The 144,179-nt window shown below is 41.8% G+C and overlaps 2 protein-coding genes across 2 annotated transcripts; one reads left to right on the forward strand and one right to left on the reverse strand.

The window, feature by feature from the left end:
* The first annotated feature begins 2,174 nt into the window (after positions 1-2,174).
* Positions 2,175-33,038, forward strand: fam98b (family with sequence similarity 98 member B). Its single transcript, XM_052145719.1, has 8 exons — positions 2,175-2,311; positions 2,803-2,951; positions 11,667-11,795; positions 13,495-13,673; positions 13,862-13,942; positions 14,163-14,279; positions 31,962-32,129; positions 32,236-33,038. The coding sequence occupies exons 1-8, from the start codon at positions 2,274-2,276 to the stop codon at positions 32,497-32,499; spliced, it is 1,125 nt and encodes a 374-aa protein (XP_052001679.1). The 5' UTR covers positions 2,175-2,273; the 3' UTR covers positions 32,500-33,038.
* A 5,201-nt stretch (positions 33,039-38,239) lies between these two features.
* On the reverse strand, positions 38,240-104,986 carry LOC127657067 (gamma-aminobutyric acid receptor subunit rho-1-like). The gene is made up of 10 exons (XM_052145710.1): positions 104,824-104,986; positions 60,626-60,676; positions 59,331-59,437; positions 51,895-51,962; positions 51,510-51,733; positions 51,303-51,385; positions 47,319-47,459; positions 45,212-45,364; positions 40,694-40,890; positions 38,240-40,583 (listed from the first exon to the last, which is right to left on the reverse strand). Exons 1-10 carry the CDS (start codon positions 104,937-104,939, stop codon positions 40,287-40,289), a joined length of 1,437 nt encoding a protein of 478 aa, XP_052001670.1. The 5' UTR covers positions 104,940-104,986; the 3' UTR covers positions 38,240-40,286.
* Between the last annotated feature and the right edge of the window lie 39,193 nt (positions 104,987-144,179).

The raw sequence follows: 144,179 nt of genomic DNA on the forward strand, positions 1-144,179 counted from the left end.
TCCTGTACAACTGCTTGAAGAACTTTCCAGAAACTGGCAGTAAGTTGAGTTTCAGTCCATCTTCAACTCGAAAAGGTCCAACTACCTCATCCTTAATGATAGCAGCCCATACCAGTACCCCTCCGCCACCTTGCTGGCACCTGACCTGAAGCGGTGCCCTGTGCCCATTAGTGATCCAGCCACCGGCTCATCCATCTGGTCCATCAAGGGTCACTCTCATTTCATCTGTCCATAAAACCTTGTATTTCTTTGCCCAATCTTGACGCATCATCTTGTGAATATATTCAGTGGTGGTCGTGTTTCAGGCTTCTTGACCTTCGCCATGTCTCTGAGCACTTGGCACCTTGTACTTCTGGACACTCCAGGTAGGATGCAGTTCTGGAATATGGTGGCATTGGAGGATAATGGATTCACGATAGCTTCACGTTTAATTCTTCTCGAGTCTTCTCCTTTTTTTTTTTTTTGCGCCCCAGTTGACTATTCGCAACAAAAATTTTGATTGTCTGGTGGTCACGCCTCAATAGTTAGCTATTTCAAGAGTGTTGCATCCATCTGAAAGGTATTTTTACAATATTTGACTTTTCAGTGTCAGTTTAATCTCATTTTTGGCCCATTTTACCTGCCTAATAATTATGCACACCTTGATCTATTCATTTTGCCACACCCTCCCTCATTACACAAATATATATAACCTCAAAATGATTGAATCCAATAAGCATTCAAGTTTATATGGTTTGGAGTTGGAAAATGTGCATGGAAATAATGATAAGATCAGAATACTCATTTGCCTATAATTGTGCACGCGGTGTACAGCAGTGATGTGTGTCCAAAGACGAGATCCACACAATCCATTTGTCATTGAATAATATCTCTTTTAATACCCAAAAAACAAGAATAGAAACGCTTTATTCTAATCACACATAGTGCAGATACGCTAAAGAAACCGTGCATGTTGTCTCTGGCTGATCTGACACTATTCTTAAAGAAACATTAGCGTTTTAGCTCCTGTTCTGCATATCAATTTAATATATGCAATTTTAAGATATCATATTTATTGACGGAATACATGGAATTGGTACATAATACAAAAAAAAGCTGTAATGTGACCAAAATGATGAAAAACTTATGACAATAATAAATGTACACCAGCACTATAGAGAGTAACCTGACTGGCTGCATCACCTCCTGGTACATTATCAGCACAGTCTCATCACTGTCATGACTATGATGCTCAAAATTGCACCCAAGACTTTCACCCACTGTTGCACTCCTGTATATGGTTGAGTGACAATAATGGGAGTTGATTTGATTTTTGAAATGTGTCAAATGAATATATTCACAATGTACCAAGTTAAAATGTCCTCTGAAAAAATAACATCATTAGCTGAGAGAGAATTTCTTCATATGTGCAAAAAGGGCTTTAGAACTGAATCTTTATCAATACCTAGGCTAGCACTAATGGAGATTGGTAAAGGTATGTCAATAGATCGAAGCAATACTCTTTGATCGATAATGATCAATATTTATGACCATGTTAAATTATATGTAGCGAACACATCTTTGGTTTTGTGTCAGTGAAGGAGCTCTTCAGCCTTACTGATGATGCTGTGGAGGAACTTACAATAGAAACACTGAGAAACACACTGACCTTTACCACCATAGACACAGAGAGGGACATGTATTCAGAATATTGCTCAATCAATAATACCTTTTTCAATGAAACGTTCTTCAAATGTTTCAGTATAGTATATTCAGAATGTTTACAATTTTACATTCATATACACAAGCTTACATTCTGACTCTTTTATGAGGGTTTTGTAAATACACCAAACTTATTTATTTTCTAGTGGAGATACATAGTGAAACGAACATTGTACCCAAATAAAATCAAAAAGCGTCAAATATCCATTGCTCATTAGAGCAACAACTCTATGCAAATTGCAAATCTTGAGGTTAAACATCGATATTATTTGTATAACTAAATAATGAAAATGATCATGAGAATTATGAAACAGCTTCCGGGCTCATTTTGTAGGGATCTCCGTCGAGAGAAAGAATAACCCGATGACTGATGCTGATAGTTTTATTTAAATTAAAGTACATTTGAAAGACAATGTGCTTACTGCGGAACTCTTGTTTGGTTGTGGTTTCTTTATGGTCTCATTTCACTGACGCACACCACTGTAGACTCGCGTTCACACATTCAAACGACGCGCGTGTGCTCATGTATGTCATGAATGCACTTCATTTAATCATATATTCATTAATTTAAGATGGAAAGTGATACGTTCGATATTCTGGATCAGGTTGGGTAAGTGTAAGAAATTACGTTTTAATGAGGTTTCACTGTTTAAACCTGAAGTGTGTCATTTGTTTTGGATTTTTAAATACTGTCTCGTATCTCAGTTTAATGTTTAACTATCAGTAACCCATTTGTAATTTGACTTATTAAAGAGTGTAAACAACACTGACTCTGAGCTTTCAAAACATTCATCTGTTTTTCTGAGCTTCTGACTCAACCAATAGTGTGAGTTGAGGGCGGGACTATCTGTTCATGCGACCAATGGAGGACAGCGTGTGTGTTCAGGAAATCTGTAAGACGCTGTTTATTTTTGCTTGGTTACACTAGTGGTGAAGAACTTACACACTTCAGCTTTAAAACTTTTGAATTTGAATTTATTATCTGAAACATATAAAAAATGATCATGCGTAATTGTCAGATATGATATTTAATAGTCATATACAATGTGTATTTACTGTGTTATTGTCAGGTATGATGTTTAATAACTGCTTTATTGTCAGGTATGATGGGCCACTGACAGATGAGCAGTCTTTGTTGGTGGTGTGTGGACGGGGCTTCAGCTCATCTGAATATGTTGATCTGATGAAGTGGATCTCATCCAGACTTGCACACATCACTGGTACACACACAGAAGTACCCCTCATCACAGGTGTGACACGCACGCACTCGCATACACATACACACACACAGACACACACACTCACATACACACACAGAGCATGTGAAAATGTATTGTCAAATAAATGCCACAGTTTGTCAGACATCTGCCAGCGTCTTGATAAGAACAAAGGTGTTTGTGTAGTTGTGATGTCCATGTTCAGCTTTATTGTCACTCAACCATATGCAGAGACGACACAGACTACAGTGCATAAACATAAAGACTAAAGGCTGAAACATACTTCTAGAACACAGATACGAGTGCTTCTTAACGTACGGTCCGGTTGAACATGCTTAACTTGTGTTCTTGCGTTAGAGAGTTGGGAACAAACCTCAGTACTCAAGGGGGCGATAGAGTTACTTCCATTCTTCTGTTCCATTAAACTGGATAAGTTATTATTCTGGCAAGTTGCTATAAATATATTGACATTAAGGCTGAAGTATGTTATTTCTGTGACACTAGTGCCTGAAAAAGGAATTGCAAAAATAAACAATGTTTTCAAAACGGCTCTCTGAATACACCCCTCATCTGCTGTTGTTCAAATTAACCATAACCCACCCACAAATCACGCCACTGGTTGAGTAATGTTGTTGGGGTGGGTCGCTCAAAACAAACAGGAGTTTTCATAGTGCAACTGAGACAGCGATTGTCGTTTTTGAGAAAATTAACCTGTGAATGGTTTACTTATGTTTGTCTCTGCATATTAAACTGGGAAAGAAGAAAGTACTCTCTTCGAACTGTTGCTCCGCCATGATAGTAGTTGACTTGAAAGTGAAAACTACAGTGGCCATGAGGTACAAAACAACAAATCATGAAACGCAATGGCAAGTCAGTCCAAACTTATTGTACCTACCCTTTCTGTTTTTACCTGATTGGCCTTGTGGATAATATCTAACCTTTTCTTTGTGATTGGTTCCCTGATTATTTCAAAATCCATGCCAAAAGCTTGACTGAAAAACTGAATGATTTGCAGTGGTTTCTCTCTTAGTAAAACAGTAACGGGACACCATATAACTCAAAGCAAAAAGAAAGAGTGGGATAAAGTTAGTTTTAGGTACAATATCCTCCAACATTGAAGACAGGACTGTCTAAAAGTCCACAAATTATACTCTAAACTTTGGTGGCATCCAAGCGTTCTTTCAGTGTACTTGCATGTTCTCACCAAACAAACACTATTAAATAAAAATACCAAACTATAAAGGTACCGGTTGCTGCAAATGAATAGATTGACTTATATTAGGTGAGATACAGTATTTAATTATTTTAACATTCCAAAGGTTGTAGTAGGCTGCCAGTGGTGTAAAACTAACTTTATGAAATTTAGTGATTTATTAAAAAATAATTGAATTCTGTGTTTGTTTAATTGCACATACTGTGAAAATCACATGAAGTCAGTCAATCTATCCATCAGTGATTTTTCATAAATAATTGAACATTGTGTATGTACATAGAATTGGACATGCTGGCAAATCTTCATAAGTAGTAAGCCAGTCATCAGAGTTTATGTTAGAATGTCAAGTCAGTTGAATGGATGCTTGGTCAGCACTTTCGGTCAGACACCCTAACCATGTGTAGTTAGAAGTGTCTGTGTTCACTTACTTCAATCACACCGCAAATACACAAAAAACATGTGACTCAAGATGGTGCAGGTTATGGCTGCTGCGCTGCAAGCTCCGACCCAGTATTGCAGTTTTTTGTTTGTTTTGTCTACAATTCTTTTTATTTTGTCTTGGGTGTCGTTTGCCTTATTGTCCACAATAAACTCCCGCTTTTGGACACTGGTTCTTCAATAGCACACCAAAAAAACTGACTTTAAATACTTCAGTGCCGATCCACTTATTTTGCGACAGCGGAGCCCTTTCTCTGGGCAGCCCGGCCATGGAAACGCAGCCGGAAAAGGGGAAGGAGAGCCGGTGTTCTCATCAGACTAAGACTTCATGCAAATCGACTCCCGCTACCCAGTATACTACTGGCAAAGTTTCAGTCTCTGGACAACAAGCTCTGGGAGTGTGGATCTCTTTCCAACAAGAAACGAGGGACTGCTGCATTATCTACTTTACAAAAACTTGGATGTCTCTGGATGTTTCAGACCGGGGTCTTTAACAAAGCCAGTTTCAAGTCAGTAGCAACTAAATACTTCCAACACATTAGTTTCAACACACGAGGGGACTGGGTTTTGGACCATTGCTACTCTCCCTTCCGGAATGGCTAAAAATCCCTCCTTCACCCACCATTTGGTAAATCAGACCACTCTTCCATTCTGCTTCTGCCCGCTTGCAGGCAGAAACTGAAACAGGAAGCACCCACTCACAACGATCCAGTGCTGGTCGGACCAATCAGATTCTACGCTACAGGACTGTTTTGATCACACGGACTGGGAGATGTTCCGGTCCGCCTCTGATGACGACATCGAGGTCTACGCTGATAGTGTAATGTGTTTCATCAGAAAGTGCATAGATGATGTAGTGCCGACCAAAACAATACGGATCTACCCTAACCAGAAACCATGGATTAATAGCGATGTTCATGCGGTACTTAATGTGCGGACCTCCGCTTTTAATTCCGGGAATGCGGAGGAACAACAACAAGCCAGTTATGCCCTCCGCAAAACTATCAGAGCAGCCAAGAGAGCTCTCGTGGCCGAAGCTACAGAGGTTATTTCACTCTCCGTCTCTGTAGTGGATGTAACCTGATCCTTCCAATGGGTGAATATCCGTAAAGCTGCGTGTCCAGATGGCATTCCAGGTTGCGTCATTGTGCAAGAACCAACTGGCTGGTGTTTTTACAAACATTTTCAACCTTTCTCCTTGTATGTGGCCCCACATGTTTCAAGACGTCCACGATTGTGCCTGTACAAAAGCAATCCAAAATCACTTGTTTAAATGACTGGCGTCCTGTTGCTCTGATCCCCATCATCAGCAAATGCTTTGAGAGGTTAATCAGAGATCACATCTGCTCTGTGCTGCCCCCCTCTTTGGACCCATTGCAGTTTGCCTACCGCAACAACCGCTCCACTGATGATGCCATTGCATCTACACTACACACTGCTCTCTCTCACCTGGAAAATATGTGAGAGTGCTGTTTGTAGACTACAGCTCCACATTCAACACCATAGTGCCCTCCAAGCTTGATGAGAGGCTCTGGGCTCAAACAGCTCGCTGTGCAGCTGGATCCTGGACTTCCTGTCAGGCAGACATCAGGTGGTTGGAATGGGCAGCAACATCTCCTCATCACTGACCCTCAACACTGGAGCCCCGCAGGGCTGTGTTCTCAGCCCACTCCTGTATTCCCTGTACACACATGACTGTGTGGCAACACATAGCTCCAATACCAACATTAAGTTTGCTGGCGATACGACAGTGGTAGGTCTGATCACTGACAATGATGAAATGGCCTACAGAGAGGAGGTGCACACTCTGACACGCTGGTGTCAGGAGCACAACTTCTCCCTCAATGTCAGTAAGACAAAGGAGCTTGTTGTGGACTTCAGGAAGAAAGACAGAGAACACAGCCCCATCACCATTAATGGAGCACCGGTGGAGAGAGTCAGCAGTTTCAAGTTCCTCGGTGTCCACATCACTGAGGAACTCACATGGTCCGTCCACACTGAGGCCTTTGTGAAGAAGGCTCACCAGCGCCTCTTCTTCCTGAGATGGCTGAGGAAGTTTGGAATGAACCACCACATCCTCACACGGTTCTACACTAGTACTGTAGAGTACAGAGTATTTTTATTGTATACAGTCTTCTTATTTTGTGTACATTGTATATTGTATATTATTAGGCATATATTGTGTTGTGTAACAGATGTGTAAACTGTGTTATGTGTAAATCAGTTGTTTATTTTAATGATCATACTGCTATGTTGCTCAGAACTGCACCCAAGACTTTCACCCACTGTTGCACTCGTGTATATAGTTGAGTGACAATAAATTGATTTGATTCGAAATACACTTAAAACCCTTAGATACACACTATACATAATATAAACAATTAAAAGCATTTGCTGGGTTTCTATCCAAATAATGTTATGTATATCTAACATTTGCGCTTAAGAAAACCTGAATGGAAATGCACAAACTCTCAAAATTCTCTTCAAAGTCTATGCACTTGGTAGAGGTGGATTTTCTAGAGTTTCGCACAAGTCAAAATGCACATTAAGAAGATGAAAAGAGTTCATTTACATGATAATTATGATTTTTAACAGTTTGTGCATATGCTTCTACTCCTCACAATAAAGCAATTCTTTGACCTTTACATTGGGAAGTTTTTAACCCACAGCTGGTTGTTAAAATGGGTCCTTACAATCCGCCAGAACAGTTTTGAGTGCTGGCACTACCAGGTGTACAGAGACTGGGAATAGCAGCTATTTCAGCTCTCATAATATGAGATATTACACTCATTCTGTGCCATCTCCTGTCAGGATTGAATAAAACCTTGTATATCTGATCCAATAGTGCCTGAAGTTATGAGTGTTATTCAGCTGCTCCATCATGACAAAGCGGGTTTCCTCCACATAACCCACATGCCATAGTGTATGAAATGTGCAATGATTCCCATTTTCTTTAGTTGAATTTTGAGAAATGCATTTGTAAACACAGCTATTGGTTGTATTAAGCATATATATGGGTCAATGACAAATAAGATTTTCAAGATGAGAATTTTTTTTTTTAAGCAAAACCGTTTTAAAATGCATTTTTATGTCCAAAAAATGTATGGTGTTGATTCATATTGGTTTTAAAGCATTTTAGGCAGCATTAATTCATTATTAAACAAGATTTCTGATTTTACTACCCAGAAAATGTCAGGTGGTGCGACCATATATTAATTTAAAATAATATACATTTAATGTACTTAGCACTACTGAGACTTGTATATATGAATCAATGTAGTGTCTAAAATGAATATCACATGGTAAATTCACTTTCTATTACTTTATTTATTGCCCTTTTATTCCAAATCATATAAACGGCTGCTTTTCTGTGTGTTAAAAAAAAGGACTTTTTATGTTTTGTTTTTAACTGTAAAAATGATTTGTATACGTTATATAAAGGTTTACAGTTATATTTCTTACTTCATTTTGCAATTGCAGTGGGAATTGATACATTTAAATGTAAATTTGCTGGTTGCTCCACCTGACCATGACCGGTCGCACCACCTGACATTGTGATCAATAATGATTGATATTCACAAAATAAAAAGAAAGATATGTCAATGAATTTTATTCAGTTTCAATTGGCTTTTTTATTTTAATCCTCTGACCAATTTATACTGTATCTCAATCATATAATTAAATTTCATTAAAAAGAAAGTGCAAAACAATACTGCATGTTATGATAACATTCGATCATCGCTTCTATAAATCTAGAAATTTAAAACATCTACAGGAACACATTTAAAAAACGAGAACATCTATTATAAAATGTCAATACAAAAAACGAAACTTGGTAATACATATACACGAAAAAATGTTGGGTTGAAAATAACCTAATTTGGGTTGTTTTGCAACCCCTGGCTGGGTCAAATATGGACAAACCCAACCGTGGGTTGTTTTAACCTAACATGTTGGGTTGTACAACCAACCCAACTTTATGGGTTGATTGTCTAACACATCTTATGGGTAGTGATAATTTTTTGCTGGGTTACAACAACCCAGTTGTAGGTAATGTCTCCCAATCCAGCTTGAAGCACTGCGCTGATCAGCTGTCTCCAGTGTTCACAGACATTTTCAACACCTCATTGGAGACATGTCATGTGCCAGCCTGCTTCAAGTCTTCAACTATCATCCCTGTTCCCAAGAAGTCAAGGACCACAGGACATAACGACTTCAGACCCGTCGCCCTGACCTCTGTGGTGATGAAGTCCTTTGAGCGCCTTATGCTTTCTCACCTCAAAGTCATCACCGACCCCCTCCTGGACCCCCTGCAGTTTGCATACAGAGACAACAGGTCTGTAGACGATGCAATCAACTTGGCCCTCCACTACATCCTCCAGCACCTGGACTACGCAGGAACCTACGCCAGGATTCTGTTTGTTGATTTCAGCTCTGCCTTTAACACCATCATCCCGGCTCTGCTCCAGGAGAAGCTCTCCCAGCTAAGTGTGCCTGACTCCACCTGCAAGTGGATCACTGACTTCCTGTCTGACAAGAAGCAGCATGTGAGGCTGGGGAAACACGTCTCCGACTCACAGTCCATTAGCACTGGATCCCCTCAGGGCTGCGTTCTTTCTCCTCTGCTCTTCTCCCTGTACACTAACAGTTGCACCTCCAGTCACCAGTCCGTCAAGCTTCTGAAGTTTGCGGACGACACCTCCCTCATCGGACTCATCTCTGATGGTGACGAGTCCGCCTACAGGTGGGAGGTCGACCACCTGGTGACCTGGTGCAACCAAAACAACCTAGAGCTCAATGCTCTAAAGACAGTGGAGATGGTTGTGGACTTCAGGAAGAACTCAGCCTCACCTGCACCTGCCCCCATCACCCTCTGCGACTCCACAATTGACACTGTGGAGTCTTTCCGCTTCCTGGGAACTATCATCTCCCAGGACCTCAAGTGGGAGCTGAACATCAGCGCCATCATCTAGTCCAGGGGTGTCAAACTCAGTTCCTGGAGGGCCACAGCCCTGCAGAGTTTAGTTCCAGCCCTGCTCCAAAATGCCTTCTTGTAATCTTTAAGCACTCCTGAAGACCTTGATTAGCTGCTTCAGGTGTGTTTAATTAGGGTTGGAGCTAAACTCTTGTGGACTGTGGCCCTCCAGGAACCGAGTTTGACACCCCTGATCTAGTCCATCCTCACTTCCTCCATCATTATCTGGTACGCTGCTACTACTGCCAAGGACAAGGGCAGACTGCAGCGTGTCATCCGGTCTGCAGAGAAGGTGATTGACTGCAATCTGCCACCGCTCCAGGACCTGTACGACTCCAGGACCCTGAAGCGTGCTGGAAAGATTGTGGCTGATCTCTCCCACCCTGGCCACAATCTCTTTGAATCCCTCCCCTCTGGCAGAAGGCTGAGGTCCATCAGGACAAAAACCTCACGCCACAAGAACAGTTTCTTCCCATCCGCCACTTGCCTTATCAACAAGGCCCGGTACCCACCCTGACACTCTCCACACTCCACCTCTGGCTCTACATTTCACTGCACTACTCTGCTCTTTTTATTTTATACTTTTAATTGATACTGCGTGGACATATTTATATTTATATTTATATTGCTTATATTTTTATTCTTGTTCATATATTTAGAGACTGTGTGAACGCACCTACAACACCACAACAAATTCCTTGTATGCGTAAAAAACATACTTGACAATAAAGCTTATTCTGATTCTGATGTGTTTCAAGCTGTTTATAAAGTGTTTGAAAGGACCATATCAGTATTTTCTGCAGTTTTTGTGAATTTATAACTCAGGTGTACATTGCATTTCTGCAGAGAGTATGTCATAGTTTTATATTTCACTACCTTCACTTATTGTAACTATATACAGACAAAAATAGAAAGCGTTCTTCATAGAGAAAGCATAAGTATATTTTCATTCTCAATGTTTGCATCTACAAAAACAAATTAAAATAGATTAATTTAAAGATGCAATTGTTTTAATGTTGATTATACAGTCCTATATTCTTGAAGAATAGGACTCTAAGATGGACAATGTGCTCTTTAAATTGTCACACATACCATAATAAAAAATTAAAAAAAAATATATATATATACATATGTAGATTGCACCTTTAAACAACTTAAAAGCTTTATATATTTATTAAAATGTATTTAGTATATTCAAAAACATGAATTAATATGACTTTTTTTAGTTGGTTTAACTGTAACTCTGGTCGCGACACCTGACATATTGGTCGCACCACCTGACATTTCACCCTCAATTCGAATCTAACAGGCATTAACTTGGATGCCTATACAAATGTTTGACCATGTGCTCAAGGTTATACATAATTATTTTAAATCAAATACACATTTTTATAATAACAACACATTTTCAAAGTTTTCCAGGGGTCATACCACCTGACATGATAAGTTGAATCAACCTCATCATTACTCAAAAATGTCAAATTATCTAATATTTATGGGTGGGTGACTAATCTTGTTACTGCATCAAAGGGGTCCTCTGGAGTCTTCTGTGTGATGTCAAATGCCGTCACATGGTTTTCTTAAAGGAACGTTGCATAAAATTGCATTTTTATGTCGGTCGCCCTCCCTGACATTAGTAGAAGTCAATTTTTCGGACAAAAGTTTTTTAAGTAATAGAATAGTTTTGAAATAGGTCTGATACACTATTTCCCTCATTTATAAGGAATTTAACATAAAATCATGCCAAAATATTTGATTAAGAATTTTATTGAGAAAATGAACATTTATATCTCAGTTTTGTTCTCTGCTTGTACGCTCGGACGGTCGCACCACCTGACATTTTTGGTCTTTCAAACACCAAAACTCAAAAAATCTATTGAATTTCAATAAAATGAAAAGGGTTTCTTATAAAGGAGATATTGTAGATCCATTTGATATATGACAAGTATTTATTCAAATTCTTTTTAGGAAAATAATGAATTTGGACACAAAAAATACATGTCATGTCATTGACCCATATACACAGACTAAAGACCTATATGCAGATATATTGAACGCAGCATTTCAAGTGTTACAGGATATTTAATAGCATTAGCTGGTTTGTTTGTCTTGATGTTTTCAGATGATCCAGACAGGTGTGTTGTGGAGCTCAGCAGACTGCTTAAAGACTTCTGCTGTCCGTATCAAGGACTCGTTTCAGCATTAGTCAACGGAGAGGTGAAAGACACCAAGGACTTCCTGAAAATCATCTGTATGTCTGATACATGTTTATATACAGTATAATATATGTCGGTCATTGCTCATGAGTTTTCTTTCTATATTTTGTCCTCACTATAAAACAAATTAAAAGGTAAACTTGGCCTAGAAAACATTTTCCTGAAACAGACACAGCAGTATTAGTAATAATAATAATAATAATACATTTTATTTGGCCGACGCCTTTCTAAATACCCAAGGACATCTTACATGTCTCAGAGGACTTAAAAATACAAATACATTTAAATTCATATTATGCTAATACATGTTACAAATATGACAAATCAGCAAAATGCTAAGAACGCCCGAAGAAAGCACTATAAAGAGTGTCAGTAGGGTAACTATGGCAATATAGAAAAAATGTTTTAAAGATTAAAAGCTTTAAAAGCTAAAAGATAGGTCTTTAACAATTTTTTTAAATGAATTGACTGTGTCTGCCTGTCGAATGTAAGAGGGAAGGGCATTCCAGAGTCTTGGAGCAGCGCAACTGAAGGCCCTGGCCCCCATTGTGGATAGACGGAATTTGGGGGTGACAAGTAGGCCAGTTGAGGAAGAGCGAAGGGAGCGTGTAGGAACATATCCTGATAGGAGGCCATAAATATAGCTGGGTGCAAGATTATGGAGTGCTTTGTAGGTGATGACGAGGATCTTAAAGTCAATACGGTAGTGCACAGGGAGCCAATGTAGAGTGATAAGGATAGGTGGGCAATGGGGCTGGTGCCCACCAGTAGATGGCACTGTGGTGCAAAACACATTGCATGAGCATTCATTCTTGAACTTGAATACAAGAATAATATAATGTTTCCACACACTAAATGTATTGTACATTCTAAATACTGTTTGTTGACTTTTAACAGCCATTTATTTAGTTTCCATGCACACCTGGATGAGTTTATTCTGAAATTGTTTACGACTAATGGAAGATTTCTGAACATGCTAATCAGTTATAGGCATCATTTACAGTGAGGACATAGCACTTTTATGTCTTAATGCAAAGAAAACCTCTTCAGTTCTTGATCAGAATTTTCCATTTCGTTCGATTGGTGATGGAATGTTTTATTTTCTATAGTATGATGCGTTATCATGCTGCATTTATTACAATGATCAAATCGGGATTTTCATTTGCATGTCCTTAACGATAACAGACAAGGTTGAAATGTTAAATATGAGTCCATTACACATCTGTATTTTGATTTCTTTTTTTTAATGTTTGTAAAAGATACCAATCTGTCTCGTGGCTCCGAAACTGTGTGCTTGACTAAATATGAGCAAATAAATTTTTCATATTGTAATATTGTGCAAGTAAACATGGTCAAAGTGCTTAATATAATATAATCTTTAAAAATAGTTTTAAAAGTTTAAAATTAAATATCATGGTCAAGAAACTTCAAGCGCTTCTCGTTTTCAACTAAAAATGAGCTCATTCATGGACTGTTGACAGAAACGGCACTGGCAAGTTCTCATTCATGACCGCTTGATTAGAAGATGTGTTTACAGTGCAGTCAGATGAGCCGTAGTAAAGATCACAAAATCATTATTTACAGAGTGAAAGACATGCATGTTGTTTTGAGAAGGTAGTTAAGTTGATCTGTGATATTGTTGTACTTTAATTCCAATTATTTTTATGAGTAGATGTTCATGTCATTGTGTTGAGTGTCGACTGGTGTTCAGTTTCATCCCGTTTCTTCATTCAGTGTTTTTGGCGTCAGAGCTTCAGGCTGCTCAGATCGTGTCCAGTAAAGCAGTGACGGATGAAGACGTTCAGGAGGAGGACACATCTCTTCAGGATCTCCGAGTGATTTGTGAAACTCTGAAACTTCCAGATCCAGACAAACATGAGACCAGAGGCACATTTACTGCCATAGAGAGTCAAGTACATCAGATGTTATTTAATGTGTTTAATATAATTATAGATTATAGCCATTGATTATAGTACTTTTCTCATGCATTCTTACTGTACAGATCTGCTGTTTACACTACAGCAGTTGTTGTAAATAAATGTTTAATGCCTTTTATGTTTTCATGAAACTCTATTTTCATGTGTTTCCATGAATATTTCAGCTGAGTATTTTAATAAAGCAGCTTCCAGAAACACACATTGGAAATCCAGCATTGAAAAGCTGTCTTGATGCTCATAAATGGGTGAGATTTGATTCTTTTCACAGGAGGCTTTCAGTCTGTTTACTTCATGTATTTTTTCTGGGGGAAAAAAGTTTGTTAACAAAGTAATCATAGGTTTATTATAAGCTCTAAATGTAAAATGCTTTTATATCTGACAATGTCCTAAAATATTTTTAAAATAATGTACGCAAAAGCTTCTGTCTTAGTCAAATGTCATATGGTTTGTTGTGTGTTTGTTCAGAGTCAGTTGGAGAAGATAAACAGTGTTTTATCTGCGGAATACGAGTGTCGACGACGGATGCTCATCAAACGTCTGGATGTGACCGTGCAGTCCTTCAGCTGGTCTGACAGAGCAAAGGCACGTAGAGTTCTGTTTCAACATCACATTCACTCTGTTCAGAATGTAGTAGTAATAGTTCACTACTTACAGAATACTGTGCACTTTACAAACTTAAAACAAAGTGAAACAGTCAGAGGTGATTCTAGGGCACCGGGAGCCCTAGCAAAAAAAATGGGCCCTATCATTTAAGAACAATCATTATTTTTTGCAACATATACAGTTGGAAGTCAGAAGTTTAAATACACTTAGATTAAAGTCATTGAAACTCATTTTTTAACCACTCCACAGATTTAATATTAGCAAACTATAGTTTTGGCAAGTCAATTAGGACATCTTCTTTGTGCATGACACAAGTAATTTTTCCAACAGTTGTTTACAGACAGATCGTTTCACTTTTAATTGACTATATCACAATTCCAGTGGGTCAGAACTTTACAAACACTGAGTTAACTGTGCCTTTAAGCAGCTTGGAAAATTCCAGAAAATGATGTCAAGCCTTTAGCCAATTATCTTCTGATAGGAGGTTTACTGAATTGGAGGTGTGCCTGTGGATGTATTTTAAGGCCTACCTGCAAACTCAGTGCCTCTTTGCTTCACATCATGGGAAAATCAAAAGAGATCAGCCAAGACCTCCGAAAAAACATTATGGACCTCCACAAGTCTGGTTCATCCTTGGGAGCAATTTCCAAATGCCTGAAGGTACCACGTTCATCTGTACAAAAAAATAGTATGCAAGTATAAACACCATGTGACCACACACCCATCATACCGCTCAGGAAGGAGACGCATTCTGTCTCCTAGAGATGAAATCAATCCCAGAACAACAGCAAAGAACGTTGTGAAGATGCTGGAGGAAATTGGTAGACAAGTATCTATATCCACAGCAAAACGAGTCCTATAACAACATAACCTGAAAGGACACTTTGGTTATACCCTACACTTTAAGTCAAGTCATTATTATTTGTATAGCGCATATTATTAAAAATGAATATTAATATAATAAAATAGATAATATTATTTCACAACACACATGGTTTCAAATCGGCATTACAGAAGATCAGGCATTAACAGAAGATAAAAATATAATGTCTGTAATGTCGATGAGTCATCATTGTGTAGTTTGATTAAATATGATTGTTTATCGTATTTAAAAATAAGTAATTAAATAATAATTGTATTAATAACCCCAGTGAGCAGCTGAAGGCGACTGTGGCAAGGAACACAAAACTCCATAAGATGTTGATTAATGGAGAAAAATAACCTTGGGAGAAACCAGACTTACTGTGGGGGCCAGTTCCCCTCTGACTAACATCATGAATATAATGTAAATATTACTCATGTATAGTTCAAGTCATGGTTTAAAATGATTAAACTACAGTGCATCCGGAAAGTTTTCATAGTGCTTCACTTTTTCCACATTTTGTTATGTTACAGCTTTATTCCAAAATTCATTAAATTCATTATTTTCCTCAAAATTCTACAAACAATACCCCATAATGACAACGTGAAAGAAGTTTGTTTGAAATCTTTGTAAATGTATTAAAAATAAAAACGAAAAAAAATCACATGTACATAAGTACTCACAGCCTTTGCCATGACACTCAAAATTGAGCTCAGGTGCATCCTGTTTCCACTGATCATCCTTGAGATGTTTCTACAACTTGACTGGAGTCCACCTGTGGTAAATACAGTTGATTGGAAAGGCACACACCTGTCTATATAAGGTCCCACAGTTAACAGTGCATGTCAGAACACAAGCCATGAAGTCCAAGGAATTGTCTGTAGACCTCAGAGACAGGATTGTATCGAGGCACAAATCTGGGGAAGGGTACAGAAAAATGTCTGCAGCATTGAAGGTCCCAATGAGCACAGTGGCCTCCATCGTCTGTAAATGGAAGAAGTTTGGAACCAACAGGACTCTTCCTAGAGCTGGCCGCCTGGCTAAACTGAGCGATTGGGGGAGAAGGGCCTTAGTCAGGGAGGTGACCAAGAACCCGATGGTCACTCTGACAGAGCTCCAACATTTCTCTGTGGAAAGAGGAGAACCTTCCAGAAGAACAAGGCCTGAATGGCAAGCGTCATGTCTGGAGGAAACCAGGCACTGCTCATCACCTGGCCAATACTATACTTAGAGTGAAGCATGGTGGTGGCAGCATCATGCTGTGGGGATGTTTTTCAGCGGCAGGAACTGGGAGACTAGTCAGGATTGAGGGAAAGATGAATGCAGCAATGTACAGAGACATCCTTGATGAAAACCTGCTCCAGAGTGCTCTGGACCCCAGACTGGGGCGAAGGTTCATCTTCCAACAGGACAATGACCCTAAGCACACAGCCAAGATAACAAAGGAGAGGCTATGGGACAACTCTGTGAATGTCCTTGAGTGGCCCATTCAGAGCCCAGACTTGAACCCGATTGAACATCTCTGGAGAGATCTGAAAATGGCTGTGCACCGACACTCCCCATCCAATCTGATGGAGTTTGAGAGGTCCTGCAAAGAAGAATGGGAGAAACTGCCCAAAAATAGGTGTGCCAAGCTTGTAGCATCATACACAAAAAGACTTGAGGCTGTAGTTGGTGCAAAGGTGCTTCTACAAAGTATTGAGCAAAGGCTGTGAGTACTTATGTACATGTGATTTATTTTTCTTTGTTTTTTTTTTTATAAATTTGCAAAGATTTCAAACAAACTTCTTTCACGTTGTCATTATGGGGTATTGTTTGTAGAATTTTTAGGAAAATAATGAATTTAATCAAAATGTGGAAAAAGTGAAGCGCTGTGAATACTTTATGGATGTGCTGTTAGTAAGTGTTAAGGGTCAGTGTTTAAACATAGATTTTGTATGAACAAATCTTCCTTCAAGATGTCCCCTGGGATTTTTAATGACCACAGAGTGTCAGAACCTCGGTTTAACGTCTCATCAAAAAGACGGTGATTTTACAGTATAGTGTCCCCGTCACTATAGAAGGGCATTAGCACCCACACAGACCAGAGGATGAGCACCCCCTGCTTGCCTCCCAAATACCACTTCCAGCAGCAACCTTAGTTTTTCCCAGGAGGACTCCCATCCTGGTACTGACCAGGTCTAACCCTTCTTCGCTTTAGTGGGCAGTCGGTCTTGAGCTACAGGGTGATCTGGCAGCTGGCATAAAAAAGCCGGACTACAGTTTGCAAGTGCAAAAGATCTTACTTTTTGGAGAAATGTCCTCATGACCAGATTAAATAAAAATGTTACTGTTTGTCCATAATGACATCATTATATTTGGAGGAAAAAGGGTGAGGCTTGCAAGACTAAGAACAGCATCCCAACCGTGAAGCATGGGGGTGCAGCATCATGTTGTGGGGGTGTTTGCTGCAGGAGGGACTGGAGCACTACACAAAATAGATGGCACCATGATGAAGGAAAATGATGTGGATATACTGAAGCAAAATCTCAAGACATCAGACAGGAAGTTAAAGCTCAGTCGCAAATGGGTCTTCCAAATGGACAATGACCCCAAGCATACCTCCAAATTTGTGGCAAAATGGTTTAAGGACAACAAAGTCAAGATATTGGAGTGGCCATCACAAAGTCCTGACCCCGATAGATCATTTGTGGGCAGAACTGAAAAAACATGTGTGACCAAGGAGGCCTACAAACCTGACTCAGTTACACCAGTTCTGTCTGGAGGAATGGGACACAATTCCAGCAACTTATTCTGAGAAGCTTGTGGAAGGATACCCAAAACATTTGATCCAAGTTAATCAATTTAAAGTCAATGCTACCAAATACTAACAAAGTGTGTGTCAACTTCTGACCCACTGGGAATGTGATGAAATAAATAAAAGCTGAAATAAATCATTCTCTCTACTATATTCTGACATTTCACATTCTTAAAATAAAGTAGTGATCCTAACTGACCTACGACAGGGAATGTTTTCTGCCATTAAATATAAGGAATTGTGAAAAACTGAGTTTAAATGTATTTGGCTAAAGTGTATGTAAACTTCAGACTTCAACTGTACCTGGAATTGCCAGCTTTTGAATCTACATCGCACAACAACTCCTGAAAAATAAATGAGCTTATCCAAATTAGAAGTTGCTTAGCTAAACTTGACAAATACAAATTAACCTATGAAGTGTCTTTCTCTCTTTCTGTATATATGTGACACCCCATATGAGAGTTTAATAGTACTCTTGATTCAGATCGGTTTGAGGAAAAGAAATGTGAAGTAAACATATGAGAATCCATAAAATTGTCTCTAATTGCACACATTTCTACTACAACTTCTAATGGAATTTTGTTAACTGAAGCCTCGAAATGACAAAAATACGAGAGCTTACCCGCTTTAGTGGACGTGAGTCTTTATTACGTTTATTTCTCAATCTCATTTAGATTTTGCTTGTCATAAATTTACGTTAAGGAATTATTCTCAATGTAGAATTTCTATCAAAAAAAGTGGTGAAATACAGTGAGGAAAATAAGTATTTGAACACCCTGCTATTTTGCATGTTCTCCCACTTAGAAATCATGGAGGGGTCTGAAATTGTCATCGTAGGTGCATGTGCACTGTGAGAGACATAATCTAAAAAAAAAAATCCAGAAATCACAATGTATGATTTTTTAACTATTTATTTGTATGATACAGCTGCAAATAAGTATTTGAACACCTGAGAAAATCAATGTTAATATTTGGTACAGTAGCCTTTGTTTGCAATTACAGAGGTCAAATGTTTCCTGTAGTTTTTCACCAGGTTTGCACACACTGCAGGAGGGATTTTGGCCCACTCCTCCACACAGATCTTCTCTAGATCAGTCAGGTTTCTGGGCTGTCGCTGAGAAACACGGAGTTTGAGCTCCCTCCAAAGATTCTCTATTGGGTTTAGGTCTGGAGACTGGCTAGGCCACGCCAGAACCTTGATATGCTTCTTACAGAGCCACTCCTCGGTTATCCTGGCTGTGTGCTTCGGTCATTGTCATGTTGGAAGACCCAGCCTCGACCCATCTTCAATGCTCTAACTGAGGGAAGGAGGTTGTTCCCCAAATTCTCGCAATACATGGCCCCGGTCATCCTCTCCTTAATACAGTGCAGTCAGCCCTGTCCCATGTGCAGAAAAACACCCCCAAAGCATGATGCTACCACCCCCATGCTTCACAGTAGGGATGGTGTTCTTGGGATGGTACTCATCATTCTTCTTCCTCCAAACACGGTTAGTGGAATTATGACCAAAAAGTTCTATTTTGGTCTCATCTGACCACATGACTTTCTCCCATGACTCCTCTGGATCATCCAAATGGTCATTGGCAAACTTAAGACGGGCCTTGACATGTGCTGGTTTAAGCAGGGGAACCTTCCGTGCCATGCATGATTTCAAACCATGACGTCTTAGTGTATTACCAACAGTAACCTTGGAAACGGTGGTCCCAGCTCTTTTCAGGTCATTGACCAGCTCCTCCCGTGTAGTTCTGGGCTGATTTCTCAACTTTCTTAGGATCATTGAGTCCCCACGAGGTGAGATCTTGCATGGAGCCCCAGTCCGAGGGAGATTGACAGTCATGTTTAGCTTCTTCCATTTTCTAATGATTGCTCCAACAGTGGACCTTTTTTCACCAAGCTGCTTGGCAATTTCCCGTAGCCCTTTCCAGCCTTGTGGAGGTGTACAATTTTGTCTCTAGTGTCTTTGGACAGCTCTTTGGTCTTGGCCATGTTAGTAGTTGGATTCTTACTGATTGTATGGGGTGGACAGGTGTCTTTATGCAGCTAACGACCTCAAACAGGTGCATCTAATTTAGGATAATAAATGGAGTGGAGGTGGACATTTTAAAGGCAGACTAACAGGTCTTTGAGGGTCAGAATTCTAGCTGATAGACAGGTGTTCAAATACTTATTTGCAGCTGTATCATACAAATAAATATTTAAAAAATCATACATTGTGATTTCTGGATTTTTGTTTTTAGATTATGTCTCTCACAGTGGACATGCACCTACGATGACAATTTCAGACCCCTCCATGATTTCCAAGTGGGAGAACTTGCAAAATAGCAGGGTGTTCAAATACTTATTTTCCTCACTGTATATAAACTGGAGATTACACCTTTCTAATGATGTATAGTTTCTCAAGATTAAGTATTGTATGGGGAATAAGTGCAAAGAATGTAAATAATAACAAACGTGGCTCGCACGGCCGTTGGAGATTTTGTTTTCGTGAGAAGGGATAATTCAGTAAACGTTACTGCCTGCTTTCCCCTCTTTCTTTTTCCTCTTCTGACTCACAGATTGGTAAATTGGACATCCTCTTTATGATGCCTGCATCCCGCTCTTACTTGAATTTGATCGTAACCCCCCTTGCTTTTTGTTTTTTGTTTTTTTTAAAAAGTGTACTAAGCATTGCCAATCATTGATTTCAAGTGTTGTTGCCATGAACCACAGTATTTGCCACCTGCGGGTGCCCTCCTGCCAGCTTGGGGCTCAAGGCAATTACCTGCCTTGGCTGACCCGTAGGTACAACTCTGGAAACGGTACATAAAAATGTAATGACTTGCTCCTTCTGAAACCACTTTCCTTTTCAGGACGTCACCAAGCTGTCTTATTTGATAACCACCCTTTTATTCTTCCTTCTTAACCATATCCAGAACCTCCCTTTCGCAGCTTCTTCTGCCATTTCCTTCAGACGCTTCTTCAATGCCAATTTGATCTGGACATACCAATGACTTTCAATAGATGCTGCATTAAAACTCCCACAAATCCATGACATCCTCCCTCAGTCCTCTATCCGCTTTCCCTGCACTCGTTGGCCAGGTCTTTCTCTCATAGCTTGCCTCCAATGCCTCTTCCATTGGGATGAAATGCTCAAGTTGATGTCAACCAGCACTTGATCAGAGCCTGTAACCACAAAGATCCTTCCACTAGAAGTTCGATTTTAATCGAATTAATTACATGGTGTCCCGATTAATACATCGCAATTAATCACATTTAATCGCATATACAAATATTTGCTGAGAAAGTCCCTCATATAACAATAATTCAATATATAATGATGAAATAATTATACATGGGTATCTTTTAAATATTTAACAATTTTATATACAGCGGGTGAAATAAGTATTGAACACATCAACATTTTTTTCAGTAAATATATTTCCAAAGGTGCTATTGACATGAAATTTTCACCAGATGTTGGTAACAATCCAAGTAATCCATACATGCAAAGAAACCAAATGAGCTCAGCAAATTAAGTTATGTGTAATGTGAAATGACACAGGGAAAAAGTATTGAACACATGAAGAAAGGGAGGTGCAAAAATGCATGGAAAGCCAAGACAGCAGCTGAAAACTTTCAGTAATTAAAAAGCAATCCAGCCCCTTGTCAGTGCAAATGAATATCAGCTGGTTCAGACCCAACTGATGGCCTACAAAAAGGTCTCATTGCCAAGGTGTCACACAAGACACATCTCATGATGGGTAAAAGCAAAGAGCTGTCTCAAGACCTTCGCAACCTAATTGTTGCAAAACACAACGATGGCATTGGTTATAGACGCATTTCTAAGCTTCTGAATGTTCCAATGAGCACTGTTGGGGCCATAATACGGAAGTGGAAAGACAATCATTTCACCATAAATTTGCCTCGACCAGGTGCTCTTCGCAAGATTTCTGACAGAGGAGTGAAAAGAATAATCAGAAGAGTTGTCCAAGTGCCAAGGACCACTTGTGGAGAGCTTCAAAAAGACCTGCAATTAGCAGGTACTGTTGTCTCAAAGAAAACAGTAAGTAATGCACTCTACCGCCATGTCCTGTATGCACACTCTCAACGCAAGACTCCATTGCTGAAAAAAAAAAGCATGTTGAAGCTCTTTTAAAGTTTGCTGCACAACATTTGGAAAAGCCAGCGAAATACTGGGAGAATATAGTGTGGTCAGATGAGAGCAAAATTGAACTGTTTGGATGCATAATACACACCATGTTTGGAGGAGAAATGGCACCGCACATCACCCTAAAAACACCATACCAACAGTGAAGTTTGGAGGTGGGAACATCATGGTGTGGGGCTGCTTTTCAGCAAATGGTACTGGCAAACTTCACATAATTGAAGGAAGGATGAATGGGCAAATTTACCGAGACATTCTTGACAAAAATCTGCTGCCATCTACCAGGATGATGAAGATGAAACGAGGGTGGACATTTCAGCAAGACAATGATCCCAAACACACAGCCAAGGAAACTCTCAATTGGTTTCAAAGAAAGAAATTAAAGCTGCTAGTATGGCTCAGCCAATCACCTGACTTAAATCCCATTGAAAATCTATGGAAAGAACTGAAGATCAAGATTCATAGAAGAGGCCCACGGAACCTTCAAGATTTGAAGGCTGTTTGTGTGGACGAATGGGCCAAAATCAAACCAAAGCATGCGACTAGTTTCTCTTGAAGCTGTCAATACCAACAAAGGCTTTTGTACAAAGTATTAAAAAAATATCAGTAAACGTGTTCAATACTTTTTCCCTATGTCATTTCACATTATTACACATAACTTAATTTGCTGAGCTCATTTGTTTTGGTTTCATTGTATGTATGGTGAAAGTTTCATGTCAATAGCACCTTTGGAAATATATTTACTGAAATAAATGTTGACGTGTTCAATACATATTTCACCTGCTGTATGTGTGTGTGTATATATATATATATATATATATATATATATATATATATATATATATATATATATATATATATATATACAGGTCCTTCTCAAAAAATTAGCATATTGTGATAAAGTTCATTATTTTCCATAATGTAATGATAAAAATTAAACTTTCATATATTTTAGATTCATTGCACACCAACTGAAATATTTCAGGTCTTTTATTGTTTTAATACTGATGATTTTGGCATACAGCTCATGAAAACCCCAAATTCCTATCTCAAAAAATTAGCATATTTCATAAAAGAAGTGTTTTTAATACAAAAAAAGTCAACCTTCAAATAATTATGTTCAGTTATGCACTCAATACTTGATCGGGAATCCTTTTGCAGAAATGACTGCTTCAATGCGGCGTGGCATGGAGGCAATCAGCCTGTGGCACTGCTGAGGTGTTATGGAGGCCCAGGATGCTTCGATAGCGGCCTTAAGCTCATCCAGAGTGTTGGGTCTTGCGTCTCTCAACTTTCTCTTCACAATATCCCACAGATTCTCTATGGGGTTCAGGTCAGGAGAGTTGGCAGGCCAATTGAGCACAGTAATACCATGGTCAGTAAACCATTTACCAGTGGTTTTGGCACTGTGAACAGGTGCCAGGTCGTGCTGAAAAATGAAATCTTCATCTCCATAAAGCTTTTCAGCAGATGGAAGCATGAAGTGCTCCAAAATCTCCTGATAGCTAGCTGCATTGACCCTGCCCTTGATAAAACACAGTGGACCAACACCAGCAGCTGACATGGCACCCCAGACCATCACTGACTGTGGGTACTTGACACTGGACTTCAGGCATTTTGGCATTTCCTTCTCCCCAGTCTTCCTCCAGACTCTGGCACCTTGATTTCGAATGACATGCAAAATTTGCTTTCATCCGAAAAAGTACTTTGGACCACTGAGCAACAGTCCAGTGCTGCTTCTCTGTAGCCCAGGTCAGGCGCTTCTGCCGCTGTTTCTGGTTCAAAAGTGGCTTGACCTGGGGAATGCGGCACCTGTAGCCCATTTCCTGCACACGCCTGTGCACAGTGGCTCTGGATGTTTGTACTCCAGACTCAGTCCACTGCTTCCGCGAGGTCCCCAAGGTCTGGAATCGGTCCTTCTCCACAATCTTCCTCAGGGTCCGGTCACCTCTTCTCGTTGTGCAGCGTTTTTGACACACTTTTTCCTTCCCACAGACTTCCCACTGAGGTGCCTTGATACAGCACTCTGGGAACAGCCTATTTGTTCAGAAATTTCTTTCTGTGTCTTACCCTCTTGCTTGAGGGTGTCAATGATGGCCTTCTGGACAGCAGTCAGGTCGGCAATCTTACCCATGATTGCGGTTTTGAGTAATGAAACAGGCTGGGAGTTTTTAAAAGCCTCAAGAATCTTTTGCAGGTGTTTAGAGTTAATTAGTTGATTCAGATGATTAGGTTAATAGCTCGTTTAGAGACCCTTTTCATGATATGCTAATTTTTTGAGATAGGAATTTTGGGTTTTCATGAGCTGTATGCCAAAATCATCAGTATTAAAACAATAAAAGACCTGAAATATTTCAGTTGGTGTGCAATGAATCTAAAATATATGAAAGTTAAATTTTTATCATTACATTATGGAAAATAATGAACTTTATCACAATATGCTAATTTTTTGAGAAGGACCTGTATATATATATATATATATATATATATATATATATGTATATGTACACTCACCTAAAGGATTATTAGGAACACCATACTAATACTGTGTTTGAACCCCTTTCGCCTTCAGAACTGCTTTAATTCTACGTGGCATTGATTCAACAAGGTGCTGAAAGCACTCTTTAGAAATGTTGGCCCATATTGATAGGATAGCATCTTGCAGTTGATGGAGATTTGTGGGATGCACATCCAGGGCACGAAGCTCCCGTTCCACCACATCCCAAAGATGCTCTATTGGGTTGAAATCTGGTGACTGTGGGGGCCATTTTAGTACAGTAAACTCATTCTCATGTTCAAGAAACCAATTTGAAATGATTCGAGCTTTGTGACATGGTGCATTATCCTGCTGGAAGTAGCCATCAGAGGATGGGTACATGGTGGCCATAAAGGGATGGACATGGTCAGAAACAATGCTCATGTAGGCCGTGGCATTTAAACGATGCCCAATTGGCACTAAGGGCCTAAAGTGTGCCAAGAAAACATCCCCCACACCATTACACCACCACCACCAGCCTGCACAGTGGTAACAAGGCATGATGGATCCATGTTCTCATTCTGTTTACGCCAAATTCTGACTCTACCATCTGAATGTCTCAACAGAAATCGAGACTCATCAGATCAGGCAACATTTTTCCAGTCTTCAACTGTCCAATTTTTGTGAGCTCTTGCAAATTGTAGCCTCTTTTTCCTATTTGTAGTGGAGATGAGTGGTACCCGGTGGGGTCTTCTGCTGTTGTAGCCCATCCGCCTAAAGGTTGTGCCTGTTGTGGCTTCACAAATGCTTTGCTGCATACCTCGGTTGTAACGAGTGGTTATTTCAGGCAAAGTTGCTCTTCTATCAGCTTGAATCAGTCGGCCCATTCTCCTCTGACCTCTAGCATCAACAAGGCATTTTCGCCCACAGGACTGCCGCATACTGGATGTTTTTCCCTTTTCACGCCATTCTTTGTAAACCCTAGAAATGGTTGTGCGTGAAAATCCCAGTAACTGAGCAGATTGTGAAATACTCAGACCGGCCCATCTAGCACCAACAACCATGCCACGCTCAAAATTGCTTAAATCACCTTTCTTTCCCATTCTGACATTCAGTTTGGAGTTCAGGAGATTGTCTTGACCAGGACCACACCCCTAAATGCATTGAAGCAACTGCCATGTGATTGGTTGATTAGATAATTGCATTAATGAGAAATTGAACAGGTGTTCCTAATAAACCTTTAGGTGAGTGTGTGTGTGTGTGTGTGTGTGTGTGTGTGTGTGTGTGTATGTATATATATATATATATATATATATATATCACACAGGTGAAACTCGAAAAATTAGAATATCGTGCAAAAGTTCATTAATTTCAGTAATTCAACTTAAACGGTGAAACTAATATATTATATAGACTCATTACAAGCAAAGTAAGATATTTCAAGCCTTTATTTGATATAATTTTGATGATTATGGCTTACAGCTTATGAAAACCCCAAATTCAGAATCTCAGAAAATTAGAATATTGTGAAAAGGTCAGTATTGTAGGCTCAAAGTGTCACACTCTAATCAGCTAAACACCTGCAAAGGGTTCCTGATCCTTTAAATGGTCTCTCAGTCTGGTTCAGTTGAATTCACAATCATGGGGAAGACTGCTGACCTGACAGTTGTGGAGAAAACCATCATTGACACCCTCCACAAGGAGGGAAAGCCTCAAAAGGTAATTTGAAATAGAATTTGGATGTTCTCAAAGTGCTGTATCAAAGCACATTAATAGAAAGTTAAGTGGAAGGGAAAAGTGTGGAAGAAAAAGGTGCACAAGCAGCAGGGATGACCGTAGCCTGGAGAGGATTGTCAGGAAAAGGCCATTCAAATGTGTGGGGGAGCTTCACAAGGAGTGGACTGAGGCTGGAGCTACTGCATCAAGAGCCACCACACACAGACGGGTCCTGGACATGGGCTTCAAATGTCAAACGTCTTACCTGGGCTAAAGAAAAAAAAGAACTGGTCTGTTGCTCAGTGGTCCAAAGTCCTCTTTTCTGATGAGAGCAAATTTTGCATCTCATTTGGAAACCAAGGTCCCAGTCTGGAGGAAGAATGGAGAGGCACACAATCCAAGATGCTTGAAGTCCAGTGTGAAGTTTCCACAGTCTGTGTTGGTTTGGGGAGCCATGTCATCGGCTGGTGTTGGTCCACTGTGCTTTATTAAGTCCAGAGTCAACGCAACCGTCTACCGGGACAATTTAGAGCACTTCATGCTTCCTTCAGCAGACAAGCTTTATGGAGATGCTGACTTCATTTTCCAGCATGACTTGGCACCTTCCCACACTGCCAAAAGTACCAAAACCTGGTTCATTGACCATGGTATTACTGTGCTTGATTGGCCAGCAAACTCGCCTGACCTGAACCCCATAGAGAATCTATGGGGCATTGCCAAGAGAAAGATGAGAGACATGAGACCAAACAATGCAGAAGAGCTGAAGGCCGCTATTGAAGCATCTTGGTCTTCCATAACACCTCAGCAGTGCCACAGGCTGATAGCATCCATGCCACGCCGCATTGAGGCAGTAATTAATGCAAAAGGGGCCCAAACCAAGTACTGAGTACATATGCATGATTATACTTTTCAGAGGGTCGACATTTCTGTATTTAAAATCCTTTTTTTATTGATTTCATGTAATATTCTAATTTTCTGAGATTCTGAATTTGGGGTTTTCATAAGCTGTAAGCCATAATCATAAAAATTATATCAAATAAAGGCTTGAAATATCTTACTTTGCTTGTAATGAGTCTATATAATATATTAGTTTCACCTTTTAAGTTGAATTACTGAAATTAATGAACTTTTGCACGATATTCTAATTTTTCGAGTTTCACCTGTGTGTATATATATATATATATATATATTATAAAAAATATTCCAATAATTAAAATGCATTACATTCTTGTAGCAGAACAGTTAATCATTGATAAAACAATAAAAAAGCAGCTTTAGAATACAATGTTTTATTTACTACCATATTTATTGATCATAAGTCAATCATTGACACACAGTTCACAGCAATCCATTACACAAGTGAATTTGTCAATAAGTTGAGATTTATTATGAGGGCTTGCTTAAGACATGCTTGTGTAGCGTCTAGGGTGCGTTGCGTCATAAACCTAAATTAAAAATTTTGTTAAATGTAGTTTAATACTTCGAACACATCTTGAGATCCCTTGAACCGGATTTGCACTCCAAGTGTTTTGAATGCAAGAACGTAATGCATGTTTGTGTTGTTGCTGTTGAAGGTTGTTTCAACCTGAATCACTGTATAAACTGCGCGTTGCTTATAAATCTGAAGTCTCAATTACTGCCCTCTGGAGTAAACGGGGTACTTCAAGCTTGCATTTCTCAGGAATAGTCCTTATTATGGTCCAGGGGCATTGCGTTTAATTGCATTGATTTTCTTAACACGTTAATTTTAATGCAATTAATCACACTGAATTAACGTGTTAAATCAACAGCCCTAATTATTAAATATATTTTTGAAACCGGCTTTCAAAAAGACTTCAAGCATAAAATATAGCTGCAAGCAGCGATGACGGGCCCAAGCACCATGGGTCCATTTCCACCCGGTGGCTTTCAGAAAACAATGTAAGGTGGACACATGCATTTGACATTATTCTAAACAATTTTGAAGCAATTTGGGTAAATATAAAAGGAACATTTTAAAGTCTGTTGTAATAAACACACTACCTGCTGCCAGGAGGTGGTGCGATGACCGTGACCCAAAATACTCACATACCATGTGATTAGCCCCCAAGACTAAATGTATACACTGGCATCCAAAAGTTTGGAATAATGTACAGATTTTGCTGTTTCAGAAGGAATTTTGTTCTTTAATTCACCAAAGTGGCATTCAACTGATCACAAAATATATTCAGGACATTACTGATGTAAAAAAAACTACATCACTATCTGAAAAAAGTCATTTTTGATCAAATCTAGACAGCAGCATCACTCCAACATTTTATCCTTGAGTAATCATGATAAATTGATAATTTGGTACTAGAAAATCACTTGCCATTATATCAAACACATCTGAAAGATATTTGGGTCATTAAATGAAGCTGAACAATGTCTTTGTGTTTGTGTTTGAGTTTCCACAGTTTGCAATAGACTGGCATGTCTTAAGGTCAATAATGGCAAAAAAGAAACCGCTTTCTCTAGAAACTCATCAGTCAATCATTGTTTTGAGGAATGAAGGATATACAATGCTTGAAATTGATTTCATCCAAAGGTGTAACTACAGTCATCAAAGACAAAGAACAACTGACTCTAACAAGGACAGAAAGAGATGTGGAAGATGTGCAACTAAACAAGAGGATAAGTACATCAGAGTCTCTAGTTTGAGAAATAGACACCTCACATGTCCTCAGCTGACAGCTTCATTGAATTCTACCCGCTCAACACCAGTTTCATGTACAACAGTAAAGAGAAGACTCAGGAGGCCTTATGGGAAGAATTGCAAAGAAAAAGACACTTTTGAAACAGAAACACAAAAAGAAAAGGTTCGAGTGGGCAAAGAAACACAGACATTGGACAACAGATAATTGGAAAAGAGTGTTATGGATCTTAACCCCATTGAGTTTTTGTGGGACCTGCTAGACTGTAAGGTGTGTGAGAAGTGCCCGACAGGACAGACACATCTATGGCAAGTGCTGCAGGAAGTGTGGGGTGAAAGGTCACCTGAGTATCTGGACAAACTGACCACTAGAATAACAAGGATCTGTAAAGCTGTCATTACTGCACATGGAGGATTTTTGGATGAGAACTCTTTGAAGCTCTGACATTTTCTTTTCAAATTGTAATGGTAATGTTTCACATTATTAATGTCCTGACTGTAGATTGTGATCAGTTGAATGCCACTTTGGTGAATAAAAGTACCAATTTCTTTCCATAAGAGCAAAATCTCTATATTATTCCAAACCTTTGTTCAGCAGTTTATATCAATTTTGATCTAAACACACATTGGACACAGAAGATATGATACACTTCCTGTTTCCCATTTTTTTTCCTCATTTAATTTGATGCAACACAATTCAGTATATCAAAAATCATCTACAGTGTCTTGGAATAATATTGTTTAAATGCGATGAATCTCTTGGGAGTATTTAAAAGTTCAGAGACTGCAATATTTCAAAATGGCTGACTTCCTGTTAAGCGGAGCTAATAACTATAATTATTAACATTTGTTCGTTTTGGTGACAAAAATATTTCTACCAAGTTTGATGACTAGGTGAAAGTGGGGGTACTACAGAGGCTGTCTTGCATGCCCATTTGAAAGGGGGTGCTACAAAGCCCCCCACATGCCCATGCATGAACTTTTGCCCAGCCCTAATGGCAGACAACTCTGATGTTATAATTAAATTAAGTATGCCAAGTGCCTCAAAACACCCAAATAAAGAAAGTTAATTTCTTTATTTAAGTATTAACAGTTATTACGTTGCCATGGCAACGGTATTTAAGAGATCGATTGTTCCTTTACAATTTTATATCCGCAGTGTCTTGACATTGTTCTAAAGAATTTTGAAGCAATTCATGTAAACACAAGAGGGCTATTTCAAAGTCTGCCAAATGCATAAATGTAAATGTAAATATTTCAGAGTCTGTTAAAAGTGTCATACTTCCTGCTGCCTATTGGTGGTGCTATGACAGTAAAACATAATAGCCGCATCAGTACGATTAGCCCCCATTACCAAACATACAGCTGAGTTTTCATCAAAAGCACACAGAACAGATGAGACATTTCCTGTTTTTCGCAATAAATGTATTGCTTTGCAATGGTGACACCTTTCAAAATATAAAAAATCTGTTTGCAAATTAGCATCTACAATGTCTTATAACGATGCTGCACAAATTTGGTGCCAGACACATGAATCCCTTATGAGGAGTATTTAAAAGTTCAGTTCCTGCAATTTTCAGATAATCCAAAGTGTCCGACTTCCTGTTGCGCAGAGCTAATGACTTTATGAAAAGTAAAAGTATGAAAGTTGTTCAGCTTGATGAGAACTATAAATGTACTAATTTTGGTGACTAGGTGAAAAAGGGGTGCTACAGAGTCCCGCCTTACCTGCTCGTTTTCAAGGGGGTACTACAAAGACCCTCCCAAAAGTAATGAAAATCTTGAAAATAATAATAATAATCCTTAGAAGAACAATAGGGCCCCTGCACTTTCAGTGCTTGGGCCCTAAATATATCTGTAAGCAGCGATTATGGGCCCAAGCACCATGGGGCCATTTCCTCCTGGTGGCTTTTGGAAAAGAATGCAAGGTGGTGGACACATGCATTTGACATTATTCTACAATGTCGATTTGAGACAATTTGAGCGCAATTTGAATAAATATATTTTAAAGTCTGTTCTAAGAGCCACTTCCTGTTTCCAGTTGGTGGTGCTATCCCGACCTTTATACCATCCCACAATATCCCTCCTCCTGCTCTTTAACTGTCTTCCATGACTTGTGAAGCTGCCTCCCATTTTTCACCTGCTGGAATATCTCCTCCTCTCCTCTACCTGTCTCCCTGGCACCACTCTTTTTTACTTCTACTTCACCAAATCTACATTCTCATTTTTCATAAACAATAACACCGAACATGTTTATTTTGTCTTTCATCCTTTCTGTAAGCACCTTCTCCATGGTGGTGAACAGGTGCTCATCTAATTGGCTTCCTGTATCTCTTGGCCATTTGATGTGCCTCTGTCTCCTCTTGATGGTCGTATCCTCCTGTCACTCACCTGAGGGTCTTTTCTCATCCTGCTAGGGCTATTGATTTTCTTGGTGCCCATCCACAATAGTGGATTAAGCAGTACTTTGGAACTCAACCAGGCTCTGTTTCTTCCTTATGTCCTTCTTGTCTTACCTGCTACTTTGGGCCCTTGGAAGTCATGATGCTCATCCACTATATTTCCAAATCTTTGCACATTAGCTATTGACCCTCCAGTCATACCCATAAAAGTCCATCTTAAATTCCACCTCTCAAACGGCCACTGGGCTGTTTTCCTTGAATCATACTTTTTTGGGGTAACCCAGTATGACGACCTGTGTGTAAAGTAACTAAAATTTGTTTTAATGTATTAAAGATCCCAATTCACCCATAAATACATCACATTAAGGAAGTTAAATGGGTTGTAAAGGTTTCATGTTGACTTTAAAACCATGCAAATATACAGTATTTTTTATTTTTCATGTTTTAATCTAAGTGATTTAGGACAGAACTGCCATATTTAAACTGCTCGCCTTCATGTTTCTGTTTAATGTCATTTTGCATGATCAGCTTATAGCAATGTTAAAATAAAAAAAGTTTTTGTAAATGTTGTGCTGTTTATTTTCATTTTTCAGGTGAAACTTGACAGAATGGCTGAGGCTTATCAGCCAAAGAGATACTCATTATCATTTAAGTCATCAATAAGTGTGTCTCACCTGCTCGCTGCACGAGAGGACATCTGCAACCTTGTGAAAACCAGCAGCGGCTCCTGCAGAGAGAAAACTAGCTGTGCCGTTAACAAGGTATGTGAGTTTAGTGTAAAAACGTTTACCTTTTGAACTGGATTCTGGCTGAAAAGTGATTGTCTGTTGTTCATTCTGACAATTTAGTGTGTTAACGTATAATTAGATTCTAATGGGAGTGGTGCCTGATCGTGGTGGCCGACCGTCTGAGATTGAAGCCCCACCCCCTGAGATGCCCCCCTGGCAGAAGAGAACTGATGGAGGAGGACGAGGTGGATATAGCAGAGGTGGAGGTTATGGAGGGAACTGGAGCACAGGCCGATCCAGAGGTGGTTGGAGCTCTGGGGGAGGGGGAGGAGGTCCAGGAGGAGGAGGGTGGAGATCAGGCAGATGGAGTAAAGGAGGCAGTGGAGGGCATTACTATCACTGACTGTGTTTGTGTGAGATGATAAAACAGTGTTATATTCTGATGTGTGAGTGAACATTTTTATTACTGCTAAAATGCATTGAGGTGCCTCATGTTTTGGGGAGATCAATGAAATAAATTTTAAGCAAGTCTGTAGTAGGGTTGCAACGGTATGAGATTTTCACGGTATGATATACGTCTCAGAAAATATCACAGTATACAGTATTACACAATTAGTATTATCAGTGAAAACAGAAGGGTTATTTTATTTATTTATTTTTGAGCAAACACTTTATTATAATTGAAACTTGAAACCATTTATTTTATTGAAGTATGTGTAAAGTCTCCCTTTTGAAAATAAAATAGAGTAAATAAGAAAACTAACAGAATTATAATAATAAACCGAATTATAAACATGATAAAAATAGCATGAAAATATAACATGTTAGTTTACATGTTAAATTAAGTACTAAATGAAAAATAACATCAGCTGTGTGAGCTTTTGAAGTAATGTCCTATGATTATTAACAGTTAACATATAATGTTCCTGTCTGTACCTTTAACTCAGCTTCTCAACTGGTTTTGCTTCAGAACAGATTTTACATTGGAAATCAAGTGTTGACCTGCCATAGATTAAACATAACCTGTATTTAATGTATCCTGGGTTGCATTTCCTTTTATGTTGCATAGTTTTGTTCATGGTTTTACAGTACAAGGACATGCATCAAGTGACATTATTTTTGTTGTTGATGTCAAAATCTACAGGAAGTTTCTCTCCCCCTTTAAAAATTGAAGAATATATTTACTTATATGAGCCCATTATTATCCCGTTTGTTACTTAATATTAAATATTTATACACATATTACACAGAAGGAAAGGCTCCTCATTATCATGGTTATGTCAGTGTGCTAGTCTTAAATAATAGTAATATAATAATAAATTACAATATTTATGAAAAATAAATATTAGCTGAAACACATCTTGAAACTTTAAAATTGTCACTGTTGATATACACTCACCTAAAGGATTATTAGGAACACCATACTAATACTGTGTTTGACCCCCTTTCGCCTTCAGAACTGCCTTAATTCTACGTGGCATTGATTCAGCAAGGTGCTGAAAGCATTCTTTAGAAATGTTGGCCCATATTGATAGGATAGCATCTTGCAGTTGATGGAGATTTGTGGGATGCACATCCAGGGCACGAAGCTCCTGCTCCACCACATCCCAAAGATGCTCTATTGGGTTGAGATCTGGTGACTGTGGGGGCCATTTTAGTACAGTGAACTCATTGTCATGTTCAAGAAACCAATTTGAAATGATTCGAGCTTTGTGACATGGTGCATTATCCTGCTGGAAGTAGCCATCAGAGGATGGGTACATGGTGGCCATAAAGGGATGGACATGGTCAGAAACAATGCTCATGTAGGCCGTGGCATTTAAACGATGCCCAATTGGCACTAAGGGCCTAAAGTGTGCCAAGAAAACATCCCCACACCATTACACCACCACCACCAGCCTGCACAGTGGTAACAAGGCATGATGGATCCATGTTCTCATTCTGTTTACGCCAAATTCTGACTCTACCATCTGAATGTCTCAACAGAAATCGAGACTCATCAGACCAGGCAACATTTTTCCAGTCTTCAACTGTCCAATTTTTGTGAGCTCTTGCAAATTGTAGCCTCTTTTTCCTATTTGTAGTGGAGATGAGTGGTACCCGGTGGGGTCTTCTGCTGTTGTAGCCCATCCGCCTCAAGGTTGTGCGTGTTGTGGCTTCACAAATGCTTTGCTACATACCTCGGTTGTAACGAGTGGTTATTTCAGGCAAAGTTGCTGTTCTATCAGCTTGAATCAGTCGGCCCATTCTCCTCTGACCTCTAGCATCAACAAGGCATTTTCGCCCACAGGACTGCCACATACTGGATGTTTTTCCCTTTTCACGCCATTCTTTGTAAACCCTAGAAATGGTTGTGCGTGAAAATCCCAGTAACTGAGCAGATTGTGAAATACTCAGACCGGCCCATCTAGCACCAACAACATGCCACGCTCAAAATGGCTTAAATCACCTTTCTTTCCCATTCTGACATTCAGTTTGGAGTTCAGGAGATTGTCTTGACCAGGACCACACCCCTAAATGCATTGAAGCAACTGCCATGTGATTGGTTGATTAGATAATTGAATTAATGAGAAATTGAACAGGTGTTCCTAATAATCCTTTAGGTGAGTGTAAAAGGAGGTCTAATAGATTATACCTTTAGATTATTTAATATGAAAATGAAACATTTTGTCAAAATATAACGGTTACTTTTACTCATGTAAAATCCTGAAACAAATTTGTAAAGGTGATGGTGTGTAATTTATTTATTTATTTTGGCGCAGAGCACAGTGTTGCTCTTTTCCTCAGTGCTGTTTGGCATGTCAGGGCTGCTACTGTTTGAGAGGTTCGAATTGACAATCTCCGTAACACTTTAAACTAGAAACGTCTCACTAGAATTTAAATTGGTCACAGTTTTGATGTCTGCACTCCGCAATATCAAGGGAAGCCCAACCGTTGAACGCACGCGTCAGTGAGAAGAGCAGATCATGATCGCGAGATCGTTACACTCGTGTGAAAGTGCCGATGAGAAGTCTTTAGCTGTTAGCGAGATTATCATTAAATCTGCCTCGGAAGTCCTAATAGTCGATTACTTGGGTGGCCGCCGAAATATCTTCAATGGGAGAACCATGGCATTGTTGTTTCCCTGCTGTCCGCGACCCAGTCCGAATAGACCAGTTGAGAAACACTGCTTTAACTCACACACTCATGTCAGACCCCCTCTCCTCGCTTCTCTCTGACATCTGCATGTGTGTGTCTCAAGTTGATGAGTTTGACAGAGTCGAGAAGGAAAGGAGATGCACATGTGAGATTCTCCGTACGGTTGCATTTTTTTCTCAATACCGTACATAAGCAAATGTACCTGGTATGATAAACCGTCAATTTTCAAACCGTGGTGTACCGTGAAACCGGTATACTGCTGCAACCCTAGTCTGTAGAGGTTGGTTAGTTGGTTTCAGTTGGTCCATTTTATTATTTTTTGAGGTTACCATGAGATGATGTATTACTTATAAAACATGATGAAAATTCATCACAAACCATGTTGGGTAACGCTACTTTTAAAAGTAACTCGTTAGAATATTGTGTTATTCCTTAACTTAATGAAAAAGGTTTTTTTTTTTTTTTTGAGAAATTAAAGCGTTACGTTTGCGTTCTGTTTTTCTCACATCCACTTTCTCTTCTGCTATGCATTCCATAGAAATAATCCATGCATTGCATACATGAGACATTACAGCTCATGCTAGCTACTGTCAAAACAACATAGTTAACAAACATATTTAAAAAGTAGCTCTTCATGTCATATTTATAATAAAGATCAAAAACATGAATGTGTGATTTTGTTTTTACATTATTCAGCCAGTATGAATAATGAAGGATAATCGCTGTCTTACCTGAAGCAGCAAAGTCCAACACTTGCACCTGCATCATATATGTCACCATATCTCAAACTAAAAACTCAACAAATACCTTTTTTATTGATTGCTATCATGATTCCAGCCTGGGTGACTCTTGTGGTCAGCATGCACGCATCTTTGTGATCTTTGGCAGAAGCTCTCCGTGACTGATCATTTTCAGTTGAGATGACCAATTTATATAATTTTGCAAAAATGCATCACCATTTGAAATCCCTGATGGAGGTGACATACTTGAGCTGCTGGATTCATTATTTTAAATAAATGCTGAATTTGTATTCACGTTAATTTCATTGCCTGAGTACACAGATTCAAAACATTGGATCAAACAAAGTATTCAAAGTTTGGAGACGGAGAACAAAAACACAAAAGCTAAACAAGACTGAACCCTCATTGAGCCTGTTTACATGCACACCAATACACTGATAATTACTAAAAATATGCTGTGTTTCTTAATACTATATATGTATTCAGATACGATGACTTGTGCCACTGAAGAACAGTGAACTCATTGTCATGTTCCATGTCTAGTTTGAAATGACTTTTGCTTTGTGACATGGTGCATTATCATGCTGGAAGTAGCCATTAGAAGATGGTAATCTGTGGCCATGAAGGGTTGCACATCGTCAGCAACAACACTTAAATAGACTGTGTCATTCAAGTGAAGATTGATTGGTATAAACGGGCCCAAAGTCTGCCAATACAACACTCCCCACACCATTACACCACTGCCACCTGTCTGGACTGTTGGCACAAGGCAGTTTGGGTTCATGGATTCATGCCGTTGGTTCCAAATTCTGACTCTACCATCTGTTTTCCTCAACAGAAATTGAGATTCATCAGACCAGGCTATGCTTTCCAGTCTTTAACTGTCCAGTTTTGGTGAGAAAGTGTCCACTGCAGCCTCAGCTTTCTGTTCTTGGCTAACAATAGTGGTACCTGACGCGGTCTTCTGCTGTTGTAGCCCATTCAGCTCAATGTACGACACGTTGTGCATTCAGAGATGATATTCTCCTCAGCACAATTGTACAGAGTGGTTATCTGAGTTTCTGTAGACTTGATCAGCTCAAACCAGTCTCTGTTCTCTGTTGATCTCGCTCATCAACAAGACATTTCCATCCACAGAACTGACCCTCACTGGATGTGTTTTGTTTTTGGCATCATTCAGAGTAAATTCTAGAAACTGTTGTGTGTGAAAATCCCAGAAATACTCAAACCAGCCTGTCTGACACCAACAATCATTCCACAGTCCAAATCACTGAGATCACATTTTCTCCTATTCTGATGTGAACATTAACTGGAGCTCCTGACCCGTATATGCATGATTTTATGCACTGCAACAGCTGTCACACGATTGGCTGAATAGATAAACACATGAATAAGTAGCTGCACAGGTGTTGCTAAATAAGTGCTCAGTGAGTGTACATCACACATTCAATATCGGAAAAAGAGAAATTAAATACACAGACTAATTAACAATCAAGGAGCAAGTGTGAATCAATCGAGGAAAAACAGGAAACTATCAGCAATGACACAAGATCATTTCAAAATAAAAGTGTTTTTGAACAAATCAACAAGACTGGTTAAATCAAAGATAATTGTAACCCTCAGAGTTCATCTGATTGTCTAGCTTGACATTATTTGTATATCAAGGATGTCATTTACAGTTTCAAACAAAAGTCTTCTTAGACAGTCAATGATGGAAAATGATTAAAAAAAGACGCTTTATCCTGGAAACACAAATAGTTGTGATTCTGTGCTGAGAGTTGTAAGAGATAATGTGAAAATGCTGTCAACAGCATTAACATTAATACATCTGAACACAAACACTGTCATAATTGTTGTAGGACATTTAAAGTGAAAATACACAGGAAAGGCTTAAAAGGGAACATCATGTTTCTGATTTCTGTTTTCACTGAAAAGTTTGCTACATTATATCAAATGTAATAGAACGTGTCTAATTTTTTGCTGGCAAATAGTTGGATTTTTAGATGGCGATAACCAGATAATGATGTTGACATTAATTACTGCAATATATTCACAAGCACATTCCAATATAGTCAAATATTATATGAACAATTTGGCTATATATTTAATATTTGACAACCCAATACCATTAAAATGTTCTTTTTATGTTGTAATTGAGACTCTAGAAAATGACTCTTCAAAAAAGCCTGAAACAAAGAAAAATGCTCTATGTCTAATGTGATGAAAAATTAATCTTGGACTAAAGTTTGATTTTAAATCATTTAGTTGTATACGTTTGAAGGTTTTTAGCAGTGCACTGAGGTGATGTGTTTTTTATGACTGTCATTACAATCCCAACATATCATGAGAAACAACTTTATGATTGTATGAGACATGTCACAACAAAACAATATGCACTTTTCATAATTCTCTCAAAGTACAGTGAGAATATTTCATGCATTGTCCAAAAAGGTCTTTGGTGCTCATGAAGATTACACTTTTAACAAATGTCATGATGCATTAACAGACACACAGTAGATTACTAGAGATTACTCGACTGTTGAGGGAACATACAAAGGTCATGTAGTGTATATTTCAGAAGGATTAAGAGGTTACATGCAGGGGCGAAAATTTCATCAAAATGTTGGGGGGACAATAAACATAACAATTCTCAAGAGCAATTTTTGAAGGGTTTTTTGTTGTTGCCCCGTTTGCATTTGTATTATTTTATTTCTTAAACAATTATATTATTTACAATACACATATTTTAATGATATTTTAGGGGGGTCCTAACCTATGGTTACATGTTCAGCCCATCCAAAATACAGCATGAAAAACAAACAAAAATGCTTTATAAGATACGTGTAAATAAAAAATATATAGTATACACCTGTTTCCCATTACACAGCAAAGTATTAAATATTACATTTACAAAAACATTGCAATACAAAACGCATTTATCAAGGAAGTTATTTTTGTACAACTAAATGTTCTATTATTATGTTACATATATATTTTATATTTCTGTTATTTTTTTAGGAAGAATATTATATTAAACTAAACTTGCAAGACTAGCAAATGCATTATATATACATACATAGAGGAAAAACATTTCAAATAACAGATGTTTCTCCATTCTTGGGAAAGTAGTACAGTGGTATATATTTTAGTATTTTCAAAAAGAAGTGTGACAATGAAATGTTTTTAAAAGGTGAGCTGTTTCTAGGTCAGTAATCTGACTTTAAGTGTTTTCTCTCTCTTATTTTAGAAGAATGGAAGAACAAATGAATCAGAATGAAATATTTAAACTACAAAATCATTCAAATCACTGAACATCCCTTGTATTTCATTTTAGCATTATCTTTGTTTTAATTAGTGTTTTTTATTTATTACTCTTTATTTTCAGGGTTACGGTTATCGGCATGTCACTGCAAAGTAAGACGTGCTCTTCTTCTTCCATAATGTCCTCTCACAGAATCAACATCTTGTTGTACATTTTCCTGTCAAACATACTCCTGAACGCTGTTAAAAATGCTCCACACACTTAAGCCAATTTTACCATCATTTATAGCATTTATTTTGGCCAACCCTTCCCTCAATATGAATGAATGGACTTTTGAAAGGTGAAGACTACTGTTGTTGAGTCCCCTGCCGATAACTATAAACATGAAAATGAAAAAGAGTTAAAGGAATATTCCGGTTCAATACAAGTGAAGATCAATCAGCAGCATTTGTGTCATAATGTTGATTAGCACAAAAATAATTTCATCTTGTCCTTTAAAAAGCACAAATGTGTGTTCCAGTGAGACACTTACAATGGAAGTCAATGGGAGCCATTTTTGGAGGTTTTAAAAGCAGAAATGTCAAGATTCCATTAATTTTTCTGTTAAATCTTGTGTATTATTTGAGCAATTATCATTTTTATTGACAGTTTAAGGTTTTAGGGTTTGATCACATCACCATAGTAAAAAAGTTGGAAAATTGTCAATACGTTTCCACAGCTGTGGTAAGTGATTTTATGACTACAATTTTAATAAAGAAAAGGAGGGTCAAAATTAAACATTTGTGGTAATCAATATAATGTCACAAATGCTGCTGATTGAGATGAACTGGTATTGAACCAGAAATATTTCATTTTACCCTCCATATAGGGAAGGGAAGACATATTTGTTACTATGGATTGCTTTAGATTTCTGTAAATGTCAGTGGTCATTAGTCATTAAATAACAATATTAACACATAAATACAAAGAGTTCAAGATCGTTGAATGTTCTTACAGTTCTCGAGTCCTGAGTCTGCTGGTTTAAAGCGGTTCTCCTCACTGGTCTAGAGGTTAGGAGTAGATGGACCAGTAGATGATGTTAAAGAGCGTGTACGCACCAGGAAAGATCGCTCGAGAGTATTTGTCTATAGCGTGAGTGTCTATCCAGATGTTGACATAACCACGTGATGTTTTCACTGGACTCGATCTCTGCGAATCGGCGAGTGTGAGCTGCGCCAACATCCTCTCCTGTCTCCCACCATTCTCAGGCATTCCATAATTCCCGTTTGTGTTTGGATCCACATCACTGTAGCAGGTCGTCATCATTATGTCCTCGTCAGGGTTTGCTATACCACACGTGCACGGCAACTGCAGCGTCAACACAGTAAACACATCTTACTGTACAAAGAAATTTCAATATCATATTTGTGCATGTGTGTTCTTTAACTGTGTACAATCATTCTTGAGAAGAATCGTACATGATTTCTGAGTTTCCTCTCTCGTCGCTCCTGTACGGTGGTCAGGTAATTCACTGCGGCGTACTCGATGACCGAGAGGAAGACGAAGACGAAGCTAACCCACAGGTAGATGTCCACAGCTTTGATGTAGGAGACTCTGGGCATGGACGCGTTCACTCCAGTGATGATGGTGGACATCGTCAGGACTGTTGTGATGCCTGTGGATGAGACAAATATTGCTGCAGAGGTCTCCAAAATCACATCAAATCAAAAAAAGTTCAAAGCACTGTTACAATTGCACACCACACTGACAAATCATGACGAATGAAATGTTTCATTGTGCTGTGAAAACATAATGTAACATTTAGAACTAGGTGATCAGACATAAGGACTCTGTAGGATAGAGGTGTAGGGGATGTATTGCTCCCGTCTACAAGAGCAAAGTCCTCTTTGGTGATGGCGCCCTATGTTCATAGTTAGCCTATGCCTAGAAACTTCAGCCCTGTGACCGAATCGTTGCATTGATTTACAAGCAGACCAGAATCAACTTGCAAGAATGTACACAAAATTTTATTTAACTTTAACCGGTATATGAAAACATAACTAATTTAAACAAAAACATACACATAAGAGTCACTTAACCGTTTTAGAGAACCATCCATTTCTTAATTTAAAAGCATCTTTTGTTACAAAAGTTCAGTTAGTTACTGGTACGATATTTGCAATTGCCTTGGCTGTTGAGAGAGCCCGTATGCAGTCGCAGGAGAACATCTTGATGGATCCTTGAGTCGATGGTGTTCAAGTTGCAATCAATTTCTTCTGCATTGAATGAAGAAACTGTGGTGTTCATTGACTCTATGGTCAAGGTGGTTACACATGGCTTGATGTGTTGAGGCCTGCCGGCCTGCGACCTCATGGTTGGATCGGGTGGTCCTGGTCCCACACGAACAGCAGAAGAGAGTCAGGGGAAAGAGAGTGAGTAAGAGGCAGGACGTATCTTTTAACTTCTGATGAAGGTCCCTCCTCTCGGGTCTGGCTTGAGAAACAATGAAAAAGGTGCAATTTCCAAGTGGGAAATGTTCCTTTGTTTGGAAGCCGACTCATTTGCATGATTGGGGTTAGTTTCAGCCCCTGTCAGAATTATATATATACCATTGTGCAGGATGTCACACAAGGATTAATTTGATGGGAAACATGGCAGAACTAATTGTACATTATCTGGTACTGCTGTCATAAATCATGTATAAAACAGTATACAATACATAAAGACACTTTACAATACAGAAATGATCATATACACAATGTCCTGGGGATATACATGTGAATTGTATGTGAAACAGTTTGTATATAATTTAATGAAGAAAAGTCTGTTGTTCTGGGCTTTGTGTCCATTTCATATGGGGGAAAGGAGTGTTTTAATCTTTCTTCAATCTTTGCTCTAGCATGCAGCTAACCTCCCCACACTTGGAATGTCACTGGGGTCTGTTATTTGCTGATAATGACCTGTGGGGGGACAGACATCTCGGTGGGGAGACAGACATCATGCTTGGTTAGACCTTTGCTTGTTATAGTCTTGAGACATCTGTTGGCTTATTCATTAAATGATGGAATAAAGGTGTGTCTGATTGGTCCAGATACTACATGGTGTTGCCACAGTTTGTAGAAACACTTTTAAATGCAGAATGCTGCCTATGGACATGTATTCCAGTTTCAAGGTCCAACTATTAAAGATTGACATCTTGGTTCCTGCTTTCTGTGCACTTCTGTACAGACCTCCCAAATTTCATAAGGACTTCATCCAACAACTTCCGGAGTTTCTCTGTCAAATGGTCTCATGGTGATAGACTCATGATTCTTGGGGATTTTAATATCCATGTATGCTATCCATCAAAAACTGTGATAAATGAATTTATCTCCGTCACTGAGTCTTTTAATTTTGTACGACATGTCACTGGTCCTACTCACAATATGGGTCATACATTAGATCGGGTGTTATCGTATGGCATTTCTGTGTCCAACTTAGAGGTCTTAGATATTGGCATTTCTGACCATAATTCAATAATGTTTGATTCTGTCTCTACATGTCCTCTGCCTACTTTTCCTCAGCCCTTATGCCACTCATGGACCATTCACTCGTCTACTGCCAAATTGTATCTAACTAATTTCACAGATGATGTCTTAGCTGGACTCGACACTGAATCATTAGTTGAAGCTTTTAATAAAGCTTGTATTTTACACTTGATAACGTCATGACGTCACCCACGCTCTCAGACAAGAGTTCAAAAAAGCTGAGCGCAAGTGGAAAAGAGACAAGCTTCAGGTCTCTTATGACATTTTAAAGGAGTGTTTAACAAACTTTCAGAGAGCTGTAAAGGAAAGCCAAGTTTTTCTCTACATTAATCTCTGATAAATCAAATCGACTAAAACTTTTGTTCAAAACAATTGATTCTGTTTTGTACCCAAATAAAAATGCTTCTCTGGACACCACCCAAGAGACCTGTGAAATATTTTTATACTTCTTTACTCACAAAATTGAGCAGATTAAAGGTGCGTTTGTACCTTCACAATTTGATCAGCCACTAATTCCTTCCCCATCCAGCTCCCTGACTCACTTTCAACCAGTTACATCAGCACAGTTAACAGATGTAGTCTCCAAGATGAAGTGTTCCAGTTTCAAGGATATTCTTTCTCCACGCCTTCTTAAAAATATTTTCATGACTATTATTCCAGTGTGACAGCTATAATTAACAGCTCATTAGCAAGTGGAGTTGTTCCAAGTAGTTTTAAACATGCAATTCCACATCCATTGTTAAATTTATTTTGGGATCTGGCTATACATATCAATTACAGACCAATCTCCAAACTGCCTTTTTATTTCCAAGATTTTGGAGAGAGTTGTTAATTCGCAGCTCTACTGCTATCTAAATACTTTTAACATTTTAGATACATTTCAGTCTGGTTTCAGACACTTGCATGGCACTGAATCTGCATTGTTGAAGGTCACTAATGATATTTGACTCTCCAAGGATTCAGGTTCATCTGTCGTCTTAGTTTTATTAGATCTCAGTGCCGTGTTCAACACAATCAACCATAATATTCTTCTCAATCATCTAGAGTGTATGGTTGGCATCCAGGGATTGACCTTCCAGTGGTTTTCTTCCTATCTAAAAGAAAGGATGTTCTCTGTAAATGTTGGTAACTTTTCTTCTACGTCAGCTCAATTACAGTGTGATGTCAAGGGTCGATTTTGGGATCCTTGTTATTTTCCCCATATATGCTTCCTCTGAGCTCTATTTTTAATAAGTACAGCATATTCTTTACATTTACATTTACATTTATGCATTTGGCAGACGCTTTTATCCAAAGCGACTTACAGAGCCCTTATTACAGGGACAATCCCCCTGGAGCAACCTGGAGTTAAGTGCCTTGCTCAAGGACACAATGGTAGTGGCTGTGGGGTTCGAACCAGTGTCTTCTGATTACCAGATTACCAGTTATGACCAGTCTTTCAGTGTTATGCTGATGATTCCCAATTTTATTTCCCAGTGAGTGTAGACAAGAAATGTTCATCTGAGAATGCCCTAAATTGTTTCAAAGATATTAAACATTGGCTGGCAAGCAATGTCTCACAATTAAATGAAAGCAAAACCAAAGTTCTGATTTTAGGTTCGTCCATGTCCTCTTTATCGAATGTACAAGATCATGTGAGGAGTCTTGGAGTGATTTTAGACTCATCATTACTTTTCAATAAGCAGATCAGTGCTATTGTCAAGGGTAGCTTTTTCCACCCAAGATCTATTGCTAAAATAAAACATTTTCTTTTCTATAAAGTCCTGGAAATTGTGATTCACTCACTAATTTCATCAAGGTTAGACTATTGCAACTCATTGTACATTGGTCTGCCCCAAACTTTATCCCGCCTACAGCCAGATCAAAACATGGCAGCTAGGCTTTTAAAGGGGGCAAGAAAGAGGGATCCCATTTCCCCGGTTTTAGCATGTCTACACTGGCTTCCAGTGAAATTCAGGGTAGATTTTAAAATTGTGGTTTTTGTCTACAAGGCACTATCTGGTCTTGCGCCCCAATATAGAGCACTCAGGTATTCTAGTGAGGATTCCTCGTTGCAGCTATAGATCTAAGGGTGACCGTGCCTTTTCAGTTATAGGCCTAATCTATGGAATAGTCTCCAAGGATTAGTCCATGTGAGGTCAGCTTCTTCACTAGCCATTTTTAAACTTCTTTAAAATCTTATTTGTATTCTGTAGCTTTTGAATAGATCTTTGAATAGTTTGAAATGGATAAATACATGATGTTGTATTATGTTTTATATTTAAATTTAAATCAATCTGTTTTATATATATTTTGTTTGATTGATCTGTTAAGCAATTTGAGTCAACTTCTGTTGTTCTGTACTCTATAAATAAAGGTTGACTTGACTTGGCTAATGAACTCATTGTTGAATATACGTCATAGAGAGATGGCACATTTATCAAAGAATATTTCAAGAAATAGAAACAGGCAATGTGTTTAATATCTCACCCAGTGGAACTCGAGCAGGAACGGCTCTGCGGTCAATCCAGAAGGACACCCAGGACAACATGACCATCAGTGTCGCAGGGAAATATGTCTGCAGCAGGAAGAAGAAGATGTGCCGACGCAGTGTGAAATGAATGTACAACCGATTATACCAGCCTGAAAAACAACAATAAAACATTTGAGTTCAAGTGCTGATGATGCTATTAGTTTGCTTTAATGTTATGATTTTATGCTGTGGTTTGACACAGGAGAAGTTCTCCACACACATCAACAGTTCACAAGACAGGAGATTTGATCTGTAGAAGAAGTTGATCTGTTTAATGACTGATGATGATAACTCTTGGGTGATACAAGAACCAAAATTTTGGGATATTGCACAAAAAATCTGAATGGAAACAATGCAAATAAAATCACCAAAATGTGCATTGAAAACGTTTATGCTCACTTGAGGTGAAGATATTTTTAATTAAATAATAAAACTACAATAGAAATACATTCACCGCATGAAATTCCAAGAGGCGCATCAAAAAGTCAAGTGATTGAATGATTCACTCATAACTGGACTAACCAGCGGAGTGATATCATCTCAAAACATTCTGAAAGCTGTGCCCTGTGTCTTAACCCATTTTTATGAGAGTGCTGATTCTAAGCGCAATTTCTGCGCCAGCGCAAGTGGGCATGTGTGAGTATATTTGCACTATCTGTGGGTGTATGTGCACAAACTTGGGGTGTATTGTATGTTGCATTGTATTGTAATTACATTGCACTTGACACAGCCCATTAGCACTTTGTGTGTGCAATTTTGTCAAACCCTCTTGCACCTAGAATTAGCGCATATGTGTACGAAAATACCAAAACTTCATGGCCATGCCAACTGACTTTGCACATATTATGTATCACATAGTATTCTTAAAATAGGGCCCATAACGTAAATAGAAGAAGATAAACACTTTTTTATTGACTTCCAGGGAAAATGGCAATCAAAACATCACGTTGTGCTTTTGGAAGCAACACGTTTTTTCGTCTGTGTTTGCGCAATGTTGACTTCTGTGAATGACAGGAAATATTTAGCCAATATGAATGTATCTCAATCTCTGTGTGTCCTAAGGAAGTTCTTGAACCAAAATTTAGAACAGAGCTAGTGTTAGTTGTACATTAAAGCTGTGTGTACATTTGTGAAATTATCCAGGCTTAATCAGATTTAATGTAAACACTGTCTGATAGTGATGCCTAGCCAGAAAAGAGCTTGCATTTAGTGACTGTGCGTGTGTATGTGTGTGTATGTGTGTGAGTGTTGTGTGTGTGTGAGTGTTGTGTGAGTATGTGTGTGTGTTGTATTTTTGAGTGTTGTGTGTGTGTGTGTGTGTGTGTGTGTGTGTGAGTGTGTTGTGTGTGTGAGTGTTGTGTGTGTGAGTGTCTGTGTTTGTGTGTGTGAGTGTTGTGTGTGTGAGAGTGTTGTGTGAGTATGTGTGTGTGTGACTGTGTTTGAGTGTTGTGTGTGTGTGTGTGTGTGAGTGTCTGTGTGTGTGAGTATGTGTGTGACTGTGTTGTGTGTGTGTGACTGTGTTTGAGTGTTGTGTGTGTGTGTGTGTGTGTGTGTGTGAGTGTGTTGTGTGTGTGAGTGTTGTGTGTGTGAGTGTCTGTGTTTGTGTGTGTGAGTGTTGTGTGTGTGAGAGTGTTGTGTGAGTATGTGTGTGTGTGACTGTGTTTGAGTGTTGTGTGTGTGTGTGTGTGAGTGTCTGTGTGTGTGAGTATGTGTGTGACTGTGTTGTGTGTTTGAGTGTTTTGTGTGTGTGAGAGTGTCTGTGTGTGTGAGTGTCTGTGTTTGTGTGAGTGTGTGTTGTGTTGTGCGTGTCTGTGTGTGTTTGTGTGAGTGTTGTGTGAGTATGTGTGTGTGAGTGTGTTGTGTGTTTGAGTGTTGTGTGTGTGTGTGTATGTGTGAGTGTTGTGTGTGTGAGTGTCTGTGTGTGTGAGTGTCTCTGTGAGTGTGTGTGTGTGTGTGTGTGTGTGTGTGAGTGTTGTGTGTGTGAGTGTCTGTGTGTGTGTGTGTGTGTGTGTGTGTGTGTGTGTGTGTGTGAGTGTTGTGTGAGTGAGTGCACATGTGTGATACCTGTACTGCTGTAGAAAGCGAGTTTAGTTGTTGTGTGGAACTTCTGAATGAGAAACTGAGACAGAGAAATCCTGTCGTCCGTGTTCAGAGACTCATTGCCTTTCTTCCAGTACAACATCAGATCATCATCAGTGTATGCATCTGTCAAAAAACACACATACACTGTACATAGAGTATGTTCAATTCAATAAAACAGGTTTTTCATCATGGTATAATTCTAATGAGGTGTAGCATTATCCACAAACAAAGCCATCAAATTAACACATCACATTCCACAGATCAGATAGATCCCCCACCAAGCCATTAGAGTGTCATAAAAACGAATCAATGACACCTTAAATTGAAGGAGACCATCCCTCCCATGCCTGCTTAATCTCAAATTAGGGTTTGTAATGACAGAGCTTACCAATAAAGAAGATCCTTCTTTGTTCCACAAACTTAAACCAAATGGCCAAGTAACACCGTGGGACCTGAAATGCATAAATCTACGGCCATATCAGGAAATGGAGACATGTGAAGACAGTCCCAAGTCCTGAAATCAACATGGACCTAAAACAGGGACATCTGCTTCTCCCCCTCTGCACATTCCAAGGACATTCTCTCTTCGCTCAGCAGAGACTGCATGGACCCACAGAATATACACCATATATAGCCTTGCTAGATAATTCAGAAAATTACTCTATGACCTGTGATCACTTGTTTAAATGACAAATTAATGATTATAGCCAATGTACCTTTTTAAAATATGTATAGTTATTTGTAATCACTTCTAACTAACAAATCGATGATTATAGTCTTTTATCTTGTATGGTAACTTCGAGGTTCAACTGGATATTATACCCCGACAATCAGGTTTCTCATAACGTTTAATGTATTATCCATGCTGTAAAACCAATTAATTAACCAGTTTGAATTGTAACCAGGGATTTTCACATTTTGTTACTTACACGTACAATATTCTTTAAAGAATGTCATATTTAGTATGTAAATGCTTGCTTGTTTAAGTAGAAAATGTTGATGAAAACGAATGTCATGTCTCTTGTCAAGACATAAAAGTTCATGATTAAACATGCACTATTTTTTGAGTGGGAGTTTGTAAGAATCCTCCACAAAGGATCATAAATCAACTTTTGAAAAGGATAGGTCAGTTGACCATGTGATTCTGGAAAGTCACTTCTGATTGTCTCAAGAAACTTTTGGGATGAGGCCAATTTCAGTTCATAACTGTCCTATCCAAGGAAGACTCTCTTCTCCTCCCTTCTCTTGATCTTCCTCTTCTGCTGAACTTCACTCTTGCAATGCTCTATTTGGAAGTGTCTCTTGCTTCTTTCAGATCCTCCATGCCATTAAGAGTCCAAGGAAAACTCAGGACACACAAAGTCCCGAGGAAGCCTCTCACTCTCTGCTCTATGGTTCACACACCCAACGAGAGTCGCGTTGTCCAAGACCTCGACGGAACAAACTTTTTCAAATGCCAAAGAACCAAGCAACACAAAGAATGCAATGCAAGAAAACGCAACGACACACAAGTACATCTCCAGACTTTTGCTCAAAATGCTGGTGTATTACTTAAATACTTTGCGTAGTCCGATTGCAAATCGAAGTAGACTCAAAGAAAAATAAATGGTTCTTAACCCTCTGGGGTTGGTGTGTTTTTTTTTCACATAGCAGCAACATAGACTTAAAATACTCCGTCATTTATGGTCATATAAATACAATCAATACATGATTATAAACTATAGAGGGTCTTCTTTTTTTGTGTACACTCATATTAACATCAAAACCTTGTGTTTTTTTTTAATAAATAAAATAAAAAGGGTAAGCTTTCAGCAGTCTCTGTGTTCACGATCATATTTCAGAAACACGTCACTAAAATTAACTTCAACTCCGCGAATTCTTCTCACACAAACATGAAACATATGTCTAAAGAAAGCTTAAAATTTCTACTTTTAAATAAAACAATTCAAATTTAAAACAAATATTCTCCTGCAATGTAATCTGTTTGAAACAAAGCGATGTACAGTTTTTACTGGTCTATCCAATTATCTGTAATGTGATCCCACCCACCAGCAGAGCGCGCCATTCATACGCTAATGTGCTGAGGCGATCAAGGGAAAAGTACACGCCCCCGACTGCGAGATTTGATGTAAACACAACACAACTCAACTTCTCTGCATGTTTGTAACGATACACAGGCGATCAAACTCTTGGCTATTAACCCTCTGGGGTCTGAGGGTGTTTTGGGCCCTGGAGAAGTTTTGACATGCCTTGACATTTGTGCTTTTTTCAGTTGCCTAAAAACATATTAATATCTAAAGTCTGATAACACTGTCTTCAGCACAAACTGGGCTAGAATAATATGTGAGCAACATGTATGTACAGGTTTGTATTTTTGAGAAAATAACGTTTATGCGTGGTTTTTGAAAAAACAAAAATGTTAAGTCACTGAAATAAGGCCATATAACACATACTAAACATTTCTCCACAAGACTTTTGAGAACTGGATCTTGTAGCCTAGAGTTTTTGCTACAAAATGATGTGAAAAATCATCCTGATCACTCATTCATACAAAACAATATAGTAAGACACTTTTAGTGTTAGAAAGATCATATGCGAGGAGGCGTGAACGATCATGAATATTGATGTGATTCACACCTGAGGACACAAAGACCACTCCTCTGGGCCTATCAATGAGGAATGTGACAGAGAGAGAATTAATGTGAGGAGACTTAATGATCAAAATCAAGTTTTAAGTTAAAATAAGTAATCTGACTAATATATTTTCTTTACATAAAGACTTTACTTAATTTTAGACCTACACTACCATTAAAAGAAGTCTCTTCTGCTCACCAAAACTGCATTTATTTGATCCAAAATACATATGATAATATGCTGATTTTCTATATTTAAAGTGCATTTTACTCATTTAACCTAAACACATATTTGCAAGCACAAGCTTTGTTGATGATAATGAGGCAGCATACACACATTAAAATATAATCTAACATTCATATTATTTTTATATCATATTACATATCATATTTATATCATACAGCATACAATGTAAATAACAACATTTACATGTAACTAAAACTTGCCTATTAGGACATGTCAATACTTTGAATGTCAAACTTTGAATCCTGTCTGGAAACAGTCCCACTAGTAAAATATGTACATGTTTATATAAAATAGCATGTCAGCTAATGAAAACTAAACGACTTACTCGTTTGAAATTGTATCCTCTGCTGGATCAAGTCACTCTTCAAAATACAAACGTTCATCGGAGTCCCGCTCTTCTTCTCAGAAAAATGTTAACTCTTCCTTAAGGCATTGCCAACAGACTCCATGAAGTTCATTTTCTCTGTATTGATCCTTTTCTTCACATTCTGTCACTACCCACCAAACTGTCTCTTGTATATATTTGTTAGATTAGTTTTATGCTTAGAATAGCAATAAAGTTTGTCTGTGTTCAAAGATAATTTGACTGTGGTATATTTTGAAAAATAATCTCATCCCTGTTTTTAAAATATTTCGATTCAAAGCTGTACCTAAATATGTGTAATATTATTTTCGATAAGCCATGAGAATAATATCAATCCAATAAGTGAATTAATCATAATTCCCATATTAAAGCGAATTCCTTACAATAGAAATTGTGAGCAGATACAATTACGACTTTAATGGTGGAGAATTTTATTCAGCAAATAATTTTGTTATTTGTAATTTATCTAATTTATAACGGTTGTCGAATGTGACTAATTCCATTATACATTTCCTTACATAATAATGTAGAATAGGGACAGTTTAATTTCATGGAGGTACGCGGGCACTTTAATGCATACCGTGAACATTTACATCAACCAAATTTTCTACAGAGGCACATGCAAAAGAACCTCATGCAGTTTATATGTTCTGTTCAGTATGATCATATGCTTACATCGGTGTAAGTGTGAGTGAAATGGGTAAATGTATGTGTATACATACAGCTCTCGATCTCTAATGAGCAGGTCTGTGTGTCCAGAGGAAATCGACTCAAGTCCATGTTACACATCGCTGTCACCGTCACTCTAAACACAAACACATCATTAGAAATCCATGTTTGAATTTACATTCTTGATTTTCACCATTGTTAACTTTACATCATGGATAATTTCATTTTTGTTGCTAGTATTATGTGAGAAAGCTATTCACCTGAGACTGTAGAGAACATTTCCATCAGGGTACACACGTAACATCACATTATCTGTTGTTGTGTCGTGAATGAAAGATCTTTTGGAATGAACGAAAAACATGTCAGGAACCCAGATCTTCTTTACAAGCCTGCTGTCAAATGTCATGCTCTGATTGTTGGTGCTCGGGAATGACAGACGCTCATCTTTCCAATAATGTCTCAAATACAGAGTCATGGTGAAATCCTGATGAGAAACATCTCATGGTAAACATACTGCAGGCAAAGGATTTAAAACATTTAAACCAATATAACCTTTGTCAAAACAATAAACTTCAAAAAATACTTCTATGTGGTAGTTTATAATTATAAGCTGGTTATTAAAGTGCTTGTTACTGGATCACTCACCATGTCAACCTCAGAGATGGTGTCTAGACTCTCGACCTGAACATCCACACCAACTGGTATAGGAGGTCCTGTTATTGAACAATCAAAGAGAACATCAAATCTACAGTTCTCATTTGTGTAAATGATATTAGATTTAGGTTAACATTCAAACATTTAAATAGTAAGCATTACATTATTAATTTGTGTTTAAAATATATTTATAATATGGTAAATGCTGAAAAAAATTTAAAGATCTTGTCATGAGCCTTGCGAGTGCTTTTTAAACCCTATTCAGACAGTAATTGTTTCTCAGGGAAACGTACGCATGGCTCCTCTGTGTTAAAACTCATCTGTTCAGATGACAAATAATTCACGGAGGAGGAGAGTTCTGTTATACTGCAAACTCGGAAATTTGCTTCTCACATGGTCAGTTGCATGTAATATTTGTAGGGCTTGCACCGTGTAGTCGACTAGGCGGTTATTCCTCTTTCTACTATTCATTCGAAATCTCACGCCTTAGGCGAGACCAATATCGGAAGCCAATAACACAATGTCTGTCAAAAGATTGACAGACCAATCGTGGCAGCGATTGGGGAGTCCTGCCTCCCCAATATAAACTGCAGCTACCTGCAACTGCCTCATTCTCACTCCCTTCCCCGTGGAATATTTTAGGAAATGGCTCTCAGCAGACACATTTGTTTGTGGATTACAGTTTAACAGTTCCCAGACAGAGTCGAAAGGCAATGACTGGACCCAGTATTTTTCTCTGTGTTTGTTGAGTGGCTTTCTTTTTCTGTCTGCGAGTGTAAACTAATGCATTAAGGTAAGTTTTCTCTCCTTCAATGGAAACTCTTAGCACTTCTCAGTGCTTTTTCCCTACTTTTGAGGTACTCCCCCTGCCTTGCAAAGGAAGGAGAAAGAGTTCACCCACTTTCTACACTGCTTCATACTACAAAGTTTCATATCATCCTCGCCTGTGTGCTTGTGGTGCATAGATTTCTGCAAATGATTTATCACATGTTAGAGTTTATGGAGAGTTCTCAAATCATCCGATATCCTTGAGGAGAACAAAGATGATGACTGAGATGCCATTCTTCCCCCGAATCAGTCCCAGCTCCGAGAGCAAAAGGGAATGTGCCCCGTCCCCGTTACAGGCAGACATGGAGCACATAGAATTCTGTTGCAGGGCGCAGCCAAACTATGGCTGTACTGGCATGCCCAGCTGGTAGGCCCATGTACGAGATCTATACAATGTGAAAAGACTCCCGTCAAGCCTCCTGCAGATGAGGCAGTTTTTTCCGGCTGTCCTGGACTGCATGGCTGAAATTAACAGATTCTGGGACAAGCATTTTTCTCACTGTGTGCCCGTTAAGGATTTTTCGAGACTGGACATCCTGGATATGGGGGAAATGTGAAAGTGGAGTGGTGTGAAAATAATAGAGGGGCGGCTCCCCTATTTGCCACTAGATGGCTCTGCCACACCATCAGTGAGCGATGAAGGCAGTGGCTCCATAACCACTCAGGCCGAAAGCTGGTGTGCATATGCAGTTCATCCCTGGGTTTTAGTCACAGTGGAAAAGGCTACAGACTGCAATTTGCTGTTAAACCATCTCTGTTCAATGAAATGGTCATATCAGTGGCTCAAGCAGAATCAACTCAGATATTGGAGGAAGAAATACCCTCTTTACTGAGCAAAGAAGTGATATGAAAGCAATCAGTAGAAGAAAGCCATCAGAGATTTTTTAAATCCTGGTACTAATTCTAATAAATTTACATACCACTGGTTTGCCCCAGAGAGTGATTGAGGCCAGCTTTGACACATTTGTTGTATGATCTCAAATGGGGAGTGTTTGAACGATGGTGTTTCGTACTTATGTTAGATGATGAACATACTGTGTTTTCTGCAGGACCTTATAGATAAGTACAGAGCCTTTTCTACGGTTAAAGTCTATTTTGCTGCTATATCGTCATGACATGTGGGCATTGACTCTGGTACTATATGGATCTCTCCATGGTCCTGAACTCAATTTCTCAGCCTCCTTTTGAAACATTTGAGAGTGTTGCGCTAAAGCTGCTCTCTTTAAAGAAATCTTTGTCTTTCCTCATGGTGGCGTAGTGACTCAATCCGGGTGGCGGAGGACGAATCTCAGTTGCCTCCACCTCTGAGACCTTCAATCCGCACATCTTATCACATGGCTTGTTGAACACATTACCGCGGAGACCTAGCGCGTGTGGAGGCTCCAGGTGTGGTAGTTAGCATCTTTTCTTGTGGAGTTACTCAGGCCCCGCTCAAAAACATTCTTGAATCATTCTTGGGGGAGCTACCAACTCTGTTGGTTGCGTCCATCAAGATGATGTGTCAGGACTAAAGCAATATAGAGTATACTCTGTGCCTATTGCCCCATTTTGTAGACTAGATACACATCAGCAGGACCCCAGTCTTGGTGGTTTGCTTATTTTACATGACAGTTTCAAATAGCCCAATTGTAGTTTTTAAATAGAGCAATTTGTGTTCACCTCAATTTATGTAATAAGGTGGTCAGTTTAGTTACAATAGCTAGCTGTCTAACTATATACAGTCAAAATTGTTCTATGTAATGTATAGTCATATGTACTGGTGTATGTGCTCCATCTGTCGAAACAAGTGTTCTCACCAATATGCTTGTTCGTTCTGCTTCGTGAAATTTTGAAGTGCTTTATATATGATTTATTTATTGGTTTTTAAGATGTGCTGAATATGTGGTGACCCCCACACCCCAAAATATCATCCAGCACCCCTGCACACATTTACATTTATGCATTTGGCAGATACTTTTATTTAAGCGACTTACAGTACACTTATTACAGGGACAATCCCCCTGGAGCAACCTGGAGTTAAGTCACTTGCTCAAGGACACAATGGTGGTGGCCGTGGGGCTCGAACTAGCGACCTTCTGATTAACAGATATGTGCTTTAGCCCACTACACCACCACCACCACTCCCACTCCAAGTGTGTAGGGAGCGAGAGAGGCTACACATACCATGTACAGTTATGAAAATGTGGAAATTATCAGGAAATGTATAGGTTAACACAACTTCTTTTCTCTTCTTCTTCTACTTAAGAGCCCCTTCTCGCTGTGGTGGAGTGGCGACACAACTTTAATGTGAACATGTCTACATTATCTATTATTAATGTGACAACATTTCTGTGATTCAGCCTCCATTGTATTAAATATACAGTATATATGCTCATTAACATCCATATTTTTCAATAGTAGCCATATGGCACTTGGCAGACATCAAAAAGGATTGCAAAATGACATTTGGATCGATTCCTGCTTTTAAACTCAAGAGATGTGGATTTGAAGGGCAATAATATTAGACTAGCCCCTGTAAATGCTAGAATTACCTCACGTCCCAATGTTATATAATTACTATCTGAATAGGGCTTAACACAATACATACAGAACAGAGCTGTGCTCAAACTTTGAACCAAGCAACAATCAAATCGTAGCCCTTTGCAGTTTAATAATCGCACAAATTCATATAGCCATTTATATTTTATTTCAATTAATTTATTTCACTTTCAATTGTGCAGCCCCAGTAGTGACTCCTTTTATCTTTCACCTCAGTTCCCATCAGAACCGGCTTGCTCAGGAGGGGTCACTTGTAAGACGAGAGTTGCTCTGCAACTTGCTTTATGACTGTTTTTGGAGCACAACCCATACAGTACAATGGAATCGAATTATAAAGTGTGTTTTATTCATTAGTTCACAGTGCCCAGTCTTTTGCATATAAGCACAATTTTCTTGGAGAGGTGCTGTAGATTCATGTAGAGTTTATCAAGAACTATAAAACCAACACTTTATCCCCCCTACTGCGCGATAGCTTAATATAGGCAACCTAACCCTTCCCCATTATGGTTGTTGGGCCTCATGTATTTGGGGCGGCTGTGGCTCAGTTGGTTGAGCGGGTTGACCACTAATCGCAGGGTTGGTGGTTTGAATCCTGGCCCACATGCCGATGTGTCCTTGGGCAAGACACTGAAACCCAAGTTGCTCCCAATGGCAGACTAGCACCTTACATGGCTGTGTGTGTGTGTGTGTGTGTGTGTGTGTGTGTGTGTGTGTGTGTGTGTGTGTGTGTGTGTGTGTGTGTGAATGTGTGTGTGTGAGTGTGTATGTGTGTGTTTGTGTGTGTGTGCGTGTTTTTGTGATTTACGAGGACAATTTTGTAAGTTACAAATTAGTAATTACAAGGGTATTATGCTATAAATGTGATTTATGAGGACATTTCTAGTGTCCCCATAATTCAAATCGCTTAAAAATCATACTAAACAATGTTTTATTGAAAATGTAAAAATGCAGAAGGTTTTCTGTGAGGGTTAGGTTTAGGGGTTGTGTTAGGTTTAGAGGATAGAATCTATAGTTTGTACAGTATAAAAGTCATTATGTCTATGGAAAGTCCTCATAATGATAGGTAGACCAACATGTGTGTGTGTGTGTGTGTGTGTGTGTGTGTGAGAGAGTGTGTGTGTGAGAGTGTGTGTGTGTGTGTGTGTGTGTGTGTGTGTGTGTGTGTGTGTGTGTGTGTGTGTGTGACTGTGTGTGTGTGTGAGAGAGAGACAGTGTAAAGCGCTTTGAATACTGCTAGGGCTTAAAAAGTTGCTATATAAGTGCAGACCATTGACCATTTATTCAGATACAAGACAAAGGCAGGCCTAACACAGTCGTAAAGCCTGACTGGGGGTTAGGGTGAGACAAATCTTACTTATAATAATCATGCCAAAATCAAAAAAATCTAATCACGGAAGTTTGTTGACTGCATTGTATTGATTATTAATTGATATTATATTTTCAATAAACTTCGTTATAATTAAAAGAGAAGTGTTTTGGTTTGTTTTGCATACACGTGTCAAAGGCTGGCAGGGGATGCCAGTGCTCAAATTCAACCCTTCGTTGTTCCCTTTTTAATCTTGATGATCTACGGACATCAATTTTCCTAAGAGAACAATCTAACATTGAGACTGTTATACGGTCTGGTTATTAGTCCCTGATTCCAGGATGGTGCCCCGTCTACATTAATCCTAATTAATATTCTATTGATTTTGATAATTGATAAGTATCTTTGATGATTGTTGAATTTTAAAGATCAATAAGCTAGAGTTAAGTCTAATCAATGTTTAATTAATTTTAATAATGAATTATTATCTTTGATAATAATTAATATTCTATTAAATTTGATGATTGTTGATTTAAAGGATTAAAAAAGCTAACATTGATTCTAATCAATGTTCTATTGATTTTAATAATGAATAATTATCTATGATAATTATTAATTATTGCTAATAAACAAACCTGCTCCTAAACTGTGAGCCCTACATGGTGTAGTTATATATTTATTTGTATTATTTATACATTTTGTTTATTTAATTTTTGTTTAGTTTTTTTTTAGCTACAATATAAAAAACACACACATAAAACAGGGTTTTAAACTGAATTCAGAGATGTCCCAAATTAATAAAAACGTGTTAATTCAGTGTGATTAATTGTATTAAAAATAACGTGTTAAAAAATGTACATAATTAAACGCAATGACGGTAATAAGGAAGATTCCTGAGAAATGCTTGTAGTACCACCTGTTTACTCCAGAGGGCAGTATTTGAGACTTCAGCTGTATGAGCAACGCACAGTTTATACAGTGAAGAAAACAACCATTCAGCAGCAACAACACAAACATGTTTTAAGTTCTTGCATTCAAAACACTTGGAGTGCAAATCCGGTTCAAGGGATCTCAAGATGTGTTCGAAGTATTAAACAATATTTAACAACATTTTTAATTTATGTTTATAACGCAACGCACCCGAGACGCTACACAAGCATGTCTTAAGCAAGCCCTCATAATAAATCTCCAACTGATTGACAAATTCACTTGTGTAATGGATTGCTGTGTATGCCAATGATTGACTTATGATCAGTAATATGGTAGTAAATAATACATTGTATTCTAAACCGCTTTTATATTGTTTTATCAATGATTAACTGTTCTGCTACAAGAATGTAATGCATTTTAATTATCGGAATATTTTTTATTATATATATATATATCATCTTTAAATATTTAAAGAGACTATGTATAATTATTTCATTATTATATATTGAGTTATTGTTATATGAGGGGCTTTCTCAGCAAATATTTGTATGTGCGATTAATAAATCGGGACACCATGTAATTCATTTGATAAAACTTTTTAATTGATTGACAGCCCTAGAAAAAATACAAAACATAATATTAAACATAACCTTAAACAGCTCATATAGTATTTAGCTTGACCTTTAACATTTTCTGAAGGTTAAGCACCTTCCTTGCTGAAAAAGAACAATAATTGGCTTATGACATTTTTTACAAGTTTCAAGCCCTCTTTTGACACAGTTAATGGAAAATGTCAGATACTAGTGTACAAATATGTATAACAGTAACATACACTTGCATTTCCAGGAAGGTGCCCCTTCTATCAGAGAAATTAAAGAAAGAACTCTCCTGTTGCCCGCAAATGGGACATGAAAAATACATTTTGTGTGAGTTTTGTCTGCCTCCATCAGTATTTGTGTTCTGTTAAAATATCTCCAGACTGAATGTTGTATTACGGGAATCTTTTAGAAGTTTTCATTGAACAGACAGATTTAATGGTCATCCATATTTCTGCCCTATTTTAGCTCAGACGCAAGTGGGTCACAACCATTTAAAGCGCTGCAGTCACATCTGGACACATCTGTTTACCTTTTCTGTTTCATATGCAACAACACACGACTCAAACAAGCCAAAGAGCTTATGAAATGACTGCTGATACCCACAGTTTGGGGTTAAACTTCAATGGTTTGATGCTCTCAGCACACAAACAAATTGTGGTCGACACACACTGTTTCTCCTCACTGCAAGTGAATCTTTATTTAATGTAGTCTGGGTGGTATATTCATTGACGTTGTGCAGTTTTGTTGGTAGTTTTTGAGGTTGAGTTCACAAAACCTGACCATGTTGACATCTGTCGATGTCAAGCTTCTTCCAAGTGACAGATTAATTTTTACTGAAATACTGTAGTTTTATTGGACACATGACCTATGACAACAACAGAAGATATAGGAAGGGGATCTTTCTCCTAAAAAGATGACATTATTTTCCTCTCCTAACTATGCTTGATTGCATTGTAATTGTTTTATTCCATGCTGTCTCTGACCCACAACAGACCTATTCAAACCCGCGACATATATTTAGGTCAGAACCTACCAGTTGAGAACACAAACCATTACAATTTAAAAAGCATTCATAAATACGAAAAACATATTGATGAGAAAACTATAATGTTATCTGTTACACCAAATCTCTCTATAACTGAATTGTGTGAAACATGCCACCATGAACACATTACACAAGTGTTTGTGAGATGTTTATGTGTAGATATTGCATACCATCTGCTTACCTCCAAATGCTGGTCTCATTGAGAAATCATGATCGTCTATCCTCAACAGCTGCTCTGATTTGGTCATAGGAGATTTAGTCATGTCTGGACTTCTTCTGAAGATCAGGCTAAAATGTAGATACAAACCAAACTAAACAATCAGAAAACACTGGCGCAGCTAAAAGCTTTGAGATTCCAGTTAACAAGGAAACGTCTCACTTGAACACAAAGTCGGCCTATCTGAATGAATACAGTTGTTTTATCTTCAGAAGAAATAAAAATGCATCTATAGCATCTACTGTACAACAAAAGCAAAACAAAACTCTTTCAAGTAATAATAAAAGATTGCAGTCTCATTTAATCAAGAACTATCCCTACATTTTTGCAAAATGATTTTTACATGGCTCGTTGGACGTATGGCGTCAGTTTCCTGGTGAAATGAACACTAGAGGCACTACAACAATGACTTTTATTTACTTTCCCACTGTCAAGATCCCCTGTTGTCTGCCCTGTGTTGTCACTTGTCATCCCGAACTACACTTCCCATAATCCCCTGCCCTCATCGCTGCCAGTGTCATTGTTCTCACCTGTATATAATTTAATCATCATCACCCTTCTGTATTTAAACCCTGTTTGTTTGTTCATTCATTGTCGGTCGTCAAATGTATGTTAAGGTTGTCCTTGTTTGTGATCCTGCTCGTGCCCTCCATTGATGTTTCTCATGTTTATACTTTATTTTCCCCTTGTGGATGTTTTGTTTGTTCCCTGTATTGTTTTGTTATTTTGTGTTATCCGGTTCACCTTTTTCATTAAAAAGCTGCATTTAGATCCTCACTCCTCGTCTGAATCATAACACCCACAATTTACATGTAAAATGGCAGATAATCAGTTCATAAACACTTACTTTCACCCTGTTCCTCACACAATGTTATCTTATGACATCTAAACACTTTTACTACTTGAGCCCAAAGTGTCAGAGAAGCACCACAAAATTACATGATTGTGTTTTTCATCTCACATTTGCTTTTTCTGACACGGTTAGGTTTAGGTTCAAGGTTTAGGGCAGGGAGGTCGGTTTTGTTGATTTAAAACTCGATAGATCATTAACCTTAAAAAGCTCATCTAGAACATTTAACTAGCAGTGGATATTTCACCTCGGAACTGCAGCAATACGTGTTATTAACCACACAATATCATTTTGCAAAACTGTCGCCACAATCACTTGATTTTCATGAGATCAGGCAGAAATTTTCACTAAAATCCAGTATTATATATTAACACTATAAACTAATATTACGTTAATTAAAACATTGTACCTGCCAGACTTGTGATTTGCTCCATCCACTTGTGTTGTTTCTCTGCGTAATCTGCACAACACAGAGAATTGAATTAAATTCTGTTGTTTCAGCAGATCTAGACTAGTCACATTTTCTGTGTTGATTTTAGGGGAAAGTCTTCAGAATTCCTCAGAATGGATGCATGAATGAGAGTGCTGCAGTCTTATTGCTGAAAGCATCATCAAATTAGCCAAAATATTTAATAATAAACATGAACATTACAAAAATAATTAATAATTTAATCTCAACATCCTTAAAACAAAAATGGCTTGAGAAGCAGAATGTTGTGAAATTGTAATTATTGTTTTCAGAGAAAACAAACAAAATTTGGTGTTGTTTATAAAAAAAATAATACAAAAAAACTATTTGCCAGTGAGGTTAGAAAAGTAAACTTGTTTTCCTTTTGAATCAAGATTATTTTCTTACCCCATTGGCAAATAGATTTTTCTTGTTATAAACATGTCACAAAATTTTGTCAGATGTCTCTGAAAACAAGACTAAATATAGCTGCAAGCAGTGATGACAGTCCAAGCACCATGGGCCAATTTCCACCCTGTGGCTGTTGGAAAAAAATGCAAGATGGACAATTGGCATTTGACATTATTTGAAACAATTTTGAAGCAATTTGTGTAAATATAAGGTCTGTTTTGATAGCCACACTTCCTGCTGCCAGGTGGTGACGCAAACCGTGACCCAAAATATTCAATGTGATTATCCCCCAAGACTAAACATAATTTTTTATTATTCTTTTCTTCCTATATTAGGGTGTTTTTGAAGCACTTGGCATGCTTAAAATGTACACCTCCAGTCACCAAAATCGATTTTGATTTAACACACAGAAGATATGAGACACTTCCTGTTTCCCATTTTTTGCAATTAATTTAATGCCTCGCCATGGAAATACTGTTAGATATATCTAAAATCTATTCACAATTTAGCATCTACAGTGTTTCGGAATAATGTTGTCTAAATGTGGCAACAGTCTCATGAATCTTCTAGGAGTATTTAAAAGTTCCGAAAAAATCAAAAATGGCCGGTTTCTTCTTGGGCGGACCAAATGACTATAATTATGAACGTTGTCTTCATGAGAACTATATTTGTACCACTTTGGTGACTGGAGGTGTACATTTTAAGCATGCCAAATGCTTCAAAAACACCCTAATATAGGAAGAAAAGAATAATTAAAAAATATAGCTGCAAGCAGCAATGCGGATTCCTCCTCAAAATGGCAAATCATTTCAAATTGATCAGTAGAGGGTTGGGGTTAAACCCTCTCAATGGATGAATCCAAAAAACACGTATTTCTGTCTGAATCCTAAACGAAAAATTTTCAGTGTACAGGAAAATCCATCATACCGGACCTTATGGATCCTTGAGGCTTTTTTGTTCCCAATGAGAAATGAGGCATGTACACCAATTTTCAGAAGAATTGGTTAAATGGCGTGGAAATGGTATCACTTTGAAAATATTTGTTTCGGGCGTGGCCTGTAGCGCCACCTGTGGGCGAATGTGGGCCATTCTTGGTTTGTGGGTTCTTGTTGGCCTGTAGAATCAATGTACAAAATTAGAAAATATTTGACCAGAAAATGGGAATTTCGGCATGGTCTGTAGCGCCCCCTAAGGGTGAATATTGGCCATTCTTGGTTTGTGGGTTCCTGTTGGCCTGTAGTGTCAATGTACCAAATTAGAAAATTTTGGACGAGAAAATGGGAATTTTGGCTTGTCCTGTAGTGCCCCCTAGTGGCGAATGTTGGTCATTCTTGGTTTGTGGGTTCCTGTTAGCCTGTAGTATCAATGAACCAAATTATAACTTTTTTGACCAGAAAATGGGAATTTCGGCTTGGCCTGTAGCGCCCCCTAGTGGCGAATGTCGGTCATTCTTGGTTTGTGGATTCCTGTTGGCCTGTACTATTAATGTACCAAATTAGAACATTTTTGACCAGAAAGTGGGAATTTTGGCGTGGCCTGTAGCGCCCCCTAGGGGCTAATGTTGGCCATTTTTTGCACAGTACTTCAGAGTGATGTCATCTTGAAGCATATTAGGTTTGAAAAACCATCAGTCAAAATTACATTTGAATTATTGACGCGTATATATTGTGAAAATTTGGACATTTACATAAACGCCTCTTTCAGCCATTTTGTATCGTATTCATTTTTCCTAAGTAACGTTTTCAAAGACTTCAATTCTACACATGTGTACCAAATGTCAAGACAATTGGAGCTATGGTTCAGGAGAAGAAGAGTTTTGTAGGTTTTCGCAAATTTTCAACATACGGGAAAATCCATCATGGCGGAAGTTATGGGTCCTTGAGGCTTTTTTGTTCCCCATGAGGAATGAGGCATGTACACCAAGTTTCAGAAGATTTGGACAAATGGCGTGGAAATGGTATCATTTTGAAAATATTATATTTTGGCGTGGCCTTTAGCGCCACCTGTGGGCGAATGTGGACCATTCTTGGTTTGGGGGTACCCGTTGGCATGGAGTATCAATGTGCCAATTTAGAAAATTTTTGCCCAGTGACTTTTTGAGCTATTGGGGCTCAAGGAGAAGAAGAAGAATAATAAATATAGCTGCAAGCAGCAATGCGGATTCTTCCTCAAAATGGCAAATCATTTCAAATTGATCAGTAGAGGGTTGGGAATAAACCCTCTCAATGGATGAATCCAAAAAACATGTATTTCTGTCTGAATCCTAAACTAAACATTTTCAGTGTACAGGAAAATCCATCATACCGGACCTTATGGATCCTTGAGGCTTTTTTGTTCCCAATGAGAAATGAGGCATGTACACCAAGTTTCAGAAGAATTGGTTAAATGGCGTGGAAATGGTATCTGAAATGAGGAATGTACATTAAGTTTCAGACAAATTTGACAAATTGGGTGAAAATGCCATCAGTTTGAAAATTGGACATTTGGGCGTGGTCTGTAGCGCCCCCTAAGGGTGAATGTGGGCCATTCTTGATTTGTGGGTTCCTGTTGGCCTGTAGTATCAAAGTAGCAATTTAGAACATTTTTGAACAGAAAATGAGACTTTTGGGCGTGGTCTGTAGCGCCCCCTAAAGGGCGAATGTGGGCTATTCTTGGTTTGTGGGTTCCTGTTGGCCTGTAATAATAATAATAATAATAATAATACATTTTATTTAAAGCGCCTTATCAGGACACCCAAGGACACTGTACAAAACAGATAAAAACCATTAAAACAGTAAACAATAAAATTGGCAAAACAACATTGAGGTGATATGGGTCAGGCGGAATATGATTGTCTAAACAAGTGAGTTTTGAGTTTGGATTTGAAAAGATTAAATGAGTTGATGGTACGAAGATCTGGAGGGAGGGAATTCCAAAGATGGGGAGCAGAGCGACTAAACGCCCTGTTCCCCATTGTGACAAGACGAGCAGGGGGAACAGAAAGATGGCAGGTGTGAGATGACCGGAGTGAACGAGTAGGGATGTTTAAATGGAGAAGATCTGAGATATATAGAGGAGCCATGTTATGAACTGCTTTGTAAGTAATGAGAAGTATTTTAAAGATGATCCTCTGTTTGACAGGAAGCCAGTGAAGTTGTTGCAAGACGGGAGTGATATGATGAAAAATAGTATCAATGTACCAAATTAGAAAATTTTTGACCGGAAAATGAGAATTTTTGCATTTCCTGTAGCGCCCCCTATTGGCGAATGTGGTCCATTCTTGGTTTGTGGGCTCCTGTTGGCCTGTACTATCAATGTACCAAATAAGAACATTTTTGACCAGAAAATGGGAATTTTGGCGTGGCCTGTAGCGCCCCCTAGGGGCGAATGTTGGCCATTCTTGGTTTGTGGGTTCCTGTTGGCCTGTAGTATCAATGTACCAAATTAGCATTCATTTTATGCATTGTAAAAATAAGTGAATGTTAAAGGGATATTTGATCATTTCCTCACCCTCATGCAGTCCCAGATGTGTATGACTTTCTTCTGCAGAAATTGAATGAAGATGTTTAGAAGAATATCTCAGCTCTGTTGGTCCTTTCAATGTAAGTAAATGAGAAGTGGTGAGAAACAGATCAATAATTAAGTCATTTTTTACTATAAATCTCTACTTTCACTTTCACAAGCGCTCTTCTCTCTTAAGAGTTCTTTTTCTGTTTTTTTTGTGATTTACATAAGCATAACACCCCTCCTGAGCAGGGTGGACAATTTATAGTAAAAATTAAAAATACTCTATATACTACATATATTGATCTTTTTCACACCCACACCTATAATATCCATTCTGAAAGTATGGATTAAACCACTGGAGTGTTATGGGTTACTTTTTATGTTACATTTATGCGATTTTTGTTGATGTGAGTTCTGATCACCATTCAAGTGCAGTGAAAGCCCCAACAGGGCTGAGAAAGAAAGAAATACACATCTGGGATAGAAAGAGGGTGAGTAAATGATGAGAGAAATATCTATTTGGGGTAAACTAATTTTATTTGAAAGACTATCTAGGCACATAATAACACTGCATAGCTGTGACTGTTTATAACTATTTCAAAATGTAAAAGCTCACACTTTAAATGGTCAGTGCTTTGATTTTTAAATCATTAAAATAGCAACAGATCCAGTGAAAAAAATGGAGATTGAGTGATTATTTTTACATTTTACATGCCATTCAAAAACGTGGCATTCTACCACGTAAGAGAGAAATAAAAAAAACTTAAAATAATACCATTTGTACTTTTCAATTACTTCGGATGTCAGTGCACTGGGCGAAGTCTAAATTGTTACTGTCTCTTTAAGAGGCTTTTATCGCATGATACGATATTCAAGGCACAGTTCAGTTTAATCTTTTGAGAACTGTGAAGTATCATTATTTTCGTTCTGTGCAATGCTTTTTGCATCTGTATTCATTTCAGAGATTATGGGTGTGAGGTGATAAAATACAGACTGCGTGAATGGTTGATGGTTCACTTGAATTTTGTGACGTGTTTCAGAAAAATTATCGCGAAGACAGACTGAGCACCCAGTTTATTTTCTTTATTTTACAAAAGCACAAGGTTTTGTTGTTATTGTAATTGTACACAAATAAAAGGACACATTTCATAGTTCGTAATGATGTCTCGCATGTTTCTGTATGGGCAAAAATGACGCAGTATTTTATTTAAGTTGTTTCCGCTGTTTCGAGAGAAACATCTAACAGGATGTCACCTGGAATAATGCCAGAATTCAATATAATTATACAAGATTTCTTTCTCAACTGTTTGTTCACTTGACATAACAGGCTCCTCAATATATCATGTATTTTTACACTTCGTTGTATGAAATTGTCCGTTCAGAGGCAAGCAGCAGCGAAAGCGAAGTCTCATCGGCGTGCGTGCGTTACGCGACGCGGCTCGCTGTGTCACACAAACAGCTCGCAAACATTTGAGTTGTTTTCACATTTGTTGAGTTGAATAGTGTAAAATCGCTTGAATGTTCAAACAGGCAAACATTGTATACAACAATGGAAGATCAAACCTTCGTGAAGACATATGTTTCATGTACGTTTCTGTTAGCGATTATTTTTCTGAAACACGTCATAAAAACTAAGACGGAGACGGCACACCCGGTTTATTTTCTTTATTTTACAAAAGCACAAGGTTTTGTTGTTATTGTAAGTGTATTGTAAAAGTACAACTTTCATAGTTTGTGACGATGTATTATTAAATGTATAGTATGGGCAAAACTAACGCAGTATTTTGTTAATAATGCAGTATTTTGTTTAAGCTGTTAACGCTTAATGTTTCGATAGAGAATAATCTAACAGGACACCACTAGCGGCATCAATGTTGATCACTGCATTAATTAATAATTAAATATATTGATACCCGATTTATTTATCAACTGTTTGTTCACTTGAGATTAAGCAGACACCCTAATATATTATGTATTTTGGTGTATGAAATTGTCCGTTCAAACGCAAGAAGGGAAAGCGAACTCTCATCGGCGTGCGAACGTTAGACGCGACGCGGCTCACTCGCTGTGTCACACAAACAGCTCGCAAACATTTATTTGAGTTGTTTTGCCTTTGTTGAGTTGAATAGTGTAAAATCGCTTGAATGTTCAAACTGGAAAGCATTAAAACGTATCGGTTACCTAACGTAACCTCGGTTCTCTCTAGATGAGGGAACGAGTATTGCGTAAGCTAGCTTACGCTACGGGAAAGATTAATCTTTTCTGAGATATTGAAGCCAAAAAATTATCCTTAATTTTTGTATCCATTGTCAACGCAGTGCGGCAGCTGCAGACCTTGAGCGGGCTAGCTAGCGAGCTCATAGGTTGCTCTGCGGCAACTGCTGCAGCCTATAGACGAGCTTGGGCTGAACTCGCGATCCAATGAGAGGCGTCCGCGCGCTCACTGCAACAAAGCCTGCCAAAATGGGCGTGACTAGAGTGCATATAAGCGTAGTTCGTAGGCTGGAACCCTGGTTTTCATTGGCTGAAGCGAAAAGTCGCCGTGGCGCGAAGCACGGCCGGCTACGCAATACTCGCTCCTCATCTAGAGAGAACCGAGGTTACGTTAGGTAACCGATACGTTCTCTTACGAGAGGTTCTCTCGATATGCGTAAGCTAGCTTACGCTACGGAACCCATTGTCAACACCGTGCACGCCAAGCATCCACTGTATGAGCCCCAGGGAATTAAGGGGGACCCGGGAGCCCTTATGAGTGGGGAAATAATATTTGGCCGGCAAGAATGTGGGTCATTGATTGTGTAATACATAAGCACATAGTGGGAAGGGAACGACAGAGCGGCGGTGCCGGTCTGTGTGGAATGTGTCCCATCAGTGCAGCTCACCAGGGGAGCTGTAGCGTATTAAACCGCTAGTAGTTTTGCCTGCAGAGCGGGCACTTCCATATTGTAAAATCTGACAAAGGTGGAGGGGAAGTCCATCCCGCTGGCACACATATGTCGTGAATGGAAATCCCGCTGGACCATGCCCACGAGGATGCCATGCCTCTAGTGGAGTGAGCCCTAATGCCCAACGGGCATGGCAGGTCTTTTGACGCATATGCAGCAGCAATAGCGTCCACTATCCATCTAGATAGTGTCTGTTTCGAGGCGGCGAGACCTTTGGTGCACCCTCCGAACGAAACGAAAAGCTGCTCAGAGCGCCTGAAAGCGGTGGAGCGCGCAGTATACAATCTCAGTGCTCTGACCGGGCAAAGGAGATTGGCGTTGCGTTCGCTATCGGATGCTGGCAGCGCCGATAGGGAAATGACCTGTGCTCTGAAAGGAGTACCGATCACCTTGGGAACATAGCCGTGTCTAGGCTTTAAAATGACCTTGGAGTCACTTGGTCCAAACTCAAGACACGCAGCGCTGACAGACAGCGCGTGAAGGTCTCCCACACGCTTGACTGATGACAGGGCAGTCAGAAAAACGGTTTTGAGTGAAAGGTATTTCAAATCCACGGATTGAAGTGGTTCGAAAGGGGGCTTTCATAGTTTCGAGAACTATAGAAAGATCCCAGATAGGAACCGATGGAGGGCGCGGGGTTCATCCTTCTAGCTCCCCTGAGGAAGCGGATGACCAGCTCGCTTTTACCCCATGACTGGCCGTGCAGGGGTTCAGCGAACGCCGCAACGGCCGCCACATACACTTTGAGCGTGGATGGGGATCTGCCCTTATCCAGCAGCTCTTGTAGAAATACGAGCAGCTGACTTACACCCCACATGTCCGCGGGTCCAGGTCTCGGTCGGTGCACCATTTTGAGAACACAGACCATTTTGACGCATAGAGTCTTCTCGTGGAAGGGGCTCTAGCGTGTATGATGGTGTTTATTACTCCTTCTGGCAGAGCGACGGGTAGTCGCTGATCACCCACGCATGCAGCTCCAGCTCTGGGTGGGGATGCCAGATTGTGCCGCGAGCTTGAGAGAGGAAATCTGCTCACTGGGATGGGCCACGGCGCTGTCAGTGACAGCTGCGTAAGCTCCGGAACCATGTCTGATTCTCCCAACGCGGGCTATGAGGAGCACCGAGTGACGCTGCTTCCTGATCCTCTGCATTACCTGTGGCAATAGCGAGACGGGAGGGAAGGCGTAAAGCGGGCATCTGGGCCAGTCCTGGGCCAGCTGTCCTCGCTGAGAAAAATATTGGGCAGTGAGAGTTCTCTTTGGACGCAAAGAGGTCTATCTCCGCTCTGCCGAATAGGTGCCATAACGCCTGGACTGTTTGAGCGTGCAGGACCATTCCCCTGGGGGAATATTGTCTCTGGACAGTCTGTCCGGGCCGCCGCTCAGGTGGCCTGGCACGCGCGCCGCCCTCAGCAAGCGCAGGTGGCACTGGGATCAACTCAGTATGCGTTTGGCCAGATGGAAGAGGTTCCTGGATCTGACACCGCCCTGACGGTTTAGGTAGGATACCACAGATCTGTTGTCCGAACGGACCAGGACGCGGTGACCCTGAATGACCGGGAGAAAGCGACGAGCGCGCACTTGACCGCTATCATTTCCAGACAATTTATGTGAAGGAGCTTTTCCTGAACTGACCATAGGCCGAAAACCGAGAGCTCTCGCGAGACCGCGCTCCAACCCGTGTTGGACGCTGCCTGTCGAGATGACTTTTCGGCGCAGATACAGCTCCCATTGTCACTCCCCGCTGATACCATTCGCCACTGTCCAGGGCTGCAGAGCTGAAATACAGGTCTGAGTCACCTTGATGAGCTGGCGGCCTGTGGCCCAAGCCCGGCGAGACGCTGCGGGTGTTTAGCCAATGCTGAAGCGGCGCATATGCAGTAAACCCAGCTGAAGTACTGCTGCGGCTGAGGCCATGTAGCCTAGCACTCTCTGAAATTTCTTCAGAGGTGTGAGGCTGTTCATCTGAAATGACGCTGCTAGTCGCTGCACACGGCACGCTGCTGTGTAGATAAGCGAGCCGCCATTGCCACTGAGTCTAGTTCTATTCCAAGGAAGGAAATTGCCTGACTGGGCTGTAGTGAGCTCTTGGTCCAATTGACTGCAAGGCCCAAACTGTTCAGATGACTGAGGAGAACTGTCCTGTGAGACAGAAGCTCCGTGATGTGATTGTGCCAAAATCAGCCAATCGTCCAAATAGTTCAGAATTCGCAAACCCTGACTTCGCGAGGGGTGCGAGCGCCAGGCCCATGCACTTCGTGAAAGTACGGGGTGCTATGGACAGGCCGAACGGAAGGACGGTGTATTGATAAACCTGGCCGTCGAGGCTAATCTCAAGAATGGCCTGTGACGGGATTTATCTGAATCTGAAAGTATGCATTTTTCAGATCGAGAGAAATAAACCAGTCCTCTGGCGCACATGTGCGAGGAGTTTGCTGGTTGTAAGCATTTTGAACGGTCTTTTGCAAGCGCTTTGTTCAAAACCCTGAGATCTAATATTGGTCTGAGGTCGCCGCCTTTCTTGGGAACAAGAAAATAACGGCTGTAAAACCCCGACTCGCTCAGGGAGGCGGCACTTCTCTATGGCCCTTTTGCACAGAAGGTTTGTTATTTCTGAACGAAGCATGCACGCTGCTTCCGTGTTCAAAGTAGTTTCGAGCCGCGCTCTGAAGCAAGGAGGACGGCGATCGAACTGTAGCAAATAGCCCTGTTTTATTGTGCTTAACACCCATTCGGATATCCCTGAATATCTTCCCACGCTTTGAAGCGTAATGTTAGAGGGTGAATGGCCAAATCGCTCTGATTGCCGCACACAGCCAGCTGAACAGAATGTGTGAGCGCGCTTACTGTGCTTATGCTGGACTGCTCGCAGACAGCATGGACAGGCTGTTCTGTGAGTGACTTCCGATTGAGGTGAATGGGGAAAGAGTCACGCCTGTTAAGTGATGCGCAAGCATAGCCACGGGCACGGGACTTACATACAGAGAAGTGTTTGCTGGCCGTGTGACAGAGCGGGCAGAGAATGGGCGCGCGACGTATTCGTGAGCGCATTTATTGACTCTAACACTCGAGTGGTTCGTGAACCGCTTTTGAGTGTGCTCTGATGGGGACACGGAACGTGTAATGCTTGTGTGTAGAGGTGAACACTAGATTGTGGGCACATTTTCTACACATAAGGCTGGTCGTGTGACAGAGCTGCCAGAGAATGGGCACGCGCGACGGATTCGTGGGTGCGTTTATTAACCCTAACACTCGAGCTGGTCGTAACCGCTTTATGTGAGTGTGTTCTGATAGGGACACGGACGTGTAATGCTTGTGTGTAGGGGTGAACACTGAATTGTGGGCACATTTTCTACACATAAGGCTTTATTTTGGGTCGCCGTGGAAACGCCGTTTGAGTGCAGGCAAGCGGGTAATATCACCGGCTTGTTGGCTGCTGAATCCACCACTGCAGTAGCCTGAGAGAAGGGGACTGACAGGGGGCGTATGGGACTTACATACAGCTGGCCGTGTGACAGAGCGGGCAGAGGAGGGGCGCGCGCACGGGCTCGTGGGCGCGTTTATTAACTCTAACACTCGAGCGGGACGTAACCGCTTATGTGAGTGTGCTCTGATAGGGACACGGGATGTGTAATGCTTGTGTGGAGGGGTGAGCACTGGATTGTGGGCACATTTTCTACACATAAGGCATGTTTACTCTTTACAAGATTACATATCAGGACATGGCCAGACAAGAGGCTTTGGTTGCTTTGTTTGTATGCAAATTCCTGCCGAGTTATTCAGATAAGAGACCCTTTTCACACTCCGGGTTTTGGAACACGGAAGTAAACGTTTTCAGGGTAAACTTCAACAGAAGTGAATGGGAGTGAATGGGAGATCACAGCAAATATTATTTTCACTTACCCATTTGCTCCAAGACTAATAGAAAAAATCCACTAATATGAAGATGCCAAATGTACTGTCACTCTCTCAGCAGCTGTAATAGAAACCCTCTTGCAGCTGTGGTCATTCTTTTTTAAAAACTAATTCCAGGGTATATATATAACAAAGCATAATGTTATGAATTTACACTCAATATTTAAAAAATTGTGAGATTTACACTGATATATAAGGCAGAAATGTGTCATCACAGTCAATGAAAAAGGTCTATTGTGTAGATGTGGTCGTTTTGGAATCATTCACCATTGGAGCTTGTCTGTCCTCCATTGAACATTTCTGGTACTGCATCTGAATAATAACTGCCACCAAAATTTCACTTTTTTATATATTGACCTATCATTTGGATCAGATCTGGGTTTGACATGTGGCTTTGATTTTCTTGTTTTTACAATTTAGTTGATATTATTTGTATATTTTATTTATGTACAAATCTAAGTTTGTGCAGTACATTTTTATTACAATAAATTTAAACTTCTATAAATTTTTTTGCACTTAACTTTCAGTTTGCACTTGCACAATAATCTGAGAAGCGTCTTCTTTAAAAGGAGACAAGGCTTAGGTCTGTACTCCCTTGAATTCAGAGTTACAACCATTTAAGTTTATTCCGAAATATAGGAACAAAGGAATAATAACAATTAATGTGTTGCCATGGCAACAATATTTAAGATATATAATATACCTTTACAAATTTACATCAGCAGTGTCTTGGCATTATTCTAAAGCAAGGGTCTTCAACAGGGGGTCGCTGCAAGGGATCTGTAAATTATTGTTTGATCCACCATTGACACGCACACGAGCGACAGCGAGAAAGAGAGAGGAGTATGAATTGGATGTTGGGTTTTCATGTTTTATGTGGACTCTCCATAGACATAATGTTTTTATACTGTACAAAATTTATATTCTATCCCTTAACCCTAACCCTACCCCTAAACCTAACCCTCACAAAAAACGTTCTGCATTTTTACATTTTCAAAAAACATAATGTAGTATGATTTATAAGCTGTTTTCCTCATGGGGACTGACTGATTGTCCCCACAACGTCAAAAAGTTAAGGTTTTACTATCTTGTGGGGACATTTGGTCTCCATAACATAGGGAAAACCTGGACACACACACACACACACACACACACACACAAACACACAAGACGGTGACTCAAATCAACATAATTAAATCTGTCATTGTTTTCCTCATTACAAATTTTTACTCAATGAAATCAACTGTAATTTTGAAATATATGTATAACATCGATCACTCACATGAAATGAAGATTCCATTTTAGCTACCTTATAAACGTTGTTTTATTTTGCATGGACATGGTCTGTCTGTTTTCTGACTGTCTATATATCTGTCTGTTTTTCTCTCCGTCTATCTTTATCTTTCTTTTTGGAGTAGGTTTGGCACAGTGATTAAAAAGGAAAATGTAGAGCAGGCCACGCCTCAATCAGCTACTTCCCTTCAATGCACTTATAGTGAACCAACCTCCTCAGCTCCGTTTGTCTCGACGGACTCACTTACCATATATCCCGAGCTTCAGATCAACCCTTCTGACTCAGACGATTAATTATTTCGAATAAATTCTCTTTCACCCAGCAAATCATCTCAACAGTCCTCACACAGTCGAATTCCACACCAGTTGCGTTCCACCATTCTTATTCCCCAACCCTGCAGGCATTCTCATCCAAGCTCACTGTCGGAGATTTCTCCAACCCCGTCTCGATAACAGGACTGCTCTTCTCTGCTCGTGAGAACTACCATCCGAGATCACCACAGGCACGGAAGCCGACGCAACAGCGTCTCGCTCATCCATCCACCCGCAGTCCTCCTCAGTGTGTTCGAGTTCACAGCACGTCTCCCAGACCAGAGACCAGCATATAGGAGTGGACCATGGCTAAAGGATAAAGGCATCCACTTCAGGCGCTCTGACAGCAGCATCCGCGCCACCTTGTGGAGTCCAAGTGCAAATTCCAGCATTATCTGCTCCTTCCACCTCAGATCTATCCTAGATCATTACATCCTTCTTTTCATCCCTATGCTCACAAACAGCTCCAAATCCTCATGCACTTACATCCTTTCATCCCACCACACAGTCCTCTACCCTTCCTTCAGCCTTTAATAGCAGCCCGGTTCCTCTCTATCAACCAACCCAAATCAAGTTCCCTTTGCAGTAAACCCAGGAATTCTACCTCTCAACGGATCTTTTCAACCTCATCCTATTTCTTCTTTCTTTCCAACTAATCTATCCCTTTTCCCCTCCGTCACCTATCCTAACTTCTCCCCTTCACATAACATCATAAAACCCTAACATCCTGCAAATAAACAGTAGCCCATATACCATGCTTCATCATTTCAAGGGCCCTCCCCCATTTCTTCATCCTTATGTCTGCAAATCCTATCAGGTAACTACACTGACCTAGCCCTAATACTTCAGCCATCCCTCTTAAATATCAGCCAGCCCAGAGAGCTGCAAACCAGCCAAGGCCTAATGCTGCTCAGCAACACAATAAATTCCCGCTCTAAAGACCTCACCCCTACCGAATTTGTTTTAGTCTTCTCTATTTACTGTGACGTAATTTGCTCTGTCTATCCAGATCGAAGGACTGAGCTAGACGATTACCTATCAATCATTCTAGACATGGCCGTACATTTAGGAGGGACAGGCTTCTACAACTACCACATTCTTTTCACCACTCAAGCAGCAGGTCAGTTTCAGCAGTTCACCTTACATTTTTTGTACCCCCCATAATCTCCAGTCTGCTCTCTCTGAACCAGACAACATTGACACACTAATAGCCTAAGAAGTCCACCAAGGTTTCATGATAGGCCCGTTCAAAGAGCCTCTGTTTTCTCCATTCCGTGTTAGCTCCATTGGCATCGCCACCAGGAAGTATTCCGGATAAAGATATTAATCATCGACCTCTCTTCCCCTCATGGCACTAACGTTCCTAGCATCAATAGCATCATTCCAGCCCCCGATTTCTCTATGCAATATGCAACCATAGACCGTGCCTTCATTCTCATTAGCAAGGCAGGCCACAGAGCATGGCTTTCCGAAGCAGAGATCACCAATGCTTTCAAAGGCATGCCCATTCACCCAGAATTCTAGAATTTCTTTGCAATATTCTAGAAAGGACCTTATAATTCCACAGTGCGCCTCGCCTTTGACTGTAGAAGCAGCCCCAAGATCTTTGACTCCCTCTCAGAGGCCTAGTGCTGGATTCTCATGAATAACTTCAAGTTTCCTACGTCCTCCACCTTCTCGACAACTTCCTCATCATCACACCTCCATCCACGCCTCCTCGCTCAGGCCTTTCCACCCTAGTCAAAGTATTTTCCGAACTAGGTGTTCCCTTTTCAAAAGAGAAAACCTTAGGGCTAAGCACTTCTATTGAGATTCTAGGTATCACCTTAGACTCCGTCTCCTTCCAAGCATCTCTGCCTCCCACAAAAATACATTGCATATCACTGCTCTTATCAAATTATCTTCTAACAGCCAGGTGCACAAAGCAACAACTGTTAGCCCTCCTCGGTAACCTTAACTACACCATCAGAATAATTCCCCAAGGAAAATCTTTCCTTTCCAACCTAGTAACAAAAGCAGCAACAATCCACACACTCCATGACAAAGTCACTCTGGACGAAGCTTGTAAAATGGAAATGCACCTCTGGCAACAATTCCTGTCTTCATGGAATTGTATATCCTTCTTTTATAATGACTACATCACACAACCCAAAGACATTCAGCTGTTCACAGATGCAGTGCCTTCCACCGGCTTTGGGGGATTCTACAACAGCTGTTGGTTCACTTCCGAATGGCCACCCAAGTTTAGCCGCTTCGTCCAACAATAAGATGTTCCCTCATCCGTACTCTACAAAATGTATCCCGTCATCATGGCAGCTATCTTTTGGAGGCACGAATGGTCCAGATACTCCATACTCATTCAATCAGATAACTCAGCAGTAGTTGAAATCATAAATAAAGGCTGATCTCGTTCCCCAGCCATCATGCCATTCGTTCACAGACTAACACTAATATCTGCCCAACACCAGTTTCTCATTCAAGCAGCTCACATTCCTGTTTACCACAATACCATAGCTGACTCTTTGTCTCGTTTTTCCTTCCAGAAGTTCAGAACCTTGGCTCCAAAATCAGACATCCTCCCCATGCCAGTTCCACCATTTTCAGCCTCCATCTTCAACTAAATCCATAGTTGGAAGATATTTCAAAGGCTTTACCAGAAACCATCCTTGATGGCCTCGCCTAGAGTACCCTCTCTGCTTACCTGAATGGTTGGAATTATTTCGAAGCATACCACTCCTTCTACCGACTCCCTTTTCCCTTAACAGATGTTTTGGTCCATTTACAACTGCATCACTCATGCCCATTCCATTAAAACATTCTATGCATCCTCCATTCAGACCTACCTATCCGGAATCAACTTTATCCACAAACTTGCTACCGGAAACCAATGCCACTCATTTCTCATTCTCACTTGTCAATGCTCATTAAAGGTCTACAGAAACACAAACTAGTCCCCATCACTAAATGTTTGCCATTAACTTCCGACCTTCTTAGCCAATGCATCCTCACGTTACGCTTGGGCTACTTGAGTCCTTCGGTCGACAAAACACTGGAGCCTATGTTCCTTCTCGCATTCTTTGGCTTCCTAAGATGCTCGGAATTCGCCCCATCTACTTCCGCCATTCATCCCAGGCTCTAAGAACTCAGAGCTCATACTTCAGATTCTCTCATATACACACTGAAGAAAAGTAAAACCAACCAACTTGAAGAGTCATATCCCATCTACATCAGTTCATACTAGCCACTTTCGGAATACATCCTTTCCAGATATGCCGACCATTCATCACCTCAAGAACCACTCTTTCTAAAAATGGCTTCAAGATTCTGGTTTAACAAACACTTTCAATATATTTTCAGCACCTCAGGCATATCTCCCGAACACTACTCCATCCATTCCTTCCAGATCGGAGCAGCCACCATGACCGCCAACACAAATATATCAGACGAAACAATCAGAGTCCGAGGTCACTGGTCATCCGAAGCATATCGTTTATGCATCTGAAATAATCTCAACAATCTCTGTCGAGCTCAAGACCATATCTGCTCATTCAAAACCTTGGGGGTCTTCAAGTCACCTGGTTTGCTACCTACTGAGACGAAGCCCCCATTCTGAGTTTCCCCGATCAAGATTCCCCAATCAGCCGGATCAAGGACCTTAACATCCTTTGCCATGTCTCAACCAGTCAGCTACTTACCATCAATGCACTTATACTGAACCAACCTCCTCAGCTCCGTTTGTCTCAGATTCTTGACACCACCCAACTCTCCCCTCCCAACTCATTCCTTCAACCCCTCCCTCCTATCTCATCCCTTCAAACCTCCCCACCCCACACTTTCCTCCAATCTCTAAACACCCCCCCCCTACTCCACAGTCTGCAACCAGGGGGTCTTCAAGTCACCTGACTTGCCACCAACCGAGATGTAGCCTCCCTGATCAGCCGGATTGAGGACCTCAACAACCTTTCCCTCCCTATTTCATCCAAACCCGACCATTTCAATAAAATCCTTTATCTTCATCATTGTGGCATGGTGTTTGCTAGTGAAATGTCAAAAATGTTGCAGTCCCCTGCTGTCCCTGCTGATAAGACCAGCTGGTTGGCTGGTTTTAGCTAGTCGCCGAGCCTATCCAGGCTGGTTTAATTTTTTTTAGCTGGTCAGGCTGGGATACCATCTAGCCTCCCAGGCTGGGAGACTAGCTAAGAGCAGCCTGACCAGCCTAGACCACCCTGATAATCTAAGACCACCATGAGCAGCTAAGACCAGCCTGACTAACTAAGACCACCCTAACCAGCTAAGATCAGCATGACCAGCCTGAACAGCTAAAAAAGTGTTCAAACTTCCTTTAAAACCAGCCTGACCAGCTATGACCAAGCTGGGCAACCAGCTAAAACCAGCCAACCAGCTTATGCTGGTTTTAACTAGTCTTTTCAGCAGGGCAGCATTTATTGATTATTTCAATGGCTTTGAAATGTAAGCACCATGAAGTATGTACATACAATAATATGGTAGCCTAGCATCCATGTTTTTATAGGCATAAATGCAACACTCCACACCAAGGGGCCATTGGCCTGAAAATGGTTGAAGAGCCCTGTTATAAAGAATTTTTAAGCATTTAATTTAAACACAAGAGGGCTATTTCAAAGTATGTTAAAATTGTCTTACTTCCTGCTGCCAGTTGGAGGTGCTATGACTGTGACCCATAATAGCTGCAAAAATGTGATCAGCCCCCATTACCAAACATAAAGCTGAATTTTCATTAAAACCATACAATGCACACAGAAGCTATAAGGAACTTCCTGTTTCACATTTTTACCCTTAATTTATTACCTTGCCATGGCAACACCATTTGATATATTAAAAATCTGTTCGAAATTTAGCATCTTCAATGTCTTGGCATAGGGTTGCTTAAATTTGGTGACAGTCACATGAATCCCCTAGGTGGAGTACTCAAAAGATCAGAGCCTGCAATTTAAAAAAAATCCCTATACTTTTATCAACTTGCTCAAAAATATAATTATAAATGTTAAATAGCACTGGACTGCAAACACTGCCCTGTGGGGATCCATTCTCTACTTGATATACTTTTGAGGATTCTGTACCTACCCTTTCCTCTATTGTCCTGCCGAATAGGAAGTCTTGCCCCCAGTTATATAACCTGCCGCCCACACCTAACTTACTTAAATTGATATGCAGTCCTTCCTTCCATAACAAACTGTATGCTTTTTCTAAAAAGACTGCTACCACTATTTCTTTATTTGTTTGGGCTTTCCATTCTCTCCATAGTTTTCTCTAATTGTGATGTACCGTAAGTGCTATTGGTCTATAGTTTGAGGGGTCTGATGGGTCTTTCCCAGATTACAAAATTGGCATTATGATTGACTGTTACCATACCACTGGAATTTTCCCTGTGTCCCAAACTGTTACGGCGCCCAGCTCTGCCAACTCCACGCACTCTCGCGCTCTCTCCCCTGAATACTAAGTGCTTCGTGCTTCAGCACAGTATTGATCATTAAGCTTTGATTGCTGCCCAGCTGTCCCGCATTAAACTCTCGCCCTGAGACTATATCTGCCTCGTTAACTCAGCATCCAGTGCGAAGTATTGTTTCACCCCATGTTGCATGTCTCAGCGTTTTCTGAGTGATTCTATTGTCCCGATCCCAGCCTGTTACTAACCTTTCTGCCTGTCTGCAGCCTGCCTAACGACCCGTGCCTGCTACTGGACTCTGACATCTCGCCGCCTGCCCCGAACCAAGCCTGTTTCACGCCTCTCTGTCGCATACGGCCAATCTCGGATCCAGCCGGACCCCTTCGCCTGAGTTTAACCCCTCCCCGGGCATCGGACTGGACCTTTCCCCTGTGTTTGCTCATTGATGAGAAGTTACGTTTCCTTGAAGTCTGCCCATTAAAACATTGTTGCAAATGGATCTGCCCGACATGTCTGATTCTTTACACAAACTTTATCAAACAACTTTAATAATGCACGTGAGAGATGTGTGGGCACGAGGCAATCGTATGGTGAAGAGAGTGGCTGTGACCGAAATCGTTCATGTATTATATGATATCGTATCATATATTTTCTATATAGTGAATGACAGAGAGTGCACTATATCTCAGCAGTGAGTGAATGAAATTAGTGATTCGGATGCTGATGTATACACCAATTGTCAGAGCTCTGAGGATTTTGCTGAAACAACGTTATATATGAACTTTTATAATACTTGGGCCTTACTTGTTATTCTTATTGAATAATATATTAATACCATAAATCTTCATTCTGTTTGTGATTTTGAATATATATATTAATATAAAGAGTAAGCACATTTTATCAAATAAAGAGTACAGTACAATTAAAAAATGCATCTGTATGTTCCCTTTACAAAAAGCTTCACTATGATGCTGCACTGCTAAGCGCTACAGGGAACAACCCTAGTTGTGACCAAGCTGAATAATGTGTGTAACACATCAATGAACATTGACCGGAATTTATAGCCTCGGCTGATGTAATCATTAGATGCACATGCGACCAGGCTATAAATGGATACGTCACCAGGTGTCGTAAGAAACTCTTTTTTTAGAGCGATTCTGTGTCTGTGTGTTTTACAAACCCTGTCAAAACTTTCTTTCCTCTGTTAGGAGTTAGAATCAGTTAGGCAGTGTGCAGTGAATGTTGTTCTCTTTTCTCTTCTGATTAGAAAATATTATATATATATATATTTCTAAAAAAAGAAAAGAAAAAAAATAGAGAATGACTGAATGCTGCAAACGGTGCATGTTCCCCTCTTCTCGCTCTATAGCTGATCAAACTTATCATCAGTTTTTGCTCTGTTTGTTTGGGGGTAAGAGCACGCTGCTCTCGCGTTGCAGCAGGGCGGGTGCGAGCACTGCAATTTGCTTTAACAGGCAGAGTGCTTCGTGCTCGCCTCGCTTGCTTCCGGGAGTCAGCACTCACGAAAAAAAAAAAAAGATTGTTCGTGGGGCTCTTGCATGTATTTGGCTGAGGAGCAAGAGACTGGTTGATCCCTTTCTCTCGCTCTCTCCCCAAACCCAGCTGGTCCTGCACATGATCTCGAAGCGCGTTCCGACGCTTCTTCGGATCATGAGGAGGATCACGATTCTCTTCCCGCCTCCGAGCTTTCCGTCCGCGATAAAAAAAATATATTTTCTTCCCGTGTTCACATACCCTCGACGTCATTATATTCGATTATCATGGGTGCTGAGGCACGGGGGTATTCAGTGATGCCACCGGTCGAAGAGATGCTTGCGGGCTATCTCTCGCCGGGCTCGGCATCGTCACTTAAGAAGCCCTCTCTCCCCTCAAAGCCTTGTAGGACAACCTCTACTTTAGTGGGAAGGGCTTATCAAGCAGCAGGTCAGGCTGGTGCTGCTCTGCACACTATGCTGTTTTACAGGCGTACCAGGCTGACCTCCTGGACAACCTGAGTGTGGGTTCTGCGCTTGACGAACAAGCCTCAGACCCGCCTCAGTCCTGTCTGAAGGGAGGCTCAAAAGCAAAGCGTGGCGAGTCGTGCCCCTCCTCCCAGGGATTGGGGACAGTCTCTCCTCCCTCGCCAGCCCCCGAAGCAAGACCTCAGGACTATAATTTCTAGTAAGAGAAAACCCTGACGGTCTAACACCTAGATTAGGGGGTAGCTCCCCTCGAGACGGGGTGCATGCTTCACTTCACCCCTCCCAGTACCCCCTCGAAGCCCCTCCATTCCCGCCACCTCTTGGTGTTTCGGGTTGCAGAGGCTTCCGTCAAAATTGGGTGTTTTCGCTGTTCCTGCATTTTATTCAGGACGCGAAACACTCGACAACCCCTCAACAGGAAGTGTTCAAATATAATACCCATCTTAGAGATCCTGGCAGCGTGGAAACTTCTGCCAGATATATTCTTTTCTGTGGGTCTTATAAGGGTGTCAGGATTTAATTCACTCACCGCTTTTCCGTGTTTCAACGGCATGTTCTCACTACCGTAAACCGGATTTCTTTTTTATGTAAAAAAAACTAAAAAACTCAATCTCCTGGTTAAAGGGGCCATGGTATGTGTTCCCCTTCCAGAGACAGAGTTAGGTTATTACACTAAATTCTTCCCGTTTCCCATGGAGGGTGAGGGGTGGCATCTGGCTTAGATCTTAAAGCTTGAACTGCCCATGGGTGTTCAAGTCCAAGATGATGCCTGTCAAGACGGTCATGTCTCAAGCCCTACAACTCGTTTGGCTGGTCACCATCGATCTTATGACGCACTTCTATACTTCATTTAGAAGTTCTGCCACAACATGGAAAGTTCCTGAGGTTCGCTTCCGGGGGCGAAGTCTTCCAGGGTCAGGTTCTTTCACTCGGCCTAGCCCTTTTTACCCGCACATTCACAATGCATGATGTAGCGCTGGCTCCTTGCGACTCTGGGGCATCTGCATTCTGAATTATGTAGACGACTGGCTGATCCTAGCGCAGTTCCAGGAACTGGCAGTTCAGCACAGGGACATTGTCTTAGCTCATCTGTTTCTCTGGGGTTGAGGCTCAACGCCAAGAAAAGCGTCCTCTCTCCCACTCAGAACACTGTCTATCGGGGCATCGTATGGAGTTCAATCACAATGCGGGCACAACTGTCTCCCGCTAGGATTGAGTCCATTCAGATCACCCTGAGCAAAGTCAGGCTAGGTCAAGGTTGCACTGTTATCAGTATCAACGATTTCCAGGTCTCAGGGCGACTGCATCCATGGTGATCCCTCTGGACCTTCTGCTCATGAGACCAAATGCCAAGGAATTTCATCCAAGGGCCAAAACCCCTAGGCTATAAAGGGTTACGTGCCTTAGGCTTCGTTCCCTTTCTATGTGGTTCAGACCCCGGTTTTCTGCCTTGGGTCCCACTCTAGGTGCGTCTTGTTGTCGCAGGCTGCTAACGACAGACGCCTCCCTGACGGGCCGGGTAGCGGCCTTAAGTGGTCGTCCAGCTTAAGGGGATAGGAGGGTCGTCAGCTCGGTTGTCACAGTCAATGTCTCGGGTTGATGGCTGTATTTCTGGCCCTGAAATACCTCCTCCTGAGGCTGCCATGTCTTGGTGCGGGTGGACAATACAGCGGTAGCCTCTTACATAAATCATCAAGGAGACCCACGTGTTTGTCAGCTGTATTTCTGACATGTCGGATTCTCCTTAGGGCCCAGGGCAAGCTCCTGTCACTCAGGTCAGTTATATCCCTGGATGCCCGTATATGGGAGCAGATTTACGGTCCAGACAGAAAATACCAACGGGGGAGTTAAGAACTCCACGCTAAGGTAGTAGTTGCCCAGAGTTTGCCAGCAAGGGTTTTTGCCTCTTACTGATAGCACCGCGCTGGCCGAACAGGGCTTGGTTCTCGGAACTAATCTCTTCCCTCGACGGCTCGCCTTGGGCGATTCCGAACAGGAAGGATCTTCTATCTCAGGCACAGGGCAATATTTCATCCCTGCCCCTAATTGTGGAATCTTTCATGTTTGGCCCCTAAGGGTACCAACTGAGGGACACAGGGCTCTCTCCTGGGGTTATCGAGACCTTTTTAAATGCCAGGCTTTTTTCACTTGGAACAAGTTTGGGTGAGATCTTAGGGCAGAAGAGGACCTCTTCACCTCTATGAATAGCGCAATGTCTCCTCTACTTCTCCCTGAAATCACCCAGCCCCCTTGGGTCTGGACATTAAGACAAATACATGACCCTGAATGCGTCTGTATGCGTTTCTTTCCCCGGTTTCTCTGCTCCCGGGGGTCTTGGCAATGTTCACCAGCAAGGGTCTTGCCTCCTATTAATGGCGCTGCGCTGGCCGAACAGGATATGTTTCTCGGAGTTAATTCCTCTCCTCGACAGCTCGCATTGGGCGATTCCGAACAGGGAGGACCTTCTCATCCTTGGCCCGAATTGTGAAACCTTTCATGTCTGGCCCCTAAGGGTACCAAATGAGGCTCACAGGGTTTTCTCTTGAGGTTATCGAGACCATTTCAAGTGCTAGGGCTCCCTACACTTGGAACTGATCTGGGTAGATTTTACAGGGCAGAAGAGGACCTCTTCACCTCTGTTGATTGCGCAATGTCTCCTCTACTTCTCCCCGAGTCGCCCAGTCCCCCCCCCCGATCAGGGGCTGATCGTAGTAACGCATACATAGCATAAATGCGCCTGCATGCGTTTCCTTCTACTAAAGTTCTTATTACAGAACCAGCTAACTGCCAGTTTGCTTCAGTTCTGGATTTTCTGTAGAAAGAACTGTCAGCGGGCACTTGCCTCACCACTGCCAGGTTCTATGTGGCCACTGCGGTTTGCCACGGCTTGGTGGGCGGGGTGCCCTCGAAGAGGCATCCTCATTATTGCCCGGGCCTACAAGGTGCGCAGTCAAGCTTCGCCTGTAGGTTTTAGGGCGCACTCTACCAGAGGGCTCTCCTCCTCTAAAACCTTGACTAGAGGTCTCCCTCTGCAGCAAGTTTTTGATGCGGCAGGTTGTCCTCTCCGCACACATAAATTAGATTTTTATAGTTTGGATGTTCTGCCACTCCAGGCTCTTATGCCCTTGAGTCGACATCTCAAGCTCATGTCTGGACAAGTTTGTGATGCAGCAGGCTGGTCCTCTCTGCTCACATTTGTAGAGTATCCAGGGAATGTATGACTAATATTAATGATCGTAATCCATGATTAATCATACGGTTTGACCCAGATAACAATACATACAAAAACACCCCAAAAAGGGCTTATATAGTCCAAAAGTCTGCTTCAAATATATATAGATAATTAAACACAACGAATTATAATTAATTAGGAATATACATTATATGCAGACAGGCTATATTAATTTAATTAAACCCTCAATGGAATTAACCCGTAGGCTACCGCAATCAGTCAGTTTGTCCCGCGAACCGCTTTGCTAAATATTCCTGATCAATTCCCTTGAAGGTTTATTCTTAGTTATAAGCTTACTCATCAAAGCACGTTAACTTACTTTGATAATATCAGCTCGTAGCTTAAAATCGCACATTAAAGAGGCTTTGTTCTATGACCAACAAACACAGACAATCAACTGTATAATTGATTTTAATACAAGGCACTAGGATATATCACTACACTTGACAAACAAACATGTAACATAGAATAACATAAAATAAGCAAACTAAAAGCAATAAGGAAAATAGATGGATTATTATAAGGATAGCCAACTTATTACAACAATTAACCCTTTAAGAGCCAGCAAATGGAATTACACACTTTAACGTGTTTGGATTTCAGATGAAATAATACTTGCACAATGGACCTTAGTGTGGCTGAGCAAGACTGCGTGTATGTCGTGTCCTCGTGGCGTTCTTGAGACGGAGGATTTCGGTTCGGTGTTTCCAGAGTGTGGAGTTGAAACTCACTTGTAGAGAGAGTTGAAGGGTTGTTCCGAGAAGTTGCAATGTTCAGCAGAAGAGAAGAGAGAGGGGTGCCGGGGAAGTCCAAGGGAGGTCCAGAAGTGAAGCGGGGAAGTAAGAGAGAGATTCCAATGCCAGGCCTGACTTTTAAAGTTAGGGAGGTCACACCTCCCTTGGGAGGGCTGACCCAATGAGATCCCTCCATTTTGGGCGCGAGATGATTCATTTGTCCGTCAAGGCTCATTTGCATGTTTTATTGACCGGGTCCGGCTTTAGCTTGAATAACTCAAAAGATGGTAAAAAAAACATAGCAGAATACAATTCTAAGGTGATCTTATATTTATATTCAGCTAGGAAAAATCGTAAGGTTTAATTTGATACCAAGAAACGTGTATTTGGTACCCTTAAAAGTGGATATACACTCTTAGGCTATTAAATATAAGGCCTCAGAGTTTTACTACACAACTAAACAATTCTAACGAGTTTGATGTCAATCAGAAATACACAAGTCTATTAAATATATTTTTTTTAAACCTATTTCCTTAAAAATAAGCATTTCTGGGTTTTACATGAAAGACACAACTTTTTGTCAACTTTTCATGTCTTTTCTCACATGGTAAAGCACGTGGTGTGAGGGAGTCACATGGGAAAGGGGGTTTGTCAATAGCTGGAGTGTCTCTTTGTCAATAGCGCATTGTGCTCGTGGAGACTAGTTGGCGCTATTTCAGTGATTATAGGAGTTTTAACAGTGGGTTCTTTGTTGTTCAGAATGATAATCCATTGATTCCTCCAGACGCTACAGTCCCCCTTTTCGTCAGGTGATGTCCCTGTTGGAGACATCATCGGACGACAATCATCACAATGGCGGATGGCAGGTGAATCAGGAGGGTTTTGTAGCAGGTGGTTATTCGGACAGAGGGCTCAATTCGATGAGGTTCAAAGTGGTCTCTGTCGTGGTCCCCTCTTTCCGGGGGTTCCATCGGAAACCTACAGACATGGCTTTCGTGAGCTTGGCTGTGGATGTTTGCATTTCGTTGAGCCTCCTGTACAGGATGAAGGCCAGGCCTAGTGTCAGGATGTGGCTGATTCCCATAGAGATACACAGCGCAGTTTCAGCTGCGGTCCAGGCTCAGACAACAGGTGAGGTGGTCAAGATGGGCATTCGAGACAAGGCTTGGAGGGCTGTGTCGATAGGAGCAATGTCAATTAACTGGTAGCCCCCCCTTTCGATCCACAGTTCCAGTTCTGGATCTAGGGTGAGGTTTTGATTCTGGAAAAAAGATGGGATTTCCAGTTCTGTTTCGTACTCTTCGCCTGGGAGATGGTATAGTGCCAGGTCATCGAGGTGGAGGATGGCACATTTCGGGACTTGAATCCACATGCTCTGGTTGGGCAAGGTGAGACGGGTGGCGGTGTCATGCTGGTCGTAGGTGAGTGTAGCTGTGCGCACCGGAGTGTTAACGAGCCACCTGTCGCCTACGATCTCTGCTTGTGTCTCGGTGACTTGAGTGCGAGGCTTGGCATCGGCGGGGCAGCGGGTATTGCTGCCCAGGTGTTGCCGCCCGCAGATTCCGTCAGTGTTGTCTCTGAGGAAGGGTTTACTGGGGCAGAGGTAGTGAATGTCTTTGGTCAACGTGCACATGTGCAGATTTGGGGCCAGGTACAGCCGTGGGTCGCTGTCGTGGTAGGCCACCACGTCTGGGGTGTGGATCTTGATGTGCGTGTTACTTTTCCAAAACCCGATGTTGACAATGTCCTTGAGCCGGTAGATTTGGCTTGACTCTATGATGGGTAGGTTCAGGAGAAAACCCACTTCCCTCTGCTCGGGGTCGATGTAGAGTGGGATGGCGCTACCCAGAGAGTAGGCAAGGTGTAGTTGTAACGGGTCAGTCATCGTGGTGATGGCGGAAGCCAGCACGGTTTGTACAAGGCTTAAGGGTATCAGGTATGGTGGGATTCTACCCATGGCTAGGCTGTCAGTGGAGGAGCTCACCTCCCGCAGGATGTCTGTCATCAGGGCTGTGACCAGCTGCGTTTGAGCAAAGTCGTTCTGGAAGACAGTAAACAGCTGTTTCATGGAGTTCACTGTCTGGTTCAGTAGAACGCTGTGAGTGTTGAGAATTACCACAGTTCCTCTCAAGGTCTTGCCGATGGTCTGCAGGGATGCACTTTGTGTGGTGAGTTGCTCTTTTAGCTGTGGTATCTCAGTCTGAATTTCGGCCACATGCCACCTCACGGTGGCTAGGTTCACTGCATTGACACTAGACATACCAATGTTAAACAGAGTTCCGACGGCGGCAGCAGCTCAGAGCAAAGCTCCCAGGAACCGTTTGGAGCGGTGGTTGTGTCCACCTAACTCCGCTTGTGTGACAGTCGTTTTCTCAAGTTGGTTGAGCATGTGCGTGACATCGGCCTCAGCGTGAGAGAGGGAGTCCTCTGTCCATCTGGCACCTGCCCAGCTGTATTGGGCTACCGCGCGGGGGTAGTGGGCCCGGTAGACGTTGCGGGGGTCAAGTCGAACGTACACTTTCTGGGTGTGGGTCCGGCAGTTGGTGATCAGGAGTCCCGGTTGTTCCCTCAGGACGATGCCTGAGGCCGGACCGGGTGAGATGATGTCCGACTGCGGCTGGCCTCTGGTTGACTGGAGGCACAGGATGGCGAACCACAGCAGCATCCTGGTAAGGGCAAAAAGGGAGAGAGACAGTGGGTCAGCGGGGGTCGGCCTTGGTAGTGCAGGACGGTCTTTCGACTCCTAGGATGGAAATCAGGTTAGTTTGCATTGGCTCCTCCCCGCTTTTCCCTGTCAGCCGTATGTCGTTTTATTTGATTACGGTGGACCCATTTGAAAACCGGCTCTTTCTGTCTCCGGTTTAGTTGGATCCGGTACGCCACCAGGGAGAGTTTGTCAACGATCTCATGGGGTCCTGTCCAGTGGGGCAGTAATTTCTTTGACAGCCGATGGGAGGCTGTGCGGGATGGCTGAGTGAAGCTATAATACCAGACCCTGTCGCCCACGTCCAGTTCTTGGTGCGACGCTTTCTGATCATAGTATGCCTTCTGTCCTTCGGCACTCTTTTGAAGCTGTTGTTGGGCAAAAGAAAATGTTGCTTTCAGGTGCCGGTGTAGCTCGTCGAGGTACTGGTGAGTGGTGCAGGCTGTGACGAGGCTGGAGTCTCCTGGCTGATAAACCAGATGCAGTGGCAGTGTCATCTGCCGCCCAGTCATTAGTTCGAAGGGAGATACGCGAGTCGAGTCCTGCGGGGTGGCTCTGAGAGCCATTAGCACCAGCGGGAGTTTTACATCCCAGTCCTTCTGATTGGCAGACACGTACTTTTTCAACATACTGACCACGGTTCGATTCGATCGTTCCACTTGGCCAGATGAGATGGGATGATGACTGACGTGTAGTTGAACTTGGACCCCCAGGAGTCTCCAGATCTGTTGCATAATCTCGGCCGTAAAGTGAGTGCCTCTGTCTGAGTTGACTCTCAGGGGCAGTCCGAACCTGGAGAAGATGTGGTTCATCAGGAGGTATGCCGTGGTCTGGGCGGTGTCATTGGGTGCCGGAAGTTCACCCACTTTGTGAACTGGCACACGACTGTGAGGAAGTATTTGTTGCCCCTCGTCGACCTGGGAAGAGGTCCTACCCAGTCGATTTGGAGGTCTGACCATGGGAATGTGACTCTTCTACGTTGCAGTGGAGCTATGTGGTTTGGGTTTGCCGGTTGAAACTGGCAGCAAACCAGGCATTCTCTGACATATTCTGTCACATGTTCCTGCATGCGGGGCCAGTATGCCACTTGCTTCAGTGTCTCATAAGTGGCTGTGGCGCCATGGTGTCCGGCACATGGTGTGTCGTGGGCATAACTTAGCATGACCCCCCTTAGGCACTGTGGCACCACAAGCCTTGGTGCTGTGATGTCATCAGGTGCATACCACAAAATGTTGTTTATCACACGCAGCATGTGCTTTATGTCATGCAGTCGTCTGAGGCACGGGTTGTCAGTGAGGTCAGACGGCGCCAGAGGGTGGTTGGTGGGGTCTGAGAGGTGGTTCAGGAAAGTCTGTATGGATGTGTCAGAGGCTTGCATGTCCGCTATGTCGTTGTTTGAAATCTGCGGAGCCAGCGTTAGAGGCTGTGAGGGTGGCACTGTTGCAGGAAAAGTTTGTTTGCTTCGGGTTATCACTGCAACGTTCAAGGTGGGCGGGAGGGTTGGAGGTGACCATAGAGTACCGTGCAGTGCGCCAGTCTTGGCAAGTCCATCGGTTTGGTCATTCAAGTCTTTGTCAAGGCCTGGTTGCCTTGAGTGTCCTTTCACCTTCTTCCAGTAGACAATCATGTTGTGATTTCTTGTGATGTCATCACATTCTTGGAACAGGTGTTGGTGTTTGATAGGCTTGCCGTTCAATGTTTTAAAGCCATTTTGTTTCCAGTTCGGAAGGTGGCATGTGAAACTGAGTCTGGTGTAGTTGGAGTCTGTGCAGATCAGGAGTTCTCTGATGTTATGGGTCGATGCGATTTGCAGAGTTATGAGAATGGCTGCAACCTCCGCATACTGTGATGACTGCGGGCCTAGCTTGAATTGTTGTGGTGGGCACGGCAGCTCATTTACCCATAATACACCTGCTCCTGCTTGACGAATGCCCTCTTGGTTGTAGGAACATCCATCGACGTAGGCTGTGGGCATACCTTGGCACGCGTTTTCTTCAAAGTACCTGTGACAGGTTAGTTGTTGTTGTTGGGGTTCTTCCACATCAACCGTTGCAGCTGGTGTGTTATCAGAGCAGTTCTGGCAGGCAGCCAGGCCGTTGCCTAGCGTCGACTTGTGATTCTGAGCGTATCGTGCCTCAACATTGCGCCCCTGGAGGGCCATTAACCACGTGGCTATGCGTGAATTGGTGACCACGCCATCTCGGATACGCTGGCTGTTGAGAAACATTACAGGCTGGTGGCAAGTCTCTATGATAACCTTTTGGGCTCCAATGTAGTTGGAGAATCTCTGGATGGCCCATACAGTGCAGAGCAGAGCTTTTTCACAGTCTGAGAATTTACTCTCAGGTGGAAGAAGTGTCTTGCTGGCATATGCGATTACTCTTTTGTCTTGGTCATGCCGTTGTTACAGGCCAGCACTGAGACAGTGGCTGGAGAATCCAGCTTCTAAGTAGAACTCTTTTTGTGGGTCCGGGTACGTCAGGCACGGAGCGGTGCATAGATGTCGTTTCAGCTCGTCCATGGCATGTTCTTGGACCTCTGTCCATACAAATGGGCAGTCTTTTTTCAGAAGGGCAGTTAGAGGTTTTGCAATGTCTGAGTAGCTCTCGATGAACTGCCGTGAGTAATTGCACACCCCTAGAAAACTTCGCAGTTATGAGATGTTGGTGGGTGGCTTGATGTTTTGAACGGCTTGAATATGGCTGGACTGTGGTTCGATGCCCTGTGATCCTATGAGTAGGCCCACATAGTTGACCTTGGTTTGGCACCACTGTCCTTTGTGTAGGGCGATCTTGGCGCCGGCGGCGGACAATTGGTTCAAAACATAGTCTATCTCTCTCATGTGGTCAGCCACTGTTGTGCTTTTCATGAGAACATCGTCTACGTAGATAAGATTGCCTCTTGTTCTGGCATCTGGGCATGCTTTGTTCAGGAAGATGTTGAACTCGGCAGGTGAGTTGCCATAGCCAACTATGTTTTAGCGCTGCGGCCTCCTGCTCCAGGTCGAGGTTGCTTTTCTCATTTATCTGTGCCTGGGCGACGAGATTGTGGGCAAGACTTCGATGATCTTGGTCCATTCTTTGTGGTTGTAGCTCTGTGTTGGATCGTGGGCCATCAGGCTGTCCAATTCGGCGTCCAGTTGCTCTCAACCTAGGGGCTGTAGGTCCCTAGCATCCTTGGGTAGGACGGTGTCCGTCATTGCGCTCAACCAGGCCTCGAGGTGATCCCAGTGGGCTGCGGGACTGGACGAACGGGACATACTGGCTTACTGTAGGTGAGAGAAAAGAACAGCACACACAAAGAGGCCAATGCAAGTACGCATAGGGTTAGCGAGCTACAATGAGGTGGCTATTATAAGCCGTAATTTTGACTAACTGGGGTTAGGGCTCTCGATCTACCGGTCAATTTTCGTTCCTACCCTCACCTATGGTCATGAAGGTTGGGTCATGACCGAAAGAACTAGGTCGCGAGTACAAGCGGCCGAAATGGGCTTCCTCAGAAGGGTGGCGGGCTTCTCCCTTAGAGATAGGGTGAGGAGCTCAGTCATCCGTGAGGAGCTCGGAGTAGAGCCGCTGCTCCTTTGCGTTGAAAGGAGTCAGTTGAGGTGGTTTGGGCATCTGGTAAGGATGCCCCTGGCCAGCCTCCCTAGGGAGGTGTTTCAGGCACGTCCAGCTGGGAGGAGGCCTCGGGGAAGACCCAGGACTAGGTGGAGAGATTACATCTCCACACTGGCCTGGGAACGCCTCGGGGTCGCCCAGTCAGAGCTGGTTAATGTGGCTCGGGATAGGGAAGTTTGGGGCCCCCTGCTGGAGCAGCTGCCCCCGCGACCCGACTTCGGATAAGCGGTTGAAGATGGATGGATGGATGGACAATTAATGTTAGGAATAGATAGGCAGGAGAAAAAGGGCCTAAGTCTACCACCACTGCTAGGGTTTATGATAGGACCAACAGGGTGGGGCGCTATCGAGGTATAAACCCTCGGAAGATGGTGTGGCTTAGGGGAGAGAAAGACAAGAAATGGGCCAAACGCTTAAATGACCGGGGGAATGTCTACTATTATGTGGCCTATACTGGTGGATGGATTTTACCTTCTTTTAGTTTGCCTGGGGTGAATTGATGTCACTCTGCTGGGGACCAGCGCGTGGTCAATCTTTCCAACGGTCCCAAACACTTGACCGCAGTGTCCCCGGGCCCTCTGCCACTATCACGGTGCGCCCTCTCAAACAACTTGACTTTAAACACAACCGGCAACACCAAGGTGTCAACTGTCAGACGGCACAACAAGATTGGATTTTCCCTAGAACCCTCGTAAGAGTGGCCCCTCTTCAGGCCCTGGTTTAGGTAATTATTCCAAACTTGCCGTGTGTGTCGACTGACGGGGTTGACTTTCCTTTGGAGTGCCAAATTGCTGATGTCGTTGCGTGCCGCACCAATAAAAAGAGACAGAAGAGTCCGAGATTCAAATACGGCCAGCGTCGGTAACGCCGGTCAGACAAACCAATTCTGGAACCAACCAGAAATGACTGCCGAATCACCACAGCACACTAGGGAATTCTACATGCAAATACAGAACAGGATTTAGCAAGTGAAAGTCTTAAAGTGAATTAAGGCTTTCTTGTTTAAACCAAATTGAGTAATTATGTGTGTAGAAATAACAGGCGAAAGCTTTACCAAATAATGATAAGTAAAGGAGTTTGATAATGATGTTAATTATCAAAACAATCTAACCACAAGAAAAGACAGAAGTAAACAAGGCAGGATGAACAGACAGACTTAATTTAAATTAAATTTAAACTTGTTAAACTCAATTTAAATAAGCGTGCAAAGAGATGTCAAGTAGCATCTAAGATAGTAAGGATACAGTCGTAATAAAGTATCAAAGAGGGAGAGAAAAAAAGAAAAATAAATAAATAAAAATAAATAAAAATAATATCAATAATAATTAATGATAATTAATCACATTAATTGATAATAATTGAAATGAGAAACTTAATTCAAATTTACATTCGAAATTTGTTTGTTTCAAACCAAATTTGAATAAGTGTACGAAAAGTTAGAGATCAGAATTATATCCGATGATAATCACGATTGCTGTAAGATATCAGTGATAGCATCTGAAATAAACCCAACTGGAAATTAACCACTTCAAAACGTAGTGATAAACCGACTTAGCAGGGGAGGCCCCAAAGGGGGCACGTTTCCTCTAAGTGGGCATTAGTCACTGGAATGAGACTTAACTTTAAATTTAAATTCAAATCTTGTTTGAACCCAATTGTGTAACAGTCAGAGGTAGAAGAATTGTTTAACATCCAATAATATTAGCACAAGCAAAGCTTGTAAATGCAAATATGTATTGACAGTTAAACCGCCCTGTAAATATTCACAGGGAGAAAGAATTTGAGAAAAGAGATGACCTACAATGAATGTCCACACGATGGCGTACTTGCGCACGTGCAAGATGACGTCATGGGGTGGGAGTAACTTGAGAACTAATCAAGCACTTACAGGCTGCCCTCTAGTGTTTGTCTGCAGAATAACATTCCGTGTGATTTCAAATCAGAGAGAGAGTTCTCACACTTGTATTTTCTGCAAAATCACACTTATTCAATTGAAACCTCGGCGGGTCTGTTTTTTTTTTCTTTTGGTGCTATACTTCACACAAACGGCGTGGCAGATTTTTTTCCTGCACTACGAGTAAATGTGGACAACAGGAATTGTACGTCTGTTATTCGGCTCCCATAGACATCAGAAATATGGCACTTATTCAAAATGTATTAGGTTTTCGATTGATTAGCTACGTCAATGTAAACCAGGAGTTAATTTTATAACATTTATAATCTCAGGCCTTACTAAGATGAGAAAAGGAGCATCGCTTAACCCAATCTTTTTATCGCCCCGAAAGAAGATTCTCGTTCTGAACAGGGGATTTTGTAATATTAAAATATAGCGCATCTTTACAGAAGCAATTTTAATATTATGCACTGCAGTTTACTTTATCACTCGACAGTGGCAACAAATGTTTAAACATTATTTAGCAACTTGTTAATCGTGCTGAACTGGGACGGCTTTTTGTGCCTTTCAGTTCGGCACGCTCGCGTACAATATTAACAACAAAAATACACAAAATTGACAATGCATTAGTTCATAAAACAAAGCTTAAAATGTGCCTGCATTAATCTCCACCATTATGTAGAGTATCCAGGTCAGGTTTGGGGAATGTATGACTAATATTAATGATCGTAATCAATGATTAATCATACGGTTTGACCCAGATAACAATACATACAAAAACGCCCCAAAAAGGGCTTATATAGTCCAAGAGTCTGCTTCAAATATATATAGATAATTAAACACAACAAATTATAATTAATTAGGAATATACATTATATGCAGACAGGCTATATTAATTTAATTAAACCCTCAATGGAATTGACCCGTAGGCTACCGCAATCAGTCAGTTCGTCCCGCGAACCGCTTTGCTAAATATTCCTGATCAATTCCCTTGAAGGTTTATTCTTAGTTATAAGCTTACTCATCAAAGCACATTAACTTACTTTGATAATATCAGCTCGTAGCTTAAAATCGCACATTAAAGAGGCTTTGTTCTATGACCAACAAACACATCAAGCGTATAATTGATTTTAATACAAGGCACTAGGATATATCACTACACTTGACAAACAAACATGTAACATAGAATAACATAAAATAAGCAAACTAAAAGCAATAAGGAAAATAGATGGATTATTATAAGGATAGCCAACTTATTACAACAATTAACCCTTTAAGAGCCAGCAAATGGAATTACACACTTTAACGTGTTTGGATTTCAGATGAAATAATACTTGCACAATGGACCTTAGTGTGGCTGAGCAAGTATGTCGTGTCCTCGTGGCATCCTTGAGACGGAGGATTTCGGTTCGGTGTTTCCAGAGCGTGGAGTTGAAACTCACTTGAAGAGAGAGTTGAAGGGTTGTTCCGAGAAGTTGCAATGTTCAGCAGAAGAGAAGCGAGAGGGGTGCCGGGGAAGTCCAAGGGAGGTCCAGAAGTGAAGCGGGGAAGTAAGAGAGAGATTCCAATGCCGGGCCTGACTTTTAAATGTAGGGAGGTCACACCTCCCTTGGGAGGGCTGACCCAATGAGATCCCTCCATTTTGGGCGTGATATGATTCCTTTGTCCGTCAAGGCTCATTTGCATGTTTTATTGACCGGGTCCGGCTTTGGCTTGAATAACTCAAAAGATGGTAAAAAAACATAGCAGAATACAATTATAAGGTGATCTTATATTTATATTCAGCTAGGACAAAACGTAAGGTTTAATTTGATACCAAGAAACGTGTATTTGGTACCCTTAAAAGTGGATATACACTCTTAGGCTATTAAATATAAGGCCTCAGAGTTTTACTACACAACCAAACAATTCTAATGAGTTTGATGTCAATCAGAAATACACAAGTATATTAAACATATTTTTTTAAACCTATGTCCTTAAAAATAAGCATTTCTGGGTTTTACATGAAAGACACAACTTTTTGTCAACTTTTCATATGTCTTTTCTCACATGGTAAAGCACGCGGTGTGAGGGAGTCACATGGGAAAGGGGGTTTGTCAATAGCTGGAGTGTCTCTTTGTCAATAGCGCATTGTGCTCGTGGAGACTAGTTGGCGCTATTTCAGTGATTATAGGAGTTTTAACAGTGGGTTCTTTGTTGTTCAGAATGATAAGTCCATTGATTCCTCCAGACGCTACACATTCATCAGTTTTTATGACAAGTTTGTGTTGCGATAGGGTTCTCTTCGCACACATTCATCGAACTTTATGGGCTAGATGCTTTGCTACTCCGGACTCTTATGTCCTTGAGTCGACATCTCAGCCCATGCCTAAACAAGATTGTGATGCGGCAGGTTGTCCTCTCCGCACACATTCATTGGAGTTTTTTAGTTTGGATGTTCTGCACTCCGGGCTCTTCTGCCCTTGAGTCGACATCTCAGCCCATGCCTAAACAAGTTTGTGATGCGGCAGGCTTGTCCTCTCCGCTCACATTCATCAGTTTTTATGACAAGTTTGTGTTGCGATAGGGTTCTCTTCGCACACATTCATCAAACTTTATGGGTTAGATGCTTTGCTACTCCGGGCTCTTATGTCCTTGAGTCGACATCTCAGCCCATGCCTAAACAAGTTTGTGATGCGGCAGGCTGGTCCTCTCTGCTCACATTCATCAGTTTTTATGACAAGTTTGTGTTGCGATATGGTTCTCTTTGCACACATTCATTGAACTTTATGGGTTAGATGCTTTGCTACTCCGGGCTCTTATGTCCTTGAGTCGACATCTCAGCTCATGCCTGAACAAGTTTGTGATGCGGCAGGCTGGTCCTCTCCGCTCACATTCATCAAAATGTAATGGTTTAGATGTTTATGCTACTCCGGGCTCTTATGCCCTTGAGCCGACATCTCAAGCTTGTGTCTGAGACCTCTCGCGTTTTTGTGAGTACACTGCACAACCGTAGGGGTCCGGACAGCCCCAAGTGCGGCGGCATGGGTATTGCGTTCCCCGTAGCGCTTAGCAGCGCCGCATCATAGTGAAGCTTTTTGTAAAGGGAACGTCTCGGGTTACATGTGTAACCCTTGTTCCCTGAAAAAAGTGGAACAAAGATGCTGCGCTTCTTTGCCGCACTGGGACAGCCCAGGACTGCTCTTCAAAAAGAAGTATCTGACGACACCTGGTGACGTATCCATTTATAGCCTGGCCTCAGGTGCATCTAATGATTACATCAGCCGAGGCTATAAATTCCGGTCAATGTTCATTGACGTGTTACACACATTATTCAGCTTGGTCACAACTAGGGTTGTTCCCCGTAGCACTTAGCAGCGCAGCATCTCGTTACGCTTTTTTCAGGGAACAAGGGTTACACATGTAACCCGAGACGTTTTGCCTCTCTATATTGTTTTATGTTATTTTTATCCAGTAATGATTTGTCAAAAAGTAATTTACTATATTCAGCATGAAATAAAACAGGAGTGAAGGAAACGTAAAGTCCCAGCTTGTACGTGGTGGATTGTGGATAACTAACCGTTGTCAAGTGTACATGAAATGTACACTCAAAATTAGAGTGCATTGTGGGTAAGAATGAGTGAACAAAAGTAGGGAACTAGGGGGACCCCATTGGGCACCCCACTCACAATTGCTGTTTTAAAAACTCCTGGCGCCGCCCCTGGGAACAAGTGGCTCACTCAGAATTCAGACACTCCTACAAAATGGCAGACACAAAATAGTACACTGTATAGTGGATAGGGGGCAGTTTCAGACACAGCAAATGTTCCACGATCAGGGTTGGTGCCCTACGTAGGTTGTGTACTCTGCAGTTAGAGAGTACAGAATGGTAATGCTGTACAGAACTAATGATCTAAATTCTTTCGACACTGAAAACTGTATCTACTCTGAAATAAGAATCCAAACAGGACTTTAATAGCTATGAAATAGCAAAGTATGCATTAATAAAGCATAATCTTGCTTTGGTTTAAATTTCAGCATTATATATAATGTCCTTGTGGGACATTTCCCCATAATAATTACTAGAAATGTTTCTTTTTTTCTTATTGACAAATTCATCCAGATCGGACAAGAGCCCTTAAAGGGATAGTTCACCTAAAAATAAAAATGATCTTAATTTACTTGCCTACATGCAACCCCAGATGTGTGTGATGTTCTTTCATCTGCTGAACATAAATTAATTATTTTTAGAAGAATTTCTCAGCTCTTTTTGTCCATACAATACAAGTGAATGGGTGGCAACATTTTAAAGCTAAACAAAATCACATAAGTCAACATAAAAGTAATGCATAAGACTCTAGTGGTTAAATCAGTATCTTCAGAAGCTATGTGATATGAGAATGTGTGAATGAGAAACAGATCACTTTCACATTCTTCTTCTTGTGTTTTTGGTGATTCACATTCTTCTCTGCATCTCGCCCCCTGCAGGCTAGTAAAAAATTACTTATATATTGATCTGTTTCTTACCCACACCTTTCATATCACTTCTGAAGCCATGGATTAAACCACTGGAGACTTACTTTTATACTGCCTTTATGTGCTTTTTGGAGCATCAACATTTTGGCCTTCAGAGCTGAAATAGTTTTGTTTTGCAGAAGGAAGAAAGTCATACAAATCTGTGATGGCATGAGGGTGAATAAATGATGAGAGAATATTAATTTTTGGGTAAACTATCTCTTTAAAGTGATAGCTCAGCCATAATGTAATATTCTATCATAATTTCTCAACCTTCACGTTGTTCCAAACCCATGTGAAAGGTATTCTGTGGAATACAAAAGATGTTAGACAGAATGTTAGGGACTGACAGTCTCGGTCACCATTCACTTTCAATATATACAGTATATATATATATATATATAAAAACTTTCACTGAAAGTAAATAGTGACTGTCAAACTTTCTGTCTAATATATCCTCATTGTGTTGCATGGGAGAAAGAAAGTCATACGGGTTTGGAACAACATGATGGTGAATGATGACAGAATTTACATTAATAATAATAATAATTCTGTAGTACATGTTAAATGTGTATTATGCAATGGAATATAGGGGAGTTAATGTCTAGTATGTCAATTGTGAAAGTAAACGTCTAGGTTACGGATGTAACCTCCATTCCCTGATGGAGGGAATGAGACGTTGTGTCGGAGAAGTGACACTAGGGGTCTCTCTTGAGCGCCGAATATGCCTCTGATCCATTGAAAAAAGGCCAATGAGAAGTTGGCAGTCAGTATTTGCATACCCCGCCCCCGGACATACGGGTATAAAGGTGAGGCAAATACTAGAGTTCATTCAGGATTTTTCTGAGGAGCCGGAAATGGTTCTGGCCACTACAGCGGTTCAGCTCAGCGACGTGGCCGGGAAGACACAACGTCTCGTTCCCTCCATCAGGGAACGGAGGTTACATCCGTAACCTAGACGTTCCCCGTCTGTCGCTCTCTCCACGTTGTGTTGGAGAAGCGACACTAGGGGTCCAATTTAAATCCGCCATGCGCTGAGCCATGTACGTGTTCTGCTGACACAGGAGCGGGCAGGTATTTGTTACGTGCCAAACGACCAGCTGTGCCAGGGCACGTACCCTTCCCCAATGCCCCAGAAAAGTAGTCGGGATCCTTCTGGTTACCCTAGGCAGGGGAACAAGGCGAGGCTTGCCAACCTGGGAACGGGCCAAGCCTGGCTGGGCCTCTTTTCTCTCTATGTTTCTTGCATAGAACAATAGACAGCCGGGGCCCTTACACGCACTGAGGGAAGGGGGTCTTACCCAATTTCCCATACTTTCAGGGGGGAAAGACCCACGGAGACCACCCCTGCCCAACTGGGGAGGTATGGTGGTGAATACGTCACATGTGTTTTTAGGCGACACGTGGAAGTGGCGCGGTGGCAGATCCAGCCTCAGCGAGGGTGGAGTTGCTACACACGGCGATCGGGGGGCAGCCGAAACTTTACCCAAGGAAAACGCGGGTCTGCTCGTAAGGGGACCATATCGCGGAAAATACACACATGGTGAGTCTGCGTAGGAGTCCCTGCTCTGTGGAGCACCTATTCCAGTACAGGGTAGATCTGAGTACCCGCAGTGGATTGGGTCGGCAAGTTCCTCCACTGAACTGCGGACCCATGAGGGCTAGGGAGGAATCGACCAGGGATTCGCGTTGAGTGGAGTCTCCTGGGAAAAAAGACGCACTGTTTTACCTCAAGCGAGGGAAAGGGCGTATATGCAAGTGATTCACCCGGCCAGCCCATCAGCGTGTTACCGAGTTCTACTGGCTCGGACCTGAGAAAACACGGGATGAAACTGACTCAACCCTGAGATTGTAGTATCTCGCAAAGGTGCTGGGTGTCGCCCAACCCGCTGCTCTACAAATGTCTGCCACGGAGGTACCCTTGGCCAGTGCCCACGAGGACGCAACACTCCTTGTCGAGTGAGCTCGGACCCTCAGGGGGGGGGGCACAGCCTGGGTGTGATAAGCCAATGAAATGGCATCTACAACCCAGTGGGAAAGCCTCTGTTTGGACACAGCGTTTCCTTTCCGCTGTTCCCCAAAGCATACAAAGAGCTGCTCAGAGCATCTAAAGCTCTGCGTGCGGTCCAGGTAGGTACGCAAAGCACGTACCGGAAACAGCAACGAAGGGGCTGGGTCTGCCTCCTCCCGGGGCAGCGCTTGCAGGTTCACTACCTGGTCTCTGAAGGGCGTGGTAGGGACCTTGGGCACATAGCCCGGTCGCGGTCTTAGGATCACATGAGTGTCTGCCGGACCGAACTCCAGGCAAGTGTTGCTGACAGAGAACGCTTGCAGGTCCCCGACCTGCCCGATCAGCAGGGCAGTCTTAAGAGAGAGGGCCCTGAGTCCAACTGATTCTAGTGGCTCGAAGTGAGGTCTCTGGAGGCCCGCGAGGACTACCAAGAGGTCCCAGGAGGGGAACAGGCTTGGCCGGGAGGGATTTAACCTCCGGGCGCCTCTAAGGAACCTGATGATTAAGACGTGCTTACCAAGGGACTTGCTGTCTACTGCGTTGTGGTGAGCCGCGATAGCAGCAACATACACCTTTAGGGTGGAAGGGGACAGCCTCCCCTCCAGCCTTTCTTGCAGGAATAAGAGCACCGACCTAACTGCGCACCTCTGTGGGTCTTCCGCCCTGGAAGAACACCAATCTGCGAACAAGCGCCACTTTTGGGTGTAAAGCTGCCTGGTAGAAGGGGCTCTGGCCTGGTTGATCGTGTCTACAATGGTAGGCGGTAGACCAGCTAGATCTTCCGCGTCCCATCCAGGGACCAGACGTGGAGTTTCCAGAGGTCTGGATGCGGATGCCAGAGCGTGCCCTGCCCCTGAGAAAGTAGGTCCTTCCTCAGGGGAATTCGCCAGGGAGGGGCTGTCGCGAGGAGTACGAGGTCCGAGAACCAGGCCCGGTTGGGCCAGTAGGGAGCCACTAATGTGACTTGTTCCTCATCCTCCCTGACCTTGCACAGCACCTGTGCAAGAAGGCTCACTGGGGGAAATGCATACTTGCATAGTCGCTGCTGGCTCCAAAGGAGAATACGGGCGAGTCGTGACATGTGGCGGGAGCATACGCTGCCTTGGCGATTTATGTACACTACCGCAGTGGTGCTGTCTGACCTGATTAGGACGTGTTTGTCTCGAATTAACGGGAGAAACCGCCACAGGGCAAAGAAAACAGTCAACAACTCTAGGCAATTGATATGCCAGCGCAGCAGGGCCCCTCTCCAACGGCCCGCGGCTGCGTGCCCTTTGCACACGGCACCCCAACCCAATCTGGAGGTGTCGGTAGTGAATAGGACACGTTGGGACACCTGCAGCAGGGGCACTCCTGCCCGTAGAAAGCAGAGTTCTGTCCAGGGTTTTAGTGTTTTTCAGCAGGCAGGGGTGATTGTCACACGTTGCGTGCCATGGCGCCATGCTCGTCTCGGGCCTCGAGTCTGAAGCCAGTGCTGAATCGGTCTCATATGCATCAACCCCAGCGGCGTGGTCACGGCAGAGGATGCTATATGCCCCAGGAGCCTCTGGAAGAGTTTTAGAGGGACCGTCATGCCTGGCCTAAATTTGGCAAGGCATTTCAACACCGACTGCGCACGCTCATTGGTGAGACGTGCGAACATTGAGACTGAGTCTAACTCCATACCGAGAAAGGAGATGCTCTGGACCGGGGTGAGCTTGCTCTTTTCTCGGCTGACCTGAAGCCCCAAGCGGCTGAGGTGCCTGAGCACCTGGTCTCTGTGAGCGCATAGTAACTCTCGGGAGTGGGCCAGTATGAGCCAGTCGTCGAGGTAATTGAGTATGCGGAGGCCGGCTTCACAGAGCGGGGCAAGAGCTGCCTCTGCGACATTAGTGAAGACGCAAGGGGACAGAGACATGCCGAGGGGGAGGACTTTGTACTGGAATGCCTGGCCGTCGAACGCGAACCGTAGAAAGGGTCGGTGTCGCAGCAAAATTGAGACGTGGAAGTATGCGTCCTTCAGGTCTACCGCTGCGAACCAATCTAGGTGCTGGACGCTTGTCAAGATACATTTGTGCATGAGCATTTTGAACGGGAGTTTGAGCAGTGCTCGAATGAAAACTTGCAGGTCCAAGATTGGTCGTAAGCCGCCGCCTTTCCTGGGTACAATGAAGTAAGGGCTGTAGAAACCCTTCTTCATTTCGGTTGGAGGGACAGGCTCTATCGCGTCCTTGAGTAAAAGAGTAGCGATCTCCGCGCGCAGGAGTTTGGCATGTTGGCCGTGCATTGCGGTAAAGCGGACAGTCCGGGCCAGCCAGCGAGACGGGTTGGGAAGTGAAAGCCACGCATCCAATCTCTGTGCTAGGGGCACCAAAGGGACGGTTATTTTTGACGTACCCAGCGGGGTTTCACAGCGGGGTGGAGCAGGTAGTACGCTGTTGGGAGGCGCGGACGCGTCCCGAGGCTCTGGTGCTGAGAAAAACTCAAAGCACTTACGTTGCTCCGCACATCCGGCAGAGGGCGGGTTGATGACTGAGGAGGAGGTCCTGTAGTGGCGTCCTCTAGACTCGTCAGAACCGGCCGGCCGGGGAACAGTCGTGGGGCTGAAGGCGGATCTGGGGCCGCGTTCGGCGTGCCGGGACTGTTGAGGCTTTGCGGCAGGGTGCCGTGAGAACGCCATTTGTGGGCCAGGTGACCCAGAGACAAAAAAGGAAATAGCTCTATTATTGAGAATGTGAGTACCGCAGCCCCCGTTAGGAGGTGTGGCAAATGAAATTAATTCAACAAAAGATTCTCCCGGCCCCCCACCGGGGAACGGAGTGGTCTTATCAGCTCCGGAGCTAACATCTCAGTCTCTGGGTCGGTCATCTCAGGAGCGCCTGGGAGCCTTCTGGGTCCTCGAGGGGGTCCGTGAGATGAGGGGGCGTCCATCATCTGCGGGGAGCTCGAAGCTGGGGCTGAGAGCTGGGCCCATGTTTGCTGAGGCGGAGCACCGCTTTTCTTTCTTTCTTGAAAGCCGCAGGAGGACGCCCTCAGCAAGCAGACAGGGCATGGCCCCTGGCGACAAGTTTGCGGCAGGGCAGGATGTGTGAAATAGCCTCCGTCTGTTTCTTCACCACTGAGGCCTGCTGGGTAGAGTCGTCAGGTGGTGTCGCCGAATGGACGGAGCTGGGAGACGGGAGTGTTTGAGAAAGCGTGCTTTGTCTACCTCCTCTATTGCGACCAGGTCCAGTCCATGTGTTGCGTTTCCGGACCAAAAGGGGGCCATCGCCTGTTGGAGTGCAGTTCCTGCAGCACGTCAAGAACAGGACTACCCAAGTGCACATTTTTGGAGCCTTGGCCCGGTGGACTGCAGGAGGGGGCCGTGGCGTTCAGGGGGGGAGTGGTCTGGGACCGCTGTACCGCCGAGGGTAGTGAGAGTGGAGGAGCGAGGAAGCTTGGCTTGCTCAGCTCGTCATGCACGTCCGGGAAGAAAGGAACCGGGGGTGTGGCGCGGCTGTGAGCGGCGCACATGCCCGTGGAACCAAACAAGTAGCCGTGAGGGGAGAGGGACGGGATTTTCCGGTCCAACCTCGCGCTCGCGGTACCCGGGGAAGCATATCGGACCTCTGCGCATCAGGCTCAGACTGGGCGCGCAGACGAGTCATCAGCATCAGACGCCGCTGTAATGCTCTCCGATGCAGCGGTGATTATCGTCATCCAATCCCGGGAGCTCAAGGGACCGGCAGGCCGGCCGTGAAGCGGGCCGCACTCATCCCGAGCAGATGGGAGCAAGCAAGTGTGCTGGGGAGGCGGGTGGTTCGCGGGGATTTACCTGGCGAACACAGCCCGTCTTTATCCCCAAATCACCTTCATCGCCCGCGGCGCCTGCCCCAATCCCGAGGGAAAGAGGCGAGGCGCGGGGGGGCGGCTGAAGTGGCTTTCTCTCATGACAAAAGAAAGCCTACGACCGCAATGCTGTCATGGCTATATTCTCGCACTGAAAACATAAACCATTCATAAAAACGCTGCCTGCGTGTAATCGCAACCCAGGTACGCCAGGCAGTTTTTATGACCGTAGGAGGTGGGGAGAAATCGACCGCATCCAGAAACTACACAGAGGCGGAAACACGTCTTTAAAAAGACGCGTCCTGAAAAGGACGTTCAATGCCGCTGTATATTGCTCTTTTAGAGAAAATCACTCTCTTAAACAACTCTCTTAGAGTTGGGTTTCTGCACTGTCGAAGCGCCCAGGGGCAATTGCACTGCCGTGCAAGAAGGAGAAAAGGGCGAGCATGTCTGTAAATGACATGCCTCATGATGGTTAATAAAAATGTTGCTGATGCGATAACTGAAGGTCTCATTTGTGCCTGTTTCACACTTTTCACTTCAACACCAGCAGTTTATTTTATTCTTGTTCTCTTGTGCAGTCATTTCTAGTTTCATTTCTAATTATTCCAAATAATAATTCATTTGATTATACCAAAAAGGATTTCAGATATGAGAGCTGTATCTTTAATTCTACATCACATGAGTATGTAAGATGATGTCCATCACAATGGAGGAATTCTTCAACACCCAACATGGATTTGTAGATGGACAGAAGGTGTGTAGTCATGATGTTGTTGCTCTGCAGCTGGTTAATAATCCGCTCAACAGAAATCCTCTCGACTGCACAAAACAAAACCAGCACTCTGTCACTTATGTGTGTTACACTGCTGTTTGTTACCGGCAGGAAATGGTGCAGCACCTTTCAGTACGAAATCTAAATGTGCATGTGTAATAAGATACAATTGCTCTCCAGATATTTGGCAAATGTCTCCTTTTTTACATGTCTGAGTGAAATCTGCTTTTGGTTTAAAATGATGAAAGGAAACCGCTAGAAGTGTCAGCGGTGTTCAGTAATGTCCACTGTGTCATTTGGAAAGAAAGCTGTGTGAGTTTAAAGGGTTTACAGTGACTGAACTAGATGATCATTGATGATAAGAAACTCCAGGAAATCGCATCAACCATATGCTGTCTGATAATCACATCTTAAGGGATGAAGCTTTTCAAGTGTATTCTGGAAACAAGTCAAGAAGGGTGAAACTGCAGCTTTCCACACTCATACACAATCCTCCATTACACACACTGGCAGAACTTTAAGCATTTAACAAATAAAATCAGAAAAACATGCTGAAATTTAGATCCTACACATGTGGTCTTTATTGTCAGAATCTATAGTCTTTTTTTAAAGAAAGTTACATCATTTTTGAGCAGAGAATTTGACTCAATTTCAATTTCATGATTATCATAATTGTTAGTGCATTTTCTATATTATACACAAAAGTCTGAGAGAAGTAATGAAAATCCGTCCATTTTCAATTCTATTCTAATTTAATGCAAATGTTTTCATTACACATATTATCAGCATAAAACATTGAACATAAATGCACTGGAGCTGACATGAACAAAACCTAATGTTATCCAGCACATGTTCAATTCACACACATTTGATTATTTACCTTGAAATAGTGCAAAATATGAATTATGTCATTCATTTTATTCAAGATCTTAAGACTTAAATGCAGATTTTAAGGGGTGATCCAAATGTGGTCTCTGTATATCTGAGAGTCAGGAATCAGTTTGAGAGGAAAATACACATTCAAAACATATGTGGGGCCTCTACTCTCTTCAAACTCGTCACATAACTAAACCCAGAAATCATCATTTTCATCAGTCAGAGGCAGTTTTTCATTGCATTATTACCTGCTTTGTTTGTAGCTCTCCAGTTTGTGACCTCGTTTATGAGAGGCTCTTCCTGCAGTGCCCATCAGACAGATGCACATGAACACAAACACAGTCTCCAGCTGCATGCTGCTCATAGTCCTTCAGCTCTCACACACACCTCCACAAATCAGCCTGCGCACATCCTCTGTTCAGAGAGAACACACAGTCGCCCTGCAAACGTCCCACACTGCTTTAATCTGCACACTGGGAAAAGCAATTTTGACTTAAGCCATAAATCCTGAGCGTCAGATGGCACATATTTGATCCGTCCAGTGCTTGTGATGCGCCTCCCCAAAGCAATTCTCTTAATGATGCTGTGCTCTGCATCCGCCTGCTGAGGTCAGTGCTGCGCAGACAGACAGACAGACGTGGTCCTTCTGGCTGTCTCTCTCAGTCAATCTGCACACATCTGTTAGAAATGTGTCTAAAAATACTTCCTGCAATGGTTTCCCATGTATGTATGTAGAATTTGCTCTATAGTCCCAAATGAAACATACTGAATTACATTCATGGAAGGATATTTTTAGCCTTGTGCTTCAGATTCAGATTTACAGTCAATGACAGATTGTGGCTGATTCTGTACACAAATTTTTTTCTTTTATTTGATTTGTTGTCAATCTTATCACTACATAGGAACTTTGGCCTTGTCACATTCTTGAACAAGATTGGTATTGAATCATATCCTAACAAACTATTACTGTCAGTCCATTAAAATATTTAAACTCAATTAATCGAATGATTTTCATAGTTAATTGCAGATTATGAGAGTGCTAAAAGTTCACTGTATATGTACTTCTTTTCATATTGAAATGCATTTATTTCTCTCTTAGGAAAGAAAAGTGTGAAAGACCTCTGTTTGGTTGGGAAAGGAGGAAGCTGGAGCCGGATGCACATTCAACGAACTTTAATCTAAACACCACTGTAAGAGTATTTGGTATGCTACATTTAGAAGGGAACCGTTAAAGTGCTCGTCTTCTCACACCATTACATGTAAGGGTCTTGAAATATGTGAGCTATGAACTAAATTAAACTGTCCTTATTCTACATTATTAGATAATGAAATTAATAATGGAATTAGTCAGGCTCGACAACCATTATAAATTAGATAAATGACAAATAAGCCTCTCCGGGAACCAGCACCTTATCGTGGTGGGGAGGTTTGTGTGCCCTTATGATCCTGAGGGCTGTGTTGTCTGGAACAAGGTGCTCCTGGTAGGGTCTCCCAAGGCAAAGTGGTCTCAGGTGAGGAGCCAGACTAAGAATGGTTCACAAAGGCTCCATGAAAAAAAACGGCAAGAGGAGGAGTTACCCTGCCCGGAGGAAGCCCGGGGCCCCCGTCTGGAGCCAGGCCCAGATGGAGGGCTCGTCGGTGAGCGCCTGGTCGCCGGGCTTGTCACGGCCGGGCACAGCTCGAAGAAGCGACGTGAAACCCCCCTCTACATCCCTTGGGCCCACCACCCATTGGAGAAACCGCAGGAGTCGGGTGCGCTGCCATATGGGTGGCAGTGAAGGCCGTGGGCCTTGACGGACCAGTCCCGGGCAGCAAAGGCTAGCTCTAGGGACGTGGAATGTCACCTCACTGGGAGGGAAGGAGCCGGAACTGGTGAGGGAGGTGGAGCGTTACCAGTTGGATCTGGTGGGGCGTACTTTGATGCAAAGTTTTGGCTCTGGATCCGTACTCCTGGATAGGGGATGTACTCTACTGTTCTCTGGAGTGTCCCAGGGTGTGAGGCCACGGGCGGGTGTGGGGATACTCACGAGCCCCCGGCTGAGCCCTGCTACATTGAAGTTTACCCCGGTGGACGAGAGGGTCGCCTCCCTACGCCTACAGGTTGCGCGGGGGGGGACTCTGACTGTTGTCTGTGCATATGCACCGAACAGCAGTTCAGAATATTCAGCCTTCTTGGAGACCCTGAATGAAGTCCTGAATAGGGCCCCAGTAGGGGACTCCATAGTGATGCTGGGTTACTTTGACGCGTACATGGGAAATGACAGGGACACCTGGAAAGGCGTGATTGGGAGGAACGGCCTCCCCGATCTGAACTCAAGTGGATGTTTGTTATAAGACTTCTGTGCTAGTCATGGATTATCTATAACAAACACCATGTTTGAACATAAGGATGCTCATAAGTGTACATGGTACCAGAGCACCCTAGGCCAAAGGTCGATGATCGATTTTGTAATCGTGTCATCGGATCTGAGGCCATATGTTTTGGACACTCGGGTGAAGAGATGGGCAGAGCTGTCAACCGATCACCATCTGGTGGTGAGTTGGGTCAGGGGGGTGGGGAAAGACTCTGGACAGACCTGGGAAGCCCAAGCGAGTAGTGCGGGTGAACTGGGAACGTTTTGAGGAGGTCCCTGTCTGCAAGATCTTCAACTCACACCACCGGTGGAGCTTTTCAGGCATCCCTGCTGAGGTTGGGGACATTGAACCGGAGTGGGCAATGTTCAAAGCTTCCATTGCCGAAGCCACGGTGAAGAGCTGCGGCCTCAAGGTTTTAGGTGCCGCAAGGGGTGGTAACCCTCGAACACCATGGTGGACACTGGTGGTCAGGGAAGCCGTCCGACTAAAGAGAGAGGTCTTCCAGGATTTGTTGTCCCGGAGGTCTCCGGAGGCAGTTGTAAGGTACCGACAGGCCCGAAGGGCTGCCGGCTCAGCCATGAGGGAGGCAAAGCAGTGGGTGTGGTAAAAGTTCGGAGAAGCCATGGAGAAGGACTTTCGGTCCGCACCAAAGTGCTTCTGGAAAACCGTCCGCCACCTTAGGAGGGGGAAACGGGGAACCATCCAAGCTGTATACAGCAAAGATGGGACGCTGTTGACCTCAACCGAGGCGGTTATTGGCCAGTGGAAGGAACACTTTGAAGAACTCCTAAATCCCAACACACCCTCTATGCTAGAGGCAGAGCCGGAGGCTGATGGGGGATCAGATTCTATTTCCCTTGGGGAGGTCACTGATGTAGTCAAACAACTCCGCAGTGGTAAAGACCTGGGGATTGATGAGATCCGACCAGAAATGCTGAAATTTTTGGATGTGGAGGGGGTGTCATGGATGACACGCCTCTTCAACATTGCATGAAATCTGGGACAGTGCCTAAGGAGTGGCAGAATGGGTTGGTGGTTCCCCTCTTCAAAAAGGGGGATCAGAGAGTGTGTGCCAACTACAGGGGCATCACACTTCTCAGCCTCCCTTGTAAAGTTTACTCCAAGGTGCTGGAGAGGAGGGTTCAGCCGATTGTCGAACCTCAGATTGAAGAGGAACAATGCGGTTTTCGTCCTGGGCTGTGGAACGACGGACCAGATCTTTACTCTCGCAAGGATCCTGGAGGGGGCCTGGGAGTATGCCCATCCGGTCTACATGTGTTTTGTGGATCTGGAGAAGGCAAATGACCGGGTCCCCCGGTAGAGACTGTGGGAGGTGCTGCGGGAGTATGGGGTGGGGGGGTACCTTCTTAGGGCGATCCAATCCCTGTACGTCCAAAGCGAGAGCTGTGGCCGGGTCCTCGGCACAAAGTCGAGTTCATTCCATGTGGGGGTTGGTCTCCGCCAAGGCTGCGCTTTGTCACCAATCCTGTTTGTGATATTCATGGACAGGATATCGAGGCGTAGTCAGGGTTGGGAAGGTGTGCGGTTCGGTGGGCTGGGGATCTCATTGCTGCTTTTTGCAGATGATATTGTCTTCATGTCATCATTGGTCCATGACCTTCAGCTCTCACTGGATCGCTTGGCAGTCGGGTGTGAAGCGGCTGGGATGAGGATTATCACCTCTAAATCTGAGGCCATGGTTCTCAGCAGGAAACTGATGGAGTGCGTACTCCAGGTAGGGAAGGAGGTATTGCCCCAAGTGAAGGAGTTCAAGTACCTCAGGGTCTTGTTCACGAGTGAGGGGACAATGGAGCGGGAGGTTGGCCGGAGAATCGGGGCAGCGGGGGCGGTATTGCACTCGCTCTATCGCGTCATTGTCACGAAAAGAGCTGAGCCAGAAGGCAAAGCTCTCGATCTACTGGTCAATTTTTGTTCCTACCCTCACCTATGGTCATGAAGGCTGGGTCATGACCGAAAGAACTAGGCCGCGAGTACAAGTGGCCGAAATGGGCTTCCTCAGAAGGGTGGCGGGCTTCTCCCTTAGAGATAGGTTGAGGAGCTCAGTCATCTGTGAGGAGCTCAGAGTAGAGCCACTGCTCCTTTGCATCGAAAGGAGTCAGTTGAGGTGGTTTGGGCATCTGCCCCCTGGCCGCCTCCCTAGGGAGGTTTTTCAGGCATATCCAGCTGGGAGGAGGCCTCGGGGAAGACCTAGGATTAGGTGGAGAGATTACATCTCCACACTGGCCTGGGAATGCCACGGGGTCCCCCAGTCAGAGCTGGTTAATGTGGCTCGGGATAGGGAAGTTTGGGGCCCCCTGCTGGAGCAGCTGCCCCCGCGACCCGACTTCGGATAAGCGGTTGAATACGGATGGATGGATGGATGGACAAATAACTAGATTATTCTCCTTGTTGTATCTGCTCACAATTTCTATTGTAAGGAATTAGCTTTAATAAGTGAATTATGATTAATTAACTTATTGTAGTGATATTATTCTCATGGCTTATTGAAAATAATATCACATGTATTTAGGTACAGCTTTGAAGCGAAATCTTGTAGAAACAGGGATGAGTTTATTTATGAGAATATACCACAGTCATGTCGTCTTTGAATACAGACAAACTTTATCGCTATTCTAAACATAAATCTAATCTAACACATATATACATGAGACAGGTTGGTGAAATAAATTATCAATACAGTGAAAATTAACTTTATTGAGTCTGCTGACAATACCTTAAGAACCATTTCATCCTTCTTTGAGTCTATATCGATTTGCTATCGGATTACCCAACGTATTTAACAAATACACCAGCACTTTGAGCACAATATTGGAGATGTACTTGCGTGTCGAAAGTTCGTTCCGTCTATGTTTTGGACCTCTGTAAGATCAGATAGTTATTGTCTTTATGAATGAATAAAGCAAGGCCTTTGAAGCGAGGCCTTCTCTGAACCATAGAGCGTGAGAGGCTTCCTCTGGACTTTTGAGTCCTGAGCTTCATTGGACCTCACTTGGCATGGAAATGGTTCCAAAGAGATCCAGAGAAGACCACTAGGGAAGAGCCAGAGCAAAGTCTGAGCAGTCAGAAGAGCAGAAGAAGACGAAGAGAGAAGAGCAGAGAAGAAAAGCTTGTTCTTCCTGTTTGGAAACATTTGAACTGAAACTGGCCTCATCCCCAAAGATGTCATGCGCCAATCAAAAGTGACTTTTCAGAGTCACATGGTCGACTGGGCTGTCATTTCCAACAGTTGATTTTATGGTCCTTTGTTTTGGAGTCTTACAAATTTCCAGCTGAAAAATAGTGCATGTTTTAATCATTAACTTTTATATCTGGCAAATGGTACAAGAGGCATGACATTCGTTGTCATCAGCTTTCTCTATGTAACCAAGCAAACCATTGCATACCAAATTTGACATTCTTCCATGAATATTATGTGTAGGTAACAAAACATGAAAATCCCTGGTTAAACCCTACTGCTTAATTCCTTGGTTATACAACATGGATAAAACATTACACACATTTTAAACAGGTACATCATGCTATAATCATTAATTTGTCAGTTATACAATTTACCACAGTTCAAAGCAATTGTCAGAATTATCTAGCAAGGCTAGATATCCTGTGGGTCCATGCGGTCTTGTGTATTTTATAGGATTAATTCAGCAAAGTACTGTGAATTTGTGTGAGATGTTTCTGGATTAAGGAATGTCTGGATTTTAAGATGTTGTTTGTTGAACAATGATCACAAAATCTTGTCCCGTTTGCTAAGTGTAGCAAATTGGTTTATATCGGAGGACAGAATCTTGTGTGTCCGAGTCTCTCAGGAACTCCAAGAGTGTGTGTTCTGTCTTTTATTGCTTTGACCTTTGAACTTAGGGCCTCTTTGCAGAGAAGTTTTCAAGTCATATGGGATCTAGACAAGTCTCTTTGTTAGTTTTATTGGCCAGATGTGAGACTCACTGGCACCAGAGTCTTTTAATTTATGACGTTGTAGAATTCCAGGATTAAGATTGGATTTTTCCTAAATTCAAATCATGTTGCTGTAATTCTTTTGCATGTATAATACTACACCACATCAAACTAAACACACAGCAACATAAACACACACAGCTTCAAGATGTCTCTCTTCATTCATTCATTCGCCCCAGGTGCACACCTCTGCCTCGCTCCTCTCCGTCCTCTCTCTGCCTCGCCCGCAATGCCACGCCACATTCCCCCGTTGCCCGATTCAGGCTAGGGATCTACTGTATCTGGCCTGTACTTACTCCCCTCCCACTCTGGAGAGGAACAGCAGTTCTTTCAGTCGACCCAGCACTGGATGGTTTTCCCTGCCTCCGGTACTCATGCACCACACTAAGGGAAGGAGAGAGCAGGGAAGCAAGAGAAGGAGAGAGCACAAGAGGGAGGGAGAAAGAGAGAGAGAGAGAGAGAGAGAGAGAGAGAGAGAGAGAGAGAGAGAGAAGAGACAGACAACATTCTTCTTTGGCTCCCGCAGACATGCACTCACCTGATCCTCAGCCACTCCTCCACCCCCTGGTGGACGGCAGCGGTTCCTCCGCCTCGTGTCAGACAGCAACGGCTCCTCCATCCTCTGGCAGATGCAACACAAACACAGTTTCAATGTGTCTCTTTCTCTCTGCATCTCTCTCTCAACTGCAGTTCTGCTCCTGGCTTTATCCCCCGCCTACTCACGCCGTCATCACTCACAGCTGCCCCAGGTGTACACCTCTGCTCCTCTCCATCCTCACTCCGCCCCACCCGGCCTGCCACAACAACATTTAACAATAATGCTTTATTAACATTTTCCAAACAAAGCCTTCCACAGTATAAAAATAGAAATGTACTAAAATGTTTCCCAAAGTCCTAGTAGGGTGTCAATGCACCACTCAACTTCAATGGCACACTACTTATAATACTATTGCTTCTGTCATATGTATAACAGAAATAGTTAAGAGTAGTATGGTAGTATGCCATTCCGAAAATTACCAACGTCTTGTTCGGCTTTTAGTGCTGGCACTGCCCATGTAATGATACTTCATAGGAATTGTCCGGTATTTGTGATGCTTTGAAAGTACAGAGGCAAAAGGGTCAAAACACCGTAACCATGTCTTGAACATTGGGGATGACCAAACCATTACAGGAGGGGTCAGAGGTCCTGAAGTCTCAAATGTAATGGTCCTTTTTGGTACTTAAAATGTGAGCTGAATGAAATAACTTTTGGAAAAAAGGCTCTAAATGTGATAATATTTGGTTTTAAAATATATACTGTTATTTAAGTTAATTCAGTACATTCAACTAACATATAATGATATAAATAACAGGCAATGTCCACACATATTATTTGGCACAAACTAGATTTTTGCAGTACCCAAAAATAAATCAGCATGAAATATACAATATGGCAAGAACTGAAATATATATGCATTGTAAAAGAAAAAATAAATGAATTGTTGAAATATAAATTATATTATACAGCCTAGATCTTTGGGTGGAAAATTCTAGTAATCCTTTTCAGACTTTACCCACTCAGGGAGGCCTTTTATCTTATTGTGTACAGATACAATTAATAATATAGAAAACAAATAACAGCATACAGTTTGGAATAACATAAGGGTGAGTAAAATTATTCCATTTTTAGGTGAACTACTCCTTTAACTGATGGCTCCATTTGAGCACAGGCCTGACAAGGACATACCCAACATAAAATGGACCCTTTTAACAAACCGTATTTGTGAAAGCAGAAGTTGTCATAGTTGAATAAACTTGAATGACGGTGAATGAGGGACCACAGCAGAATACATTTTGATAATGCTTTCACAACTTTGCAAAAGAAGATAAAAATACAGAGCGCTGGTTAACAGCAGTAAGAAGTGAGTGTGCTAAAAACTGTGTTAAAAGCCTCATCGCAGCTCTCGTAACTGATTTCTTTAAAACAGATTCCAGGTAATATAATACCACAATGTTATAATTAACACTAAATATTTTTAAAATTGGAAATGTAAAAACGTTCATGAACCCTTGACTCTTTTGCTAGAAGACACTTAGGAGGAGATTGTTGTTTAAAGGTCAGAATTAAAGTCGTACAGAAAATAGTTATTTATTCGCAAATAATATTTTCATAAAAAATATTTGACTCTGTCCTTGTTATAAGCTAAAAACAAATGGAGTAATTACAAATACATTCATAATATACAAACATTCACTCTTTGTCTTATGCCTGATATGCTGAAATCTGTTCCGTTAATGGACGTAGAATACAGATTAGGTCAGTGGTGTGTAAACAGGGCCATATTAATTCCTAATTGGCTCATTTCTGACCAGTAATAATCACTTGCGCCACTTACAGATAATATTTCAGTGAGTGTGGTCAATCATGTTTTTGGGCTTGCTGGTGCTGAACCACAGGTGTCTCTGGTTCGAATCACAGTGTAAGCCCTCCCTTTCGAATGCAATGTGACCAATTCTCATGCTCATTTTCCCAGTTCAATTGCTTGCTGGGCATACCCGTTCGAATGCTTTGAACTCTCAGCCTGAGCCCAGTTTTTGGCCCCAGCTTAGAGTCCCCACAGGCGCCTAAGCGCCCCTGAAATGGATGACCCAGGGAGAGAGATGTCCGCTACGGAGATGGTATCCAGACCACTCCATCCTCCAGTGGAGGGCCAGAAGGTAAATCTTTTGTTTATTTTTGTGTTGTGTTCACACACCCGAACGGGCTGCGGTACCCACATTGTCAACAAAAAGAGTGCTTTCCTCACGCCTTAGGCCATATAATCGATGTTCACGGCCGCCATTGTCACGGCCGCCAGACACCGAGCACTCGCAGCCCATGAACGCGCAAGAGGCCCTCCTCCTCAGTCGCTAACCTGTCCTATGCCGGGTACAAAGAGCAAGGTAAATCCATTGAGGTCCCCCTCAGCACTGCTGCCTCTGTTCGAAGCAACACTCCTCGACATGCCGTTGCATGTTCCCCCTTCAGCTCCTGCACCGTTAAGGTAAGTGGGCATCCACATACTCACTACCTCGACGACTGGCTGATTCTAGCACACTCTCAAGAGTGGCTGTGCGCACACAGGGACCTGGTGCTCATTCACCTCAGCTGTCTATGGCTTTGGGTCAATTGGGAAAAGAGCAAGCTCTCCCCGGTTCAGAGCATCTCTTTTCTCGGCCTGGAGTTAGACTCGGTGTCGATGATTGTGCGCCTTATAAGCGAGCGTGCTCAGTTAGTGCTGAACTGCCTGAACTCATTCAGGAAGAGGACAGCGGTTCCACTGAAACACTTTCAGAGGCTCCTGGGGCATATGTCATCCTCTGTGGTGGTCATGCCACTCAGGTTGATGCATATGAGACAGCTTCAGCACTGGCTTCAGACTCGAGTCCCAAGATGGGCATGGAACTACACCACACATCGCATGGCTGTTACGCCCCTCTGCCACCACTTATTCAGCCCTTGGACTAACCTTTCTTTTCTATGGGCAGGAGTTCCCCTACAGCAAGTGTCCAGATGCGTCGTGGTCACCACAAACCCCTCCAAGTCGGGCTGGGGCGCCGACACCTAATTCCTTAGCAAGATATTACAGTGTTAGATTGCCCCAGTCGAATCTAATACTCTGTGGAGAGAAAACATATAGAGAAAAGGCAGCGGCTGGCTTTGCCTGCTCCCATGCTAGTTATGTCACTTCCCCCCATCAGGGATGTGGGGAACAACATGATGTCTTTTGGGGCGTTGGGGGAGGTTACGTGCAGTCTGATGCTTGCTTGCACCTGCATCGGCAGTTCACGTAACATGGTTCAGCCGTTGTGCCGTTTTTCTATAGGGACCCCTAGTGTCACTACATTGACACAACGTCGAGTGTGTGACATAAGGGGAACGTCTCAGTTACTGTCGTAACCTCCATTCCCTGATGGAGGGAACAAAACGTTGTGTCCCTCTTGCCACATTGCTGTACTAGCCCCTGAAATAGCCAGGACCTTGTCTTGGCTGCTAAGCACAAAACCTGAATGAGAGTGGGCATTCCTTCTCCTTTTATACCCGTATGTCTGGGGGAGTGGAATGCAAATTCCACTCGCCAATTCCCATTGGCCTTTTCTCAAATATTGAGGTGGGAATATTAAAAGGAAAATTTAATGAGCAGAGCTGGTGCTGATAATGCCAATGTCATTAAGATGAAATAGCAAGGTGACCAGCTGGAAGGGAGACGGTGATGACGAAACTGGGGGGCATAAGATGATTTTATTGGACGAAGAGTCCATCTCTCAAAGAGAGAGGGTAGAACAGAAGCTGTATAAAGGATGCGTGATTCTGAAGTGAAATTTCAGATGCTAGGTGATCAACTGGCATCTCGGCTTTGTTGCTTTGTTCAATAATGTCTAATCTTTGATATCTGGAACCCCTGGATTTTTTGAGTTTTCTTGCTAAGAGGGAAAGAGACTGCAATATTCCACAACACTGGCTTGCTGTCCTAAATACTTCTACCATAGTCATGGTACTGTTCTTTCATCTTAATGCCTTTATTGGGGGTAATCAGGACTCGAGTCAAGTCTTGAGCCCTGAGCCTCCAGTATACAGTCAGCAAGCCAAATACGTTTACTGCTTTAACACAAGATTACATTAACATACAAACTACTTAAATTGAGTTAATTAACAGAGGTTCGGGAGGAGCATGTTAATTTTAATCTGACCAACCCAGCCACGGAGCAGGAGTATATAAACCACTGCTTAAATGCTTCCTGTGACAACTCTCCTGAAATCCCACCTCCACCCCATCTCCACATATTTTCTATATTCATTTTCTAAATAAGCAAAGTCTGGGGGGGGTAATCCGGATTCGAGTCGAGTCTCGAGCTCCGAGCCTCCAGTATACAGACAGCAAGCCAAATATGTTTACTGCTTTAACACAAGATTACATTAACATATGAACTACTGAAATGTTGTTGTTAATCACTGTAGTTTTTGTCATAGCTCCAAAACTTTACTCCAAAAACACACTGGAGAGAGATATTTATTATTTAATCTTAGATGTCAAGTAATAATTTTGAAGTACTTATTTTGGTGATATATTAAAATTCTATAGACATGTTTATTTAAAAGACAGAACTTTATGTTGTTTAAACAGTATGTCACTGTACAAATGGCATCATTGTAACTAGGCTCGGTTCCAGATAAAAATCACTGAAAAATTTACTTCTGAAAAAAGTGGGGGTGCGCTGTATAAAGCGAAGGCATAATGTAATAAATAAAGTTCCACAACGTCATAAATGGAAAAACTTGAGGTACAAGGAAGTCTCACATCTGGCCAATAAAACTAACAAAGAGACTTGTCTATATCCCATTTGATTTGCAATCTTCTCTGCAAAGAGGCCCTAAATTCAAAGGGCGAAGCCATAAAAGACAGAACACACACTCTTGGATTTGCCGAGAGACTCGGGACACACAAGATTCTGTCCTCTGATATAAACCAGTTTGCTACACTTAGACTCATCAGATTGCGTGACATTGTGATCATTGTTCAGCAAACAGCATCTTAAAAAGGACATTCCTTAATCCAGAAACATCTCACACAAAGTCACAGTACTTTGCTGAATCAATCCTCTCTTTGGATCTTGTCGGATCCAGACCCAGGCCATGTGAGGTCCAAGGAAGCTCGGGACTGAAAGTCCTGAGGAAGCCTCTCACGCGCTATGGTACATGAGAAGGCCTCACTTCAAAACCAAAACCTCATCATTCATACAGACAATAACTCCAAACTTACAGCGGTCCAAAACATCGACGGAACAAACTTTCGACTAAGAGCCAAGAACCAAGCAACACAAAGAACTCAAGGAAACAAATACGTTGGGTAATCTGATAACAAATCGATATAGACTCAAAGAAGGATGAAATGGTTCTTAAGGCATTGTCAACAGACTCCATAAAGTAAATTTTCACTGTACTGATCAGTTATTTCACATTCTGTCACTCTTCTCACTAACCTGTCTTATGTATGTATATATTTATAAGTATATATATATATATATATATATATATATATATATATATATATATATATATATATGTTAAATTAGATTTATAATTTGTCTTTATTAATAGATGATTGTATATTTTGATAAATAATCTCATCCCTGTTTCTAAAATATTTCGCTTCAAAGCTGTACCTCAATAAGCCATGCGAATAATATCACTCCAATAAGTGAATTAATCATAATTTCCTTATTAAAGCAAATTCCTTACAGTAGAAATTGAGCAGATACAACGAGACATTGTATTACGATTTTAATGGTGGAGAATTTATTCAGACAAATAATCTAGTTATTTGTAATTTATCTAATTTATAATGGTTTTCGAACGCGACTAATTCCATTTTACATTTCATTACCTAATAGCTCACATATTTCAAGACCCTAAATTCCCTTCTAAATTTAGCATACCAAATATCCCTACATATAATTGTGTGAGAATGAGGGCACATTAAAGTTCCCTTCTAAATTTTGCATACCAAATATCCTTACATATAATTGTGTGAGAATGAGGGCACTTTAAATTTCCCTTCTAAATGTTGCATAACAAATATCCTAAGAAGATAATATAATGCACTTTGTGTCAAAAAGTGATTTATGGCCCTGATTTATGACCTAATTGCTGACCTTTGACCTTTCCCCTTCCGCTCACCCCGCCCCGCCTCGCCCGCCCTCTTTCCCTCCCACCCGCCTTCCCCCATTCCGGTGTGTGTGTTGTGGTGTGACGTGTTTGGTCATCTGTGTATTTAAAAAGAAGTTTAGGTTTGTTCATTGCATTTATTCAACAAGTATTGTTGTGTTTTTTCCTCTTGAGCAATGGCAGGCACCAGCACTCCTAAAACAACGATGGTAAATGATATAGAAACAAATGTTAAGTTATGTTGGGCTCCGAGGAGAGGATATGGTCCAGGTTTGACCAAGTCTCTCCATGAGCCGTTAGAAGATCTGAAATATGAATTTCAGCTAGACAACGCACAATTGTGTGTGTACGACTTTGACAGAACATCTCGTACTGTTAAGTTATTCAACAAGGGTGATGCGTTGGTTGAAGACCGTTGTATGTATTTCACGGAAAAGGACTGGGATGTATTTTACAACCGTGTTTGGAAGGACTTGAAAGCTTCTGGAGATGAACCATTATTCGATGCAGAGGGTTTTGGTAACCACACTATCAAGAGGGTAGCTGACCATGTCTACATACTTACCATCGAGGACAAACAGGGTCTCAGTGACGGAGTGTGTACTTTCTCAGAGACAGAGTACAATGAATGTTTCCGCATGAATTTTTTGTTTCAGTGGAAAGATGTGTCTATCCTGAATGATATGTTTTCAAGGATAGACAGCCTGTTTCAATGGAGTGATGCATACGACAAACTCAATATAATTAAGGTCAGACTGTTTGACCATGAAACGTGTGGGCGAGTTCGTAGGAGTGACCGTGTAACACCGCCCACCTTCTACAGACCTTAAAGATTGGGGGTGACCACGCTCATTTCAAACCAGCATTCAAACCAACATGTCTCAAGACTTTACTACTACAGACCTTCCTGGACTCAGCACATCACTCGATGGCCCGGCAACTTCACCAGCAGCCGATGTTGCGTCTACTTCAGCATGGTTTGATACGCCTGTTGAGACCCCTGACATCAAGCAATGGCTCGACAAGTTTTGCATGGATCTTGGCTACAGCAATCTAACATTCATTTCAACTCACGGTTTAGGAGGTCCATCTCCGGATGCCCCGGATCTTAAGGGCGTTGATGACACGGATGGTGTTATTGGCGTAAAGGGGTTCAATTTCATAAAAGCGGTCACAGCGGTCATTCTGGATTTTCTCCTCGACGTAAAGTTAAAAGAGCTGTGCTACGGTTGTGAAGTGAACCACCCGAGTCAGATCCAGCACACTTGTTTGTTTGATCCTGACAAGTACTTCTTTTACAATCATTTTGAAGACATTTCCAGTAAACTGTTTAAACCTGCGTTAAACGAAATCATCGGCAATGCTTTAAAACCCTTTGGATTGACACCGCACCCTCAGAGAATCCATGGAGTTGTCGAAAGCGTGTTGTATGATCTAAGAGAGGAGCCCCACATTCTACAGAGACTGCGTGAACTCCGCGAGAAGCTGGTGGATGATAGCTGTGAACAGGCTGTCTATGACGCGGTTGACGGTTGGAAAACTTGTTCGGCTGGATCATTATTTTGAACACTAATGCTAACATGGGTAACTGTTGGGGATTGCTCAAATTTATTCTGAGACGTAGACTTCACCGTGAAATAACCAACATGCTGTATAAGATAATTAATGACCGAACATTATGGAGAAAACAAGTTTGTAATTGACCCCCATATTAAAAAACGGTTGACTTGTCTAATGAAGCACATGGACATAGTCAGAGGCCTATCAAATGACTGGAATGAATTGATACAACTCTATACGTGCCAGAATGATTCACCCTGTGTTTTGCTTAAAAACATTCTAAAATCAATGTTTGAACATGACAATGTCTGTAAAACTGCTGATATAGTATGCCTATGTACATATGTAACTGACATGTGTGTGATGTTATTGTCAAGAAACGATCAGTGTGATAGCTATGTCTTTGAAGTTGTTGATACTCTGGTTATTTACCTGCTTGACAAAAATTTTGAGGCATGTGTTAATTTTCTACAATACCTAGACATTGGTTGATGTTGCTGTTTCTATTTCAACTATATATTCATGTAGTGTGTGATTACCCCTGATTTTAAAATAAAAGGATATGTTTATAGAAGCATTGTTTCATTATTTTGTGGCATCTGCATTGATAACATGAATGACCAATTGCATAAGGTGTACTACACACCATCAAACCCCGGTTCTTTAGGAGGGGTGAATAGATTAAAACGTGGTGTGTTAGAGGAAAGTGGTGATTTGCTAAGTGATAAAGAGGTTTCAGAATGGTTATCCAGTCAAGATGCGTATACGCTTCACAAACCATTACGACGTCATTTTAAAAGGAATAGGGTCATTGTTTACGGTATTGATACACAATTTCAAATGGACCTGGTAGACATGTCAATGTATTCTACGGAAAATGACAATACAAAATTTCTGCTTACATGTATAGACGTGTTTAGCAAATATGCATGGGTACGTTGTATAAAGAACAAGACTGGATTGGCTGTGACCAATGCATTTAACTCAATACTACAAGAGGGTAGAATCCCACAGAAAATTCAGACTGATAAGGGGAAGGAATTTTTTTAACAAACATTTCCAACAACTAACTAAAAAGCATGGCATTTATCATTTCAGCACGGGGAGCGAATTGAAAGCAAGTGTTATTGAACGCTTTAATAGAACGTTAAAAGGCCGGATGTGGCTTATTTAACAGCTATAAACTCTAAACGCTACATCAATGTTTTACAAGACATTATTCAAGGATACAACAGTAGTTATCACAGAAGTATTAAAATGAGGCCTGTAGATGTCAACAAAGAAAATGAACCGCTTGTCTATGACACTTTGTATGGTAATGTGTGTAAGAAGTCGCCTGTATTTAAATACAAAATAGGCGATGTGGTTAGAATATCAAAGATGAGGGGTCCTTTTACCAAGGGTTATGAACAAAATTACACCGATGAATTCTTCACTATAACCGAATGTATACCACGACAACCACCAGTCTACAAACTATCTGATTATGATAACGATGTTATCGATGGATCATTTTATGAAGAGGAGTTACAAAAGATTATTATGGCTAAGGACAAAGCTTTTAAAGTAGAAAAAGTATTAGACAAGAAGACGCATGGTAAAAGATCCATGGTGCTCGTACGATGGGTGGGGTGGCCTCCGAAGTTTGACAGCTGGGTTAATGAAAAAGATGTTGTGGATCTACAAACCTCTTAAACCATATAAAAATAAAACAGTTGTCACCTGAATTCATTTCTTTAGTAAACGGTCATGGATGAAGCAGGGTTTTATGTTACATTGCCATGCAATGCTTCATTAGATCTTTACCCCGAAAACCGAATTTCAAATTACAGAACCAGATTAGCCAAACCTATAAACTTAAAAGGCCATTGGGAGGTGGGTGTTACTGAAATTGAATACCCTAGATCATGGTACTCTATTACTGATGATGATGCGAAAGTCCAATACAGAGAGATTATCGATGGAGTCAGCCATTTTGTGAAGATAAAGCTGAAAAGCGGTTATTACGACGATGTTTTGTTTGTAGTTAAGGAACTAAATGCTTTGCTACCTCGGCATGTACGCCTTGACTACGATCATGTGAAAAACAAAGTGCTCATGATGGCTGCACCAGGAAATTCCTTAACATTCAACGGTAAACTGGCCATTATTTTGGGTATGATACCGAAGAAACATTTGGCATCTGTAAATGATCATGGTGAGAATGATGGCATTGAAACCGGTTTTACGCCAGTGTACGCTCCACACCAAGCAGACATAAACGGAGGGTTTTACACCATGTACCTGTACACAGACGTTATTGAATATCAATCTGTGGGTGATGCACATGTCCCACTTTTGAGATGTGTACATATAACCGGATTGAATCGTGAAATTGTCAGTGTTGCATACGACAGAGTGCACTACGTGTCAGTGAATAAAAATTCTATTGGAGAGATTTGCATTGAGCTCAAAGACGACAGAAACAGGGAAGTGCCATTTTCTTACGGCAAAGTTGTCGTTAAACTACACTTTAGGCCTGTGAAACAACAGAGCCTTTAAAAATGGTCTATTATAATCCGTACCATATGGACCCCACTCATTATGTAAACTATTATAAATCACAAGCCGGCAGTGGAATGCCGGGGTTTTCTGGAGCACCAGTTATGTACGGGGCGGGGTTCGGAGGCCTTTTCAGGGGTTTGTTTCGAATGGCTCTTCCGTTGTTAAAAAGAGGTTTCAGCATAGCCAAACCGCATCTTAAAAGCGCTGCTAAAAACATAGTCAGCGACGTTGTTACCAAAGCCATGACACACTCCTTTAATAATAATGATAAATCTCAAGACGGTTCGGGGTTAATGGTTATGTCACGTAAACGAATGTCTAAACCACCTGGAATGAGGAGGGTGTGGCATGGTCAGACTGTAAAGAAAACCAGGAAACAACCCAGGAAACCCGCAGTTAGGAAACGAAAACGAAAGAGATCTGTGAAGCGCATTTCAGCTGTTAAAACCATATTCTAAAACCATGGCACTACTACACACCATGTCCGAAGAGTGTATTAAATCCGAACTGGATCTGTTTACAGTACCGATGACTCAGACGGCTATTGAAAAAAACACATACGTTGAAATCCCTCCGCTATCAGCAATATCGGACAGCGCACCATTGGAGTTTTTCATAGCGGGGAATGGTGAAGATTATATAGATTTGAATAATACATTGCTTTACATGCGTGTTAAAATCACAAATCTGGAGGTTCAAATATCGCAGATGGAGCTCCTGTTGGATTGGTCAATTATCCAGGAAATACAATTTTTTCACAGGTTGATGTATCGCTTGGCGATAGGTTAATTTCCCAGAGCACAAACACTTACCCCTATCGATGTATTATAGAATGCCTTTTAAACTACGGTAAAGATACATTGGAAAGTGTTTTCTCGGCAGGGTTATTTTACAAAGATTCTGCAGGACATATGGATGCAGGCGATCCGGCAGGTGCTAACATTGGTCTGACAAAGAGGGCTGCCTTTAGCAACGCAAGTGCAGTAGTTGAGCTTTTAACACCAATACACAGTGATATTTTCTTTCAAGAAAAACTAATGCTTAATGGGTTGGACATTAAAATCCGTCTGACAAGAGGCAAAGATGAATTTTGTCTAATGAGGAGTGATGCTATAGCATACAAACTACGCATTTTGTCAGCATCCCTGTTTGTTAAAAAAGTATCTGTAGCACCAGGAGTGAGACTGGGGCATGCTCAAGCACTACTCTCAGCCACTGCCAAATACCCCATTGATAGGGTCTGCCTGAAAAACTTCTCCATACCAGCTGGAGGCCGCGTATCAAATCAGGAAAATCTGTTTTTAGGTACATTACCCAAATCTATTATATTGGGTATGGTCGATAATGACGCTTTTACAGGAGCATACGATAAAAACCCTTTTGCATTCAAGCATTACGATCTGGAGTTTCTAGCCATTTATGTGGATGGTCAGCAACACCCCGCCAAACCATTGCAGCCTGACTTTGGAGCAGGCATCGCCGTGCGAGAATTTTATCAACTTGCGCTTTCGTCTGGAAGACATCTAAAAACCAAGCATTGGTAATCGACAGAGAGGATTTTCTGCACGGTTATACACTTTATGGTTTTAACCTCACTCCAGACGAAGAATGTGGCCATCACGTCTCGCTTGTTAAGTCTGGGAATATCAGACTAGAAGTACGTTTCAGACAACCGCTTCCAAGAACCATTAATCTGATTGTTTATGCAGTTTTTGACAACATCATTGAAGTTTCTAACCGAAGACAGGTGCTCGTTGACTACTATTAATTGAAAACATTGTGTACATTTATGATTGCTGGCAACCACTGTATGATGAACTGTATAAATTGTATAACATTAAATTTGTGGAAGGAATACCACAATCTCTGAATGATGATGTTTTATTACCTGTCAATAAAACAAATCTGCTGATAATTGACGACATGATGAAGGAAGCCAGTGGAAACTCTGAAGTGGAAAAGTTATTCACTCAATATGTCCATCATAGAAATCTCAGCGCTATTTATATTGTGCAGAATTTATTTTTCCAAGGTAAATCCAGCAGAACCATCAGTTTGAATACAAATTATTTAATATTGTTTAAGAATCCGCGTGATAACAATCAGATAAATGTGTTGGGTAAACAAATGTACCCCGGAAATACAAAATATTTTATGGAGTGCTACCAAGATGCTACCAACCAGCCTTTTGGATACCTCATGATCGACTATAAACCAAAAACCCCTGAACATTATCATCTCAGAACAGGTTTACTTTCAAACCAACCAGTAGTTTACGTTCAAAAAAGAAAACAGTGATTTTGGTAAAATGTCTGCTAGACTATCTAGAAACCTACCCCTGTTAAAAATGCTATTTAAAGCAACACCGATGCAAAGGCGTCTTATTATACAATCAGCCTCTGACGAGCTCATTTTAACATTGTGTGAGATTGCTTTTAATGTTCTCTATGGCACAATCCCACTAACGAATCAACAACACAAACGATTGAAGCGGAGAAAGGCTGAAATTAAATACATAGCCAATAAACAGATTAACGTTTCCAGAAAAAAACGATTGATCAATCAAAGAGGTGGATTTATCCTCCCCCTCCTAAGCGTAGCAGTTCCATTTATTACAAGCCTGCTAACTGCTAGACAGGGTTGAAGATGGAGTATGCTGAGAAGTTGTTTTTAGTATCTCAAAACCAAATAGATAAACTGAAGATGTCCAATAACCGAGAATCTATTCAACAAGCCGTGGAAGACGACCTGGATGCTGCTATAAGAAATATTTTGAATAAAGACAATTTGGACATGCACCAGAAGGCTAAGCTTTACACCTCGACTTTACAAAGATTTTTAACGGTTGTTAAACAGGGTGATCGAGATAGTAACACATTAACGCTTGCATTACCACCCTCCGATGAGTCTCACAAAGAACAATCTGTTAACCATGTTGAAGATGTTATAGCTGATGTGATGAAAAATGTACCCATGAGAAGTGTGAAAAATGCAAGATATATCATGGATAAAATATCTAAAGCCAAAGAAATGGCATCTTGGAATGATTCGGGAGAGTTTGTATTTAAAGGTATTACTATACAGGGGTCGCACATGGTGGATCTTGTGAAGAACATTACGGCTCCACATAATATTAGGGATGACCGTAGACCTCATGGATGGACTGAGTTTTTGCAGGCAGTTGCTACTTTAAACATACCCTATTCAACAGTACCAAACCATAAGGTTAGACGTGTAATAAGTTCATTTAAAAACAAACAGGTTACGTCGCCCTCTACGGTTCAAAGAAGGTATTTAAGTCCACCATCTTCTAAGGATTCAGACGCGTCAGAGTTTAAATCACCGTCTCATGACCAAAACGTGTGGCTGTCATTTTGATATTGTATAATTGTGTATTCATTTTGTACAAATTAATTACCTGTTGTTCAATAAAGCTACGACAATGATACATTTGACATTGTGGTGTTTTTATTTGATTAGAAATAAACATTTACAAATTATGTATTTAACATAAATGTTTCACCCATCTGCACACATTGCATACACTTAAGTGTAGTACTATTACAATGAGTTATCCTTAGTTTTTTTACAAATCGTGATACATATTCATCATTTTTAATTAAATCATCGGTATAAAGCATCATAACATCATCATAAGCACAACCACGAATCATATGATAAAGAAAGAAAACACAATGATGACCACATGTGTCAGACATAAAATGTTGAACTTGTTTAGTTGAATAGTGAACAGTTGTTGAATTAGTTTTTAAAAAGTCCGTGATTGGTGCAGGAAAACGAATAAAATCAGGTCTATTTCCGAAACTGTCAAAGAAAAATGCTGAACCATCCTTATTTATGTAAATTGCTAACCAGTGTTCACCGGGGAGATGGGCAGGGTCTGTGTTGATTATGACTGACGTAGGTAATATTCTTAAGGGGTCCTTCAGTAAATGATCGTATGGTAACACTCCAAGAAAATGCGTGTTTTGTGTGATTCTGTCTATAGCCGCTGTAAGTTGTATGGTATTCATGTTTTCAATTAATAGTAGTCAACGAGCACCTGTCTTCGGTTAGAAACTTCAATGATGTTGTCAAAAACTGCATAAACAATCAGATTAATGGTTCTTGGAAGCGGTTGTCTGAAACGTACTTCTAGTCTGATATTCCCAGACTTAACAAGCGAGACGTGATGGCCACATTCTTCGTCTGGAGTGAGGTTAAAACCATAAAGTGTATAACCGTGCAGAAAATCCTCTCTGTCGATTACCAATGCTTGGTTTTTTAGATGTCTTCCAGACGAAAGCGCAAGTTGATAAAATTCTCGCACGGCGATGCCTGCTCCAAAGTCAGGCTGCAATGGTTTGGCGGGGTGTTGCTGACCATCCACATAAACGGCTAGAAACTCCAGATCGTAATGCTTGAATGCAAAAGGGTTTTTATCGTATGCTCCTGTAAAAGCGTCATTATCGACCATACCCAATATAATAGATTTGGGTAATGTACCTAAAAACAGATTTTCCTGATTTGATACGCGGCCTCCAGCTGGTATGGAGAAGTTTTTCAGGCAGACCCTATCAATGGGGTATTTGGCAGTGGCTGAGAGTAGTGCTTGAGCATGCCCCAGTCTCACTCCTGGTGCTACAGATACTTTTTTAACAAACAGGGATGCTGACAAAATGCGTAGTTTGTATGCTATAGCATCACTCCTCATTAGACAAAATTCATCTTTGCCTCTTGTCAGACGGATTTTAATGTCCAACCCATTAAGCATTAGTTTTTCTTGAAAGAAAATATCACTGTGTATTGGTGTTAAAAGCTCAACTACTGCACTTGCGTTGCTAAAGGCAGCCCTCTTTGTCAGACCAATGTTAGCACCTGCCGGATCGCCTGCATCCATATGTCCTGCAGAATCTTTGTAAAATAACCCTGCCGAGAAAACACTTTCCAATGTATCTTTACCGTAGTTTAAAAGGCATTCTATAATACATCGATAGGGGTAAGTGTTTGTGCTCTGGGAAATTAACCTATCGCCAAGCGATACATCAACCTGTGAAAAAATTGTATTTCCTGGATAATTGACCAATCCAACAGGAGCTCCATTTGCGATATTTGAACCGTCCAGATTTGTGATTTTAACACGCATGTAAAGCAATGTATTATTCAAATCTATATAATCTTCACCATTCCCCGCTATGAAAAACTCCAATGGTGCGCTGTCCGATATTGCTGATAGCGGAGGGATTTCAATGTATGTGTTTTTTTCAATAGCCGTCTGAGTCATCGGTACTGTAAACAGATCCAGTTCGGATTTAATACACTCTTCGGACATGGTGTGTAGTAGTGCCATGGTTTTAGAATATGGTTTTAACAGCTGAAATGCGCTTCACAGATCTCTTTCGTTTTTGTTTCCTAACTGCGGGTTTCCTGAGTTGTTTCCTGGTTTTCTTTACAGTCTGACCATGCCACACCCTCCTCATTCCAGGTGGTTTAGACATTCGTTTACGTGACATAACCATTAACCCCGAACCGTCTTGAGATTTATCATTATTATTAAAGGAGTGTGTCATGGCTTTGGTAACAACGTCGCTGACTATGTTTTTAGCAGCGCTTTTAAGATGCGGTTTGGCTATGCTGAAACCTCTTTTTAACAACGGAAGAGCCATTCGAAACAAACCCCTGAAAAGGCCTCCGAACCCCGCCCCCGTACATAACTGGTGCTCCAGAAAACCCCGGCATTCCACTGCCGGCTTGTGATTTATAATAGTTTACATAATGAGTGGGGTCCATATGGTACGGATTATAATAGACCATTTTTAAAGGCTCTGTTGTTTCACAGGCCTAAAGTGTAGTTTAACGACAACTTTGCCGTAAGAAAATGGCACTTCCCTGTTTCTGTCGTCTTTGAGCTCAATACAAATCTCTCCAATAGAATTTTTATTCACTGACACGTAGTGCACTCTGTCGTATGCAACACTGACAATTTCACGATTCGATCCGGTTATATGTACACATCTCAAAAGTGGGACATGTGCATCACCCACAGATTGATATTCAATAACGTCTGTGTACAGGTACATGGTGTAAAACCCTCCGTTTATGTCTGCTTGGTGTGGAGCGTACACTGGCGTAAAACCGGTTTCAATGCCATCATTCTCACCATGATCATTTACAGATGCCAAATGTTTCTTCGGTATCATACCCAAAATAATGGCCAGTTTACCGTTGAATGTTAAGGAATTTCCTGGTGCAGCCATCATGAGCACTTTGTTTTTCACATGATCGTAGTCAAGACGTACATGCCGAGGTAGCAAAGCATTTAGTTCCTTAACTACAAACAAAACATCGTCGTAATAACCGCTTTTCAGCTTTATCTTCACAAAATGGCTGACTCCATCGATAATCTCTCTGTATTGGACTTTCGCATCATCATCAGTAATAGAGTACCATGATCTAGGGTATTCAATTTCAGTAACACCCACCTCCCAATGGCCTTTTAAGTTTATAGGTTTGGCTAATCTGGTTCTGTAATTTGAAATTCGGTTTTCGGGGTAAAGATCTAATGAAGCATTGCATGGCAATGTAACATAAAACCCTGCTTCATCCATGACCGTTTACTAAAGAAATGAATTCAGGTGACAACTGTTTTATTTTTATATGGTTTAAGAGGTTTGTAGATCCACAACATCTTTTTCATTAACCCAGCTGTCAAACTTCGGAGGCCACCCCACCCATCGTACGAGCACCATGGATCTTTTACCATGCGTCTTCTTGTCTAATACTTTTTCTACTTTAAAAGCTTTGTCCTTAGCCATAATAATCTTTTGTAACTCCTCTTCATAAAATGATCCATCGATAACATCGTTATCATAATCAGATAGTTTGTAGACTGGTGGTTGCCCGGTATACAATCGGTAACAGTGAAGAATTCATCGGTGTAATTTTGTTCATAACCCTTGGTAAAAGGACCCCTCATCTTTGATATTCTAACCACATCGCCTATTTTGTATTTAAATACAGGCGACTTCTTACACACATTACCATACAAAGTGTCATAGACAAGCGGTTCATTTTCTTTGTTGACATCTACAGGCCTCATTTTAATACTTCTGTGATAACTACTGTTGTATCCTTGAATAATGTCTTGTAAAACATTGATGTAGCGTTTAGAGTTTATAGCTGTTAAATAGCGCCACATCCGGCCTTTTAACGTTCTATTAAAGCGTTCAATAACACTTGCTTTCAATTCGCTCCCCGTGCTGAAATGATAAATGCCATGCTTTTTAGTTAGTTGTTGGAAATGTTTGTTAAAAAAATTCCTTCCCCTTATCAGTCTGAATTTTCTGTGGGATTCTACCCTCTTGTAGTATTGAGTTAAATGCATTGGTCACAGCCAATCCAGTCTTGTTCTTTATACAACGTACCCATGCATATTTGCTAAACACGTCTATACATGTAAGCAGAAATTTTGTATTGTCATTTTCCGTAGAATACATTGACATATCTACCAGGTCCATTTGAAATTGTGTATCAATACCGTAAACAATGACCCTATTCCTTTTAAAATGACGTCGTAATGGTTTGTGAAGCGTATACGCATCTTGACTGGATAACCATTCTGAAACCTCTTTATCACTTAGCAAATCACCACTTTCCTCTAACACACCACGTTTTAATCTATTCACCCCTCCTAAAGAACCGGGGTTTGATGGTGTGTAGTACACCTTATGCAATTGGTCATTCATGTTATCAATGCAGATGCCACAAAATAATGAAACAATGCTTCTATAAACATATCCTTTTATTTTAAAATCAGGGGTAATCACACACTACATGAATATATAGTTGAAATAGAAACAGCAACATCAACCAATGTCTAGGTATTGTAGAAAATTAACACATGCCTCAAAATTTTTGTCAAGCAGGTAAATAACCAGAGTATCAACAACTTCAAAGACATAGCTATCACACTGATCGTTTCTTGACAATAACATCACACACATGTCAGTTACATATGTACATAGGCATACTATATCAGCAGTTTTACAGACATTGTCATGTTCAAACATTGATTTTAGAATGTTTTTAAGCAAAACACAGGGTGAATCATTCTGGCACGTATAGAGTTGTATCAATTCATTCCAGTCATTTGATAGGCCTCTGACTATGTCCATGTGCTTCATTAGACAAGTCAACCGTTTTTTAATATGGGGGTCAATTACAAACTTGTTTTCTCCATAATGTTCGTCATTAATTATCTTATACAGCATGTTGGTTATTTCACGGTGAAGTCTACGTCTCAGAATAAATTTGAGCAATCCCCAACAGTTACCCATGTTAGCATTAGTGTTCAAAATAATGATCCAGCCGAACAAGTTTTCCAACCGTCAACCGCGTCATAGACAGCCTGTTCACAGCTATCATCCACCAGCTTCTCGCGGAGTTCACGCAGTCTCTGTAGAATGTGGGGCTCCTCTCTTAGATCATACAACACGCTTCGACAACTCCATGGATTCTCTGAGGGTGCGGTGTCAATCCAAAGGGTTTTAAAGCATTGCCGATGATTTCGTTTAACGCAGGTTTAAACAGTTTACTGGAAATGTCTTCAAAATGATTGTAAAAGAAGTACTTGTCAGGATCAAACAAACAAGTGTGCTGGATCTGACTCGGGTGGTTCACTTCACAACCGTAGCACAACTCTTTTAACTTTACGTCGAGGAGAAAATCCAGAATGACCGCTGTGACCGCTTTTATGAAATTGAACCCCTTTACGCCAATAACACCATCCGTGTCATCAACGCCCTTAAGATCCGGGGCATCCGGAGATGGACCTCCTAAACCGTGAGTTGAAATGAATGTTAGATTGCTGTAGCCAAGATCCATGCAAAACTTGTCGAGCCATTGCTTGATGTCAGGGGTCTCAACAGGCGTATCAAACCATGCTGAAGTAGACGCAACATCGGCTGCTGGTGAAGTTGCCGGGCCATCGAGCGATGTGCTGAGTCCAGGAAGGTCTGTAGTAGTAAAGTCTTGAGACATGTTGATTTGAATGCTGGTTTGAAATGAGCGTGGTCACCCCCAATCTTTAAGGTCTGTAGAAGGTGGGCGGTGTTACACGGTCACTCCTACGAACTCGCCCACACGTTTCATGGTCAAACAGTCTGACCTTAATTATATTGAGTTTGTCGTATGCATCACTCCATTGAAACAGGCTGTCTATCCTTGAAAACATATCATTCAGGATAGACACATCTTTCCACTGAAACAAAAAATTCATGCGGAAACATTCATTGTACTCTGTCTCTGAGAAAGTACACACTCCGTCACTGAGACCCTGTTTGTCCTCGATGGTAAGTATGTAGACATGGTCAGCTACCCTCTTGATAGTGTGGTTACCAAAACCCTCTGCATCGAATAATGGTTCATCTCCAGAAGCTTTCAAGTCCTTCCAAACACGGTTGTAAAATACATCCCAGTCCTTTTCCGTGAAATACATACAACGGTCTTCAACCAACGCATCACCCTTGTTGAATAACTTAACAGTACGAGATGTTCTGTCAAAGTCGTACACACACAATTGTGCGTTGTCTAGTTGAAATTCATATTTCAGATCTTCTAACGGCTCATGGAGAGACTTGGTCAAACCTGGACCATATCCTCTCCTCGGAGCCCAACATAACTTAACATTTGTTTCTATATCATTTACCATCGTTGTTTTAGGAGTGCTGGTGCCTGCCATTGCTCAAGAGGAAAAAACACAACAATACTTGTTGAATAAATGCAATGAACAAACCTAAACTTCTTTTTAAATACACAGATGACCAAACACGTCACACCACAACACACACACCGGAATGGGGGAAGGCGGGTGGGAGGGAAAGAGGGCGGGCGAGGCGGGGCGGGGTGAGCGGAAGGGGAAAGGTCAAAGGTCAGCAATTAGGTCATAAATCAGGGCCATAAATCACTTTTTGACACAAAGTGCATTATATTATCTTCTATCCTACACTACCAAAACAACTTAATATATAATCCAGGGAGTACAGCCGATAGAGCTGGAATCCATGCTCTGTAGCAGACCCCCGGTGACTGGAAGATGGGAGGAAGAAAATGCCCATGATGCCTCTGCTGGGTCCAGTTTTGGCTAGTTTGTATTGTCACAACACACTGAGAGAAGTGATGACCCAAACGCAAAAGACAATTCAAATGGGCTTTAATTAAAAATACAAAAACAAAATACAAACAAAACTCTCTCGATTGAGAAAAACAACTGTAACAAGAATAAACAAAATAAGTATTACACATTAACAGATTCCATACCGACAGAGAGAACCACAAACCAACTAGAGACATGGACACACAGAACAAACTGGCAAAAACATGAGGGAAGAGGGCACAATATATAGAGAGGAAAACACATGAGAAACAGTTTATAACAATCTACACAACGAGCACTAGACGAGGAGGTGTGGTGAAGGGAATCAAGGAGATGGAGTAAGGAGAGCGCATGGCTGACACAAACAAAACCATAAGCTAAAACAGACACACACCAGGCCACACATAGACAGCAAAGGGCAGTCCAGACAAGATCACAACACCAACTTCACATCTAATGTAAAGAAATCAAGATGCAAGTAAGTTCATAAAATTTGTCGACAAATATCTAGCTGGCTTATACTCACTTAGATGTTAATAGTGGAGATGTCATGATTCAGATAATATAATATTGACATATCACACATGATCCTTCCAATTTTGCCTTGCCTTTATAAATATGTATTCTAAAGGTATTCTTGTTGTTGATGTTTTTTTTGTATGTAATATATCTGAATACATTTAAGAGAGAGTATAGTATACAGCCCAGAATACTTTAAGTAATTCTGCCCAGTCCTGTGTATCCTATACCCTATACACACTAAGCTACTGAAAGAGGTGTTTCCTGTAATCTCAGAACCTCTTCTCAATATTATTAACTCCTCGCTATATTTAGGACATGTACCCAGAACTTTCAAGCTGGCAGTTATCAAGTCGCTTATTAAGAAACCAAAGCTTGATTCTGGAGAATTATAGATGATCTCAAACCTCCCATTTATGTTGCAAATACTAGAAAAGTTAGTGTCCACCCAACTGTTTATTAACTCTTTATGCTCCATTTCCCCGACAATACCTTTGAGTGTCAGTATAGTAGCATCGGTAGCAGCTTTATCTTTAACCAGCTGTGTTTTCACGGCTTGCAGATTGAGTTTGATAGTTGACAGAGCATCCCCAAGCATCTCCTGGAGTTCCTTTTTAAACATATCGGTGATGTCTTTCCTCAGCGAAGCCAGCAACTCGAGCTTGAGGGTAAGGGTTAAGCCGAGGCAAGTCGGACTCAACGGAAGGAGGTGATTCACTCAAGGCTGTGGTCATGGTGCGTGCACTATGCTGTGTTGTGTCTGAATAGTATTACGAGTTTTCTCGTTCTTTCCAGACATTTTAACGTAGATAAAGGTTAAATATGTAAACAAAAACAGATTAAAGTAAGTCAAGATCAAATGTATGACTGCAAGTAAATTACAATTTTAATCGAAAACAGCAGGAGCCTCTTACTTTATGTCCTACTCCATTAGCAGATCAGCAGCGCCCCCCAAAATCAACTTAACCATCTTTATTCAACATTCCTTTTCCAAGTTTTACCATCCACCTAAATCAATAACATATTTGTGCACACATCACAGATTTTCTGGATGACTCTTCCCCTAAAAATCATAATTAAATACATAATATATCAAACAATTCTTCAATACTGAAGTCTTCACTTTTCACCCACCAAGAGTTTTGTTTCTTATGATCTTCAATTATCATTTCATGTGTGTCAAAACCCCATGGCTTCCATTCTGTGCCAGCCAGAATGCTGTGCTTTTGTGCATGCCATTTTGCCACTTTGTTGTTTTCCAATTCTGATGTATTATCCAATATAAGCACAGGCAGAGTGATTAATATTATTAATACACATACCCACCACTTAGTTCCGCTTCTCCACGCAACCTGCCATTCTATGATTTCAGTCAATAGATATACTTGAACTATTAAGTAAATTCAGTTATCATACATTTTCAGATAAAAAGAGAGAGCTAGTCCCTCAAATCCATCTGTTGAATTTACGTAAAGGTCTCTTTTACACTATTTCCTAAAATATACTTTATTACCTGTTCATACTTGACACCTCATTACTATTCAGATAAGTAGGGGAACCGTATACAAGTCTGGGTCACATTTTGGCCAGTTCCGTGTGTGTCCGAAATGTTTAAACCTTGGTGGGTTTTACCTTCTCTGTTGTGGTTGTATTGTGTTCTTGTCTGATCTTTGCCCTACTCCCAATCTCCAGGCCCCCTCCATTTTCCTGACCCTTGTTGGTCCCCCTAAGGGACTCTGCCTCTGTCAAAGTTAGAGACATGCCTGTTGTAAGCTGCATTTCCTTGGCCATGCTGCTAAGCACTGAGGTGCTCGCCAATCCTTCCCACTCTTTCAGGCCTGACAGGGCCATCCTTCAGTGGCTGGCTTGGATCTAGGTAGACATCTCTGCAATTTTTGCTGCTAAGTTGGTCACTAACAGCACCTGGTAGGGCCTGGTCCACTTAGACTTCCTCCAATTTCTCCTTTTTGCAGTCCTTTACCACAACCCAGTCTCCCGGTCTCAGGGAATGCAGTGGTCCCTGCCTGACTTTGGTGTGCTGAGTTGGTAGATTGTAGACTTAATCAAGGACTGGCATTGGTCTCTTCCTGTGGTTCTTCTGTACTCAGACCTGGCCTGGGCTGGTACATAGAGTGGTGGCTGTGGAAAGTTTCTCAGCATAGTGCAGTCGAGGTCCTGGTGAACTTTCCCTATTGACAACTTGGCACATTGTTTAATTTCTCCCCGTCCCCCAATTTATTTTTTTTATTATCTCTCAATTTTGCTCCTGTTAGGGTCACATGATGCCATGCGAGGTACGGACATGCGAGGACGTGTGAACGGTGAGCTCTGCACACATTGCCGGTTTTAATACATTTTATGTCACAAACTAGTGAGATTCGATACACCCTGATCCTTAACTGTTCTAGGAATACAATATGTCAAATAATTCAAAATCCTCAGCTCTGGAGACATTAATAGACACTTATGTGCTCAAGCTGATGCCCCTGGCAAGGCCGCGGACCAGGGACTCGATTTGGCATGGGAAGTGTGGGAATTTCAGCAGGAATTGTTGGATCTTGCTGTAATATGTCAATCGATCACTGCCATGGAGACAAAATTTACTGAGGTGGTTACAAGAGTGTGGAATGTCGAGAAACGGATCGATTATCTGGAGTCATTGGAGAGAGAATTAGCTGCTAATCTGCTAGTGACCATGGTGGATTTGGAGCTTATCTGGAAAAAGTTGGAGGATATAGAAAATCGTAGTCAGCCGAATAATGCCCGGATTGTTGGAATTCCTAAGGCCGAAGGTCGTGTAAGACTATATATGAAGAAGATTTCCACCAACATGATTTGAAACGGAAAAACCCAGCCTTTCATTTTGTAATGTTTCACCGTCATAAATTAAGCTGCTCAATCATCCTCATTGGTCAGAAAGGCAGCAGCCTGACCTCGGCAGGAACCCCCACACAGAGGTTAAAGCAGACTTTCATTTGCAAGGCTTACAAAAGTCCATCAGATTTGCACGACTCAAATGCTAAGACATTTCAGCTTAATCCAGGAATATTTTACACAAAGTCACAATACTTTACTGATTTAACCTTCTAAATGTACAGAATGCATTGAAATTCATGATTTATACATTACCTAGTCTTGCTAGGTAATTCTGACAATTGCTTTGAACTGTGTTAAATTGCATACCTGACAAATTAAGGATTAAAGCCCTTTTTATAACTCTTATAGTACCTTTTTAAAATATGTGTAATGTTTATCCATGTTGTATAACCAAGGAACTAACCAGTACGATTTTGTAACAAGGGATTTTTAATGTTTTGTTACTTACATGTACAATATTCATGAAACAATTTCATATTTAGTTTGTAAACATTCACGGGCATATGCAGAGAAACAGAGAAAGCTCATGTATCTTGCACCATTCTCGAGATATGAGAGTTCATGATTTAGTATGCACTATTTTTGAGTGGGAGATTTGTAAGACTCCGAAACAAAGGGTCACAAATCAGCTGTCGGCAAGGACAGCCCAGTTGACCACGTGACTCTGAAATGTCACTTCCGATTGGCGCAGGACACCCTTGGGGGATGCGGCCAATCTCAGTTCAAATAGTTCTAAACAGGAAGAATGCTCGCTTGGCTTACCTCTTGACTCTGCTCTCGGAACACCCTCCTCCGTGTTTGCTCTTCCGACCACTGCACTGCATCTCGCCAGAACCAAACTCATGCCATGTGAGGCTCAAGGAAGCTCAGGACTCACGGTCCCGAGGAAACCTCTCACTCTCTGCAGTTCACAAACCCAACGGAATTCGTGGATCCTCCGGATTCTGCTTCAAAGCCAATTATCATTCATACAGAAAATAATTCTCAGATCTTACAGAGTACTACACATCAGCGGGATGAACTTTCGACATAAGAAACGCCTGGACATACCAAATACATGCAAGTACACCTCCAGTTTGTGTTCAAAGGGCTGGTGTATTGATTAAATATTTTGAGTAATCTGATAGCAAATCGATGTAGACTCAAATGAGTAAGTCTACATCGGAAAAATGCAAGCTATAGCTAAATGGATTGCTGTAGACTGCAGGCCTGTCAATATGGTGAAAGACAAGGGGTTTGATGGAAGCATTTCGATTTGTGTCCTCTGATACAAGCTACAAGCCACCGTCAAGAAGTACGGTAGTTTTGAAAGTAAATCAGCTGTATGACACTGAAAAAAGATCAAGAGGATGTATTGGCTCAAGCTAAATATGTTGCCCTGTCCGGAGATCATTGGACCTCGGTCAGTAATCACAACTATCTAGGTGTTACTACACACTTCATCGACCGTGACTGGAAACTTCAGTCCTTTGCGTTAATGGTACTGAAATCAGTCACAAGGCACTATTATGATGCATGTGCCGAACAGTTCTTAACAGTGGCTGAGGAGTGGGGCATTCTAGATAAGGTGACCACCATCGGAACAGACAGCGCTCGAAACATGGTTGCTGCAGCGAGAAAACTTCCATTTGATCACATGCCCTGCGTCGCACACATATTGCAGAGGACCATCACTGTTTGTCTCTCTGACAGTGGGTTTGTTGATGCATTGACAAATTGTCGCAAAACTGTAGGACATTTTAAGCACAGTCCTGCTAATACAGAGGAACTACATCAGCAGCATGTAGTTGCACTTGGACAACAGAGAGAGCAACTGATACAGGATGTTTCAACAAGGTGGAACTCATCGCTCGCAATGATCACCCATCTCTTACGGAACCAAGAGGCTGTTAAGGCTACTTTAATCCAGCAGAAACACAAGTTAGTCATGCTGACCACAGCTGAGTGGGACAAACTGCACAAGCTGCAGATCCTTCTTGAACCATGCAGGTAAGCCCGCAACACACCCCCACCCCCCTCATTAGAATCATGTTTTATTTTTTATTCAAATTTATTTGTACAGAGTTACACAATGTACATTTGCTTTTAAAGTAGCTTCTCGGATAATTATGCATCAATGTCTTTAAGCTCTTGAGTCTTTAAAAACTCCATAAAATGTTTAAAAACTTCAAAATATAAAACATTTTGAATCACTTTTTATAAGTTGATGCTAAATAAATAAGCTTGCCTTGCCTAAATTGAATGTAATTTAAACTGGTGTCAGTTTAATGTGAGAGAACTTTATTGTTCATATTTAATTTATCTTCCACTGCAGGTATGTGACTGAAGTCCTTGGGGCTGAGGCTTATATCTCATGCTCTGTGGTCCTGCCTGCACTCTGCCATCTTTACCATATAATGAAGGTCTCTGATGAGGATCCAGCCTATGTGGTGAGATTCAAGACTGCTTTCAAGAAAGACCTTGCTGAACGGCAAGCTGACATGAACAATTAACGGCTTCTGCTGGCTTCAGCTCTTGACCCACGTTTTAAGGACTTAAAGTGTCTACCAAGAGGAGAGAGAGAAAAGGTGTGGTCCAGCCTCAAGGAGATGCTAGAAGAAGCAGGACCCAGCACAGACACTCCACAATCCTGTGAAGAACATGAGCCAGCAAAGAAGAGGAGAATCCTCCTGCTGGATTTAGATTCAGAATCATTGGAGGCTTAGCAATGCTCTACATCACTATAAAGCTGAGCCCAGTATCGCGATGGATGAGTGTCCTCTACAGTGGTGGTCAACTCATGCAGGGGCCCATGTTAAACTGTCTTCCTTAGCTTGCAAATATCTGTCCACCCCTGCAACCTCGGTACCATGTAAAAGACTGTTTTCACTGGCAGGCAACATTGTCCAAAAGAAGAGGGCAGCTTTACACTCAGAAAATGTAAACAAGTTAGTTTGTCTTAGCAACTGGTTGAACAAGAAGAATTGATGTCAGTTTAGCTGTGTTTCTATTATGGCCAATGTAGCCTAAAAGTGACTATTGTAGCCGAAGTGACAGGCTTATGTTCAATTAAAAAAAAGGTTATGGCCACATAATAATTAGCTCTTTCAGCCTAACCAAAATCTTGCAATAGATGAACGTATGGTCAAGTCTAAAGCTCAGAATTTAAACAATACATGAAGGGCAAGCCTACTCGGTGGGGTTTTAAATTATGGGTAATTGCTACATCAGACTCTGGGTATACTCTCAACTTTAATGTTTACACAGGTAATCATGATGGGTGTGCCACTGACTTGGTCACCAAAGTAGTTGAATCGTTACTGCAGCCATTCAAAGACCAGGGCCAAAATATTTGGTTTGGCAACTTTTACACATCCCCAGCTCTTATGGTAAGTTGTTAGAAATGGGAACTAATGGCTGTGGGACATGCAGGGTGAATCGTAAACGGTTTCCTTCAGAAGTTAAAGACATCAACAGCTCGTGGGGATATGAGGTGGTGTAGGATAGAGGGGATTATACTTGTAATTCAGTGGAAGGACACACATGCAGTTACATGCCCTCAAATTTCCACAATGCGAATGGCTCAACTGAAATTACTAGGTTTGGAAAAAATTATGGCAACTGGACAAAAGAAGTAGCCCTCCAGCCCACTGTCATCGGCGATTATAACAAAAACATGGGCTGTATTGATGGGTCAGACCAAATGATAAAATCTTCCGACGTCCTAGAAAAAATGAGTGGAAGACTCATTTTTCTGCTTCATAGACATTGACGTCATCAATAGTTTCATATTGTTTAAAGAATGGCAACACATTCATGCGGCACCAGGGGATGAGCGTAGACTGGTGAACTTAACCCAGATCGATATTCACACAAGTTTCCCTTTGCAAACACTAAAGCCTGTAGTCCCTCCTTGGTCATCACTCCACACAGCCCATGTCCCTACATTTGAAGAGTCCTCTAAGAGAAGTTGGCTTGCTATTGGAAAAGTAGGACTGAAAATAAAACTTAAGTAGCTTGTTGCACGCCGGAATGTAATGGCAAAAGACTTTGCTTGGTTCGCGATAGGAACTATTTTCAGTCTTGGCACTCAGCTGAGCGTGACCAGTTTCGCGAAGAGGCCTAGGTTGGGCTGTGTTTACTGGTGTTATCATCCTCCCCTCTATTCTCCCGCTCTTCTCCCCACAGGTATGGCAGTTGTTGAGTATTTATGAATGTATAAATATTTTGTTCCTGCACTCTTTATTAAAAATTGATTTACTGTAGATAGTTCGAAAGTTTGATTTTGTATGTTTTGCTGTGTAATTCAATGTTCAAATGAAATAAAATGTGTGTTTTATTGAACACATAAAATTTATATTTCAGTGTTTGTGTCCTTCAATTTCAGATGCAATCTCAATTTATTATTACAGGTCCTCAAAAGTAGTATTTGAGGAGTGGTCTTGTGAAATGTATCTTAACATTTTAAATATTGGTTTTATTCCGTTTTCCCACTAAACACTAGAATGGTCATAACTTTTAAACAATATATTATATTTGTATTCTTTCTGCTATTCTACATTGCCCACAATGTAGGCATTGTATTTCATACACTCTAAGATTTCCTCTATCTTGTAATTAAAATGGATGAAAATGCAGTTGTCTGATGAAGTACGGTGGCTGGAGAAGATTTTTGTAGAAATTGCTGTTTGAAATCTTATTGATAAAGGATGATTAACCTTAAATAATCATACAAATATTTATATCATTTGAAAGCCCTGATTCTTCTCTTCAAAATGGTATATAGAGTTTAGGTGTGTGATATTATATGAATATAATATGAATTTGGATATGAATACCATATTCTGGCACAGAATGGAATTTTCAGATTTTTTTTGGCTCAGGCTGGAAAGGGTTAAAGACCAGACATGCTGCTGCATTCTGGATCATTTGCAGGGGTCTAATAGCACATGCAGGAAGGCCTGCAATGAGAGCGTTACAGTAGTCCAGTCTAGTTATGACAAGTGACTGAACAAGCAGTTGTGTGGCATATTCAGTGAGGAAGGGTCTTATCTTCCTGATGTTGTAAAGTGTAAATCTACATGATCTTGTGGTCTTTGAGATGTGGTCTGTGAAATTTAGTTTGTTATCGATGGTTACTCCTAGATTTCTGACCGTTTTGGAAGGTGTTACTGTAGTTGCACCAAGCTGCATGGTGGTTGGCTGGAAAGAAAATGAGTTCGGTCTTCGCTGGGTTAAGTTTCCGGTGGTGTTCCTTCATCCAGGCCAAGATATTTGCCAAGCAGGCAGAGAATCGAGCAGTCACTGTGGTGTCGTTGGGCTGGAAAGACAAGTAGAGTTGCATGTCAACAGCGTAGCAGTGGTAAGAGAAACCACGTGCCTGAATGATGGGTCCCAGTGATGTTGTGTACTGTGGTACCCCAGTAAGTAGCTGATGTGGCTTGGACACCTCACCTCTCCAGGCTACCTTGAAGGACCTTCCTGAGAGATAGGAATTAAACCAGTCAAGCACAGTTCCTGTGATGCCCAGCAAAGAGAGTTTGGTGAGTAAGATCTGATGGTTGACTGTGTCAAAGGCTGCAGCAAGGTCCAGCAGAATCAGGACACTGCAACTCAGTGCCAGACAGCAGGACAGTCTCGGTGGAGTGTCCACTTTTGAAGCCTGACTGATTGTCATCCAGCAGCTTGTTCTGTGAGAGATAGGCAGAGATTTGATTGAAAACTGCTCTTTCAATTGTTTTCACCATTCATCAGCAGGGTTGGCAACGATAAGCAGGCGAGAGAGCTCCAGGATATTATGGAAGATTTAACATTTTCCTCAGAAGAAGAGCAGGACTCCGATGAACATTTGTATTTTGAAGAGAGATTTGATCCAAATTGTCTTAGCTCTATAGATTACATTCTATAGAGTAAGACAATTAGCTTTCTTTAGTTGACATGCTATTTTATATATACATGTACCTGTAAATGGTATGCTGTATGATATAAATATGATACGTAATTTGATATAAAAATAATGATAAATTCCTTCCTGATCCAACACTACTGGGTTAAAGCCACAACTGACAAAAACTTTGGCTTAAACTGGGAGTGTAACGTAAGTAGGAGAGGCAGACGAGGAGTGGGGATCTAAACGCGGGTTCTTTATTGATCAAGGTGGAAATAAACAAAACTGGAACAAAGGAAACATCCATGAGGGGAAAATGAAACCAAAACATAAAAACATCCAAGGGTGCACGAAATGGGTGAACAAGATAACATCTACTTCAGACATCCACAAACAACGATCGACAGAGGAATGGAGGAACAGCAGGGTTTAAATACACAGAGACACGAATTAAGACAAAATGACAATCAGGTGAGAACAATAACACGGTGCTGGCAGTGATGAGGGCCGGGAATCATGGGAATTGTAGTTTGAGACAGGGGACACGAGAAACACGGGGCAGACAACAAGGGATCGTAACAGGGAGCCTTGTAAAAATGAAGTAGGTAAATATATTAGAAACTGTAATTTAGCAAAACAGAGAAGGTATGAAGAGGAAACTGTTATGTCCAAAATAATGACATATCATACCAAAACTCAGGACAGCTTGTCAGAGGCTGACATAACAGCACTTTCAGATATGCAAACTAAATTAGACAATATATATAAACACATTTATTCATTCTAGGAGTAAATGGCTAGAGCAAGGAGAACAAAGTTCAGCTTATTTTTTCAGAATGCAAAAACATAATAGTATAGGAATCTTACTACTGATTCATTAATAATATACTATCAAATAAATAAATTAATAATAGACTGTCAAACAATCCCAAGCGAATCGGTTCTTTCTTCCATTTTATGGACATTCCATGGAAGAAATTGTGGACCTTGTCACATAAATATTTGATTACCAATAAGGTTAAGGATGTGTCCTACAAATTGCTTCACCGTTTCAATCCTCTTAACCTCAATCTAAAAAATATATTTCTGGATATCGACTCAATGTGTGCCTTTTGTGGTGCTGAAGATGAGTGTGCCCTTCATCTCTTCTGGGAGTGTTCATATACTGCAATGTTTTTAGGGGAATTTTGTATATTTGTATGTGTATTTTTATTAGAGTTTTTCTATGTTATGCAAAGATGTTTTGATGTCATAATTTCCCCTTCTGTCGCTCTCCACGTTGTGTCAGAGAAGCGACACTAGGGGTCTCTCTTGAGCGCCGATATATACCTCTGTTCTATGAAAAAAGGCCAATGAGAAGTTTGCAGCCGGTATTTACATATCCCGCCCCCGGACATACGGGTATTTGAGCGGGGCGAATACGGGAATTCATTCAGAAAATTTCTTCGGAGCCGATGGTCGTGCATGCAGTTTGCTGCGAGTTACACACCAAGTTCCTGTTTAAATCCTCTGACACTCTGCATGCTGTTGGACTTTATGGCGCACAACAGCGGCTTTTTCCTTCATGCACGGCTGTGCATTCTTGCCCCTGGGCGTTTCAACAGCGCAGACAACTCAAAAGAGTTATTCTAAAAGAGTAATTTCGCTTTAAAAGAGCAAAACACAGCGGCATTGAACGTCCTTTTCAGGACGCGTCTTTTTAAAGACGATTTTTCCGCCCCTGTGTAGTTTCTGGATGTGTTGATTCTCCCCACTTCTGACGGTCATAAAAACTGCCTTGCATTCCTGGGTTGCGATCACACGCAGGCAGCGTTTTTATGAATGGTCTATGTTTTCAGTGTGAGAACATAACCGCGGCAGGTTGTGATCTCTGCTTTCTCTTGTAGTGAGAGAGAGCCATTTCAGCTGCCCCGCGTGCCTCGCCTCCTTCCAACGGGATTGAGGCAGGCGCCGCGGGCGATGAAGAGGATCCGGGGACAATGACGGGCTCTGTTTCGCCGGGTGAACCCCCTCGAAACCCCCCGCCTTCCCGGCATGCTTGCTTGTTTCCGTCCGAGCTCGGGATGAGCATTCTCTCCAATGGGTTACGTTTTCAGTGTGAGAACATAACCGCGGCAGGTTGCGATCTCTGCTTTCTCTTGTAGTGAGAGAGAGCCATTTCAGCCGCCCCCCGCGCCTCGCCTCCTTCCTACGGGATTGAGGCAGGCGCCGCGGGTGATGAAAGACGATCTAGGGAGAATAAGGGACGCTTTCGCCTGGAAACCTCCCGCCTCCCCGGCACGCTTGCCTGCTTCCACCGAGCTCGGGATTAGTGTGGTCCGCTTAACGGCCTACCGTCCGGTCCCTCGAGCTCCCCGGCATTGGATGATGACATCACCGCTGCATCGGAGAGTGTAACAGCGGCGTCGGATGCGGATAACTCGACTGGGCCGCCACCTTCGGGTCTCCGCCCAGTCTGAGCCTGATGCACGGAGGTCCGCTATGCTTCCCCGGGCTTATTTGGTTCCACGGGCATGTGTGCCGCTCACAGCCGTGCCCCCCCCCGGTTCATTTCCGGAAGTGCATGACGAGCTGAGCAAGCCCAGCTTCCTCGCTCCTCCGCTCTCGCTACCCTCGGTGGTAGAACGGTCCCAGACCGCTCCCCCCTGCATGCCATGGCCCCCTCATGCAAGTCCACTGGGCCAAGGAACTTCAAAATCTGCACTTGGGTAGTCCTGTTCTTGACGTGATGCAGGAACTGCACTCAAACATGCATTGGCCACCCCCCGTGGTCCAGAAACACAACACATGGTCAGGACCTGGTCACAGTACAGGAGGCAGACAAAGCACGCTTTCTCAAAACTCCCCCGTCTCCCAGCTCCGTCCATTTGGCGACACCACTTGACGACTCCGCCCAGCAGTCCTCAGTGGTGAAGAAACAGACGGAGGCTATTTCACACATCTTGCCCTGCCGCAAACCTGCCACCAGGGGCCATGCCCTGTCTGCTCGCCGAGGGCGTCCTCCTGCGGCTTTCAAGAAAGAAAGAAAGTGGTGCTCCGCCTCACCTAACAAAGAGAGTGGGCCCATCTCTCAGCC

Source organism: Xyrauchen texanus, chromosome 16 (genome assembly GCF_025860055.1).
Source record: "Xyrauchen texanus isolate HMW12.3.18 chromosome 16, RBS_HiC_50CHRs, whole genome shotgun sequence".
Taxonomy (NCBI): domain Eukaryota; kingdom Metazoa; phylum Chordata; class Actinopteri; order Cypriniformes; family Catostomidae; genus Xyrauchen; species Xyrauchen texanus.

What these genes read in the sequence shown, in the direction of transcription:
- LOC127657067 (XM_052145710.1), bottom strand. Translation starts at nt 104,939, where the DNA reads ATGAGCAGCATGCAGCTGGAGACTGTGTTTGTGTTCATGTGCATCTGT. An exon ending in CCATCTCTGAGGTTGACATG is followed by an intron (nt 51,734 to 51,894) that starts GTGAGTGATCCA and finishes GTTTCTCATCAG; the next exon opens with GATTTCACCATGACTCTGTA. An exon ending in CGCTTTCTACAGCAGTACAG is followed by an intron (nt 45,365 to 47,318) that starts GTATCACACATG and finishes GTTGTTTTTCAG; the next exon opens with GCTGGTATAATCGGTTGTAC.
- fam98b (XM_052145719.1), top strand. Translation starts at nt 2,274, where the DNA reads ATGGAAAGTGATACGTTCGATATTCTGGATCAGGTTGG. An exon ending in GATATTCTGGATCAGGTTGG is followed by an intron (nt 2,312 to 2,802) that starts GTAAGTGTAAGA and finishes CTTTATTGTCAG; the next exon opens with GTATGATGGGCCACTGACAG. An exon ending in AGAAGTACCCCTCATCACAG is followed by an intron (nt 2,952 to 11,666) that starts GTGTGACACGCA and finishes TGATGTTTTCAG; the next exon opens with ATGATCCAGACAGGTGTGTT.